The 144,179-nt window shown below is 43.6% G+C and overlaps 3 protein-coding genes, 1 non-coding gene and 1 pseudogene across 5 annotated transcripts; 3 read left to right on the plus strand and 2 right to left on the minus strand.

Moving 5' to 3' along the window:
- Window positions 1-5,475: 5,475 nt before the first annotated feature.
- On the plus strand, window positions 5,476-21,100 carry KLHDC2 (kelch domain containing 2). Its single transcript, XM_030810137.1, has 13 exons — window positions 5,476-6,466; window positions 9,612-9,691; window positions 12,591-12,708; window positions 15,834-15,949; window positions 16,173-16,254; window positions 16,399-16,482; window positions 17,587-17,667; window positions 17,740-17,798; window positions 18,195-18,304; window positions 18,663-18,735; window positions 20,330-20,417; window positions 20,502-20,554; window positions 20,789-21,100. The coding sequence occupies exons 1-13, from the start codon at window positions 6,314-6,316 to the stop codon at window positions 20,910-20,912; spliced, it is 1,221 nt and encodes a 406-aa protein (XP_030665997.1). The 5' UTR covers window positions 5,476-6,313; the 3' UTR covers window positions 20,913-21,100.
- Window positions 21,101-21,252: 152 nt separating this feature from the next.
- Window positions 21,253-100,527, minus strand: NEMF (nuclear export mediator factor). 2 transcript variants are annotated; one of them, XM_030810132.1, is made up of 33 exons: window positions 100,386-100,527; window positions 99,508-99,576; window positions 99,262-99,364; window positions 94,651-94,776; window positions 89,280-89,428; window positions 83,705-83,772; window positions 79,667-79,717; window positions 78,688-78,761; window positions 77,453-77,523; window positions 77,297-77,372; window positions 76,543-76,605; window positions 74,581-74,658; window positions 74,286-74,494; window positions 73,851-74,042; window positions 73,530-73,593; window positions 66,143-66,231; window positions 52,602-52,705; window positions 51,836-51,898; window positions 43,859-43,971; window positions 41,055-41,112; window positions 40,487-40,545; window positions 40,271-40,391; window positions 38,241-38,520; window positions 37,460-37,502; window positions 37,283-37,332; window positions 33,620-33,773; window positions 27,153-27,230; window positions 26,803-27,000; window positions 24,388-24,420; window positions 22,921-23,021; window positions 22,793-22,836; window positions 22,623-22,702; window positions 21,253-22,411 (listed from the first exon to the last, which is right to left on the minus strand). In XM_030810132.1, exons 1-33 carry the CDS (start codon window positions 100,442-100,444, stop codon window positions 22,334-22,336), a joined length of 3,198 nt encoding a protein of 1,065 aa, XP_030665992.1. In that variant the 5' UTR covers window positions 100,445-100,527; the 3' UTR covers window positions 21,253-22,333. The 2 variants fall into 2 exon arrangements, with proteins under 2 accessions (XP_030665992.1, XP_030665990.1); XM_030810130.1 differs by having other exon boundaries at window positions 79,631-79,717.
- Window positions 88,311-88,409, plus strand: LOC115836018 (annotated as a pseudogene).
- Window positions 100,528-131,977: 31,450 nt separating the features above from the next.
- Window positions 131,978-135,997, plus strand: ARF6 (ADP ribosylation factor 6). The gene is made up of 2 exons (XM_003267654.3): window positions 131,978-132,113; window positions 132,214-135,997. Exon 2 carries the CDS (start codon window positions 132,701-132,703, stop codon window positions 133,226-133,228), a length of 528 nt encoding a protein of 175 aa, XP_003267702.1. The 5' UTR covers window positions 131,978-132,113; window positions 132,214-132,700; the 3' UTR covers window positions 133,229-135,997.
- A 4,481-nt stretch (window positions 135,998-140,478) lies between these two features.
- LOC115836028 lies at window positions 140,479-140,584 on the minus strand. Its single transcript, XR_004031032.1, has one exon. It is a non-coding gene; the product is annotated as a U6 spliceosomal RNA (small nuclear RNA).
- Between the last annotated feature and the right edge of the window lie 3,595 nt (window positions 140,585-144,179).

The raw sequence follows: 144,179 nt of genomic DNA on the forward strand, positions 1-144,179 counted from the left end.
AGAATTTCCATATCTTCTCTATTTACCTTACCCATCTGACTTAAGCAATCCTCCCACCTCAGCCTCATGAGTAGCTGGCTGGTTCCACAGGCGCATGCCACCACGGCTGGCTAATTTTTGTATTTTTTGTAGATAACAGTGTTTTGCCCTGTTGCCCAGGCTAGTCTTGAACTCTTGGGCTCAAGCGATCTGCCTGCCTAGGCCTCCTAAATTGCTGGGATTATAGGCATGAGCCACTGTGCCTGGCCATTACCCATCTGTTCTTGCATTTGACTACTTTTTCCATTAGAGGCTTTAGCATATTAATCATAGTTGTTTTAAATTCCTAGTCTGATAACTTCAACATTCCTGTCTTATCCGAGTCTGCTTCAGATGCTTGCTCAGTTCTTCATACTGTGTTTTTTGTTGTCATTGTTTTTTTTGAGACAGAGTCTCACTCTGTTGCCCAGGCTGGAGTGCAGTGGTGCGATCTTGGCTCACTGCAACCTCTGCCTCCCAGGTTCAAGTGATTTTCCTGCCTCAGCCTCCGGAATAGCTGGGATTACAGGCATGTGCCACCACGCCCGGCTAATTTTTGTATTTTTAGTAGAGACACGGTTTTGCCATGTTGGCCAGACTGGTCTCAAACTCCTGACCTTAGGTGATCCACCCACCTCGGCCTCCCAAAGTGCTGGGATTTCAGGCATGAGCCTCCACACCCAGCCCACAATATTTTGACTTATTATGCCTTGCAATTTTTTGTTGAAACCTAAACATGATGAGCTGGGTGAAAGAAACTCTAGTAAATAGGCCTTCCGTGGTGTGATGGTAAGAAGTGTGAGGAGGGAAAGCATTCTGTAGTCCTGTAATCATCTGTCTTTTTAGGAGCCTGTGCCCCTGGACTGTCAACTTCACCCCAGTTCTCAGTTTTTCCCCCACTTAAGTGGAACAGAATGGCTAGAGGCGGCTGGAATTAGGTATTTTCCTTTTGCCAGGTAGAGTAGGCTTTGATAAAATAGTTTCTCCTGAGGCAGCCCTTGTTAAGAAGAACTAGCGTATTTCAAAATTTTCCTTACCCTTGCTGGAGGCATGAGATAATTTTTCTCTGGTATTTACTGTAAGGACCTAAGAGACCTCCTGGAGGTAAAACTCAAAAAAGTGTGAGGAGCGTCCTATGACTGGGTCCCCCGGAGTTGTGGTTTTGTTTATTTGTTTTTTTGATACAGGGTCTTACTCTGTTGCCCAGGCTGGAGTGCAGTGGTATGATCTCAGCTCACTGCAGCTTCCTGGATATAAGCAATTCTTGTGCCTCATCCCCCCTAGTAGCTAGGACTACAGGCAAGTGTCACCAAACCCGGCTATTTTTTATATCTTTAATAGAGATGGGATTTCACTATGTTGCTCAGGCTGATCCCGAACGCCTAACCTCAAGTGATCTGCCCGCCTCGGCCTCCTAAATTGCTGGGATTACAGGCATAGCCACCACACCCAGCCCCCTGGAGTTTTTAAGTCTAAAACGTGTTCACACTGAGCCTCCAACAAGTCATCGATTACTGTAAAGTTTTTATGCCCCCAAACTGGTTGCTCAGAAGGTTTTTGCTCATGGGTTTCTGCTTTGGTAAGTTGTGATTCTCTGTATTCACCCATCTGTCTCTGCAGTTTGACAGGCAGTGGTTTGCACCATGACCTCACTTCTCTGACTGATCTAAGAACAGTTGTTGATTTTTCAGTTTGCTCAGCTTTCTGTTTGTTGTTAGGATGGAGTGGCAGCTTCTAAGCTGTTTACATGCCAGACTAAAAACTGGAAGTCTTGGGCAGGGCACAGTGGTTCATGCCTGTAATCCCAGCACTTTGGGAGGCCGAGGTGGGTGGATCACTTGAGCTCAAGAGTTCGAGACCAGCCTGGGCAACATGGTGAAACCCCGCATCTCTACCAAATATACAGAAAAGTTAGCTGGTGTGGTGGCACACGCCTGTAGTCCCAGCTACTTGGGAGGCTGAGGTGAGAGGATCGTTTGAGCCTGGGAGGTGGAGGTTGCAGTGAGGTGAGATCACGCCACTATACTCCAACCTGGGTAACACAGTGAGACTCCACATCAAAAGGAAGAAAAAAAAGAAATTGGAAGTCTTACAAGAGTATTTTTTTCAGCAAAAGATTTTTTTGCACACATTCTGGGTTGTGATTATAATGATAGCATTATCAGTCATTGAATTTCAAATGACCTATAGTGGATTTTTAAAAATTTTATTATCTTTACAAAGAGACTTTTATTCTTAAACTAACTTCAATTTTCTCTTCTATTTTTATTTGATAAGATGTACAATTTATAGGCAGTGATTAAAAGGTTGGAGGTCTTTTGTTTTTGTTAAGATAATTGAGGGATATTAAAAATGAAGGAAGTGAAAATGTCTGGGTATCAATATAGATATACAAAGTAGGATAAATAATGTACTCTAAAGTTGTGAAAGGCCTTGAGATTTTTTTGATTCTATGCCATTTAGGTCAAAATTAGAAAATTTTCCTCAAAAGAAAGTGATTCTGAAAACAATGTGCTTTTGCTTTTTTTTTTTTTTTTTTTTGAGATGGCGTCTCGCTGTATCACTGGCTAGAGTGCAGTGGCATGATCTCAGCTCACTGCAACCTCAGCCTCCCGGGTTCAAGCGATTCTCCTGCCTCAGCCTCCCGAGTAGCTGGGACTACAGGTACAGGCCACCAAGCCCAGCTAATTTTTTGTATTTTAAGTAGAGATAGGGTTTCACCATGTTGGCCAGGATGGTATCGATCTTCTGACCTCTTGATCTACCCACCTCACCTCTTAAAGTGCTGGGATTACAGGCGTGAGCCACCACGCCTGGCCACAATGTGCTTTCACTTTTACAATTAAGTTGCTGATTGTATGCCAGCCATGATCAGAGATGGCTGTTAGTTTAGTTTAGGGCCCCTTTATACTCTTAAGAATGATTGAGTTCCTCCAAGAGCTTTTGTTTGAGGATTTTATCTATTGATATCTGCCATATTAGAAATTAACACTAATTTTAATTTAGTTTAATGTTTAAATTTAATTTATTACAAAATAACAAAATTGTTAACATAAATAACATTTTAAATTAAAAATAACTTTATTTTCCTAATCAAAAGAATTTCAAAAAGAATGACATTGTTTTGCATTTTTATTTTATTTTTATTTTTGAGACAGAGTCTTGCTTTCTCACCCAGGCTGGAGTGCAGTGGCATGATCTCAACTCACTGCAACCTCCAACTCCCGGGTTCAAGCAATTCTTCTGCCTCAGCCTCCCAAGTAGCTGGAATTACAGGCGCCCACCACCACGCCTGGCTAATTTTTGTATTTTTTTAGTAGAGACGGGGTTTCACCATGTCGATCAGGCGGGTCTCCAACTCCTGACCTCAAGTGATCTGCCCACCTCAGCCTCCCAAAATACTGGGATTATAGGCATGAGACACTGCGCCAGGCCGATTTAAGTGAAGAAAATCTGGCCTCACACAGATACATAGTTAGAAAAGAGAGTTCCTTAAGGAGCCCCTGAAAAGGTCTCCAGGTACCCACGGGGCTTGGAAATATACTTTGATACACTGAGAAACTCTGCTTATAGTACAACTAATTAATGTGTTTCAGAGACTATTATTTATTTATTTATTTATTTATTTTTTGAGACGGAGTCTCGCTCTGTCGCCCAGGCTGGAATGCAGTGGCGCAATCTCGGCTCACTGCAAGCTCCGCCTCCCGGGTTCACGCCATTCTCCTGCCTCAGCCTCCGGAGTAGCTGGGACTACAGGCGCACGCCACTACGCCTGGCTAATTTTTTGTATTTTTAGTAGAGACGGGGTTTCACCGTGGTCTCGATCTCCTGACCTCGTGATCCGCCCGCCTCGGCCTCCCAAAGTGCTGGGATTACAGGCGTGAGCCACCGCGCCCGGCCTCAGCGACTCTTTTTGTTGTTACTAAGTAGGATAAAAGTATGGTTTGAAACATAAGTAAATCAAAGTGGATATTATTTTATTAAATGGCATATATATACGAAATATAGGCTGGGTGCGGTGGCTCACGCCAGTGATCCCAGTACTTTGGGAGGCCGAGGCGGGTGGATCACTTGAGGTCAGGAGTTCGAGACCAACCTGGCCAACATGGTGAAATCCCGTCTCTACTAAAATATACGAAAATTAGCCGGGCGTGGTGGCAGGTGCCTTAGTCCCAGCTACTTGGGAGGCAGAGGCAAGAGAATCATTTGGATTCGGGAGGCGGAGGTTGCAGTGAGCCGAGATCGAGCCGTTGCACTCAAGCCTCGGGGACAAGAGAGAGACTTCTCTCAAACAAACAAAAAACAAACACGATGATAGAAGGGTAATGTAGCTGGAAGGAGGACACAGCCAGGAATTGAAGCTGGAAAGGCAAGCTGGGTCTGGACCATGCTGTGTCTTCTTGCACAGCACTGTGATATGAATTTTTTTTTTTTTTTTTTTTTTGAGACGGAGTTGCGTTCTTGTTGCCCATGCTGGAGTGCAATGGTGCCCTCTTGGCTCACTGTAACCTCTGCCTCCCGGCTTCAAGAGTTTCTCCTGCCCGAGCCTCCCAAGTAGCTGGGATTCCAGGCGCCGGCCACCACGCCTGTGTAATTTTTTTTGTATTTTTAGTAGAGACAGGGTTTCGCCATTTTGGCCATGCTGGTCTCGAACTCCTGACCTCAGGTGGTCTGCCTGCCTCGGCCTCCCAAAGTGTTGGGATTACAGGCGTGAGCCACCGCGCCCAGCCAAGATATGAATTTTGGATTCTACTAAGGACGACAAGGAGCCACCCCAAGGTTTTTAAGTGACTCGATCAGATTCACAAGGTTGGTTCACAAGGAACTTCGATAACCCCAAAGTCTAGTGAGCATAATTCGACTGGGAGAAGACACTGCTGCAAGAAATTCTGTGAGCCAGACAGGTTTGAGGGCACCAACCAGGGTGGATGGCAGAGAAGCTCTTAACAGCCTCAAGGTGATTTGCTTCCTTGTTGAAGGCTTTAATTAATCCTCTTCAGTAACTTTCAAGTTCTTAAGTTCAAGTAAACACACTGGCACACTAGGGGAGGAGTGTCAGGCTATAAACATTTTAATAATTTTTTTAAAAAAGCCTTTTATTGTTCAAAGTATTCCTTTTCTATGGAGTGCTCCCAATCAGAAGGTGAGGGAAATGGAGATAATGAAGCACGCCCCTCCTACCAAACACGATAAATTCTAGAGGCACTGTAAGATCAGGAATTTAAGGTTATTTTTGTCCCACCCTATTTTACAGGTGAGGTATCAAGTACAGTAACTCGTAATTTTCTTTTGGCCCAATTAAAAGGTATCACAATAAAATAAGAGAAAGCTGTGTGTGCGTGAAAAGGATCCGCCTTCCTTTTTGAAGAAAAGGGTGGTTACAGCTTCGGAAACGCTTTTCAAGCCAACTCTGCAGCCCGGCTGGCGGCGGCGGCGGCGGCAACGTCAGATTCCTGCAGAGGCGGCGCCCGGCAGGGGCGGCAGGAGCTCGGGAGAGGCCGCCGGGGATCGGGCTGGGCCCCGCGTGAGAGCTGAGCGCCTGCCCTCGCGCCCGCAGAACAGTAGGGCCTGCATCCACTCTAAGGCGAGACCAGAAACTTGCTAGTGGAGCAATTCTGGTGCCCCTGCCCGGGCTGTGAACCCTCTGAGATCATCCCTCAATCAAACGAATAGAAATTCTCAGGAAGAAAAAAAAATTTGCAGCAATCTGGCTAAAATTCAGCAGCTTTCAGGGACCGATTCAGGGCATTATCCCTGTGGTTCCCTCGGTGAAAGGAGACTCGAAGCGCGACTGGAAGTCGCCGGGCCCCACAGAGCTGCGGTGCCCAGGCCGTAGGCGGAGGCGGCGGCGACTGGAGGACCCGGCGCTGGGGGCGCTGAGCGGCAGCCTCGCTTCCGGAGCTCGGCGGGCGGCGTCAGCGGAACTGGCGGCTTCCGGCCGCGGCGTAAACAAGGCCGTGGACTGCAGGAGGCGGGGTGGACGGGCTGCAAGAGGGAGCCGGCCCGACGCGGACCGCTTCTCTGCAGTGCTCCGAGTCCTGGGCCCGCGCCGCCGCCGCCTGGCTCCGCTCGCGGCCCCGCTGTCTGCAGGCGTGCCCCGGCGGCGGCGGAGAGCCGTCCTCGGCTGAGGACGCTGGGAAACGCGAGCGCAGGCGACAGAGAGGCCTCAACGCCGTCCCTTTTCGCCGCCGCCTTCTCCTTGCCTCGCGCCGCTGTGCGTTTCTCTCCTTTTCCTTTGTTTCTTTGGCCCCTCGCGGGTGTGGGCATTGTTGGTTAGCAAAAGTGCAGCCTCAAGATGGCTGATGGCAACGAGGATCTGCGGGCGGACGACTTGCCTGGGCCAGCCTTCGAGAGCTATGAGTCCATGGAGCTCGCCTGCCCCGCCGAGCGCAGCGGCCACGTAGCCGTCAGCGACGGGCGCCACATGTTCGTCTGGGGCGGCTACAAGGTCAGTGAGTGGCCGGGCCGCGGCGGACGTCTCTCGGCTGTGACTCGGTTCTGGGTTCGCGGCCAGGCGGGGACGCCAGAGCGGGCCGCCGAGGGCGCTCCCCGCCTGCGTCGCGCGCCCCACCTCAGACTCTGCCCGTTGGTGGGTTTTTTTTGCGCGCGGGAATCTTCCTTTTCTCGAGTCCCCCAACCCGTCTCGAACCTCCAGGGCTGCTGTCTCGTCAACCTGGTGCTCACAAAGCCAACTCACTCCCACCCCCGTTGTTGCCATTGGAGCGTTATTCCGGGGAAGGCCCTGTTAATGTTGCTTGGGCGGTGCATTCGGAAGGGTTGGGGTGTGAAAGGTGACGGTGCGTGATATCACTCAGACGCGTTATCAGGACAGCCTACGAGGACTTTACCCTCTGGAGCTGGGAACCGCTGCCCACTTACGGGGAGGCCGAGGTGTGGGAAAACTGGAATTCCAAAAGGTTACAGGAACCACCTTATTCAGCCTTCCCGCCTGTGCAAATGGCCATCAGGACTATTTTCCTTCTGGCTTCAGCTGGGTTGAAGTTTTTCAGCAGACACCCCTATTAAGACAATGGAAAAGCGGCCGGGCGCGGTGGCTCACGCCTGTAATCCCAGCTCTCAGGGAGGCAAGAGGCGGGAGGATAGCTTGAGCTCAGGAGTTCGAGACCTGCCTGGGCAATATAGTGAGATCCCGTTCTCCAGAAAAAGGAAAAAAAAAAAAAAAAAAAAAAAAAGACAAGATAATGGAAAAGCTCCACCAGTAACCAAAAAATCCCCAGCATCAAATGAACTACAGAGTGCAGCTCTTTGAGTCTCCGATCCTCTGGTTATAAACAACGTGATTAGTTAGCAGTTTAAAGCCAGTTGCCTTTCTTTACCCTGCTACCTCGGAAATCTAGAATTTTATTTGCTGGGATGGCTCTGATCCAGTCCTACCACAAAATTCCTCTTTGGTCTTGAAAATATTCTCCGCCCTCCCCACGCCCGTGCCTTGGATGACTTGCTTTGTGATTGTTTTTAGCTTACGGTACAGCTGACTTGATCATAGTTGACCATTTTTGAGATAGCTTTCAAAGATAGCAGTCCTGATACTTTAATTTGGTTTAACTGCAAAAGTAATTTTTTGCCAATCCTAATTAATCTGCAGTGTTTTCCCCAGTCTCCAATGAATATGGTTAGAAAATAGGGGGCCGGGCGTGGTGGCTCATGCCTGTAATCCTAGCACTTTGGGAGGCCAAGGTAGGTGGATCACCTGAAGTCAGGAGCTCGAGACCAGCCTGGCCAACATAGTGAAACTCCGTCTCTACTAAAAATACAAAAAAAATTAGCGTGGCGTGGTGACGGGCGCCCTAATCCCGGCTACTTGAGAGGCTAAGGCAGGAGAATCATTTGAACCCGGGAGGCGGAGTTTGCAGTGAGCTGAGACGGCGCCATTGCACTCCAGCCTGGGCAACAAGAAGGAAACTGTCTCAAAAATACTTTAGAAAGGGGTAGAGAATTGCAAGAAGGGGCGGGGGGGCAAGCATGTAGTCACCCTTATAAAAATGTAAATTCCCCTGGAGAAACCTGTCAATCACACTTACGTCTAAGCTACCTAATTCATAATTGTATTTTTAAAATGACAGCATGAGAGAATGAGACTTCGGGAGTGGGGCAGGGGAGGATTCTTAGTGTGGAATATTTCTTGTGGTGGATTTAAAAGGGGCTGGATGATTGGGGCTGATTCAGGGAGGAGCAGCACAATCACTGAATTGGATGGTTCTGAAACAGACTGCCCTCCCCATTTATGGCTGGTGGCTGGAACCCTGAGGGTAGGCACGGAAGTCCTTGGAGATCGTTTCAAAGGCAATAAACCTTGGCTTCCTACATAGTAGGCAGTTTTCCTCCCCAGGACAGGCTGGTCCCCTGTGGGTCAGCCCGCTTCCAGCCTTTCCCTTCATCACTGGTGGGGTGGAAAAAGAAGTGTTTTACGTGGTCAACTGTTCTGTTTCTGTATGTTTAATATTCAAGCTTGCTGGACTTTTGACACCCATTTTTGGCTAACCGCAGTTGTTTACTGTGTCAACATTGTTCAGAAAGTGGCTAGGACTCAGTATCCAAGGCTGGGAATGTCAGGCAGTTGTTAAAGTTCAGGGAAAGGATAGAATCCTGGCTCCACCATTACTTCATAAATAACCTTGGGCAAATTACTTAAACTCTAAACTTGTTTTCTCATAACATCAGCTACTTCTTAGGGTTGTTGTGAAGATTAAATAAAGCAATCCATGGATAGCTTTCAGCTCTGGCATATGGTAGGCTCAGTCTGTGTTAGGAATTAATACCTGAAGGGAAATGGAGCAGAACAAAGAACTTAAAATTCTGCAGAAGGATTTACTATTTTGCATATTTGCAGTTCTGCCTTCTCTATTGCTGCTTAGAGAATGAATAGGTGAAAGGAAGGCGTGGCTAGAAACCCACATATCGTGTTAGCATGGATCAGGCACTTTTCAGTAACAGCCTGCTGACCATGGTACAGGCAGTCTCCTGAAGTCATGCAGCTGAAATTTGGTGCATGGTTCTGTTCAGGATAAAGCTGCCTTAGAGAGTTCCCAGAGATCTCTTGGCTGGGCACAATGGCTCACAGCCTGTAATTCCAGCACTTTGGGAGGCTGAGGTGGGTGGATTGCTTGAGGTTGGGAGTTTGAGACCAGCCTGGCCAACATGGTGAAACCCTGTCTCTACTAAAAATACAAAAATTAGCCAGGCGTGATGGCGAGTGCGTGTAGTCCCAGCTACTTAGGAGGCTGAGGCAGGAGAATCGCTTGAACCCAGGAGGTGGACGTTGCAGTGAGCCAGCTGAGATCACGTCACTGCACTCCATCCTGAGCAACAGAGACTTGGACTCAAAAAAAAAAAAAAAAGTTCCCAGAGATCTCTTCTTGCACTATTACAACTGCTGCATCAAAATTCTGAATTAAGAGCTATCTATATGGAGCTTTACCTTGAGTGTGTGGCATGGGTGGGGGAGGATTGTGCACTGTAATACCTATTTTTCATACTAATTATGAAATTAGTATCTCAAGATCGATTTAAAAAATACAGTAGTGCCTCTTTAAAATATCAGTTTTTATATTTACAATTTTTTTTATTCTTAGAGTAATCAAGTCAGAGGATTATATGACTTTTATCTGCCTAGAGAAGAACTATGGATCTACAACATGGAGACTGGAAGATGGTAAATGTGGATATTTAAGGGGGACTAAAAAATTCAGATAAGGGCTGGGCATGATGGCTGGCTCATGCCTATAATCCCAGCACTTTGGGAGGCCGACGCGGGCAAATCACTTGAGGTCAGGAGTTCAACACCAGCCTGGGCAACATGGTGAAACCCCATCTCTACTAAAAATACAAAAATTAGCCGGGTGTGGTGGCGTACACATGTAATTCCAGCTACTTGGGAGGCTGAGGTGGGAGAATCGCTTGAATCTGGGAGGCGGAGGTTGCAGTGAGCAGAGATCGAGCCACTGCACTCCAGTCTGGGTGACAGAGCAAAACTGTCTCCAAAAACAAACGAACAAAAAAATCAGATATGGCTGCAAAGAAAAAAATGTAAAACCCTTTCTAAGCTACTTATATATTCTAAAAACACTGTTCTGCTACTTTAGCTTAGCTGCTAAGCATAATTTAGCACCTGTTCTGTAGTTACTAGATACTTTTATGAATTTAGAATAAATTTCTATCTCAAGTATCATAGTAATATTTAAAATAGATGTAGAGGCTTCAGATCTAGAATGGAAAGATAATAAATGTTCCATTTTTTTCAAGATGTTAAGTCTTGTTATATGATATCTTGAATAAGGAAAGGAATTTAAATAGTTAAATTGTTAGATTTTAGATTGTATAGAATTTTATCTGCTAAAAATAAAGGTGGTATTCTATTTTAATGAGCTCTCAAAATTTGCATGCAAATCTTTTTAAAAATAGTGTTGTTCTGTTTAAAAACCAAAATGACCTCCAGTTTGCCCTTTTTGTAAACTGGAGATAATCTGAAATGATCTTTTGCAGTTTCATAATAGTAGTAGTCAAGAGCATGCCCCTGGTGGAATCAAGGTGTTTCTCAAAATGCTCAGTTAGCCATGTTTGGGGATTTACAAAGTAGTTTTCCCCATGGTATGCTTTGTGAGAACTTTGTGCTTTAAATATTTTACTTTCTGTAGATCTCAGAATTAGCATAGTAGTCCCACTTAAGAGTTAGGCCGGATGCTGTGGCTCACGCCTATAATCCCAGCACTTTGGGAGGCTGAGGCAGGCGGATCTCACCTTAGGTGAGGAGTTCAAGACCAGCCTGGCCAACATGGTGAAACCCCATCTCTACAAAAATACAAAAATTAGCCAGGCATGATGGCAGGTGCCTGTAATCCCAGCTACTAGGGAGGCTGAGGCAAGAGAATCACTTGAACCTGGGAGGCAGAGGTTGCAGTGAACCGAGATCATGCCATTGCACTCCAGCCTGGGTGATACAGTGAGACGCCATCTCAAAAAACAAAAACATTTAAGAGTTACAGACTAAAAGTAAGTCACGATTATTTCTGTATATAACAAATTGGTGTTAATATGAAGCTCCTTCTTAATCTTCTTCTAGAGAATTGGAAATTTATAATTGTATTCTCTTAAAAGCGGAATGCTACATATTTTTAAAGATAATTTTTAAGGGGCCGGGCGCGGTGTCTCACGCCTGTAATCCCAGCACTTTGGGAGGCCGAGGCGGGTGGATCACGAGGTCAGGAGATCCACACCATCCTGACTAACATGGTGAAACCCTGTCTCTACTAAAAAATACAAAAAATTAGCCGGGTGCGATGGCACGCGCCTGTAGTCCCAGCTACTCAGGAGGCTGAGGCAGGAATGGCGTGAACCCGGGAGGCAGAGCTTGCAGTTAGTAGAGATCACGCCACTGCACTCCAGCCTGGGCGACAGAGCGAGACTCCGTCTCAGAAAAAAAAAAAAAAAAAAAAAAATTTAAGGCCAGATATGGTGGCTCACACCTGTAATCCCATCACTTTGGGAGGCCGAGGTGGGAGGATCACTTGAGCCCAGGAGTTCAAGACCAGCCTGAGCAACAGAGTGAGACCCTGTTTCTATTTAAAAATAATAACTTTTTTTTTTTTATGAGAGGGAGTCTTGCTCTGTCACCCAGGCTGGAGTGCAGTGGCACAATCTCTGCTCACTGCAAGCTCCGCCTCCTGGGTTCACACCATTCTGTTGCCTCAGCCCCCTGAGTAGCTGGGACTACAGGCACCTGCCATCACGCCCAGCTGATTTTTTGTATTTTTAGTGGAGACAGGGTTTCACCATGTTAAACAGTAATGGTCTCGATTTCTTGACCTTGTGATCCGCCTGCCTTGGCCTCCCAAAGTGCTGGGATTACAGGCATGAGCCACCGCGCCCAGCCAAAAATAGTAACTTTTTAAAAAATGAGCCTTCTAAAACTTTTAAGTTTAGCAAAGATAATAATATTTATATCTGACAGTTTTAGCAGAAGACCTTGAGTATACTATTAGAATTTTAAATCTTAGATTCCTTAGGTTGATTCAGATCAATTTTTAGATTCAGAATGAGTTAATACATACAAAGCACTCAGGAATGCCTGGCACATGGCACTACCTGTTTGTAGTGTTACATAAAGGACTGAATCTGATGCATATGAACAGCTAAAAGGTGACTGAAGAAAAAACACTGAATTAATCTATCAGGACTGGGAATGTTGAGGTTATCCTTCTGGGCTCCTGGCCCACTCAAAAACAAAACAACTTATGGCCATGTAAATAAACAGCAAACAATTTAGTCTGAGTAACATGAAATGGTGTGCTCCTAGAATAATAAAATATGACTTAAGCTTTCAGAATCTCTCATGCCTGTACACATGGGGCCAGCTGGCACTGTTTGTGGAATGGGTAAAGAGGGAAAAGCACATTCCTTGAATTAAGTTTAGACCTAGAAGAGATCCTAGAGGCACTGTCTACTCTGCCTTCTCGTTTTATTCCTTTATTGGGAGGATATAAATAGAAGAAAAATTAATAGACTTTTGCATTTCTTCCCTTTAACTTACATACATTTAATTTATTCACCCTCAGGAAAAAAATCAACACTGAAGGTGATGTTCCTCCTTCTATGTCAGGAAGCTGTGCTGTGTGTGTAGACAGGGTGCTGTACTTGTTTGGAGGACACCACTCAAGAGGCAATACCAATAAGGTTAGTGTTTCTAAGGATTATGGCTTGAGGCATTTTTATTCTTATTATCTTTCAAACAGCTGCAAATTTCTAAGGTTAGCCCCAGACTTATTTGTGTCCCAGTTAAAAATGATGGGTACTTGATTATGATATGAATGTGCATTTTAGTATTTTGTGTGCCAATCTATATTTACCTAGGCATTATGTAAAATCAACTTTTGTTGGTAACCTGTGTGCAGTAACTTCCTGGGTGGTTTTCCTTTGTGCTTTTTGCAGCTACTTGTTCTCTTAGAACCTTAAATGTTAGATGAACATTAGTAATAAAACTGCAGACAAAATGAAGACAAGATGTAATGGAGGGAAGGGTAAAAACGAGCAGGCAACCAGTCAGAAAGCCGTAAGGATAAATTAAAACTGACAAAACTTTACGTGTTAACATTCCTATAAAGTGGTGCCCAAAGACACTGCTGTTCAGACTTTGCCATTTTGTTCCAAGTAGGAAAAAAATATCACTTCTCTTTCAGACCAGTAAGAGACAGATTAAGTCAATCAGAAATGATACATATGATATATATTAGCACTTACTGAGTTGCCAAATAAATGAATCCATAGGAGTCTATTAAGTTGGCAACTTAGCACTTTATGTGCTGAGCACTTGGCTGGACACTGGAGACAGAAAGAATGATACAGGTCTCAACTCTTGGAACTCACATTCTAGAAGGGACACATATAGTAAGTAAACCACTGCAGTAGCATCTGCTAGAGAGATACACAGCACCTGGCATATAGAAAATAACTCAGTAAGTATTGTTGAATCTCAAAAAGTCTTTGACATTGTGTTTGGTGGGATGAGGGAACAGAACAAGGAAAATCTTGACCAAAGAGGTGATGCTTGAACTGAATAATACAATTGGAAGGAGTACCAAGATACAGAGATATAAATAAATGTCTTTTTTGGGGGGGGCCGGGGGGGAAATGAGGACAGAGTCTCGCTTTGTTGCCCAGGCTGGAGTGCAGTGGCACAATCTTGGCTCACTGCAACCTCTGCCTCCCAGGTTCAAGTGATTCTCGTACCTCAGCCTCCTGAGTAGCTGGGATTACAGGCATGCATCACCACGCCCAGCTAATTTTTTATATTTTTAGTAGAGACAGGGTTTCGCCATGTTGGCCAGGCTGGTCTTAAACTCCTGACCTCAGGTGATCCAACTGATTCGGCCTCCCAAAGCACTGTGCCTGGCAGCAAATGTCTTAATTATGGAAATTCCAAGTGGATGGAACATGTGGCTGAGATGGTTTCAAACTATGTTCCTAGAAACTTTAGGGATTTGAGATGCCTTGGGACACCTGTGGGAGGAGCATATGGTGTTAGGTAGGCTCCAAGCTGCCCCTTCCTCCTCCATTTTAACAAGTGTAGCTCCACTTTTGTTTGTATACATTGGGCTTTTGCTTAGTATTTTGCCTGAAGAAAGAGTTCTATGCCTGAAAGATTCTGTGAGGCACATCTATAGGCTATCATTGAGCCATATGTATTTCAGAGCCAAGGGGGAGAATAATAACTGACACAACTTAAAAGCTTGGGGGAGGAGACAAGCTGTGGTTTTATGGAGGTAGTTACAGAAACAGTAGTAGTTTGTCAAGTGGCTAGGGTTGTGTGTTTTAAGTTTGACTGAATGGAAGCTTGGGTGTCTCAGAGAAGTAAAAAAAATATATAATGGTCAGATATGTTCAGTTGCCTGGATGTGAACCCTTTAAAGGAAAGATGAATATTTAATCTTTTAAGTATTGATCCTTAATTAATCTCTTTAATCTTAAAGATTAACTCAACTCTTTAATCTTAGAGTTAAATAGACACCGAACACATATTTGTTAAATTGAATTTAAAGGTAAAATTACTAAACCTAATTTTTTTGGGTAATACCATTCTGATACCCATAAAATAAATAACTACAATTCAGAGTCCCTATATCAGGGCCGGGTGTGGTGGCTTATGCTTATAATCCCAGCACTTTGGGAGGCCCAAGTGGGCACATCACTTGAGGCCAGGAGTTTGAGACCAGCCTGGCCAACATGACAAAAATTCGTCTCTACTAAAAATACAAAAATTAGCTGGGCATGTTGGTGCATGCCTGTAATCCTAGCTAGTCGGGTGGCTGAGGCACAAGAATTGCTTGAACCCAGGAGTCAGAAATTGCAGTGAGCCGAGATCATGCCACTGCACTCCAGCCTGGGTGACAGCAAGATTCTGTCCCCACCAAAAAAAAAAAAAAAAAATATATATATATATATATGGCTATCAGCACAGTTTTGCAATTGCAAAAATATGGAACCAGACCAAATGCCCAGCAATCAACAAGTGGATAAAGAAAATGTGGTGCATATATATACCAGGGAATACTACTCTGCCATAAGAAGGAACAAAATAATGGCATTTGCAGCAACCTGGATGGAACTGGAGACCATTATTCTAAGTGAAGTAACTCAGGAATGGAAAACCAAACGCTTTTATGTTCTTACTCGTAAGTGGGAGCTAAGCTATGAAGATGCAAAGGCATAAGTATGATACAGTGGACTTTGGGGACTCGGGGAAAGGGTGATAGATGGGTGAGGGATAAAAGACTACACATTGGGTACAGTGTATACTGCTTGGGTGATGAGTGCACCAAAATCTCAGAAATCACCACAAAAGAACTTATCCATGTAACCAAACACCACCTGTTCCCCCAAAACCTATTGAGATAAAAAATAAAAATGGGAAAAGTATGGCTGTCTTAGCCAGGTATGGTGGTACATGCCTGTAGTCCATCTACGTGGGAAGATGACTTAAGCCCAGGAGTTCAGGTTACAGTAATCGATGATTGTGCCACTGCACTCCAGCCTGGGCAAGAGAGACCCTGTCTCTTAAAAAAAATAAAGTGTGGCTATGAAAAAAAATTAGTTGCGCTAACAGTGTGCTTAGTGACTTAGGAAATTGGTATTCAGTGACAGAATCCTCATCTGGACTCTGAGCAGTCTGGCAGCCAGTCTGCAGTCACAATTTCAGTAGCACTGAATTAGATGGCACTCATCATAAATCATAGTAAAATTAAATGCTAAACTTGAATTTCTTTCATATAACCAAATCTAACTGAAATCATTGCTTCTCACAGTTCTACATGCTGGATTCAAGGTCTACAGACAGAGTGTTACAGTGGGAAAGAATTGATTGCCAAGGAATTCCTCCATCATCAAAGGACAAACTTGGTGTCTGGGTATATAAAAACAAGTGAGTTGGCAGCACTACAGGTTTGAGTTTTTATGTGTAAAGTGGTTTACCATTCAGATATCCTTAGCCAGTAAACATTTGCACAGAACATACCTCATAGGGCCCATATGAAGATTAACTGAATAAATACATGAAAGCATTTAACACAGCACCTAAGATAAATTGCTTGTATCCTATCCTGTGGGTATTTGAATTTTTAGTGTCTTGGTTTTTCACCCAACAGGTTAATATTTTTTGGAGGGTATGGATATTTGCCTGAAGATAAAGTATTGGGAACTTTTGAATTTGATGAAACATCTTTTTGGGTAAGTGAAGTTTCATATGGCCTCCTTAGTATGTTGAAATAATACATTTTATAAGTTTTGTGCATTTTTCTTTGGTAATCAGGCAGGCTATCTAATTTTTATAAGTATCATTTGTAAAATAACGCAGATTCTTATTTTCTGTAGAATTCAAGTCATCCAAGAGGATGGAATGATCATGTACATATTTTAGATACTGAAACATTTACCTGGAGCCAGCCTATAACTACTGTGAGTTACTGAAGAATAATGAATTGTTAAGGATACTTAGAGGCAGCGGGGAGGGGTGGGGTGGGGGAGAGGGGTGCACCAGAGTTGGAAGATACTGTAAAAGTGACAGTTCATTCTTGTTTTCTGGGGAGAAGATCCGTAACTTTAATGATTTCCAAGGAATCTAGAACTCAGACATTTAATGAATGTATGAAATGACTAACCCAGCATCTATTATGTAATTTTTTTTTTTTTTTTTTTGAGACAGAGTCTCGCACTGTTGCCTGGGCTGAAGTGCAGTGGCAGGATCTCTGCTCACTGCAACCTCCACCTCCCAGGTTCAAGCGATTCTCCTGCCTCAGCCTCCTGAGTACCTGGGATTACAGGTGCCCGCCACCACGCCCAGCTAATTTTTTTGTATTTTTAGTAGAGACGGGTTTCGCCACGTTGGCCAGGCTGGTCTTGAACTCCTGACCTTGTGATTCGCCCACCTCGGCCTCCCAAAGTGTTGGGATTACAGGCATGAGCCACCATGCCCAACCTATCTAGCACATTTTACGTAGTAGAAGTGTTTCAGATTTTTTTTCAGATTTTGGAATATTTGCATTATATACTTAACAGTCAACTATCTCTAATCCAAAGATCCGAAATGCTCCAATGAGCATTTCCTTTCAGCATCATGTTGGCACCCAAATTTTCAGATTTGGAGCATTTCAGATTTTGGATTTTCCGATTACAGATACTCAACCTGTAATTAAATAACTCTGCACTAGATTGCAACTTGTATTACTTAAATATTAGATTTCTTTTCCCTCTGACACAGATAATTATATTTCTTTTCCCTCTGACACAGATACTATATAATATGCCAGCCTTTATTTTAAAAGAGAAAAACTAAAGCAGCCTATTATGTTAGGCAGCCCATTCAGTAACACATTTCAAAAATAGAAAATTAAAATGCCCAGTTTTGGTAGTCAGCTTGTAGTACAACTGTTGTCTAGAAGTCTACACTCCGACTTTTAAAAGCTCAAGTGCCTTACATATTCTTATCCCATATCCAGAGTAGACTCTGGTATTTTCCCTGTTTATAAAAAGTTCACTAACTTGCTTATGTGACTCTAATAGGGTAAAGCACCTTCACCTCGTGCTGCCCACGCCTGTGCAACTGTCGGAAATAGAGGCTTTGTGTTTGGAGGCAGATATCGAGTAAGTATTCAAACAACTTCAATGACTTGCTTTTGAATTCTTCAAAATGATAACTTAATTATCCTTTTTTAGGATGCTAGAATGAATGATCTTCACTATCTTAATCTGGATACATGGGAGTGGAATGAATTGTAGGTATCACTTTAGATAAGTTTTTCCAAAATTCAGATTGTTTTTACCCTATATTCCCTACTATTGGTATATTATGTCCTTGCTTAACTTTTCTGTAACTATGAAATTAAATAAACATAATTACTAGGTCCTTAAGGAATTTATTTTTGTGTTTCCAGTTCTTGTAACTGTGTGCCTAGTACATAGCATGTGCTCAGTGTTTGCTGAAAAGGTCTGAAGTTGATTCTAACTTCAAAGAAAATATTTCAGCATAAAGCACGTAGTTTATACCAAGAAGCCTTTTTAAAAGTAAGGTCTCTTTTTTCATAACATGTACGTATAAATTTTAAAAGAAAACTTAAAAATGCAGTAGCTGCTTCTAAATGCAGATATTGTAACTTAGCTATTATTTTCAGAATTCCACAAGGCATATGCCCAGTTGGTCGATCTTGGCACTCACTAACACCAGTTTCTTCAGATCATCTTTTTCTCTTTGGAGGATTTACCACTGATAAACAGCCACTAAGTAAGTCCTTGAAAAATATGATAATGAAATCATCATGTATCATCCATATATAATAGCTGAAAATCAGGCTTATAGGGTTGGTTGGAAGGTTTGAAATTAATTTTGATCCTGTAACATAGCTATAATTGTACTATATGGCATACTTCTGTTCAATAAAGAACCTGGAGCACTTAAGAGCCCTGCTGAAGGGCTATAACATGCAAAGGGCTTACTTGGCTAATTGCAGGGAAAAAAAAAAAAAGAAAATATACTCTCTGTATCTACTCATGATCTATTACCTTTCTTGCCAAAGCTGTGCCCTTTAAATGTCAATGTCATATTGACAGACTAACATACTTCATTTCTTTGCTTGAATCAGGTGATGCCTGGACTTACTGCATCAGTAAAAATGAATGGATACAATTTAATCATCCATATACTGAAAAACCAAGGTATTTAAAGGCAGTTCTTATACTGAATATCCATAAGATGTTGAGAATTGAGGTTTTGGCTGCATTATATCCAGCATTCTTATTTATAAAAATCTTAGCATTCACTAAGGTTTGAAATACTATTCAAAGAAAAGAAAACCAATGTTATCCTAGTATCGAATGCTCTCCTTTCCATCATCTGTGTATGAAGAATAGGGCTGGATTTTTATTTTTGCTTCTTCCTTTCATTATAAAATTGACACATAGTTAAAATATACAATCAAGCTTTTCACTTCAGTGAGTTGAATTGCATCTAAGTTTATTAAAAATGAGGGTCGGCCAGGCATGGTGGCTCATGCCGGTAATGCCAGCACTTTGGGAGGCTGAGGAAGGTGGATCACCTGAGGTCAGGAGTTCCAGCCTGGCCAACAAGGTGAAACCCCGTCTCTACTAAAAATACAAAATTTGCTGGGCGTGGTGGTGTATGCCTGTAATCCCAGCTACTTGAGAGGCTGAGGCAGGAGAATTGCCTGAACCAGGAAGGCAGAGGTTGCAGTGAGCTGAGATCATGCCATTGCACTCCAGCTTGGGCAACAAGAGTGAAACTCTGTCTCCAAAAAAAAAAAAAAAAAAAAAAAAAAAAAAAAAGTAGAGGTGCTGGAATGGGTAAAATTTTTAAACCTTAATCACATGGGAGGTGAGGTGCAGTGGGATTACAGGATTACAGCTGTAATCCCAGCACTTTTGGAGGCTGGGGCAGGCAGAGCGCTTGAACCCAGGAGTTCAAGACCAGCTTGAGCAACTTGGCAAAACCCCATCTCTACAAAAAATAGAAAAATTAGCTAGGTGTGGTAGCATATGCCTGTAGTCCCAGCTATTCAGGAGGCAGAGGATGCAGTGAGCTGACATTGCACCACTGCACTCCAGCCTGGGTGACAGAGCAAAACTCTTTTTTTTTTTTTTAAAGGGAAAAAACAAGAACTGTCAATTAGATTTGCAGTAGCACTGTATAACAAACATGAAGAAATCAAATCATCCAAAAAGAAGAGCTTATTAAACACCGATAATTTTCTCTTGTTAATCTCAAAACAAAATGCTAAAGGAAATGATACAGTCAAAATTCATGTTCAAAGCCTGCATTTTTTCCCCAAGCCTCTAAACCAAGTATAGTCATGCCAGTAAGACTTCATTTGCACAAATGATCTCTCCATAAACCTACCAGGCTTTCTGAGACTTTATAGTTTACTCGAGCAGAGCTTTCACCATCCCTCAGATGTTGTGTAAGGCCAGTTGGCCCTACCTATGGAAGAAGGCATATACCACTCAGCTCCTATACGATTTTTATTGCTAACAAAGACCTAGAGAACAGATCGTTCAGTTCAAACTCTTCATTGCATAAATGAGAACTGACCAGAGAGAAAATAATATCCAGATAAAATAGATATTGATTGATCTGCTTTTGCTACTTTCCCTTAAGATTTTACTTCTGGCCATGATGTTTTGGTCTGAACTACCTTAAGATCTCTAGTCTTTATTTCATAGCTCCATTCGGTAGTATAAATGACCAACTGGTGTTCTGGGTGACTTCAAACTCAAGTTTTTGTTTTAAATGCAGGTTATGGCACACAGCTTGTGCCAGCGATGAAGGAGAAGTAATTGTTTTTGGTGGATGTGCCAACAACTTGCTTGTCCATCACAGAGCTGTAAGTATACTACTTTCATATTATTACTGAAACTTACTTGCAAAGCATTTGCTTTTAAATATGTTCTTCCTATTTATTTTTCAGGCACACAGTAATGAAATACTAATATTTTCAGTTCAACCAAAATCTCTTGTACGGTAAGTAACTTTGTACTTGGCACTTAGACTATTTAAAATTGTGTTTCCTAAGACTTAGCACTCTCGAAAAACTAGGTTTATGGATTATTTAAGGGCAATAATAAAACTTCATTGCTATAACTGGTTCCTATGAAAATCTTTGAGGAAAGAGGGATGTTTTATGTAGTTTTTCAAGTGAATGTACTTCTAAACAGTAAAGTGAAATTACTTTTCTCTTTCGTTGTCCACTTTCAGGCTAAGCTTAGAAGCAGTCATTTGCTTTAAAGAAATGTTAGCCAACTCATGGAACTGCCTTCCAAAACACTTACTTCACAGTGTTAATCAGAGGTTTGGTAGTAACAACACTTCTGGATCTTAAGGCTTCATAAATAATGCCTATGATCACCTTGCATGGACAGCAATCCTGTAAACATCACGGAGTGGCATCATTTGTATAATTATATGCATTGTTGTAGTAGTTTGCAGCTGTTGGTTTTAATGTGCATGTGAATGGCCTAGAGAACCTATTTTTGTGTCTAAAGTTTACAATAAATGTATTTAACACCAGTAGCTGTCCTCTATTAAAGTAAAAGAAAAGTAATGGTTGGGCTTTTTACCCGAAGAATGGTTGCTACATTTCCTTTTCGGCAACTTTAGGATATGTATCTATCTGTAGAAACATAGTCTTACCATCATCAAAATGCTGAAGTCATTTTTTAAAAACATAGATTTTTAATGGCAAGAGTAGTCTATAGCTATGTAACCTAGTGTTGTAAATACAGTATAATAAAGGTGTTTTTTTTTTAAAACATTAAAACATTAACATTCACATTATGATGAAGCTGGGAAAACAAAGTGTGGAGGGACCAACAACTGTTTAGTACTTTGACCTTAATGCTTCAGTGTAGGGGCTGGAGCAAGTGGTCATGCTGAATACAGGCACGTGTTGTCCAGTCAATTAAAAAGTTTTTTTTAATTAACAAGTTTTATAGCTCATGAAGGAATGGAAATAATGATGACTTCATTTTCCATTCTGTTAAGAGACAGAGGAAAAGTGGGTCAGTCTTTAGTGGTAAGCCTAAAATGCACTTCTGGTATTATAGGTTAAGATACTCTGTAACGTGCTATATTGGTAATTAATTAGTAAAGGTGGAAATTAAAATGGTACAGAACTGAATCAGACTACAAGGAAAAAATTAAGATCAAACCTGAAGGTCTACAAATGAATAGAAATGATTAACACCAATTTCTTCTAGAGTTATTAAGCTGAGTCATGAGAATTATTACTTATATTTTACATTTTGGTCTAATATATTTTTTGACAAGTATCGATGAAAGCAGAAGAAAATCCACTCCAATACTTAGTTTTCAAGACACAATCCTAAATATTTAATCCCCTTGTGGCTGGCCTGTAATATATATATTAGATGTTATATACAGTAGACTTAACAAGTCAATAGTTTAAGCAATCCAGCCACTTCACTGTTCAGTTTCTTTACATCATGAAATGAATACTTGGTGTTAACCTCCCAGATTTCAAGAAAATGTAGAATAACTACAGATGTATATAATTAGCATTTAACTGTCCACAAATACTTTAGGAAATCCTATCATAGACAGTGTTTCCTCTATATAAAACTGGGAAAAAAAACAAGAATTAAGTCCTTTTGGTGAATGTAGCAAGGCAATGTTTAGTTCATTTTTATAATGCGGAAGTCCTGATACATGGTGTTTTCATCTTTGAACTTCCAAAAGGCTATAAAATTGGCTCTTCTCAAATATTTTAGAATTTCATTTCAGCTATTTCCTTTTTACATTCAGAAGATTGGGTGCAGACACTTTCACTTTGCCAGGAATGTTTCTTGATAAATCTGTGTCCTAAAAAAAGAAAATTGCTGAATATCTTCACATCCTGTATGGTCAATCATGTTTCTTTTATGACAAAAAAGAAAAACATTTCCAAACTTTTAGCTGAAATGGTTTTACTGCTTCTAATAAGACAGCATTTTCTACTAAAATAACAAAAAACTGCTAACATTTTAAATTGTACTGTCAGTCTCCACATTCCTTTTCTGAAGGAGAACTTTACCTTTACGCTGCGGAATAAGTCTTTTTCTCTTGCTGTTGCTTCTTTGGAATGCATGAAACTATTTAAGGCTGTTTTTGCAGCTGTAAATACAAAAAAGAGTAAGAATAATCTAATCCTGTTAAGTCACTGAACTGTTTAAAATCATAATTCAAAAAAACAAATTTAAATACCTTTTCCCTTTTTCTGCACTCCAGGAGTAAGTTTCACTTTATATCTTTAAAAAGGAATTACATGTGTTACTAAATAGACATTACAAAATAATTCACAAAAGCCATTCTATCAACTAATGGTAACTTACTTGTAGTTTGTCATGGTGGTGTAAGGGGCACATATTGGAATGGCAAACAGTAGTACATCTTCAGGATGTGGCTGGCCTGTCAAAGAATCAAATAGGTTTTCCTAAAAAGGGAAAATAACAGTTACAAAGGCAACTTATACCACTCTTTAAAAAAAATGCTAAAACACTTGAATTAATATCTCAACATATTTTTTACCTTTTCCTGATACACATACCATCTAAGCTGGAACAGCGGTACTTAAACTCTGCTTCACAGTTCCAAAGAGTTGAAGACCAATGTTTAAATATATTCTTTACTACTTAATTTTTGCCTAGCATAATAAGTAATGAGAACAATTTTCAAAATCCTACCTACAGTTACAGTTAAGAGAAAGAAGGCCCAGGAGCAGTGGTACACGCCTGTAATCCTAGGACTCTGGAAGGCTCAGGCTGAGGCGGGTGGATCGCTTGAGCCCAGGAGTTCAAGACCAGCCTGGGCAACATGGAGAAACCCCATCTCTACAAAAAATACAAAAGTTAGCTGGGCATAGTGGGTGCCTGTAGTCCCAGCTACTCGGGAGGCTGAAGTGGGGAGGATCACCTGAGCCCAGGAGGTAGACGTTGTGGAGAGCCATGATCCTGTCACTGCACTGGGTGACACCAGCCTGGGTGACAGAGACCCTGTCTCAAAAAAAAAAAAAGGAAAAAAACTATTGGATATTACCTGAGTTGCAGAAACCTGTGTTGTGGATTAAAATGATGCAGTAATAGCCACAAATAGATGGGACTAATACCTTGGCTATATCACTATTTCTCGTCCTGGGGAGATTCTGCCCTCAGAAGACAATGGGCAATGTCTAGAGATAGTTTTGGTTGACACGATGAGGGGTGAGAAGGAAGAGGTAGGGGCTGCTACTGGGATCTAGTGGGTAAAGGCCAAGGATGTCGCTAACCATTTTATAATGAATGGGACAGACCCCATAACAAAGAATTAACAACCCCTAATGTTAATAGTGCCAAAGTTGAGAAACCTGGGCTAGAACAGCCTTCTCTCTTACCCGTTATTCAGGAGAAATCCCGGAGTTCTTATTTGCTGTGCTGCCTGTGAGACTGCCCCCATTTATTGAACAATATGAATAAACTTAGATTTAGGACAGAATGCTTGGTGCTGAAGTATAATTGGAAGAGTGTTTGCTATGTGCCATAAACTTTTCTAAATACCCTTTACATATATTAATTATCAAAACAACCCTCTCCTGGGTAGGGACATTATTCCCATTCTTCAGATGAGGAAACTGAGGCACAAAGAATGTTTCCAAGTTTGTACAGTTACATGTAGCAGAGTTGGGATTAAGACCCCGAAAGTTTGACTTCATAGCCTGCGGTCTTGTCTTAGATTTTTAAGTTTTAATAAGTTGTGTTTCAAACATTCTGGAAACTGAATTGTAATCACAGGGTTGCAGTAGGAACCCCAACATAAAATCATACCTCATTTCCCTGTTGATCCAGATCTTGCTCTTCCTGTTCCAAACATATAAAAATAAAAATGTCAGCTATAATGTAAAATGAAATTCCACACCATTAAACCATAAGGAGAAAGAAACAGTGATATAACCAGACTGTCATTTCTGACCCACAGGATAGGGGGCCTCAAGGTTATATTCTTCCTAAGACTCTGAAGTGGATTCGTATGTGTGTTTTTGTGTGTCTGTGTTTATTAAGAAAGTAATGTCATTCAAGAGAAGAAGGGTAGTTCTCTGAAGTAGGGGAGGTGGGAACTGAAACTTTCATATAAAGTATATGTTAAAGCAGCAAAAGTTACAAGGACAATTTAAAATGACAACTAAGGTTGGTAAGTTCGCCAGGAGAAAAGCAAATGGAGAATTCTGGTCAACAGAACGTTTATTTTTAAATATCTGTTCAACAGTTTTGGATAAATTTTTCCCATATCTCACAAAATATGCTTAATTTTGTTTGCATACTTAAGAAAAAATCTATCTGGAGATAACCGACTGTTTCAGTCTGTTCAGGCTGCTGTAACAAAATACCTTAGACTGTATAAACAACAGAAATTTTACTTCTTACAGTTCTGGAGGCTGGGAAGTCCAGCATCAAGGCACCAGCAGATTCAATGTCTGATAAGGGCTTGCCTCAAAGATGGCACCTTAGGCTGGGTGTGGTGGTTCATACCTGTAATCCCAGCACTTTGGGAGGCCAAGGTCGGGGGATCCCTTGAGCCCAGGAGTTCAATACCAGCCTGGGCAACATAGGGAGACCTCATCTTAAAAAACGATGGCACCTTACTGCAGTGTCCTCACATGGCAAAAGGGCACTCATCTCATTCATGACAGAAGAGTCCTCGTGACTTCACTTCCTAAAGGCCCAACCTCTTAATACCATCACACTGGGTATTTAGGTTCCGATAAATAAATTGTGGGGGGATATTAACTTTAGACCATAGCACCTACTCATGAAAGAACATTAATAATTAACACCTCTAGTGAGTATTTGTGAGTCTAGGGTTTACCGAACATAAGAATAATGTACAAATTTTAAGAGCCAAAATGAGTTTTAGTATTACTAAACAACTGTGCAGCAGGAAAGAAAAGAAAATAGTAATACAGAATCCCTGTAAGCATTACCTGCACTAAACTGAGCACACAATTATAACTCAAGCTTTACATAAAAAAAATGTTGGTGACAAAAGTAAAAATTTTTTCTCTGGCCTCTATTTTAAACCAAGTTATTAAAAAATAAACAGGCTGGGCATGTGGCTCACGCCTGTAATCCCAACACTTTGGGAGGCCAAGGCAGGCGGATCACCTGAGATCAGGAGTTCAAGACCAGCCTGGCCAACATGGTGAAACCCCATCTCCACTAAAAATACAAAAATTAGCCAGGCGTGATGGTGCACGCCTGTAATCCCAGCTACTCGGAAGGCTGAGGCAGGATAATCACTTGAATCCGGGAGGCAGAGGTTGCAGTGAGCCGAGATTGTGCCACTGCACTTCAGCCTGGGCAACAGAGCGAGACTGCCTAAAAAAAAAAAAAAAAAAATTCAAGAAGATGTACATATTCATGTAAGAAGATATACAGAAGGCTGGGCTTGCTGTACTGTTAATAAAACAATTCGGCAATCATCTTAGCTGGAAAAATACAAACTTCTCACTGGTTTTGTAACCAGAGTACTTGGCTCTTAAATGGTGTACCCATTTTCAACATTATGTAAGACCATATGGCATAGATTCCTATAGAAAAGCTTAGAGAAAGTGAAAATTTATTTTCTACTCATCTTCAAGACAATCCCAATTCTCTCTCTCTTTTTTTTTTTGAGATGGAGTCTCGCTCTGTTGCCCAGGCTGGAGTGCAGTGGCATGATCTCAGCTCACTGCTAGCTCTGCCTCCTGGGTTCACGCTATTCTGCCTCAGCCTCCCAAGTAGCTGAGACTACAGGCGCTCACCACCACACCCGGCTAATTTTTTTGTATTTTTTTAGTAGAGACAGGGTTTCACCACGTTAGCCAGCATAGTCTCAATCTCCTGACCTTGGGATCCGCCTGCCTTGGCCTCCCAAAGTGCTGGGATTACAGGCGTGAGCCACCGTGCCAGGCCTCTCTGTCTTAATTTAACTCAGTTTCCATCAGAAGCAAAGCCTCTCCACAAAACTGATTACTTCCTAAAGGCTTGTAGCAAAATTTTTATCAGCTATTAAGTACTACCATTATCATGCTTAGATAAGATATTGCAATTTTAGTCTTTCAGGTTATATTGGATGACATTCCATTAAGAATAGGGTTACTCACTTGTCTTGGTTTTAGCACTGAAAGTCCCATGTCCTGGGAACCCCAGGATGGTTAATCACCCTAATTAAGAAGCAGAAGCCCACATGTATAGTAGCCTTACCTTGTCATCATGTGGATCATCTACAGCAAAGTCTTGTAATTCATGAGTTATAACCTCAAGGAACAGAGTTTCTTTCTTAATGTTGTCTGAGACCCTCTGTCCGCCTCTGGGTTTCTGGGGCTGTTTCTTCACAAGTTCGTCTTTTGTTTTTCCTTTCTTCCCCTTCTTCCCTTTTTCTTCTTTGTTTGAACCTGCAGACTTTAATTCATAGAGGAAACATCAGTCAGTGTTATATTTTCAATATTGTGAATATTTTAACAAGAATGTATTGAACGCCTGTCATACACTAAGCAGTGGGCTAGATGCCCATTTGAAAAGCAAAAGAAAAAATGTTTTTAGATGTTATTTACCCCCAGCAATTTCATGATAAGTTCACGGTCTTCTTCATCCTGGTCTTTGTATTTTTCTTTCATTTTTTTCATTTTACTCTACAAAATCAGAAGATTTTGGTTGGAAATATTCAGCAGCAAAAAAATGTCAACAAATACTTGCAAAGAAATGGTGTTACTTTATATTCTGTCAAAAATGCTTACTAAGGCACCATTATAATAAACAATATGAAGGGCTACAAAGTTGGATAACCAAAGTCCTCATCCTCAAGGAATTTACCATAGGGTGGAGAGAAGATACACAGAGAAGTAAAAATACATTAACAAAACATAAAGAACTGTGAGGAGGAAGTAAAGTAAAACAGTATTGGAAAAGCAAGTCTAAAAAGGAAGAGAACAGTAATAGCAAGTCATCACATTTGGTTTGAGTCAGGGTACACATGGAGGAAGAACAGGAAATAAAGCAAAAAATTAGTCTAGGCACTTATTCTAGAGGCTTTCAAGACTCTGTATTTTATTAAATAAACCAATGATTCTTTACCCTGATTACATCCCCAAATCACTCTAGGGGTTTTAAACTATAAACATCTATGCCCCACCCTAGAGATTTTTGTCTTGATTAACTGTATTAACTGGGACTGAAATAACACATTTTGAAAATTGTAAAGACTTCCCTAAACAGGACACAAACACCATAAAAGACTGATAAATCAGACTCAATTAGAATTTTAAAATGCTACTCATCAAAAAAGACTATTAAAAAGTGAAAAACAGCAAGCCCCAAAATGTGAAAAGCACTTGCAATACATATATCCGAGAAAGGACTTGTATTCAGGATTGCAGAGAACCCTTATACATCAGCTAGAAAGATAGGACAAACCAATTTTTAAAACAGGCGCTTCGAAAAGAGGATATACAAAGGTCCAAAAAACATGAGAAAGTGCTCAATATTATTAGTCATCAGGGACATGAAGTAAAAGTCAAATGAGCTATCAGCATATACACACTTAAATGACTGAAAAAAGAAAACCTAACAATACCAAGTGTTACTATGGATGGGGGACAACTGGAACTCTCATACACATGCTTGGTGGGAAATTGATACAGGTACTCTGGAAAACTGATTGGCAAGATCTAATAAAGGCAAACAACATGTATGCCACAACCCAGAAAATTCCACTCATATGTATATGAACAGAAATGCATACTTATGGATCCAAAAGTCATGTGAGGGTCTGGCACGGTGGATCACCTAAGGTCAGGAGTTCAAGACCAGCCTGACCAACATGGTGAAACACCGTCCCTACCAAAAATACAAAAAAAATTAGCCAGGCGTGGTGGTGCATGCCTGTAATCCCAGCTACTTGGGAGGCTGAGGCAGGAGAATTGCTTGAACCTGGGAGACAGAGGTTGTGGTGTGCCGAGATCATGCTATTGCACTCCAACCTGGGCAACAAGAGTAAAACTCTGTCTCAAAAAACAAAAGTCATGTGGGGATATTCTTAGAAAGTGGCAAGCATGAGCCTTCTGGCTGGGCGCAGTGGCTCACGCCTGTAATCCCAGCACTTTGGGTGGCCGAGGCGGCTGGATCACAAGGTCAGGAGATCGAGACCATCCTGGCCAACCTAAGTGAAACCCCGTCTCTACTAAAAATACAAAAATTAGCTGGGTGTGGTGGCGTGTGCCTGTAGTGCCAGCTACTCAGGAGGCTGAAGCAGGAGAATCGCTTGAACCCAGGAGGCGGAGGTTGCAGTGAGCTGAAATCACACCACTGTACTCCCGCCTGGCAACACAGTGAGAACCCGTCTCAAAAAAAGAAAAAAAGAAACTGGCAAGCAAGCATGAGCCTTCTGGGATGCTGGAAACATTCCAAGTAAAGTATCTGGATCTGAGTGGTGGTTTCACAGATGTGTGTGCTTAAAAAAATTCACTGAGGCCAGGCACGGTGGCTCACACCCATAATCCCAGCCCTTTGGGAGGCCGAGGCAGGCGGATCACGAGGTCAAGAAATTGAGACCATCCTGGCCAACACGGTGAAACTCTGTTGCTACTAAAAATACAAAAAGTAGCTGGGTGTAGTGGCGCACGCCTGTAGTCCCAGCTACTCAGGAGGCTGAGGCAGGAGAACTGCTTGAACCCAGGAGGCGGAGGTTGCAGTGAGCTGAGATCACGCCACCACACTCCAGCCTGGGCAACAGAGCGAGACTCTGTCTCAAAAAAAAAAAAAAAAATTCACTGAGCCAAAGATTTGTGCATTTTTACTACTATGTACACTGTACCTCAAAAAAATTGAGAAAAAATATTGTTACCAATAAACAGGACTGAGGAATGGAAAACCTGATGACAACAGAGTTTCTTAGAAAATACAACTTCTAAGCCGGGCACGGTGGCTCACGCTTGTAATCCCAGCACTTTGGGAGGCCAAGGCGGGCGGACCATGAGGTCAGGAGATCAAGACCACGGTGAAACCCCGTCTCTACTAAAAATACAAAAAATTGGCCGGGCGTGGTGGCGGGCACCTGTAGTCCCAGCTACTCGGAGAGGCTGAGGCAGGAGAATGGCGTGAACCCGGGAGGCGGAGCTTGCAGTGAGCCAAGATGGCACCACTGCACTCCAGCCTGGGCAACAGAGCAAGACTCCGTCTCAAAAAAAAAGAAAAAGAAAATACAACTTCAGAAAACCAACTTCAAAAAAAAATCCCAGAAAACCTGAATAAACCTAAAATAATTAAAGAAATTGAAATTAGTTCTTAAAAACCTCCTCAAAATAGCCAGGCATGGTGGCACACACCTGTGGTCTCAGCTACTAGGGAAGCTGAGGTGGGAGGATTGCTTGAGCCCAGGAGGTCGAGGCTACAGTGAGCCAAGATTGCAACACTACATCCCAGCCTGGGCAACAAAGTAAGACCCAGTCTAAAAAAAAAAAATCTCCTCACAAAACCCAAAACATTAGGTCTAGTTTTATAAGCAAATGCCATCCAATTTCAAGGAACAATCTCCATTTTTTGACAGAGTCTTGCTCTGTCACCCAGGCTGGAGTGCAGTGCATGACCTTGGCTCACTGCAATCTCTGCCTCCCAGGCTCAAGCAATTCTCCTGCCTCAGCCTCCAAGAAGCTGGGACCTACAGGTCCCAACACACCCGGCTAATTTTTGTATTTTTAATACAGATGGGGTTTCACCATGTTAGCCAGGCGGGTCTTGAACTCCTGACCTCAAGTGACCCAACTGCCTCAGCCTCCCAAAGTGCTGAGATTACAGGCATGAGCCACCGTGCCCAGCCACAGTCTGCATTTTATACAAAGTTCTAGAGAGCAGAAAAAGAGGGAAAGGTCCTAAACTTATTTTATGAAACTGGTATAATGTAAACACAAAAACCAGGCAGAGACAGTATGAGAAATTAGAAGCCAATTAATAGATTTTTCTCAACTAATATACCATACTGACTGATTAACAGAGAAAACAATGCAATAGGCTGGGCATGGTGGCTCATGCCTGTAATTTTAGCACTTTCGGAGACCAAGCAGGAGGATAACTTGAGCCTAGGAGTTAGACCAGCCTGGGCAAACAGGAAGGGCCTGTCTCTAAAAATAATAAAAATAAAAATTAGCCAGACATGGTGGCACATGCCTGTGGTCCCAGCTGTTTGGGAAGCTGATGTAGAAAGATGGTTTGGGCCCAGGAGATTGAGGCTGCAGTGAGCCATAACCATACCACTGCATTCCAGCCTGGGCAACAGAGTGAGACCCTGTCTCAAAAACAAAAAAAACAAACAAAAAGAATGCAATAGATACAGAAAAACCATTCAGTAGCATTTAACTCATCGTTATTAAAAATAACTTTCAAAAAGGTGTCCTCCAACAACCCAAAGGAAACATCCCGCAATGATAAAATCTTAGAAACAGTTCCTTTAATGGAATTAACAAAGATATACACGATTACTACTTCTATGAAACACTGTATTTTTGCTTTTCAGTCACTGCAAAAAACATGGGGTAAATAAAAAGATATTAAGACTATAAGAAAAGCCATAATTTGCAGACGATATGACTGCCTACAGATGAATTATTAAAATTAGTAAGTGCTCTATAAGATTGCCCATTACTTGATCAACATGAGAGTTGTCTTCCCATGTACCAGCAAGTAACAGCTAGGAAATGAAAGTTTTAAAAATAGGTAGGGCACAGTGGCTCACGTCTGTAATCCCAACACTTTGGGAGGCTGAGGCGGGCAGATTGCTCAATTATAGTTTTATAATTGCACAATTATAGTTTTCCACAGGAAGACTCAAAGTGATAAAAATGACAATTCCCCAGAAAATAATCTAAAAATTTAATGCATTTTAATAAACATTCTATCAGGACTTGCCTTGAAACTTATCTGCAGAATATTTCATTGTAAAAATGCATCATTTATTGTTATTTCATATTGTTGTATACTTAAGATTAATTGCAGGTTTTTTTTTGCTACTACAAATATAAACTTCAACGTCCTCAGTGCATACCCATAATTTTTTTTTAGGATAAATTCCTATAAGACGAATTGCTGAGTGAAAGGGCAGAAGCACTGTTAAGACTTTTAACTGGAATTCTCATGTTGTATACTCAAACATTTACTGAACGACTGACAATGTAGTATCTATTAATTTGATGGGTAAAAAAAATTCCCCAGGTTTACACAGCATTTCTTTCATCACTTTTTTTTTCCAGATTTGCCATTTGTTTTTTAATTTTATTGGTGGTTCTTTACTTTCTCCACCTGCAATGCACTGTGGTACCATTTTCACATGGTTAGCTATCATTTTGAATATTTCATATCTTTTCAAATGATCTGCAATATTATTTTATCACATACTAAAATGCCAAATATCAGGTAGTGGTCCTGTGTCTAGATTTTATTCTGTCTCATTTTTTCTGTCTAGCTATTCCTCTGTTAATAACATGTTGTAAAAATTCTAGCATTAAATATTTTACTACCTCATAGGGAAATCCCTCCGTATTTCCTTAGCTATTCTCAAGCATTTACTCCTGTCAAAATAAATTTAGAATTATTTTATCAAGCATTAAAATCTCAATTCTGATTAAAGTCATGTTGAATTTATGTATGAGGGGAATTTATATTTTTATTATGTTGAGTCTTCCCTTCCTTATGCACATATCATTTGCAGCTCACTGGAAAAAAGCATAGGAAAATCCGACCTCTATGGAAGAAGGAAAGATCATAAAACATCTTTATAAAGATTATAGCCTAGTGTGGTGGCATGCACTTGTGGTCCCAGCTACTTAGGTGGCTGAGGTAGAAGGAATGCGTGAGCCCAGGAGTTCAAAGCTGTAGTATGCTACAAACATGCCTATAAACATCCACTACACTCCATCCTGGGCAACAGAGCAAGACCCTGTCTCTAAAAAAAAAAAAAAAAAATTTGAAAAGAAATTTAAATTTTAAAAGGGGTACATTGATAAATTAGCCCATAATCCCCTCATTTGTATACTGCTACAGCATTTTTTTTTTTGAGATAGGCGAGTCTCGCCATGTCACCCAGGCTGCAGTGCAGTGGCGTGATCCTGGCTCACTGCAACCTCCGCCTCCTGGGTTCAAGCAATTCTTCTGCCTCAGCCTCTCGAGTAGCTAGGACTACAGGTATGTATCAGCATGCCTGGCTAATTTTTCTATATTTAGTAGAGATGGGGTTCACCATGTTGGACAGGCTCGTCTTGAACTCCTGGCCTCAAGTGATCCACCTGCCTCAGCCTCCCAAAGTGCTGAGATTGCACAGGCATGAGCCACTGCGCCTGGCTGCTACAGCATTTTGAAGAGTATATTACATTGTAATCAGACATGGTGGCTAACACACCTCTAGTTACAAGCACTTTGGAAGGGTGAGGCAGGAAGAACACTTGAGCCTGGGAGTTTGAGACCAGCCCAGACAATATAGTTAGACCCCATCACTACAAAAAATAAAAGAAATTTAGCTGAGCACGGTGGCATGCACCTGTGTGGTCCCAGCTACTTGGAAGACTGAGATGGGAGGATCACTTGAGCCTAGGAATTAAGGCTACTGCAGTGAGCCCTGACTGCACCACTGCATTCCAGCGTGGGTGACAGAGCAGAGCAAGACTATCTTGTGGGAGCTGGCAGCGGGGGGGGTGGGGGCAGGGGCGGTGTGGAAAGAGTATGTTCTATCACAAGTACTTCTTTCTTCATCATCCATCTTTAGCAATCTAAGAACTCCAACCAAAATCGAAAAATTACTGAGCTCAATTCTCAATAAAAATGACAGCTTCTCTGCAGATGATCTTGAAAGTCTGAAGAACTTCTAATAGTGATCTCTATGTTCCCTAAATGCTGTATCTACTCAACTAATTTTTAGTCAAAGGAAATCACACAGGATTATTTTTTGGCCTAAATTTTCTATTTCACTTCAACTTCAAAAATTAAAAAGGAACCTCACAACTTAACTGTGAACCATATAGATCATTCTGAAGTTTACCTTTTGTCCTCGTTTCATTGGCTGCACAGCCGCAATGTTTTTGCTTGTGTTCTGATGAGTTTCAATGTGTACAGTACTTTCTTTTTCTTTATCCTTTCCCTCTAACACTTCTAAATCTCCTGAGTCACTTGGAAGTTTTTTCTTTTTCATTTCCCTGAATAAAAAAGATATGGAAACATTTCATTCTTAGAATTTGAAATTCTTAGTGCCCTAGAAAAGTTCCATGGGAAAGAGCACATATACAGTATATAAATGGTCATGGCTTCTGCTTCACTTGATAATCACCAAGTTAGAAAATACAAAGATGCTCAAAATCATCATGTGGGAAAAAGATGAAAGTTTTTCATCTCTCATGGATTTATCTTTCTTTCCATCATCCAAGCTCAACATATTGTCACCCCTGAGTCATCCTTACTCACTAGGCACATTTTGCCCCTGAACACCTTGATGGCCAGGCACTGGGATTTGTAGTTTTTGTACCAACATAGCGTTGGCAGGTCTGAGGCATTCAATAAAACATTTGTTGACTGGTTGGTTGACTAAATGGATTAAAAAATACACAGGATAAGAAGGATGGGTAAATTTTATTACTGTGGTATTCTTCTTTCTGTTCCCAATGCCAACGTCTTAGTTCAGGTCCTCATTACGTCCCACCCAGACTTCCTCCAGAGTCTACATACTCTGAATTTTTTTTTTTAAGATGGAGTTAGTGCCACCACACCCAGTTAACTTTGTATTTTTAGTAGATATGGGGTTTCACCATGTTGGTCAGGCTGGTCTCGAACTTCTGACCTCAGGTGATGTATTCACCTCGGCCTCCCAAAGTGCTGGGATTACAGGCGTGAGCCACCACATCTGGCCATTAACTTCTATATTAATCTTCCTTAATCATTTGCCTATGTCACATTCTCTTCATATCACTTTAAAGGGTACAGTCCAAAATCCTTAGCTTTTAAGTACTCCACTTTTAGTCCAAATTTACTTCTCCAACCATATCATCTACCATTTAATACACAAACTTTCTCCTCCTTCCAACTCAGTCTATTTATCATTTCCCCAAAGCACTATGCATATTACCCCAAAAAAGCACCCCCCTTTGTTAATGCTAATTCTCCTTGGAGTCTCCCTCATTTACTTAACTGCTAACATATCTTTCAAGGTGTACTTCTGATGTTATTTCCCCAAACATCTGAACTCACAGCAATCTCATACTCTTGAACTACTCTATCACTTTCAGATACTATTTACATATTTATGACTACTTCCTGAATCCAGGACTCAAAAGCCTCTTGAAGGCATGAGCTTTATACTCTTTGTATACTCAGTAAGTATCTAGCACAGGGCTATGTGCTCAGAATTCTCTGTAATTGTTTAATGATTATCTTTCTCAAATGAAAAGGCTTTATCGTCCATTCTGTTCTAGGGCCTCTTCCGGGAGTGCTTTAGTTTTCTTAGTCTTTCCCACCCTACAGTAGTTGTTCCCTTCCCTTCCACCCTTCCGTTGCTTCTACTTGCTTCCTGAGACCTGTTATTTAAAAAAAAAAAAAATCAGCCAGACGCGGTGACTCGCACCTGTAATCCAGCACTTTGGGAGGCCAAGGTGGGCAGATCACGAGGTCAGAAGATTGAGACAATCCTGGCTAACACGGTGAAACCCCGTCTCTACTAAAAATACAAAAACAAAATTAGCCGGGCGTGGTGGCGGGTGCCTGTAGTCCCAGCTACTTGGGAGGCTAAGGCAGGAGAATAGTGTGAACCTGGGAGGCAGAGCTTGCAGTGAGCCGAGATCACGGCCACTGCACTCCAGCCTGGGCCACAGAGCGAGACTCCGTCTCAAAAAGAACAAAAAACAAAAAACAAAAAATCAAGTCTTCTACCTTACATAAAACTTTCCTAATTTCAGGTATTCATATTTATTCCTGAAAATATCACCCTAGAACTAGTCTATGTAATACACTGAAATCATTATTGTACATGTTTATGTAATAAAAGGTCTTATTAGAGCAAGTCCTCAAATAACATCATTTCATTCAACATCGTTGTGTTATAACTTTGATGAGAACAAAATTGATTCCTGGCCACAGCCACCATCTGTGCAGAGTTTACATGTTCTCCCCATGTCTGTGTGGGTTTTCACCAGGTATTCAGGTTTTCTCTCACATCCCAAAATGCGCATGTCAGGTTAACTGGCGTGTCTAAATTATCCCAGCATGAGTGAGTGCAGGTATGCATGCCCTGCAATGGAATGACATCCTGTTCTGGGTTGGTTCTGGCCTTTTGCCCTGATCTGCCAGGATAGGCTCTAGCCACCAATGACCCTTAACTGGAATAAACGGTTGAAAAACGAATGAATGAATGAATGAATGACTTAATAAAAATGATTGTCAAAAATTCATAAACTATAGTCATACAAATGTACAACAATCAACAATGTAGTATGAAAGTGTTTAGTGAATGTGCCGTATTGTTTTTGAACCTCATGGTAGTAGGAGGTACTCTGCAATTTTCACTTTGTAAATAGTCCTTGATTTAACCCACTACCACTACAACTGCCATCACTCATTGATTTACCAAAAATTGGGTAATTATCTTGCTCGCTTTCATTAATCTTTCTTAAATATACGTACAGTTTACATTTATTTTAATGTTTAATAGTAGAAGAGTTTTCGGTCTTATTTAGAAGTTTGGTGATGGTTTTGTGACCAAAAATATGCCAGAGGAACTTAACTCGTTTGTATCAATTAGCCCATGGCAAAATTGGTTTCATTACACATTGCTTCCCTTAAGTCCAAGTTTCCAAGAACCTATTGAAAATGTTAAGTGGGCCGGGCGCGGTGGCTCATGCCTATAATCCCAGCACTTCAGGAGGCCAAAGTGGGTGATCATGGGGTCAGAAGATTGAGACCATCCTGGCTAACACGGTGAAACCCCGTCTCTACTAAAAATACAAAAAACTAGCCGGGCATAGTGATGGGCGCCTCTAGTCCCAGCTATTTGGTAGGCTGAGGCAGGAGAATGGTGTGAACCCGGGAGGTGGGGCTTGCAGTGAGCCAAGATCATGCCACTGCACTCCAGCCTGGGCGACAGAGCGAGACTCCATCTCAGAAAAAAAGAAAATGTTAAGTGAAGGCTGGGCACAATGGCTCATGTCTGTAATCCCAGCACTTTGGGCAGCCAAGGTGGGAGGATCACTTGAGCCCAGGAGTTCAAGACCAGCCTGAGCAACATGATGAAACCTCGTCTCTACAAAAAATATAAAAATTTTTGTAGTGGCACACGCCTGTAGTGCCAGTTACTCGGGAGGCTGAAGCAGGAGACTGCCTGAGCCTGGGAGTTTGAGGCTGCAGTGAGCCATGACTGCGCCATAGCACTCCAGCCTGGGCAACAAAGCGAGACCGTTTCAAAAAAAAAATAAAAAGAAAAGAAAATGTTAAGTGAGGACTTACTCTACTAGGTCTATTTCACTGGTTATAGTTACAGATTAGGGCCCTTAAACAGAAAAATGTATTAGAGCTTAATATTAAAAACTAAAAATTTGTGCTAAATCTTGGTAAATTTAATGAAGGAAGTCTTTAAACAGCTAAGTAATCTGTGGTAGCTGAGCTATCAATTAAAAAAAAAAGAAAAACATGCTTTTTAGTTAATTAACACAGGTGTGTTTACCTTCTTTCCTTGGCTGACAGATGTCTCCGGCTCTGTGATTTACTGTCACTCTATTAAAAAAAAAAAGCAGGCAAATGCAAATATCACTACTATTAACTTTTTTGAAAAGTAGTATTAAAAAGTAGAAAATTATTCATTGAGAATAGGATGTTCTTCATAAAACTGAAAATAGCTTACAGAATTAGAAGATTCCTCTTTTGAAGCCAATTTCTGGATGGACCTATGAAAATAAACAGAAGGGAGTCTCTACTAGCCTGTAAAAGACATTCATTTACAAAGTCCCAAAACATTCCCATATCATACTCTTAAGTACTGGCAATCCAACAAATTTTCAAATTTGGTAAAGTGAGAAAAACATACAACCAAATTGCTCCTCTCTCCACACTTCCATATACATTTTTAAATAGGTGACGTGTATTGAAAACTTACTGTGTGTCAGGCACTGCCAGATGGTATACACGCATAAAACCTTCACCAAATCCCTATGAAAGGGATACCATTCTGTTTTCACCCAGAAGGAAACTGAAGCTTAAGCACAAAGTAATTTTCCCAAGGACACACCCTAAGACCCAATACTGGTCTGTCTGACTCCTAGACCATTCTGAATTACCCCGTTAATTATGCATTTATAACTGTGGACTATTCACCTGATGATCTGTAAAACATTATATAGACTAAAACACATTTCTTTGATGGAATTGCCTTTGTTATGTTTTTAGCATTTATAACCATGTACTTGTTTCTATTTGGATCTAGTTTGGCCACTCTGTATGCACTGTATTTTTCTACCTTGGTCCTGGGAATTTCTTTGCAGAGAGACCCAATCAAATGGTGAAAAAGTAGTAAGACAATGGAGGGTAAAAGTACTGATGTCAATCTTGGTATTATCTTTGTAAGGATTACCTCATCATCATTCTCAGCTTACACAATAATATGTAAAATTTTATTTTTTAATTACCTTTGGGGTTGAAGGTGAGACAAGTCAATGGTAGTATCAGGATAATTTAATGTCTCTTCCCCTTCATCCTTCATTTCACCAACAGAATCCTGATCTTTTCTAACCTCTTCATATTCTCCTTCATCTTCAGAGCTTTCTTCCTGAATGAGCTCCTCATTTAGTTCTTCTCTACCACTCTGAAGAGTGATAACCTCTTGGTCAACCTGAGTCATGAGTTCTACTTCCACAGGAGGAGTTTCATGTTCTTCTTTATCCTCATCACTGCTAGTGTCACCTCCATCTGTAGAATTACCATAAGGAAAGTCAGTGTGGGACTACCAACCAAGCCAGGTGATTTCCTAAAAATGTCATAAAAATATTCTACTGACTGTTTCTCCCATATTTCTCCAAAAAATCACCAGAAAAATGCCTGATCATTCCCAAAGGGTACTCTTAGACAAAAGAATAACCTGTATTATGAATAGGTTGAACTAAATGATCTCCAAGATCCTTTACCACAATAAATTTCTTGGACATTGCTACCCTTTCAACAATGAAAACCACAACTCTGCCTTAGTTGGGTATTTCCAAAAAGCAAGACAGCAAAATTAGTTGCATAATTTTTGCTGCTTTTATTATAATTTGCACATAAAAACTTAAATATGTATTATATAACGCCCACATAGCAGGTGCTCATTCTTCTGCAAAAGGACCACTGTCTAATAGTAGTAACAGGGTCTACTGCCTCACCTGCAAAATGAGACGCCACCACTCATCTGACAAGGATGGTTGTGAGAATAGAAAATAATGTAAATAGGCCAGGTGCAGTGGCTCATGCCTGTAATCCCACCACTTTGGGAGGCCAAGGCGGGTGGATCACGAGGTCAGGAGTTCAAGACCAGTCTGGCCAAGATGGTGAAACCCCGTCTCTACTAAAAATACAAAAATTAGCCAGGCGTGGTGGCAGGCACCTGTAATCCCAGCTACTCGGGTGGCTGAGGCAGAAGAATTGCTTGAACCTGGGAGGCAGAGGTTACAGTGAGCCGAGATCGCGCCACTGCACTCCAGCCTGGCAAAAGCCTGAGACTCCGTCTCAGGGGGAAAGAAAAAAAAAAGAAAAGAATGTAAATAAGGCACTTTATACAGCCCCAGGGAAACGGTGAGCCTCAATCAACAGAAACTTGCAGCACAACAGTAATAGTAAATGAAATAATGCAATATTACCTGTAAAAAGGAATGACCTTAGCAGAGAGAATAACTACAAAAGTAGTTTAGTGGGAATATTTTCCCTAGTTTCCTCAGGTAGGAAGGTAAATTTATTCCAGCAACTATAATTGCTCTCTACTTAAAACAAATATTTTATTAAATCAAGCCAAATTTTCATATGAGAAACTGCACTTCATAAATTCCTAAACCCAAAACTAAATGCTAATCCACATTTACCCAAGTCTATCTTTGTTAAACACATTTATGCATTACCTATTAAATACTGAAGTTTCACTATATAAACATATATTAAAGTATGTTAGTATGGATCCAATTAAATACTTTTTTTTTTTTTTTTTGAGACAAGGTCTTTCTGTGGCCCAGGCTGGAGTGCAGTGGCAGTGGCGTGATCTAGGCTCACTGTAACCTCTGCCTCCCAGGTTCAAGCAATCCTCCTACCTCAGCCTCTTCAGTAGCTGGGACTACAGGCGCTCACAATGCCTGGCTGATTTTTTTGGTAGAGATGGGGTTTTGCCATGTTGCCCAGGCTGGTCTCAAACTCCTGAGCTCAAGCAATCCACCAGCCTTGGACTCCCAAAAGTGCTGGGATTACAGGCATGAGCCACAATGCCCGGCCTGATAAATACTTTTAAATTCACCAGAATAAGTATATTTAGCATTTCCAAAAAAAAAATTCAGTAAAACTTACAGCAAGTACTTTGGGTTTTCGGGGTTTTTTTTGAAATTTAGATTATCCCAAAAGAGACATGATCTTCTAAGGATTTAGAAGCAAAACTAGGTAACAAAAAACAACACAAGCTAATTTCTTAAAATCTATAAACTACCTAATTGTTCCATTTCTTCTGATATGAGTTCACTTGTGCAACTTGCCAGTGTCTCCATGTCTTCATCCTGTACTCTGACTTTTCGTTCACCCCGATGTCTCCAAACACAAGACTCATCTACCTAAAGAAACAGTTATTTTTCAGTGATGGAGCTTCAGACAAGACTAATGAAAATCAGGAAAAAAATAAATAAATAACCAAGAAGCTGAAGAGTACCTTAAAAAGGAAGCTAAACCCCATCATTAGATATGAGGGAGGAAGAAAATTCTTTTTTCCTACAAAAGATAATGTACATTAATGCTTTAAAAATAAGTTTTCTCCACTTTTTGCTTATAAAACAAAAAAAAAAATTAGTGTCAGATGACAGTAATGGTCATATCCATTTTGTCTTTTACTATGTGAAGAATAACATTTCCCATTTATAGAACTGGGCAGTATGTACAGGAACAGTTATTAAGAAGAAAAAAAATACATACTTGCTCTGATATTCTGGGTCAGTCAGACCCTGAATTATTCTATTTTCAGAAATAAGTTCATGCTATACTTTCTTACCCTTATAACTAAACTATGTGAAAGTGCACTGCCCTCAATAAAAATATACATGAAGATACGACAAACACTAAACTTGTCACACCAAGGCAAAAATTTCTTTACTTCATAGCAGACGTCATATAGGAAATCCGAGTAATTCGTTTCTGTTCTAAGAGTATTTGTAAACTGTCCTCAAACCTGTCTCCATAATCCATTGACAAGTCTAGTGATATTTTTCCTGTCAAGACATTACCTCTTATCATGAAGCTTCCTGTTGTCAAATATTCTCCAGTTGGTGCTGTTTTAGATACCTGAAGAACACAATAATACATTATATTCTTATTTAAAAAAATACTCTGGTTTTCTTTTTCCACTTGAGGAGAAAGTAAAGTCAGAGTCAAGTAAGCCACACTGTCTTCTGAAAAGTTTATAATTTCGTATAAATTCTCAATACTAAAGGGAAAGATACCCCTTTAATGACAGATAAGCCTTTGGAAGTAACAAAGAAAAAAACAAAGAATGCACTACATCAATAATTTTCTTTTTTCTTTTTTTTTTTTTTTGAGATGAAGCCTCACTCTGTTGTCCAAGCTGAAGTGCAGTGGCACAATCTCAGCTCACTGCAACCTCCACCTCCTGGGTTCAAGCAATTCTCCTGCCTCAGCCTCCTGAGTAGCTGGGACTACAGGCACGCACCACCATGCCCGGCTGATTTTTGTATTTTTAGTAGAGACGGGGTTTCACTATGTTGGCCAGGCTGGTCTTGAACTCCTAACCTCGTGATCCGCCTGCCTCGGCCTCCCAAAGTGCTGGGATTACAGGCGTAAGCCACCATGCCCGGCAATAATTTTCAAATGCCATGGACAACAGCCAGAACTGGTCCACTCATCTCTTCCAGCATGAGATGTAATGGGAAAACTAAGGATAGGTTAATGAGCTTATCATAAAGCTATGTTTACTAAAATAAAAGCTCTATTTATTAAATAAAATCCTTGTCTAAGATATTGTTTTTGATAATAAAGTTTTGCTTTTTTTTTTTTTTTCTGAGACAGAGTCTCGCACTGTCACCCAGGCTAGAGTGCAATGGCCCGATCTTGGCTCACTGCAATCTCTGCCTCCCAGGTTCCAGAGATTGTCCTGCCTCAGCCTCCCAAGTAGCTGGGATTACAGGTGCACACCACCATGCCCGGCTAATTTTTGTATTTTTTAGTAGAGATGGGGTTTCACCATATTGGCCAGGCTGGCCTTGAACTCCTGACTTCATGATCTGCCCACCTTGGCCTCCCAAAGTGCTGGGATTACAGGCATGAGGCAAAAGTAACTTTTCTCTATACGAAATAGCAGATTTTTAAAAATATATCCTATTTTGGCAAAACAGAAGGTGAGTAAACTTATCCCATAATTTAAAAAAATTTTGGGGCCAGGTACGGTGGCTCACGCCTGTAATCCCAGCACTCTGGGAGGCTGAGGCAGGTGGATCGTGAGGTCAGGAGTTCAAGACCAGCCTGGCTAAGATGGTGAAACCCTGTCTCTACTAAAATTAGCCAGGTGTGGTGGCGGGTGCCTATAATCCCAGCTACTCCAGAGGTTGAGGCAGAGAATTGCTTGAACCCAGGAGGCGGAGGTTGCAGTGAGCCGAGATCGCGCCACTGCATTCTAGCCTGGGTGACAGAGCAGCACTCCATCTCATTAAAAAAAAAAAAAAAAAAAAAAAAAATTTATACATCTGTGAAACCCCCAAATCTTGAGAGTATCTTTATTAGTCATAGTCATTACAATAGCAACGGGCCGAGTGTGCTAGCTCACACCTGTAATCCCAGCACTTTGGGAGGCGGAAGCAGGAGGATCACTTGAGGCCAGGAGTTTGAGACCAGCCTGGCCAACATGGCAAAACCCCATCTCTACAAAAATAGAAAAAGTAGCCAGGTATGGTGGGACACTCCTGTAGACCAGCTACTCAGGAGGCAGAGGCAGGAGAATTGCTTGAACCCAGGAGGCAGAGGCTGCAGTGAGCTAAGATTGCACTACTACACTCCAGCCTGGGCAAGACTCCATCTCAAAACAAACAAACAAACAAACACAAAAAACCAGCAAGTGATTAAAAACACACTAAATTTCATTCTAAAAAATTTCTTAATAAAAGAATTAAAACCACTTTTATAACAGCGCTGAGGTAGCAATTTATAATCCCCCTATATGACAGTATCACAGCACAACATATAATAAATATAAAAAGATATAAAAATGAAACTAAATCTAAGGGAGTATAATGAAACTGAACTCTTTTTATCCTACTGTACAGCTTTAGGAACTTATAAAAGTACATCATCATCATTTACAATTCTCAAAAGTATGATAAGAAATCAATAGCAATGTGAGGTCAAATACAGAATGAAGTATCACCAAACTAAACAGCACACTGGCCAGGCACCATGGCTCACGCCTGTAATCTCAGCACTTTGGGAAGCTGAGGCAAGAGGATCACTTGAGGTCAGGAATTTGAGACCAGCCTGGCCAACATGGTGAAATCCCATCTCTACAAAGAAAAAAAAAATGCAAAAAAAACCCAACAACATCATTAACCACAAAGAAGGGCAATTAATAAAATCAAGTGAATTTTAAAAAAAACAAACAGGATATGCCTACTTTTCTGGAAGGGCCCAAGAGAATTCAGAATATTCCAACAAAGATGAACAGGAGAAAGGCCTTTTAGGTCAGTATGCCAATAATAATCAATAATAACTGGAACACTCTTTATCCTGTATAACTGTGTGGATCACTCTCTCTTCATTTACCTCTCTGCTCAAATCCTACCTTCCTAGAAAGGTTCCCCCAATACTTCACCCAAAATGGTATCCCCTATCACTCTCTAACCCCTTCCATGCTTTAAAAAATACTATTTTATGGCACTTATTACCTGACATTATGTACATATTTTCCTCTACCAAAAAAGTTAGCTCTATTGAGCCTTGTCTGCTTTATTTACTTCTGTACTCTCAAAATTTGGCACACAGTAGCTCTTAGTAAATTAAGAAAAAGGAGAAGAGCCCTTATTACCTGATGATGGTACACCCACCAAGCACTAGTGATAACTCGTGCATCCCAAGCAGCACTGTAGCAAAGTGCCATTGTGCCAGCTTCAGTCAAGGTCCGTGGGGGGATGGGTTCTCCTGGAATAACAATGCATAATGTTTCAATACCAAAGTATGGACTTTCTCCAGAGCAAGATATGAAAATCACATGCCGCATGACAGAGTCAATGATATATCTTTTTTTTTTTTTTTTGAGATGGAGTCTCGCTCTGTTGTTCTGGCTGGAGTGCAGTGGCGCAATCTCAGCTCACTGCAACCTCTGCCTCCCGGGTTCAAGCAATTCTCTGCCTCAGCCTCCCGAGTAGCTGCAATTACCAGCGCCTGCCACCACGCCCGGCTAAATTTTTGTATCTTTAGTAGAGATGGGGTTTCACCATCTTCGCCAGGCTGGTCTTGAACTCCTGACCTCGTGATCCACCTGCCTCGGCCTCCCAGAGTGCTGGAATTACAGGCATGAGCCACCGAGCCCGGCTGGTCAATCATATATCTTAAATACGAATACATTTTTACTTCACCATTATAAAAAGTTACTATTTTAATTAAAAATGTATTTTTAATATTGCTATTTACAGAGCAAGATTTAAATGACCTACATAAATAAAACATGTCAGAGAAGAAATATCCTTTCACATCAATAATTCTAACTTCACTCCAGAAAAGATAATTTAGAAAAATCCATTTAAAGTTTGAAGACTTCCAAAATTAAAACAGATTGGCTGAATCATGAACATGAAGAGCATATATGAATAACATGTCCCTTATGGTTAGATTTCAAATATTTTTAAATTGGGGTATAATTTACATGCCATAAAATTCACCCCTTTAAAGTATACAATTCAATGGCTTTTTGTATATTCACAATGCTGTGTGACCATGACCATCAATACTATTTAATTCCAGAATATTTTCATCATTCCAGAAAAGAAACCCTATATTCATTAGCAGCCACTCTCCACTTTCTCCTCTGTACCCAGCCCCTGGCAATTACTAATCTATTTTCTGTCTCTATGGTTTTGCCTATTTTGGACGTTTCATACAAATGTAATCATATACAGCATTTTAGGTTTGGCTTCTTTCACTTAGCTTAATGTTTTTCAAGGTTCATCCATGTTAAAAGCACATATAAGTACTTCTGTTCTTTGCAAGTCTGAATAATATTCCATTATATGGATATACCACATTCTGTGTCTTTATTAATTGAATGGCATATGGATTGTTTCCATTTCTTGGCTATTATAAATAATGCTGCTATCAATATCTGCAAGCAAGTTTTGTGTGGACACATACCTTTGCTTATCTTGGGTATATACCTAAGAGAGGAATTGCTGGGTCAATTATGTTTAACATTTTTTGGAACTGCCAAACCACTTCCCACAGCAGCTGTATCATTGTCCATTCCTACCAGCAGTATTCTATTTTCTCCACCATCATCACCAACACGTGTTACTGTTTTCTCCAGCATCATCATCAACACGTGTTAGTGGGTATAAAGTGGTATCTTGTAATTTTTTTTTTTTTTTTTTTTTGAGATGGAGTCTTGCTCTTTTCGCCCCGGCTGGAGTGCAGTGGTGCGATCTCGGCTCACTGCAACCACCGCCACCTGGGTTCAAGTGATTCTCCTGCCTCAGCCTCCTGAGTAGCTGGGATTACAAGCATGCACCACTACGCCCGGCTAATTTTTATACATATATATATTTTTTACTAGAGATGGGGTTTCACTATATTGGCCAGGCTGGTCTCAAACTCCTGACCTCAAGTGATCCACCTGCCTCTGCCTCCCAAAGTGCTGGTATTACATGCATGAGCCACAGCACCTGACTGGTATCTTGTGATTTTGATTTAAATTTTCCTAAAGACTGATGATACTGAGAATCCTTTCATGTGATTGTTGGCCATTCATGTATCTTTGCAGAAATATCCATTCAAATCTCTTGCTCATTTTTCAGCTGGGTTACTTCCCTTTCTATTGTTTAAACTTAAGAATCCTTTGGACACTAGTCTCATCAGATAAATGATTTGCAAATATTTTCTCTTATTCTGTGGGTTGTCTTTTTACTTTCTTGATAATGTTCTTTGGATTAAGGTTTTATTTATTTATTTTATGAGACGGAATTTCACTCATTGCCCAGGCTGGAGTGCAATGATGCCATCTCAGCTCACTGCAACCTTCGCCTCCAGGGTTCAAGTGATTCTCCTGACTCAGCCTTCCAAGTAGCTTGGCTTACAGGCGCCCACCACCATACCAGGCTAATTTTTCATATTTTTTAGTTGAGACAGGGTTTCACCATGTTGGCCAGGCTGGTCTCGAACTCTTGACCTCAGGTGATCCACCTGCCTCGGCCTCCCAAAGTGTTGGGATTATAGGCGTGAGCCACCATGCCCGGGCTGAATTAAGGTTTTTAACTTTATGTCTAACTTACCTGTTTTTTGTTTGATTACTTATGATTTTGGTATCATATCTAAGAAATTATTGCATGATAGAAGATCATGAAAATTTATGCCTTGTTTTCTTCTAGCAGCTTTATACTTCTGGCTTTTAAGTTTAGGTCTTGGATGCATTTTAAGTTAATTTTTATAAATGGTGTGATTAAGAGGTCTAACCTCAATCTTTTGCATGTTGATATCTAGTAGTGCCATACTACTGTTAAAAAGTTAAGCCACTGACTGGCAGAAAATACTTGCAAAAGACATAGCAGATAAAAGATTGTTATCTAAAATATAAAAAAACTCTTAGAACTCAACAGTAAAAACACAAACAGCCCAATTAAAAAATGGGCCAAAGACTTTTAACAGATACTGCATCAAAGATATACATATGAATATCTAATAAGCATATGAAAAGATGCTTTGCATCATATGTCATCAAGGAAATGCAAATTACAATAACATTGAAATACACTATGCATCAATGATAATGGCCAAAATCCAAAACACTGACAACACTAAATTCTGGTGGCAGTGGAACAACAGGAACTCCCATTGCTGGTAGTGATGTAAAAGGGTACAGCACTTTAGAAGACAGTCTGGTGGTTTCTTACAAGACTAAAAATACTCTTATCATGTGATTCAACAATCTTGATGTTTGGTATTTACCAAAATGAACTGAAAACTTGTATCCGTACAAAAACCTGCACAGATGTTTATAGTAGCTTTATTCATATTGTTAAAACTTGGAAGCAACCAAATTCAGTAGATTAATGGATAAACTGTGGTTCATCTAGACTACTGAATGTTATTCAGGGATAAAAAGAAATGAGCTATCAAGCCATGAAGAGACATGGAGAAAAGGTAAAAGCATACTACTAAGTGAAGAAGCCAGCCTTTAAAGATCAGTGGTTGTCAGGAGGGATGAACAGGCAGGGCACAGAGGATTTTTTTTAGCACAGCCAAACTAAATCTGTATGATAATATAATGGCAGATACATGTTTTATACATTTGTCCAGACTCAAAGACTATATACATCATCAAGAGTGAACCCTGGCTGGGCTCGGTGACTCATGCCTGTAATCCCAGCACTTTGGGAGGCCGAGGTGGGCAGAACACTTGAGGTCAGGAGTTCGAGACCAGCCTGGCCAACATAGTAAAACCCTGTTTCTTCTAAAAAATACAAAAACTAGCCGGGTGTGGTGGCACGTGCCTGTAATTCCAGCTACTCTGGAGGCTGAGGCAAGAGAATCGCTTGAACCCGGGAGGCAGAGGTTGCAGTGAGCTGAGATTACGCAACTGCACTCCAGGCTGGGCAACAGAGTGAGACTGTCTCAAAAAAAAAAAAAAGAGTGAACCCTAATGCAAACTATGGACTCTGGGCCATAATGATGTGTCAATGTAGATTCATTAGTTGTAACAAATGTACCGTTCCGGTGGGGGATATTGATAATGGGGAGGCTATGCATGTATGCAGCAGGGGGTATGTTGGGAAATCACTACACATTCTGCTCAATTTTGTTGTGAACCTAAAACTGGTCGAAAAAAATGTCTATTTAAAAAAAGAGGCCAGGTGCGGTGGCTCATGCCTGTAATCCCAGCACTTTGGGAGGCCGAGGCGGGCAGATCGCAAGGTCAAGAGATCAAGACCATCCTGGCTAACACGGTGAAACCCCATCTCTACTAAAAATACAAAAAATTAGCTGGGCGTGGTGGTGGGCGCCTGTAGTCCCAGCTACTCGGGAGGCTGAGGCAGAAGAATGGTGTGAACCCAGGAGGCGGAGCTTGCAGTGAGCCGAGATCGCACCACTGCACTCCAGCCTGAGAGACAGTGCGAGACTCTGTCTCGAAAAACCAAAAACAAAAAATTAAAAAAAAAAAAAAAAAAAAAAAAGAAAGAGGAAATTCTATCCCCATTGGTCTTGGCACCCCTGCTGAAAATTAACTGACCATAAACTACAGGTTTATTTCTGGAATCTCAATTCTATCCCTTGATCTATTTGTCCATCCTCATGCCAGTACCACAGTGTCCTGATTACTGTTACTCTGTAGAAAGCTTTAAAATCAGGAAACATGAGTCCTTCAAAATTTGCTCTTCATTTTCAATACTGCTTTGGCTAATCTGAGTCTCCTTGCATTACCACAGGAATTTTAGAATCAGCTTCTCCATCTCTGAAAAAATAAGATAAAATGCAGGGCCAGGGGCAGTGGCTCATGCCTGTAATCCCAGTACTTTAGGAGGTCAAAGTGGATGGACTGCTTGAGCTCAGGAGCTCGAGACCAGTCTGGGCAACATGGCAAAACCTTGTCTCTACAAAAAACACAAAAATTAGTTGGGCACAGTGGCACATGTCTATGGTCCCAACTACTCAGGAGGTTGAGATGGGAGGATCACTTAAGCATGAAAGGTCAAGGCTGCAGTGAGCCAATCGCACCACTTTATTACAGCCTGGATGACAGGAGACCCTGTCTCAAAACAAAACAAAAAAAGCAGCTGCAATTTTGAGAGGGATTACATTGAATTCCTAGATTACTGGGGAGTACGGCTATCAGAACAATATTAAGACTTCCAATACATGCACATGGGATGTCCAATTTAGGTCTTTAATTCCTTAAAATAATTTTATAGTTTGTTATCTATAAGTGTTGTAAGTCTTTTGGTAAATTGATTCCTAAGTATTTTATTCTTTTTAATGCTAATTACAAATTGAATTGTTTTATTAATTTCCTTTACAGATCATTCATTGGTAGTGTATAGAAATACAACTGTTTTTGTTTATTGATCTCATATCCTGGACATTGCTGAACTTGTTTATTAGCTCTGATAATTACTGGTGGATTCTTTAGGTTTTTTAAATGTGTGAGATCATATCAACTGTAAACATATTTAGTTTTACTTTTGCCTAGTTTGGATTTTTTTTATTTCTTTTTATTGCCTAATGACCTATATAGAACCACCAGTATAATGTTAAATAGAAATAGCAAGAATAGACATATTTGTCTTATTACTGATGGGAGGAGGAAGGTACCCAATCTTTCAGCATTAAGTATGATTGTTAGCTGTGGGTTTTTCATAAATGCTTGTTTACCAAGTTGAGGAATATCCCTTCTATTCCTAGTTTGCTGAGTGTTTTTATCACAAACAAATGTTGAATTTTGCCAAATGGTTTTTCTTCATAAGTTGAGATAATCCATGTGTGTTTTTTGTCCTGTATTAGTAGATTGTATTACATTAATTTCCATATACTGAACCAACCTTTCATTCCTGAGATAAATTACACTTTGTCATGGTATATAGTCATTTTAATATGCTGCTAGATTCGGTCTGCTAATATTTTGTCAAAGATTTTTGTCTATATTTATAACTGGTATTGGTCTGTAGTTTTCTTGTGTTATCTTTGGTTTTGTAATACTGGCCTTGTAGAATGAGTTAGGAAGTGTTCCCATTGATCCTATTTTTTGGAAGAGTTTGTGAAGAACTGGCATTCGACCTTCTTTATAATTCACCAGTGAAGCCATCTGGCCTAGGGTTTTCTTTGATGAGTTTTTTTTTTTATATTTTTCTTTATTATTAATCCAATCTCTGTACTTACAGGTTTATTTCAATTCTCTATTTCTTCTTGAGTCAGTTTTAGTATTTATATCTTTCTAGGAATTTGTCCATTTCATCTAGGTTACATAATCTGTTGGTATTCCCTTATAATCCTTTCAATATCTGTAAAGTCCGTAGTAATGTTCCCTATTTCATTCCTGATTTTAGGGATTTGAGTCCTCTATTTTCTTGGTCAGTCTAGCCAAGGGTTTATCAATTTTGTTTATCTTTTCAAAGAACCAACTTGGGTTTTGTTCATTTTCTCTATTTTTTTTTCCTATTCTCTGTTTTATTCATTTCTACTCTAATATTTACTATTTTCTTCCTTCTCCTTGCTTTGGGTTGTTTTTCTAGTTCTTAAGGTGCAAAGTTAGGTTACTGATTTGAGATCTTTCCTCTTTTTAAATATAGGCATTTACAGCTATAAATTACCCCCTAAGGGCTGCTCTTCTTGCATCTCACAAGTTTTGATACATTGTATTTTCATTTCATTCATCTCAAAGTGTTTTGTGGCATCTTTTGTGATTTCCTCTTTGTTCCATTCCTTATTTATAACTGTGATATTTGATTTCCACATACTTATGAATTTAAAACATTTTCTTCTACTCTGGGTTTCTAATTTCACCCCATTATAGTCAGAAAACTTACTTTGTCTAATTTCAATAGTTTTAAATGTATTGAGGCTTTTTTTTTTTTTTTTGAGATGGGAGTCTCGCCCTGTCGCCCAGGCTGCAGTGCAATGGCGCCGTCTCAGCTCACTGCAACCTCTGCCTCCTGGGTTCAAGTGATTCTCCTGCCTCAGCCTCCCGAGTAGCTGGGACTACAGGCGTGTGCCACCACACCCAGCTAATTTTTTGTATTTTTAGTAGAGACAGGGTTTCACCATGTTAGCCAGGTTGGTCTCGACCTCCTGACCTCATAATCTGCTTGCCTCAGCCTCCCAAAGTGCTGGGATTACAGGCGTGAGCCACCACATCCGGCCGAGGCTTGTTTTATAGACTATCCCATGGTCTACTCCAGAGAATATTTCATGTGCACTTAAGAATACGGGGTGAGCACCCCAAATCTGAAAATCCAAAATGCTCCAAAATCTAAAACTTTCTGAGTGCAGCATGATGACTCAAAGAAAATGCCCACTGGAGTTTGCTAGAAATGTTTTGGAGTATTTTGAATCTCTGATTTTTGGATTTGGGATGTTCAACTGGTAAGTATAATGCAAATACTTCAAAATATAAAAACACTTCTGGTCCCAAGCATTTCAGATAGGATAACTCAACCTGTATGGTGCTGCTAAGTAGAGTATTCTAGAGATGTCTGTTAGATTTAGTTTATAGTGTTGTTCAAGTCTTCCATTTCTTTGCTGATTCTGTGTCCAGTTATTCTATCTATGACTGTAAGTTGGGTATTAAAGTCCTCAATTATTATTGTAGAACTATCTCTTTCTCCCTTCAATTCTGTCAGGTTTGCTTTATGCATTCTAGGGCTCTGTTATTAGCGGCACATATGTTTATAATTGTTACATCTTCTTGATAGATTGATCCTTTTATCATTACATCTTTTTCTATTATGTGTGTGTGTGTGTGTGTGTGTGTGTGTGTGTGTGTGTGTGTGTTTTAGAGACAAAGTCTCACTCTGTCACCCAAGCTGATCCTCCCACCTCAGCTTTCTGTAGCTGGGACTACAGGTGCATGCCACTGCACCCAGCTTGTTAAAAAAATTTTTCTAGAGATGAGGTTTCACTTTCTTGCCCAGTCTGGTCTCAAACTCCTGGCCTCAAATAATCCTCACACTCCAGCCTCCCAAAGTGCTGGGATTACAGGCGTGAGCCACCACATCTGGCCCTCTATTAAATTTTTGTCTTACAGTCACACTAAAAATATTTTAAAGAAAGGAACAGGAATTCTGAATAGAAAGAAATATATTACCTGTTGGATTCTTAATTACACAGCTAGTAGCTCCATGAAGATCAGCATGTACATAAATGTCTCCTTAAATACAGACAAAAAATGACACTTTAAGTGCTAATTCTTTTTTACCTTTTTTTTTTTTTTTCAGATGGAGTCTCGCTCTGTCACCCAGGCTGGAGTGCAGTGGTGTGATTTCGGCTCACTGCAACTTCTGCCCTGGAGGTTCAGGCAATTCTCCCACCTCAGCCTCCCAAGTAGCTGGGATTACAGGTGTGCACCACCATGTCCAGCTAATTTTTTTGGTATTTTTAGTGGAGACAGGGTTTCACCATGTTGGCCAGGCTGTTCTTGAACTCCTGACCTCAGGTGATCCACCTGCCTCAGCCTCCCAAAGTGGCTGAGATTACAGGCGTGAGCCACCACACCCGGCCAAGTCCTACTTCTAAGTGTGAAAAATGATTGCAAACTTTAACACCGCAACAGTAAGCTTTTAAAAATTTGACCTACAATAACTTCGAAGACTGAAAGTTACTCTGTTAATGTAATACAGTACTGAAAGTCCAACACTGCAGATTAGCTCAGCAATACCATTTTAGGAATATTCACTTAAGAACTAAAAGCATCAAAACACATATTGAACAAACCATGAAGCATCATGCACCAAATCTTTCTACTAGTTAAATCTATCAAACAAAAGAGTATAACAAGAAAATCAATGCCTAATATTGAGATAACTGATCCAATCATTTAAGAGAAAATTTTTCTGAATTTTAATCTTACCTACCTGGTGTCAAGTATCTTTTCACAATTATTTCATTCTGTTGCTGATCTCGTCCACCTATAATTAGATAGTTCTCTGAGCTAATGAACCATAGAAATTTCTCAAACCTATCAAAATGAAAGAAAAAAGTTAACTTTTCTTTATAGCTGCCTGAATTCATACCCTTTTTGCAAACAAAACAAAAAAGGAAGGTATCCTGCCTGTGTAGTTTAAGACAAGTTGATGGTTTAATTTGTTTTAAGGCATCAAGCTGAATTTTACTAAAACCCTATAATACAAATTGCCCTAGGAGATTCTTAAGACAGTCTTAGAAAAAAGAAATTAAATTCTATGTTTAAAAAAGTCATCTCCTTACTCCATATAGCCTTCTTAAACTGAACTTCTAACAACAAATTTCATAAAGCAAAAGTATAAAATGTCATATGGTCCTTAGGTTTAGCTTTCTTTTAGTGAGGCACTGAATAGGCTTTAGATCACTAATAAGAAAGAAATGTTTTCCCACTCTGCTCTCAATAAATGAATGTAATTAATCTTTATATATGATATTCTTTACATTTTTTTAAACACAAAAGACCAAAAATTGTCTTTAGGAGGGTAAAATTATCACTTTTCTCAAAAGACAAAATAACTTGGGTTTTCATGTTAATACCTGCAAGATATAGAGTATATTATCTGTATGACATTTAGAAAATGACATGCAAGACAGATGAACATAAATACTTGCTACATTATATATGACTACAGAGATTATCTTTTGTATGATTTAATCCACAATTTTTAAAACTTTTGGTTAAAAATGGTAGACTAAGCACAAATACTTAACTTAAACTCCCTAATATAATAGTGAAAGGACTTTACTATTTTCTACTCTGATTTTTTGATTGGGTAACACATACTCATGGTTGAATAAAATTTTTTACTTATATAAAAAAGGTCAGCTGGACACAGTGGCTCACGCCTGTAATCCCAGCACTTCGGGAGGCCGAGGTAGGTGGATCACGAGCTCAGGAGATCGAGACCATCTCGGTTAACATGGTGAAACCCTGTCTCTACTGAAAATATGAAAAATTAGCTGGGTGTGGTGGCGGGCGCCTGTAGTCTCAGCTACTCGGGAGGTTGAGGCAGAAGAATGGCATGAACCCAGGAGGCAGAGCTTGCAGTGAGCTGAGATCGCGCCCCTGCACTCCAGCCTAGGCAACAGAGCGAGACTCCATCTAAAAAATAAATAAATAAAAAATATAAAAATATAAAAAAGATAGTGAGAGATCCTGCATCCCTTCAGTTCCTGTCACTACACCAAAGAGGGAGCCATTGTGACTGGCTTCCTGAGTATCCGTCTCAAGATTCTTTATATATAGAAAAGCTAAAATATTTATCCTAATCTTCTCTCTTTTGTTGCAGGAAGTCAGGGACCCTGAACGGAGGGACCAGCTGGAGCTATGGCAGAGGAACATAAATTGTGAAGATTTCATGGACATTTACCAGTTCCCAAACAATACTTTCATAATTTCTTACGCCTGTCTTATTTTAATCTCTTAATCCTGTTATTTTCGTAAACTGAGGACGTATGTCACCTCAGGACCACTGTGATAATTGTGTTAACTGTACAAATTGATTGTAAAATGTGTGTTTGAACAATATGAAATCAGTGCACCTTGAAAAAGAACAGAATAACAAGAGATTTTCAGGGAACATGGGAAGACAACCATAAGGTCTGACTGCCTGCAGGGTTGGACAAAATAGAGCCATATATTTCTTCTTGCAGAAAGCCTATAAACGGACATGCAAGTAGGGAAGATATCACTAAATTCTTTCCCTGGCAAGGAATATTAATAATTAATACCCTGGGGAAGGAATGCATTCCGGGGGGAAGTCTATACAAACGGCCGCTCTGGGAGTGTCTGTCTTACATGGTTGAGATAAGGACTGAAATACACCCTGGTCTCCTGCAGTACCCTCAGGCTTATTAGGGTGGGGAAAAAACTCCACCCTGGTAAATTTGCTGTCAGGGTTCTCTGCTCTCTAACCCTGTTTTCTGTTGTTTAAGATGTTTATCTCCTTCCTTCCTTCCTTTCTTCTTTTCCCTCTGTGGCCCAGGCCGCAATCTACTCAGCTCGCTGCTGCCCGCGCCACGGACTGCCTGGGACTACCACCGCACACCACCGCTGCCTGATTTTCCTCCTTTGGCTGCAGGCGCGCGGCCGCCATGTTGGCCACGCTGCTCGCCAGCTCCTGACGCCGAGTGCTCTGCCCGCCTCAGCCTCCCGAGCCCCTGCCCGGCCACCGCCCCGTCTGGGACGCGGGGAGCGCCTCTGCCCGGCCGCCCCGTCCGGGAAGAAGTGAGGAGCGCCTCTGCCCGGCCGCCCCGTCCGGGAAGAAGTGAGGAGCGCCTCTGCCCGGCCGCCCCGTCCGGGAAGAAGTGAGGAGCGCCTCTGCCCGGCCGCCCCGTCCGGGAAGAAGTGAGGAGCGCCTCTGCCCGGCCGCCCCGTCCGGGAAGAAGTGAGGAGCGCCTCCTGCCCGGGCCCCGCCCCCCCCGTCTGGGAAGTGAGGAGCGCCTCTGCCCGGCCGCCCCGTCCGGGAAGAAGTGAGGAGCGCCTCTGCCCGGCCGCGGGGGGGGCCCGCCGGCCCCTCGGGAGTGAGGAGCGCCTCTGCCCGGCCGCCCCGTCTGGGAAGTGAGGAGCGCCTCGCCCGCCCCCCGTCTGGGAGAGTGAGGAGCGCCTCTGCCCGGCCGCCCCGTCGGGAAGTGAGGAGCGCCCTGCCCGGCCGCCCGTCTGGGAAGTGAGGAGCGCCTCGCCCGGCCGCCCCGTCTGGGAAGTGAGGAGCGCCTCTGCCGGCCCCCCGGGGAAGTGAGGACGCCTCTGCCCGGCCACCCCGTCTGGGAAGTCCCCCCCCCCCCCCCCCCCCCCCCGGAGGAGCGCCTCTGCCCGGCCACCCCCGTCTGGGAAGTGAGGAGCGCCTCTGCCCCCCCCCCCCCCCCCCCCCCCCCCCCCCCCCCCCCCCCCCCCCCCCCCCTCTGGGAAGTGAGGAGCGCCTCTGCCCGGCCACCCACCGTCTGGGAAGTGAGGAGCGCCTCTGCCCGGCCACCCACCGTCTGGGAAGTGAGGAGCGCCTCTGCCCGGCCACCCACCGTCTGGGAAGTGAGGAGCGCCTCTGCCCGGCCACCCACCGTCTGGGAAGTGAGGAGCGCCTCTGCCCGGCCACCCCCGTCTGGGAAGTGAGGAGCGCCTCTGCCCGGCCACCCGTCTGGGTGAGGAGCGCCTCTGCCCGGCCACCCCGTCTGGGAAGTGAGGAGCGCCTCTGCCCGGCCACCCCCGTCTGGGAAGTGAGGAGCGCCTCTGCCCGGCCACCCACCGTCTGGGAAGTGAGGAGCGCCTCTGCCCGGCCACCCACCGTCTGGGAAGTGAGGAGCGCCTCTGCCCGGCCCCCCCGTCTGGGAAGTGAGGAGCGCCTCTGCCCGGCCACCCACCGTCTGGGAAGTGAGGAGCGCCTCTGCCCGGCCACCCACCGTCTGGGAAGTGAGGAGCGCCTCTGCCCGGCCACCCCCGTCTGGGAAGTGAGGAGCGCCTCTGCCCGGCCACCCACCGTCTGGGAAGTGAGGAGCGCCTCTGCCCGGCCACCCACCGTCTGGGAAGTGAGGAGCGCCTCTGCCCGCCCCCCGTCTGGGAAGTGAGGAGCGCCTCTGCCCGGCCACCCACCGTCTGGGAAGTGAGGAGCGCCTCTGCCCGGCCACCCACCGTCTGGGAAAGTGAGGAGCGCCTCTGCCCGGCCACCCCGTCTGGGAAGTGAGGAGCGCCTCTGCCCGGCCCCCCGTCTGGGAAGTGAGGAGCGCCTCTGCCCGGCCCCCCGTCGGGAAGTGAGGAGCGCCTCTGCCCGGCCCCCCGTCTGGGAAGTGAGGAGCGCCTCTGCCCGGCCCCCCGTCTGGGAAGTGAGGAGCGCCTCTGCCCGCCCCCCTCGGGAAGTGAGGAGCGCCTCTGCCCGGCCCCCCCGTCGGGAAGTGAGGAGCGCCTCTGCCCGGCCCCCCGTGGGAAGTGAGGAGCGCCTCTGCCCAGGGAGCGCCTCTGCCCGGCCACCCCGTCTGGGAAGTGAGGAGCGCCTCTGCCCGGCCACCCACCGTCTGGGAAGTGAGGAGCGCCTCTGCCCGGCCCCCCGTCTGGGAAGTGAGGAGCGCCTCTGCCCGGCCACCCACCGTCTGGGAAGTGAGGAGCGCCTCTGCCCCCCCCCCCAGGAGCGCCTCTGCCCGGCCGCCCCGTCGGGAAGTGAGGAGCGCCTCTGCCCGGCCACCCACCGTCTGGGAAGTGAGGAGCGCCTCTGCCCGGCCCCCCGTCGGGAAGTGAGGAGCGCCTCTGCCCGGCCACCCACCGTCTGGGAAGTGAGGAGCGCCTCTGCCCGGCCACCCACCGTCTGGGAAGTGAGGAGCGCCTCTGCCCGGCCCCCCCGTCGGGAGTGGGAGCCCCGCCCCCCCCGTCGGGAAGTGAGGAGCGCCTCGCCCCCCCCCCGCCCGCCCCCCCCGGGAAGTGAGGAGCGCCTCTGCCCGGCCACCCCGTCTGGGAAGTGAGGAGCGCCTCTGCCCGGCCACCCCGTCTGGGAAGTGAGGAGCGCCTCTGCCCGGCCCCCCGTCTGGGAAGTGAGGAGCGCCTCTGCCCGGCCGCCCCGTCCGGGAAGAAGTGAGGAGCGCCTCTGCCCGGCCGCCCCGTCCGGGAGAAGTGAGGAGCGCCTCTGCCCGGCCGCCCCGTCCGGGAAGTGAGGAGCGCCTCTGCCCGGCCCCCGTCGGGAAGTGAGGAGCGCCTCTGCCCGGCCCCCCGTCGGGAAGGGGAGGGCGGGGGGGGGGGGGCCTGCCGGGCCGGGAAGAAGTGAGGAGCGCCTCGGCCCGGCCGCCCGTCCGGGAAGAAGTGAGGAGTGCCTCTGCCCGGCCGCCCCGTCTGGGAAGTGAGGAGCGCCTCTGCCCGGCCGCCCTGTCCAGGAAGAAGTGAGGAGCGCCTCTGCCCGGCCGCCCCATCCGGGAAGAAGTGAGGAGCGCCTCTGCCCGGCTGCCCGTCTGGGAAGTGAGGAGCGCCTCTGCCCGGCCACCCACCGTCTGGGAAGTGAGGAGCGCCTCTGCCCGGCCACCCCGTCCGGGAAGAAGTGAGGAGCGCCTCTGCCCGGCCGCCCCGTCCGGGAAGAAGTGAGGAGCGCCTCTGCCCGGCCGCCCCGTCTGGGAAGTGAGGAGCGCCTCGGCCCGGCCGCCCCGTCTGGGAAGTGAGGAGCGCCTCTGCCCGGCCGCCCCGTCTGGGAAGTGAGGAGCACCTCTGCCCGGCCACCCATCGTCTGGGAAGTGAGGAGCGCCTCTGCCCGGCCACCCATTGTCTGGGAAGTGAGGGGCGCCTCTGCCCGGCCACCTATCGTCTGGGAAGAAGTGAGGAGCGTCTCTGCCTGGCCGCCCCGTCTGGGAAGTGAGGAGCGCCTCTGCCGGCCGCCCCGTGTCTGGGAAGAAGTGAGGAGCGCCTCTGCCCGGCCGCTCCGTCTGGGAGGTCTACAATGGAGGCCAGAAGCAATGTGGGGGCTGGACGTGGTGGCTCACGCCTGTGGTCCCGGCACTCTGGGGGGCGAGGCGGGTTGATCACTTCGGGCTAGGAGTTCGAGACCAGTCTGGCCAACTTGGCAAAACATGAAAAATACAACAGACAAACCAACCAACCAACTCAGTGACAACAAAACAGGTCTACCCTGGAGTCATACTCTAATTTTTTCTATTTTCCTCCCTTTCTGATCCTTTATCCCACTTTCTTTTTCTTCCTCTTCCTTCTCCCTCTTCTTTGTCAAATAGAGGATTGAGTTATTATCACTGATCCACATAAAGTCCCTCTCTACCTTATTTTAACTCCCACCCCCCCATTTCTATTCCCCGACGTCCCATGTGTAACCTTCCTAATATGTTTGATACGCATCTTTTTGTTTGTATGTATTTTTAGAAAATGTTTATTGTTTTTGTGTGCAAAAAAAAATTTAAAAAAAAGAATACAAAAAAAAAAAAAAAAGATGTTTATCAAGACAACATGTGCACCTGTGCACCACTGAACATAGACCCTTATCAGTAATTCTGCTTTTGCCCTTTGCCTTGTGATCTTTGCCTTTGCCCTTTGCCTTGTGATCTTTGTTGGACCCTTATCAAGAGTTTCTGATTTTGCCCTTGTCCCGTTTCCTCAGAAGCATGTGATCTTTGTTCTCCTTTTTGGCCTTTGAAGCATGTGACCTTTGTGACCTACTCCCCGTTCTTGCACCCCCTCCCCTTTTGAAATCCTTAATAAAACTTGCTGGCTTTAAGGCTCAGGTGGGCATCATGATCTTACCAATATGTGATGTCACCCCCCGCAGCCCAGCTGTAAAATTCCTCTCTTTGTACTCTTTCTCTTTATTTCTCAGCCGGCTGACACTTATGGAAAATAGAAAGAACCTATGTTGAAATATTGGGGGTGGGTTTCCCCGATACATTTTTAGACATAGCACAAACTGTTCTGCATATTGCTTTTTTCACCTAAAAGTACATTTTCTTCATTGCTGAATGGATGCACTACACTTACTTAACCATTCCCCTATTGATAGTAAAGAGGTTTGTAAAAAGACAAAGACATAGGGACAAAAAGAGAGAAAAGTCAAAGATGTATTTTGTAATCATCCTAGTAAAGGAATGTATAGCCAACAAGTCAATAAAAAGTAGTCAATCAAAAGAAGGCAATAATGAAGACAAAAGAGGACACAGAACAAATGGGACAAGCAAAAAGCAAATAGTAAGATGGGTAGATTGAAACCCAAATATATCAGAGATTACGTTAAATATAAATGCATTAAATGCCCAGGTAAAAGGCAAAGACTGTCAGACTGGAAAACAATGACAATGATACATATGATGCTCCTTTAAAATATAAGGATGGAAAGGTTGAAATATAATGATGAAAAAAGATAGGCCAGGTGCGGTGGCTTATGCCTGTAATCCCAGCACTTTGGGAAGCCAAGGCAGGCAGATCACTTGAGGTCAGGAGTTTGAGACCAGCCTGGCCAACATGGTGAAGCCTCATCTCTACTAAAAATAGAAAAATTAGCCAGGCATGGTGGCGGGCGCCTGTAATCCCAGCTACTCAGACGGCTGAGGCAGAATTGCTTGAACCCAGGAGGCAGAAGTTGCAGTGAGCCAAGATTGCACCACTGCACTTCAGCCTGGGTGACAGAGCAAGACTGTGTCTCAAAAAACAAAAAACAAACAAACAAACAAGATAGACCATGTAAACACTAACCAAAAGAAAGCTGATCTAGTTACACCTGACAAGGAAAAAATAGTTACAAGTTAGAAGGACATTTCATTAAAGTTGACAAAAGACTCAATTCATTAGGAAGACATAACAGTTATATAGTTTTATCACCTAATTACATTGTCTCATATATAAAAAGCAAAAACTGGCAGAAGTAAAAGGAGAAATTCGCAGAAGAATATTATAAACTTTCTGCCAATATATTTTAAACTTTAGACAAAGTCTTTAAAAAAACACTGCTTACCAAAACTAGGAAATTTGAACAGTCCTTACATTTACTAAATAATTTGAATCTGCAATGAAAAGCTTTCCCAAAGAAAACTCCAGGACTACTCAGCTTCACAGGTGAATTTCATCAGCTATTTAAGAACAACTGAAAAAGGAACACTTTCCAACTTATTTTATGAGGCAATATGACCTTGATACCAATACCCAACAAGAACATTACAAGAAATGAAAATTACAGGATAATCCTATTCATCAACAGAGATGTCAAACAAAACAGAGGGAGAAGAGACAAATACAACCAAATTTTGAAAGCTGGAAAACAAATGGACAAGTGATCAGACTTAAGAAGCTGAATCCTAAGCTGATGGTGAAAAAAGCAACAACTAAATAGCAATGTAAAACTCATAAAAGGCTAAACAAATGGCAGCACAAACACTTAAGGAAATGAGTTTAAGATGGGAATGAAAACAGGAGGACTTGCTGAGAGTCTGTTCAAGAAGCAGTTAGTTCCATATATGTTCTTTCCAGCTAATTCCTGTTCCATTTCCTAACAGAAGGCCAGAGGTTAATTTCTCTAGAAAGGGTATAAAGAAGATCTCTGGACAAGGGTAAATGTGGCACAGCTATATAATCAGGAGTAATATATGTAAAACACAGCAAATAAGTAAATGAATTACTGGATCCTAAGACTCTCAGCCTATTATTTCCACTGGGCTCTCCAAATGCTACAGCAGCCAGGTCTTCACCTTAAAAGCAGGAGAAAAAAAGAATCTTTTCCAGGAAATGAGACTATCTCAAGGGGAAAAGGGCTAAAGACAATGAAGATTCTACACAAAATGGCCAACACAGATCATTTCACAAGCCCAACCACCCAGGGAACTTCCAATCGGCATTTTAATACCCTACCACAAAATATAAAACATTGAATAGACAATCAAGGAGCACCAGACACTAATATGAAAGATGGAGACAAAAGCAACATTTTTAAAAAAGTGCCTGTAGTCCCAGCTACTTAGCAGCCTGTGCAACAGAGCGAAACTCTGTCTCCAAAAGAAAAAAAGAAAAGGAGGGTGCGGTAGGGCAGATGTGGGTATGTCAAAAACTAACAAGTTACGGTAACATGAGTAACTCTAGACATCCAATATATGGCATGAGGAATACAGTTAACAATACTGTATTATATATTGGAAATTTGCTGAGAGTAGATTAAGTGCTCTTACCAGACACACAAAAAACAGAGTAACTACATGAGATGATGGATATGTTAATGTGCTTGACTGTTTCATTTTATTATGCATATGCATATAATAAAAACATATTATAGACCTTAAATATATATATGTTTATTTTTTTGAGATGGAGTCTCGCTCTGTTGCCCAGGCTGGAGTGCAGTGGCACGGTCTTGGCTCACTGCAACGTCTGCCTCCCAGGCTCAAGTGATCCTCCCACCTCAGCCTCTCAAGTAGCTGGGACTACAGGTGTGCACAACCACACCTAGCTAATTTTTGTATTTTTGTAGAGACGGGGTTTCACCATGTTGCCCAGGCTGGTCTCGACCTCCTCACCTCAGGTTATCTGCCCGCCTATGGCCTCCCAAAGTGCTGGGATTACGGGCGTGAGCCACTGCACCCAGGCTATCCCTGTCTTTATAGAAACATCTTGAAAAGGAGAGAGTTCTGAAGGTTGATGTCCCTGAGGTAGAGCAATTGCATGTACCCAAAATCTGTGTGTTTTCGTTTGTGAGCATCTGGTCCAATGCCCTCCCTTTACTTGCTCCGAGGGTGTAGGATGTTGTGATACTCATTAGCTAATTACCTTTGGGAAATGATTTCAGAGGATTAGAGTGCCACTTCAGCCACCCATTTGTTTTTTTTGTTGTTTTTTTTTCTGAGACAGAGTCCCGCTCTGTTGCCCAGACTGGAGTGCAGTGGCGCCATCTCGGTTCACTGTAACCTCCGCCTCCCAGGTTCAAGCGATTCTTCTGCCTCAGCCACCCGAGTAGCTTGGTCTACAGGCATAGGCCACCACACCTGGCTGATTTTTGTATTTTTAGTAAGAACAGGGGTTCACCTTATTGGCCAGGCTAGTCTCGAACTCCTGATCTCATCATCTGCCTGCCTCGGCCTCCCAAAGTGCTGGGATTACAGGCATGAGCTACTGGCTGGCCCCCATTTCCTTTTGTTTGACAGCAGGCAAGTGTCTGTGTGTTTGTTGAAATGACACATTTGATCCTTTTTATGGCTCAAAGAAAAGTTAATGAATACCTTTTGAGTTTGGTGCCATGACAGAGTCATTCCTCAAACCTGTCAGCACTTATGCGTTGTCCTCTGGTCACTGCATGACTTTGCTTAAGTTCCTTACCCTCTCTGTTTCAGATTCTGAAAGTATTGTATCAAGAGCTAATAATGGGCTGGGTGCAGTGGCTCATGCCTATAATCTCTGCACTTTAGAAGGCCGAGGAGGGTGGATCACTTGAGGTCAGGAGTTCGAGACTAGCCTGGCCAATATGGTGAAATCCATCTCTACTGAAAGTACAAAAGTTAGCCGGGCATGGTGGTGCACACCTGTAGTCCCAGCTACTTGGGAGGCTGAGGCAGGAGAATCCCTTGAGCCTGGGAGGTGAAGGTTGCAGTGAGCCAAGATCGCGCCACTGCACTCCAGCGTGGGCAACAGAGCTAGGACTCTGTCTCAAAGAAAAAAAAAGTAATAATGGTAGGGCCAGGCACAGTGGCTTTTATCTGTAATCCCAGCACTTTGGGAGGCTGAAGTGGGAGGATCGCTTGAGCCCAGGAGTTCGAGATCAGCCTGGGCAACACTGAAAGATCCCGTCTCTACTTAAAAAAAAAAAAAAAAAGGTAATGGTGGCCCCTTTCCTCTCATTTACACACTGCAGGGATGAAAAGGATGACAATGTCTATGTGTGTGATAGATTGTGGAAAGACTACCACCATGTTAACTGAAGAAAGGGAGTATGTCTGCTGAACAGATTAACTTCTGGTCTCCAATCAGTATGTGTGGTGGGGTAGGGGGACTGCATGACTATAACTTTTTGTTTTTGAGAGGTCTAGCATTATCAGAGTCCCCTTAGAGATTTTTATATTTTTTATTTTTTTTTTGAGACAGAGTCTTGCTCTGTCACCCAGGCTGGAGTGCAGTGGCACGATCTCAGCTTACTGAAACCTCTGCTTCCTAAGTTCAAGTGATTCTCGTGTCTCAGCCTCCCTAGTAGCTGGGATTACAGGCACCTGCCACCACACTCGGCTAATTTTTTTTGTATTTTTAGTAGAGATGGGTTTTCACCATGTTGGCCAGGTTGGTCTCAAACTCCTAACCCCCAGTGATCCACCTGTCTTGGTCTCCCAAAGTGCTAAGATTACATGGGTGAGCACCACCGTGCCCAGCCTAAATATATATAATTAAATAAAATTTAAAAAGAAACAACTTGGAGAAGACAGCGACTTGCAAAAAAAGAATACTAAAAAAATTTAATACATCAAAACTATTCTCAGAGAGCTAAAAGAAACTAAAGCAGAAACTTATTTATTTTTTTAAAAAGGTATATCCTGAGAACCAAAAAAAAGTCCTCTCTTTTTTTGCCAGGAACACTATGTTAAGAAGACAGTTCTTAAAATTAAAAACATGATAGGAAGTAATAAAAAATTCAGCGGAAGGATTTGGTGGAAGATAAAGCTGAGTAAACTCCCAAGATGTAGAGCAAAACGATAGACTTGAAAATAGAAAATACAACAAATGGAGGACTGGTCTTAAAAACAAGATTTCCAGAAGGAAAAGAAAAAAGAAAGCAGAGGTCAGGCAGTTTTTCAAGAACTATTTCCAGAAAATGTCTCAGAACTGAAAGTTTCTGAATTAAAACAGCCCACAAACTATCCAACATAATGGATTAAAACATCATCACCAACCCCAATTGTAAAATTGGAAAAATTTGGAGAAAAAATTGGGAGGGGAGAAAAATCTACAAGCTTGTAGAAAGGCAAAAACAAGTTTCATATAAAATATCAACTATCAGCCAGGTGTGGTGGCTCAAGCCTGTAATCCCAGCATTTTGGGAGGCTGAGGCGGGCAATCACTTGAGGCCAGGAGTTAGAGACCAGCCTGGGCAACCTGGCAGAAACCCTTCTCTACTCAACATACAAAAATTAGTTGGGCGTGGTGGCGGGCACCTGTAATCCCAGCTACTCGGGAGGCTGAGACAGGAGAATCACTTGAACCCGGGAAGCGGAGGTTGCAGTGAGCCAAGATCACGCCACTGCACTCCAGCCTGGGCAACAAAGTGAGACTCTGTCTCAAAAAAACAACATAAAAAATAAAATATCAACTATCAAAATAATACCAGATTTCTCAAGTTACTATAATGAAGCAATACCTTTAAAAGTCTGAGGAGGCCGAGTGTGGTGGCTCACACCTGTAATCCCAACACTCTGGGAGGCCGAGGCAGGTGGATCACGAGGTTAGGAGTTTGAGACCAGGGTGGCCAGTAAGGTGAAACCCCATCTCTACTAAAAAAATACAAAAATTAGCCAGGCATGGTGGTGGGTGCCTGTAATCCCAGCTACTCGGGAGGCTGAGGCATGAGAATCACTTGAAACCGGAAGGCAGAGGTTGCAGTGAGCCAAGACTGCGCCACTGTACTCCAGCCTGGGCAATAAAAGTGAAACTCCATCCCAAAAAAAAAAAAAAAAAAAAAAAAAGTCTGAGGAAAACATATTTGCATAGTAGAATTCTATACTCAATTTTTTTTTTTTTTAAGAGACGGGGTTTGGCATGTTGCACAGGCTAGTCTCGAACTCCAGAGGTCAAGAGGTCCACCCACCTCACCCTCCCAGAGTGCTGAGATTACAGGAATGGGCCACCATGCCCAGCCCTCTCAAACTGTAAGAATAAAATGTTTTATAAATTGGAGACCTCAAAAACTTTGCTAGATTCTATACACCCTTTCTTGTGAAGCTTCTGGAAAACACACTCTTTCAACCAAGAAAGAAGTATGAGATCCAGAAAAGAATTTCCAAAACAGAGAAGGGTAAAGATAACTTCCAAGATAACAATAAAAGGAAATTGTATGATGCTTAGAGAGAACCAGTATAAAATTAAGTAAGTCAAAAAGCTCCAGGAGAGACTTCTGACCTCTGCAAGATAATACTGATTGAATTCCAATGTGTCTGAACACACTTGGAAGATAATATTTAGATAAATTAGTGATAAGAACAAAAATAAAAAGCAAATGAAATGACAATTAATAACTCCAGGGAAGATTTTTAAAACTGCGCAAGGAAGGAAAAAGAAAACAGAATTCTATGTGGGTCAGCTATGACATATAAATTATATGACTATAATTTAAATATTTATAATGATGCCAATGCTATTAATCTAGACAAAATCATGCTGTAACTGTGTGTGTATGTAATGGAACACAAGTGGAAAGAGGGAAATCCTCATCTTTCCCAGTGGGAAGTTAGTAAGAATGTAAAACAGAAAAACTAAGAAGTAGCAATACAAGCATATTACTAAGATAAATAAAGGCAAATATCAGAAGAATCAACCAAAAGAGCTAAAAGTAGTTTCCTTCGGAGAGCAGGCAATAGGAGTAAAGGCAAGGAACTGGAGAACTAGCTGAGTGCAGAAGCGTATGCCTGTAATCCAGCACTGAGGCTGAGGCAGGAGGATCTCTTGAGCCTAGAAGTTTGAGATCAGCCTGGGCAACAAAGTGAGACCCTGCCTCTACAAAAAATTAAAAAATTAGCTGGGCACAGTGGCATGTGCCTGTAGTCTCAGCTACTTGGGAGGCTGAGGTGGGAGAACTGCTAGAGCCCAGGAGGTCAACGCTACAGTGAGCCATGTTCACGCCACTGTATTCCACCCTGGCTGACAGAGACCCTGTCTCAAACAAACCAACAAAAAATTGCAGAGCTACTGGTTTTGTAACAAGCTTTGTAGAACTGTTTGACTTTTCTAAACAATGTGCATGGATAATTTTAATAAAAACAAAAACTTATTTGAAAGAGACAGAACACTTACCAATATACTTTTCTTGCTTTTTGAATAGAGGTAACAGTCTGAACTTCTTTTAATGTTTGCTTTGTTTTCTTTTCTGCTGATTTGAATGCCTGTTTATAGAAAAGAGTTTTAAAAACAATTTGTTAAGAATTTATTTTTTTATTTTACTTTTTTTTTCCTGAAGACATGCCAGTTTTATTATTAATTTTTTTTGCACACAAAACAATAAACATTTTCTAAAAATACATACAAACAAAAAGATGCATATCAAACGTATTAGGAAGGTTGCACATGGAAAGATGGGGAATAGAAATGGGGGGTAGGAATTAAAGAAAATAAATGAGAGAGGGACTTTGTACGGATCAATGATAATAACTCAATCCTCTATTTGACAAAGAAGAAGGAGAAGGAAGAGGAAGAAAAAGAAAGTGGGATAAAGGATCAGAAAGGGAGGAAAATAGAAAAAATTAGAGTATGCCTCCAGAGTAGACCTGTTTTGTTGTTGCTGGGTTGGTTGGTTGGTTTGTCTGTTATATTTTTCATATGTTTCGCCATGTTGACCAGGCTGGTCTCGAACTCCTAGCCTCAAGTGATCAACCCTCCTCGGCCTCCTACAGTACTGGGACTACAGGCATGAGCCACAACGTCCAGCCCCCACATTGCGTCTGGCCTCCGTGGTAGACCTCCCAGATGGGGCGGCCGGGCAGAGGCGCTCCCCACTTCCCAGACGGGGCGGCCGGGCAGAGGCGCTCCTCACTTCCCAGACGGGGCAGCTGGGCAGAGGCGCTCCTCACTTCCCAGACGATGGGCGGCCGGGCAGAGGTGATCCTCACTTCCCAGACGGGGCGGCCGGGCAGAGGCGCTCCTCACATCCCAGACGATGGGTGGCCAGGCAGAGGTGCTCCTCACTTCCCAGATGGGATGGCTGGGCAGAGACGCTCCTCACTTCTTCCCAGACGAGGTGGCCGGGCAGAGGCGCTCCTCACTTCTTCCCAGAAGGGGCGGCCGGGCAGAGGCGCTCCTCACCTCCCAGACAGGACGGCCGGGCAGAGGCGCTCCTCACCTCCCAGACGGGGCGGCAGGGCAGACGCGCTCCCCACTTCCCAGACGGGACGGCCGGGTAGAGGCGCTCCTCACTTCTCAGACAATGGACGGCCAGGCAGAGGCGCTCCTCACTTCCCAGATGATGGGCAGCCGGGCAGATGCGCTCCTCACTTCCCAGATGATGGGCGGCCGGGCAGAGGCGCTCCTCACATCCCAGATGATGGGTGGCCGGGCAGAGGTGCTCCTCACTTCCCAGACGGGGTGGCCGGGCAGAGGTGCTCCTCACTTCCCAGACGGGGCGGCCGGGCAGAGGCGCTCCTCACTTCTTCCCAGACAGGGCGGCCGGGTAGAGGCGCTCCTCACTTCCCAGACGGGGCGGCCGGGCAGAGACACTCCTCACTTCTTCCCAGACGGGGCGGCCAGGCAGAGGCGCTCCTCACATCCCAGATGATGGGTGGCCGGGCAGAGGTGCTCCTCACTTCCCAGACGGGGCGGCCGGGCAGAGACGCTCCTCACTTCTTCCCAGACAGGGCGGCTGGGCAGAGATGCTCCTCACTTCTTCCCAGACGGGGCGGCCGGGCAGAGGCGCTCCTCACTTCCCAGACGGGGCGGCCAGGCAGAGGCGCTCCTCACTTCCCAGACGGGGCGGCCGGGCAGAGGCGCTCCTCACATCCCAGACGGGGCGGCCGGGCAGAGGCGCTCCTCACCTCCCAGACGGGGCGGCCGGGCAGAGGCGCTCCTCACCTCCCAGACGGGCGGCCGGGCAGAGGCGCTCCTCACCTCCCAGACGGGGCGGCCGGGCAGAGGCGCTCCTCACCTCCCAGACGGGGCGGCCGGGCAGAGGCGCTCCTCACCTCCCAGACGGGGCGGCCAGGCAGAGACGCTCCTCACTTCTTCCCAGACAGGGCGGCCAGGCAGAGGCGCTCCTCACATCCCAGACGGGGCGGCCGGCAGAGGCGCTCACCTCCCAGACAGGGTGGCCGGGCAGAGGCGCTCCTCACCTCCCAGACGGGGCAGCCAGGCAGAGACGCTCCTCACTTCTTCCCAGACAGGGCGGCCGGGCAGAGATGCTCCTCACTTCTTCCCAGACGGGGCGGCCGGGCAGAGGCGCTCCTCACATCCCAGACGGGGCGGCCGGGCAGAGGCGCTCCTCACTTCCCAGACGGGGCGGCCGGGCAGAGGCGCTCCTCACTTCCCAGATGGGGCAGCCGGGCAGAGGCGCTCCTCACATCCCAGACGATGGGTGGCCGGGCAGAGGTGCTCCTCACTTCCCAGATGGGACGGCTGGGCAGAGACGCTCCTCACTTCTTCCCAGACGGGGCGGCCGGGCAGAGGTGCTCCTCACCTACCAGACGGGGCGGCCAGGCAGAGGCGCTCACCTCCCAGACGGGGCAGCCGGGCAGAGGCGCTCCTCACCTCCCAGACGGGGCGGCCGGGCAGAGGCGCTCCTCACCTCCCAGACGGGGCGGCCGGGCAGAGGCGCTCCCCACTTCCCAGACGGGGCGGCTGGGCAGAGGCGCTCCTCACTTCCCAGACGATCGGCGGCCAGGCAGAGGCGCTCCTCACTTCCCAGACGATGGGCGGCCGGGCAGAGGTGCTCCACACTTCCCAGACGGCGGCCAGGCAGAGGCGCTCCACACTTCCCAGACGGGGCGGCCGGGCAGAGGCATTCCTCACTTCCCAGACGGGATGGCCAGGCAGAGACGCTCCTCACTTCTTCCCAGACAGGGCGGCCAGGCAGAGGTGCTCCTCACATCCCAGATGATGGGTGGCCGGGCAGAGATGCTCCTCACTTCCCAGACGGGGCGGCCAGGCAGAGACGCTCCTCACTTCTTCCCAGACGGGGCGGCGGGGCGGAGGCGCTCCCCACTTCCCAGACCGGGCAGCCGGGCAGAGGCGCTCCTCACTTCCCAGACGATGGGGGCCGGGCAGAGGTGCTCCTCACTTCCCAGACGATTGGCGGCCGGGCAGAGGCGCTCCTCACTTCCCAGAGGATGGGCGGCCGGGCAGAGGCGCTCCTCACTTCTTCCCAGATGGGGCGGCCGGGCAGAGACGCTCCTCACTTCCTTCCAGATGGGCGGCCGGGCAGAGGCGCTCCTCACATCCCAGACGGGGCGGCCGGGCAGAGGCGCTCCTCACCTCCCAGACGGGGCGGCCGGGCAGAGGCGCTCCTCACCTCCCAGACGGGGCGGCCGGGCAGAGGCGCTCACCTCCCAGACGGGGCGGCCGGGCAGAGGCGCTCCTCACCTCCCAGACGGGGCGGCCAGGCAGAGACGCTCCTCACTTCTTCCCAGACAGGGCGGCCAGGCAGAGGCGCTCCTCACATCCCAGACGGGGCGGCCGGGCAGAGGCGCTCACCTCCCAGACGGGGTGGCCGGGCAGAGGCGCTCCTCACCTCCCAGACGGGGCAGCCAGGCAGAGACGCTCCTCACTTCTTCCCAGACAGGGCGGCCGGGCAGAGATGCTCCTCACTTCTTCCCAGACGGGGCGGCCGGGCAGAGGCGCTCCTCACATCCCAGACGGGGCGGCCGGGCAGAGGCGCTCCTCACTTCCCAGACGGGGCGGCCGGGCAGAGGCGCTCCTCACTTCCCAGATGGGGCGGCCGGGCAGAGGCGCTCCTCACATCCCAGACGATGGGTGGCCGGGCAGAGGTGCTCCTCACTTCCCAGATGGGACGGCTGGGCAGAGACGCTCCTCACTTCTTCCCAGACGGGGCGGCCGGGCAGAGGTGCTCCTCACCTACCAGACGGGGCGGCCAGGCAGAGGCGCTCACCTCCCAGACGGGGCAGCCGGGCAGAGGCGCTCCTCACCTCCCAGACGGGGCGGCCGGGCAGAGGCGCTCCTCACCTCCCAGACGGGGCGGCCGGGCAGAGGCGCTCCCCACTTCCCAGACGGGGCGGCTGGGCAGAGGCGCTCCTCACTTCCCAGACGATCGGCGGCCAGGCAGAGGCGCTCCTCACTTCCCAGACGATGGGCGGCCGGGCAGAGGTGCTCCACACTTCCCAGACGGCGGCCAGGCAGAGGCGCTCCACACTTCCCAGACGGGGCGGCCGGGCAGAGGCATTCCTCACTTCCCAGACGGGATGGCCAGGCAGAGACGCTCCTCACTTCTTCCCAGACAGGGCGGCCAGGCAGAGGTGCTCCTCACATCCCAGATGATGGGTGGCCGGGCAGAGATGCTCCTCACTTCCCAGACGGGGCGGCCAGGCAGAGACGCTCCTCACTTCTTCCCAGACGGGGCGGCGGGGCGGAGGCGCTCCCCACTTCCCAGACCGGGCAGCCGGGCAGAGGCGCTCCTCACTTCCCAGACGATGGGGGGCCGGGCAGAGGTGCTCCTCACTTCCCAGACGATTGGCGGCCGGGCAGAGGCGCTCCTCACTTCCCAGAGGATGGGCGGCCGGGCAGAGGCGCTCCTCACTTCTTCCCAGATGGGGCGGCCGGGCAGAGACGCTCCTCACTTCCTTCCAGATGGGGCGGCCGGGCAGAGGCCCTCCTCACCTCCTGGACGGGACGGCCGGGCAGAGGCACTCACTTCCCAGACGGGGCAGCCAGGCAGAGACGCCCCCCACCTCCCAGACGGAGCGGTGGCCGGTCAGAGGCTGCAATCCCAGCACCCTGGGAGGCCAAGGCAGGCGGCTGGGAGGCGGAGGCTGCAGAGAGCCAAGACCAGGCCACCGCACTCCAGCCCGGGGAACACGGAGCACCGAGTGAGCGAGACTCCGTCTGCAGTCCCAGCACCTCGGGAGGCCGAGGCGGGCAGACCACTCGAGGTCAGGAGCTGGAGAGCAGCGTAGCCAACATGGCAAAAGCGCGCCTCCAAGCAAAGGACAAAAAGCAGGCAGGGGTGGTGGCGCGTGCCCGCAATCCCAGGCAGCCCGCAGGCCGAGGCAGGGCAATCACGGGAGCCGGACCCAGGGAGTGTGCAGCAAGTGGAGTATACTCCAGCCTGGGCCACGGAGGGAAGAAAAAAGAAAAAAAGAAAGAAGGAAAGGAAGGAAGGAAGGAAAGGAAGGAAGGAAAGGAAGGAAGGAAGGAAGGAAGGCAGGAAGGCAGGAAGGCAGGCAGGCAGGCAGGCAGGCAGGCAGGCAGGCAAAGAATGTATTTAAATAACACCAAAGTAAATGATGGGGCAAGAAATTTTTTAAATGTCACAAAATGGCACAATCTACACACATACACACACACAAATAGGCATACTTGAAAGTAATGAAGAAATGAAAATATTTTTGCCTTAAGTATTAAAATAATCTAAACCAAAGAATTACTACATGAAAATATTTGCCCAAGACCTACAAATTAATAAACACCTTGCCATTTTCTAGATACTGCGTACCTATCATGTGCTAGGTTCTAGGCTAGATGCCATTAGAGACACAAGAGTGAACAAGATGGACAAAGCCCCCACTCCCACCCCACTACGTCTAGAAGAGACAACTATTAATCATATAATCCTTTAAATAAATATATAATGGTGAGTGCTTCTAAAGATGCTATAGGAATATAACAAGGAAACTCGATTTACACTGGATTATGGTCAAAGAAGGTATCTCTGAGAAAATGATATTTAAGCTGAATCCTCGACGACTAACGGGGTTATCAGGCAAAGAATAGGAAAAAGGGTATTATAAGCAAAAAAAAAAGGACACGCAAGTAGTAATCAAGGGCAAAATGTCAAGAAAAGAGGTTGAAGCAGTAGACAGAGAGCCAAGTCACGAAGGCCACTCATTTAACAGCTATTAAAGTGCCTACTCTGTTCCAGGCAATATTCCAGGGATTGCGATGCAGCAATGAACAACACAAAGATTCTACTTCCATGCAATCTATACTCTAGAGGAAATCCAGAAAAAATATTCAAATAAACATATGTTGGGCTGGGGGGAGTGTTTTTCAAGAAGAAAATAAGGCAAAATAAAGAGAGAGATTCAGGGTGGTACTATCGTTAGTAATGAGTGGTCAAGGAAGGATTCTCTGATTAAATCTCATTTAAGTAGATACGTAAATGAAGAGAGGGGTCAAACTGAAAATTCCAGGTAGAGAGAACAGCAAGGGCAAAGACCCTGAGAGGAGAGCACGTGTCATTATTTTATGAACAGCTAAGATCCCAGTGTAGCCAGAAAGAATGTATGAGAGGAGGAATGCAGGTGATGAGGTCAGAGGGGAGCAGATCTCCTGTCCTTCTTGCAGGATAGGAGAAGGGCTCTGAATTATATTAAGATGGGAAGCAACTGGAAGATTTTGTCCAGAGAGAAAGGACTTCACTTTTGCTTTATTTATTTTATTTTTTGAGACAGTCTCGTTCTGTCTCCCAGGCTAGAGTGCAACGGCATGATCTCAGCTCACTGCAACCCCCAACCTCCCGGGTTCATTAGATTCTCCCACCTCAGCCACCCAAGTAGCTGGGATTACAGGTACCAGCCATCACGTCAGGCTAATTTTTGTATTTTCAGTAGATATGGGGTTTCACTGTGTTGGCCAGGCTGGTCTCAAACTCCCGGCTTCAAGCCATCCACCGGCCTCTGCCTTCCAAAGTGCTGGGATTACAGGCGTCAACCACTACACTCAGTCTTCACTTTTGATTCAAAAGGATCACAATGGGGCTAGTCGTGGTGGCTCACACCTGTAATCCCAGCACTTTGGGAGGCCGAGGGTCAAGGCCCGAAGCAGGCGGATCACCTGAGGTCAGCAGTTTGAGACCAACCTGACCAACATGGTGAAACCCCGTCTCTACTAAAACTACAAAAATTAGCTGGGCATGGTGGCGGGTGCCTGTAATCCCAGCTACTCAGGAGGCTGAGGTGGGAGAATCACTTGAACCTGGGAGGCAGAAGTTGCAGTGAGCTGAGATCAAGCCATTGCACTCCAGCCTGAGCAATAAGAGCAAAACTCCATCTCAAAAAAAAAGGGGGGTCACAATGGCTGCTATGTGGAGAACAGACTGTAGTGGGTAAGTGGAGGAGGAGAGAGATCCAATAAGAGGCTACTGTCATAGTCCATGTGAAGAGGTGATAGGGGACTAACCAGTGGAAATAATGAGTAGTAGCTAGATTCTGGCTGTACTTTAAAGAAAGAATCAAAGGGATTTACTGATGGATTGCATGATTTATGGGAAAAGAGTCCAGGATATCACAAACGTTTTTAACCTGAGTGAACAGAAAAATGAAGGTGCTATTTACTGAGATGAGGAAGAATAAGGGATGAGCAGTCCTGGGGGGAAAAAATACTGGAAATACATACATTTAAAGCAAAGTTAAGTTTGAAAGATACTTCTGAATTAGAAAACCTCATTTAAACAGAAGAAATAATTATGTCCATTAAATTAAGCAGGCAAAAACAACTAACATTCACTCTAAGAAATACTCAGTACCTTCTCAGCAGCTTCAACAGTCTTTTGTGTTTTCTTAGCAGCATATCTCTTGTGATCATAATACCTAGAAAAACATATTTCTCTCAAATTTTAAGTATAATATTTATTCTTTAGTTTTCTACTTAGTTCTAACTTTACAAATTCTCAAATTATGCAGAACAAATCAGAATTATATAATTAACCAAACTAAATTTTAAAAAGTATTTTCACCCAAAAAAGGTATGCATATACAGGTGAAATTTTAAATTTTTTTAAATGTCCTTAATTCCTTAATTTATTGCAGATAATACTTGGCCTAAAATGTAAACTTAAATGACTTACTTTTTGGCATTGGCATATGCTGACAAGCTGAGATCAACATCTACAAGTAAGGGCTTATTTTTCTGAGGCTTCTGCAGCTGTTTATTCTTTTGTTTTTTCTTTTTTCCTTTTGGTGGTTCGGTTTCATTTTTCTCAACATTGACATCACCATCAACATCATCATCTTCCTCCTCTGATAACAAGTATGGATTTCTATTAAAAATATTCAATAGCATTTCACTAACGTCAATGACATCACTTTTATTTTCAATTTTCTTCAATAAAATTATAAATGGTTTACAGTACTGAAAGTTTCATTATTTTAATCTAAATTAGTTTTTTCCCTTTCTTTGAGAATAAATTTCAAAATATGAAGAAAAAATGTTTAACACAGTGAACAATTAAAATAACAAAATAAAGACAAGCATTAACTGCTTGACTAAGAGTTAAACTTACCTTAGAAGCATTGTAACATGGTTTGTTTGTAGTTTTAATTCTTTGATTGCACTTGCAACAGGGTCTCCTTGAGCCTGGGCTTCTTTCACAATTAACCCAATTTCTGTCCAATCTATCTGGTTAGCTAAAGCACTTCGAACTACCTGAATGGCTCTGTCAACTATTTGTAGGTTCATTTCTATGAGCTCTCCTTTCAGTTTGTCTATTTCCTTAAGAAACAAACCACACACATTTACTACATTGTCAGTTCAAGTTAACATTTTTGAAAAAGCACTGAGAAAGCCAAACATAATACCTGAGCCTGCTGAAGAGCTTCCAATCTGTTTTCGTGATCCTTTCGAACATTATCTAATTTCTTCAATGCCTGCTTTTCCTTTTATTGGCAAAACAGATTTTTTAAAAATTAGATTTCTCCTACCTCATGACATCCCTCTCTTACTTCCCAACACTCACTATCCTGACCCCATCTATGCTGTTATCTAGCTGGCTGAAGTTCCCATAGTCTACCACCCTAGGCCTATCCCACTACAATGCGTTCCATGCCCCAAAATTACTTCTCCTGTTTCCCTAACTCCGACTCCTTATATAGAAAGGTATTTTGATTACAGGTTACTATGTATATAAGATATACCCCTAATACCCTTGGCATTATTCAAACAGGCAGAAATCAGGACATTTTTTTCCTATGGCACAAAAGTAAAGTTTGGGAGAACAAATTCTTTATTTCTTTTTTTTAAATAATAGAGACCGGGTCCCACTATGTTGCCCAGGCTGCTCTCGAACGTCTGGGCTCAATCCTCCCACCTTAGCCTCCCAGAGTGCTGGGATTACAGGCCTGAGCCACTGCACCTGGCAGGGAATGAATTCCTAAAGAGCATAAATTACCAAATGACTTTGTATTTTTTGCTGCTTTTGATTTTCTCAGAACTATTTCCAGTATTTTACAGAAACTTTTTCCCCTAAATTAATAAGACAAAGGCTCATGGTAGTTATTTGACCTTCTATATGGCATTTTATCATATATAATTTACATTTCAAGGTTATCAATTGGGGGCAAAATTTCTAACGCTAGTAATATCACCAATTAATGAGTATTTAAATGCTAGATGAAATTTTTTTTAAAATTTAGATAAGAATGATGACTATTAAAACCCATAAAATGATTACCAAAATAAATCACTAGTATTTTGACACCCATGAAAACATGGGGTTCAGTTTACTAGCCAAAGTGCTGCCACCATTTGGTAATTACATGAGGTATATAATTCATCTGACTGGCCTACCTGCTTTGAAATTGTGCTATGATTAACTAATTTTTAAAAACTGAAGGGGAAGTGGTACAGGGATTCAAACAATTTGATTTTTTTTTTCTTTAAGATAGAGTCTCACTCTGTCGCCCAGGTGGGAGTACAGTGGCACAGTCTCAGCTCATTGCAACCTCCACCTCCCAGGGTCAAACAATTCTTGTGCCTCACGCTCCTGAGTAGCTGGACACCCATACTACACCCCATTAATTTTTGTATTTCCAGCAGAGACAGGGTTTCAGCATGTTGGCCAGGCTGTTCTCAAACTCCTGACCTCAAGTGATCTGCCCGCCTCGGCCTCCCAAAGTGCTGGGATTTACAGGAGTGCATCACCGTGCCTAGCCTCAAATAATTTGAAATTTTTGCAAACATATTTTAAGACTATTTTTGAAAAAATCAAATCCCCTTCAAATCAAGAGTGACTATTAACAATTTATGAAACTGTTCTGCAGCAAATGCTCTAAAAACATGGTCAAATGTGCTGGGAAAATACCGTGTATCACTTCTTTTGGAGTCATGATACACAGAAAACATATTAAGACCTAGCTTTAAAGTCCATTTAAAAAAGAAACGGTTTAATGATAAATAGCCCCTCCTCTGGCCTATTTAAAATCTCCCCTAAAACAGTATCTCCTTAACAGCAATGTTTGAGAAGCTTTGGGTTGTTCTGAGCAAACCACATTAAGGTGTAAATAACAGGCCTCACCCTCCCACTGTATTTTCCTTTTTTTACAGAATATCTGAAATACTCATGAAACAAATGAGGACATACTTTTCAACAATAAAATCCCCCATGGACCTTCCTCATAAACCTTTATCATAAATAAAGAGGCAGGTCAGAGAGTTCCCGTACTACGTCTTACACTCTTTCTGAAAGCCTACCCTTTCCTATATCATCTACCCATCAAACCACTAGACTAGCTGGTTTAATATGTGTTTTTAATAATACATACCTGTTGTAAAGCTTTTAAGTCAATTTTCTGGCCTTCTATCTTGGAATAAAATTCATCCACAGCCTTAGTAAAAAAACAGACAAACAACTAGTTGAAAAAAAAAAGCACAGTCTTTACTTCAACTTGCATACACAGAATTTTACTTTTTTTTTTTTTTTGAAACGGAGTCTCGCTCTGTTGCCCAGGCTGGATTGCAGTGGCACAATCTTAGCTCACTGACCTTCCACCTCCCAGGTTCAAGTGATTCTCCTGCCTCAGCCTCTCAAATAGCTGGGACTACAGGTGCACCCCACCACACACCGCTAATTTTTGTAGTTTTTCGTAGAGACAGGGTTTCACTGTGTTGGCCAGGCTGGTCTTGAACTCCTGACCTCAAGTGATCCGCCTGCCTTGGCCTCCCAAAGTGCTGAAATTATAGGCATGAGCCAGCATGTCCAGCTGCATACACAGAATTTTAGATTCCACTGTGTGTCATAACACCACTCAAAGAACTTGAACAGATTTCCAGTAAATATATTATATGGCTAAACAGTATCAAGAATCAAATGAAGTTGAAATCTCTTGTCCTTCATCCTGAAATAAAGTGGCAACAATTATTTCCAACAACTGTATCTGTGATTACACTGATCTTTAATGCCCAGATTCACAGTGAATGTAAAGCAAGTATAGTTTCAATTTCTCAATAAAAGCAAGTTGATATTAACAGCTCATATCATGCTAACTAACTGGTAAAGGAACAGAATGGAAAACCCACCTTGTCAAATGATTCAAATTCTATATATGGACATTGTGAATGTTGAGAAAACAAGAAAGGATGAAATTCCTCATACCTGTAAAACATATTTATTATATCATATTCGAGAACATTAACAAACATCCAAAGCAAATTGACCCATGCCTATATGCTTACGTGAGTATGTCTTCAACTGGTTTATCTGCTTCCAAGCTTGGTTTTATTTCTCTTTTCTGAATGATATATCCCTACAAAAATGCAATATTAAAATCATTCCTATTCATAATTAACAAAAATTTACTTTCTCTTTTTTTTTTTTTTTTTTTTGATACAGTCGTGCTCGCTCCATCACCCAGGCTGGAGTGCAGTGGTGTATTCTCGGCTCACTGCAACCTCTGCCTCCTGGGTTCAAGCGATTCTCATGCCTCAGCCTCCCAAGTAGCTGGGATTTCAGGTGTGCGCCACCATACCTGGCTAATTTTTGTATTTTTAGTAGAGACAGGTTTTGCCATCATGGCCAGGGTGGTCTCAAACTCTTGGTCTCAAGTGATCCGCCCACCTTGGCCTCCAAAAGTGCTGGGATCACAGGTGTGAGCCACCACACCTGGCCCAAAGATTTAGTTTCTGTGACTGATAATAATTTGCACCTAGCCCAAAGGTTTACTTTCTATGACTGATATTAATTTTAATTTTCTATAAATAGAGTTATACTTTGAAAAGCGAAGAAAAACACTCATAAGCTACTGGGTAATTCAAAAAATATTTAATAGTTGGGAGCTGCAAATCACAACATTTTTGAAAAGGGCTGACAAATGAAAATGTGCTTCTCTATCTAAAACAACTAAAGAAATAATTGTAAATTCCTCAACTTTTCTGAAGAGCCAATACTAACCTGACGTTAAACTTTCTATAAAAGATAGGGAACAGAAAAAAACTTACAAACCAACAGAAATTTTTAAAACACTATCCTGGGCCGGGTGCAGTGGCCCATGTCTATAATCCCAGCACTTTGGGAGGCCAAGGTGGGCGGATCACTTGAGGTCAGGAGTTCGAGACCAGCCTGGCCAACATGGTGAAACCCCGTCTCTACTGAAAATATAAAAACTGTCTAGGCATGGTGGCACGTGCCTGTAGTGCCAGCTACTCGGGAGGCTGAGACAGGAGAATCACTTCAACCAGGGAAGTAGAGGTTGCAATGAGCCAAGATCATGCCACTGCACTCCAGCCTGGGTAACAGAGCAAGACTGTCTCAAAAAAAAAAACAAATCAAAAAGAGTATACTGGTATAAGCATATTACAGATAACAATTTTCCAAATTAAAATACAATTTATATAATGATCCTTTAATGAACATTTAATTTCTGAAAACCCAAATAAATCACAACAATATATGTAAGTATACATGGTGCTACCTTCCCACTGAAGTTGGATGTTGTTTTCATATAGTCTTCTGCTTTCTGCAGAGAAACAAGTACTTTTTCAATATCTAATGGTGGGGGAAAAAAAGGAAAAAAGGAGTGCCAGTCAAGTGTCAATTAACCATGGCTAAACAACTATGCAGAAAAACAGGAAAGTGCTTATGAAATAATGTAGTGTTCAAGAAAATTAGAGATAGCGATTTCATGTTTGTAATCAGTATATATGGATATATGGTTACGTTTTGAACAGCCTATTGTCCAAGCAGCTTTTACTGAATCATCCACCTTTCCCTCCATGACCTGAAAGGAACTTTGTTCATAAACTAAATTCCCATATTATTTCAAACTATTTTTGGAATCTTTATGCTATTCCTTCTCCAAAAACTTAGTTTTAATTACTATAGCTTCATATTTTAATCTGTGAAGGGTTACACAGACAGTAATAATAGTAAACCATTACTAGTATTTTCCAGAGTTATCCTGAACATTTTTACATGCTTTTGCTCCATATAAACATCAGAGTCATTTTATAAAAACAAACAAAAACAAAACACCACCACCAGCATCTGTTGTCATTTTATGACTGCACTGATTTAGTATATTGCAGAAACTAAAACATTCACTAAAATCTCATTCAATTTTTTTTTTGAGGGTGGTGATACTTGTTTTTGTGGGATTTTTTGAGATGCGGGTCTCACTCTGTTGCTTCGGCTGGAGTGCAGCGGTACAGTCACCACCCACTGCAGCCTCAAACACCCAGGCTTAAGTGATCCTCCCACCTCAGCCTCCCAAAGTGCGGAGATTGCAGACATGAGCCACTGTGCCCGGTCAAATGTTTTTCATTCTAGAACCACCTGCTCCCTTATTACTTTCCCAGAAAAAATTTTCATAGTTTAAAAAAAACGAAATAAATGAAAAATGTACCATGCAGACATACCTTTAGTTTCAAGTTTTTCATCCACTTTGACATTACCCGAGAATCCATTTTCTATAAGACAGTGTTCAATGAGAGCTGGTCCATAGGCTATAAATGCAGAGGATATTACTTTTAGTATTTTCCTATAAATTCTTTTTTGTTTTTGTTTTTTGATATGGAGTTTTACCCGTCGCCCAGGCTGGAGTGCAACAGTGCAATCTTGGCTTACTGCAACCTCCACCTCCCACCTCCTGCCTCAGCCTCCCGAGTAGCTGGGATCACAGGCACCCACCACCATGCCCAGCTAATTTTTGTATTTTTAGTAGGGACAGGGTTTCACCATGTTGTCCAGGCTGGTCTCAAACTCCTAACCTCAGGTGATCCACTCACCTCGACCTCCAAAAGTGCTGAGATTACAGGTGTGAGCCACCATGACCCAGACTAAAATTTAACATTCAAAATATAGCACAAATTTATATCCCAATATCAATGTTCTACTCAATAACAGTGGCTGGTGAAAACAACAATAAGTTTACTTATTTTGAAGTGTTACTTAGAAATGACAATTCTAGTTCTTAGACTGGGTGCAGTGGCTCACACCTATAATCCCAGCACTTTAGGAGGCCAAGGCAGGCAGATCACCTGAGGTTGGGAGCTGGAGACCAGCCTGACCAACAATGGAGAAACCCCATCTCTACTAAGAATACAATAAATTAGCCGGGCGTGGTGGCACATGCCTGTAATCCCAGCTACTCGGGAGGCTGAGGCATGAGAATCACTTGAACCCGGGAGGCGGAGGCTGTGGTGAGCCAAGATCATGCCATTGCACTGCAGCCTGGGTAACAAGAGTAAAACTCCATCCCCCGCCCCACCCCCCCACCCAAAAAAAAAAAAAAAAGAAATGACAATTCTAGTCCTTAAAGAAATTTGAGACTACAATTAACTTACAAAAGTCAGTACAAGTTATAGGAATTTAATGGGCTTCAACCACAATGAGGACTTTTCCCTGGAATGCAAGGTTGGTTTGGCAACCAAAAATTGGTTAATACTCCATATTGATAAAATAAAGGAAAAAAGCCATATATCATTTCAATAGATGCAGAAAAAGCATTTGACAAAATTCAACACTAATTCCTAATAAAAACTCTCAATAAACTAGGAATAGAGGGAGCATTCTCAACCTTATAAGGACACCTATGAAAAACCTACAGCTAACATGATAATTGCTGGTGAAGGACAGAATGTTATCCCCCTAAGATCAGGAACAAGGAAAGAATATTCAGTCTCACACTGCTATTCAACATTGTACTGGAGGCTATAGCTAGCACAATAAGGCAAATTAATTAATAGCGTTCAGATTCTAAAGGAAGAAGTAAAGCATCCTTATTCACAGATGACATAATCCTGTATGTTAAAAAATCCTGGACAGGCGTGGTGGCTCAAGCCTGTAATCTCAGCACGTTGGGAGGCTGAGGCAGGTGGATCACCTGAGGTTAGGAGTTTGAGACCAGCCTGACCAACATGGTGAAACCCAGTCTCTACTAAAAATACAAAAATTAGCCAGGCATGGTGGCAGATGCCTGTAATCCCAGCTACTTGGGAGGCTGAGGCAGGAGAATCGCTTGCACATGGGAGACAGAGGTTGCAGTGAACTGAAATAGCGCTACTGCACTCTAGCCTGGGCGACAGAGTGAGACTCCGTCTAACAAAAAAAAAAAAAAAAAAAAATCCTAAGGAACCCACAAAAAAAACCTACTAGAATGAATAAACAAGTTTATCAGGTTTGCAGGATACAAAAACCAATATATAGAAATCAATTGTATTTCTATGCAAAAATGAAATTAAGAAAACAATTCCACCGACAATAGCATCAAATAGAATAGAATGTTTAGGAATAAATCTAACTGACAGAAATTAAAGATCTAAATAAATAGTCAGACATTCTCTCTTCATTGAAGACTCAATGTAGTTAAAACGGCAATTCTCCCCAGACTGATCCACAGACTTAATGTAACCCTTACCAGGCCAGGCAGTGGCTCACAGCTGTAATCGAGACCAGCCTGGCCAAGACGGTGAAACCCCATCTCTACTACAAATACAAAACTTAGTGGGTGTGGTGGCACACACTTGTAATCCCAGCTATGTGGGAGGCTGAGGCAAGACAATCACTTGAACCCAGGAAGTGGAGGTTGCAATGAGCTGAGATCATGCCACTGCACTCCAGCCTGGGCAACAGAATGAGATTGTCTCAAATAATAGTAATAATGTAATCCTCATCAAAATCCTACAAGGCTTTTTTCGTAGAAAGTAACAAGTCAACTCTAAATTTTATAAGGAAATGCTGGCCAAGCGCAGTTGCTCACGCCTGTAATCCCAGCACTTTGGGAGGCTGAGGCGGGCAGACTGCTTGAGTTCAGGAGTTCGAGACCAACCTGGACAACATGGTAAAACCCTGTCTCTACCAAAAAATAGAAAAATTAGCCAGGAGTTCATCCCTGTGGTCCCAGCTACTTGTGGGGCTGAGGCAGGAGGATGGCCTGAACCTGGGAGGTTGAAGCTGCAGTGAGCAGTGTTCGTGGCACCACACTTCAGCCTGAGCAACAGAGCGAGACCCTTGAGAAATGCAAAAGATCTTTTGAAATGCCAAATGCCAAAACTCTTTTGAAAAAAAAAGTGAACAGTTAGAGGACATATAAGTTAAGTATCCCTTATGTGATGTGTTGGGATAGAAGTGTTTCAGATTTCGGATTTTTTCACATTTTGGAATATCTGCATATACATAATGAGATATCTTGGGGATGCAACCCAAGTCTAAACACAAAATTCATTTATAACTTTACACAATATAGCCTGGAGGTGATTTTATACAATATTTTAAATAATTCTGTATAGCTGTCACATAAGGTTGGTGTGGAATTTTCCACCTGTGGCATCATGTCTGTGCTCAAAAAGTTTCAGACTTCAGGCCAAGCATGGTGGCTCACACCTGTAATCCCAGCACTTTGGGAGGCCAAGGCAGGTGGATCATGAGGTCAAGAGATCAAGACCATCCTGGCCAACATGGTGAAACCCCATCTCTACTAAAAATACAAAAAAATTTAGCTGAGTGTAGTGGCGGGCGCCTGTAGTCCCAGCTACTCGGGAGGCTGAGGCAGGAGAATCGCTTGAACCCGGGAGGCAGAGGTTGCAGTGAGCCGAGATTGCACCACTGCACTCCAGCCTGGTGACAGAGAGAGACTCTGTCTCAAAAATAGTAATAATTTTAGGCTTAAGATTTTCACATTAGGAATGTTCAACCTGTACTACCTGATTTCAAACATTACAGAAATTTGCCAGGGGAAGGCCAAGTGTGGTGGCTCACGTCTATAATCCCAGCAGTTTGGGTGGCCAAGGTGGGTGGACTGCTTGAGCTCAGGAGTTTGAGACCAGCCTGGGCAACATAATGAGACCCTACCTCTAAAACAAACAAAAAAATAAATTAGAAAAGAAATTTGCATTTGCCAGGGAGACACTGGCTTAAACATACAAATTTTACAAATGCTATACTAACAGTTGGAAAGTTCTAAACATAACTTTTGAATGCATTCCAATTTCATAAGAGAGGAAGAGTAACTCTCTAGTGCTCAGTAATCAATGGTACCTGCCTCCCCCTATGTCTTCTCTAGATTCATTAATATAGAGCTAAGTGATGATCTTCTCAAGTATAAAAGTGTATTGGGATCAAAAATGCTTATTGAGATCAAAGGACCTGTCAGATGCTGGGATGCCCTGAGACCCACGAAATTAAAAAAAAAAAAAAAAACTAAGCTAAGTGGTTATTAAATCAAAGACTCATAACGAAAAAATCTGATTTCTTAGAATACTACCATTAGCACTGAAGTACTAGATAACACAATCTGCATTGCTTTTAAATAAAATCTAACAGATAAAGCTCAAACTTCATGTGGTTTAACTTCTCTTCCTTTGACAGTAAACTCCTACTTACTCCAAGGATCACTTGTTCAAATTTTCTAATAAAACCTAAAAGATTTCAATATATTCCTGAAAACCACACTGTCTTGCAAACATTTCACTGCTATTCGCAGGAATACTCACGAAGTAATGGGTTAAGCACCCTCTTCAGTAGTTCACCCTTAGCTGTGCTGGCTACTATTTCAGTCAACCTGTGAAACAAAATTGACATGCCTCTTACTATCATATATTAAGTAAACCTTACAGCAATCTTCATATTCATACTACTTTCATCTGTATCAGTTCACTGATCTTTATAATAATCCGAAACATAACAGGAATTCATTCTTCTGTTGTGAGAAAATGGATCATAAAAGTAATTTATCCAAGATTAACAGGTTCTTGAAAGCAGTTGTCTAAGAGAAACCAGTATTTTTTTTGACCAAGGCATATTGTCAGCAATGTGCCCACATATAAATGACATAAAAATGACATTTTTCTATAAAAGTTAAATGTTTGTAAATTTTCATGCCATATCTTAATATCCAAAATGGCTTTACCTAATTAAGCATCTAACAACTATTTTTTTTTTTTGAGATGGTGTCTTGTTCTGTTGCCCAGGCTGGAGTACAATGGTGCGATCTCGGCTCACTGCAAGCTCCGCTTCCCCGGTTCACGCCATTCTCCTGCCTCAACCTCCTGAGTAGCTAGGACTACAGGCCCACGCCATCACACCTGGCTAATTTTTTGTATTTTTAGTAGAGACGGGGTTTCACCATGTTAGCCAGGATGGTCTCGATCTCCTGACCTTGTGATCCGCCCGCCTTGGCCTCCCAAAGTGGTGGGATTACAGGCGTGAGCCACTGTGCCCAGCCAGCATCTAACGACTTTTAAGAACACTGTACATCCATCCCTCCCTTCCTCCCTCCCTCCCTCCCTTCCTCTCTCTCTCTCTCTCTCTTTCTTTCCTTCTTTCTTTTCCCTCTGTGGCCCAAGCTACATGTAATCTACTCGGCTCGCTGCTGCCCCGCACCGCGGACTGCCTGGGACTGCCAGCGCTCGCCAGCCTGCTTTTCCTCCTTTGGCTGCAGGCGCGGTTTCGCCATGTTGGCCACGCTGCTCTCCGGCTCCTGACCCCGAGTGCTCTGCCCGCCTCGGCCTCCCAAAGGGCTGGGACTGCGGGCAGAGTCTTGCTCACTCAGTGCTCCGCGTGGCCCGGACTGGAGTGCGGAGGCGTGGTCTTGGCTCGCGGCAGCCTCCGCCTCCCAGCCGCCTGCCTTGGCCTACCAGGGTGCTGGGATTGTAGCCCCTGCCCGGCCGCCGCCCCGTCTGGGAGGTGAGGAGCGACTCTGCCCGGCCACCCATCGTCTGGGAGGTGAGGAGCGCCTCTGCCCGGCCACCCATCGTCTGGGAGGTGAGGAGCGCCTCTGGCCGGCCACCCATCGTCTGGGAGGTGAGGAGCGCCTCTGCCCGGCCACCCATCGTCTGGGAGGTGAGGAGCGCCTCTGCCCGGCCACCCATCGTCTGAGAGGTGAGGAGCGCCTCTGCCTGGCCACCCATCGTCTGGGGAGTGACGAGCGCCTCTGCCTGGCCGCCCTGTCCGGGAAGAAGTGAGGAGCGCCTCTGCCCGCCACCCCGTCTGGGAGGTGAGGAGCGCCTCTGCCCGGCCGCCCCGTCTGGGAAGTGAGGAGCGCCTCTGCCCGGCCGCCCCGTCTGGGAAGTAGGAGCGCCTCTGCCCGGCCACCCATCGTCTGGGAAGTGAGGAGCGCCTCTGCCCAGCCGCCCCATCTGGGAGGTGAGGAGCACCTCTGCCCGGCCACCCATCGTCTGGGAGTGAGGAGCGCCTCTGCCGGCCACCCATCGTCTGGGAAGTGAGGAGCGCCTCTGCCCAGCCACCCATCGTCTGGGAAGTGAGGAGCGCCTCTGCCCGGCCACCCCGTCTGGGAAGTGAGGAGCGCCTCTGCCCGGCCACCCATCGTCTGGGAAGTGAGGAGCGCCTCTGCCCAGCCACCCATCGTCTGGGAAGTGAGGAGCGCCTCTGCCCGGCCACCCATCGTCTGAGAGGTGAGGAGCGCCTCTGCCCGGCCACCCATCGTCTGGGAAGTGAGGAGCGCCTCTGCCCAGCCGCCCCATCTGGGAGGTGAGGAGCAACTCTGCCCGGCCACCCATCGTCTGGGAGGTGAGGAGCGCCTCTGCCCGGCCACCCATCGTCTGGGAAGTGAGGAGCGCCTCTGCCCAGCCACCCATCGTCTGGGAAGTGAGGAGCGCCTCTGCCCGGCCGCCCGTCTGGGAAGTGAGGAGCGCCTCTGCCCGGCCACCCATCGTCTGGGAAGTGAGGAGCGCCTCTGCCCGGCCACCCATCGTCTGGGAAGTGAGGAGCGCCTCTGCCCGGCCACCCATCGTCTGAGAGGTGAGGAGCGCCTCTGCCTGGCCACCCATCGTCTGGGAAGTGAGGAGCGCCTCTGCCTGGCCGCCCTGTCTGGGAAGAAGTGAGGAGCGCCTCTGCCCGGCCACCCCGTCTGGGAGGTGAGGAGCGCCTCTGCCTGGCCGCCCTGTCTCGGAAGAAGTGAGGAGCGCCTCTGCCCGGCCTCCCCGTCTGGGAGGTGAGGAGCGACTCTGCCCGGCCGCCCGTCGGGAAGAAGTGGGAGCGCCTCTGCCCCCCCCGCCGCCCTGCCCCCCCCGCCGGGAAGAAGTGAGGAGCGCCTCTGCCCGGCCACCCATCGTCTGGGAATTGAGGAGCGCCTCTGCCCGGCCACCCATCGTCTGGGAAGTGAGGAGCGCCTCTGCCCGGCCGCCCCGTCTGGGAAGTGAGAAGTGCCTCTGCCCGGCCACCAATCGTCTGGGAAGTGAGGAGCGCCTCTGCCCGGCCACCCATCGTCTGGGAAGTGAGGAGCGCCTCTGCCCAGCCACCCATCGTCTGGGAAGTGAGGAGCACTTCTGCCCGGCCACCCGTCGTCTGGGAAGTGAGGCGCGCCTCTGCCCGGCCCCCATCGTCTGGGAAGTGAGGAGCGCCTCTGCCCGGCTGCCCCGTCTGGGAAGAAGTGAGCAGCGTCTCTGCCCGGCCGCCCCGTCCGGGAAGAAATGAGCAACGCGTCTACCCGGTCGCCCCGTCTGGGAAGTGAGGAGCGCCTCTGCCCGGCCGCCCTGTCCGGGAAGAAGTGAGGAGCGCCTCTGCCCGGCCGCCCTGTCCGGGAAGAAGTGAGGAGCACCTCTGCCCGGCCGCCCGTCTGGGAAGAAGTGAGGAGCCCTCTGCCCGGCCGCCCCGTCTGGGAAGAAGTGAGGAGCACCTCTGCCCGGCCGCCCCATCTGGGAAGAAGTGAGGAGCGTCTCTGCCTGGCCGCCCGGTCTGGGAGGTGAGGAGCGCCTCTGCCTGGCCGCCCCGTCTGGGATGTGGGGAGCGCCTCTGCCCGACCGCCCCGTCTGGGAGGTATACCACGGAGGCCTGAAGCAATCTGGGGGCTGGACGTGGTGGCTCACGCCTGTGGTCCCGGCACTCTGGGGGGCCGAGGCGGGTTGATCACTTCGGGCTAGGAGTTCGAGACCAGTCTGGCCAACATGGCGAAACATATGAAAAATACAACAGACAAACCAACCAACCAACTCAGTGACAACAAAACAGGTCTATCCTGGAGTCATACTCTAATTTTTTATATTTTCCTCCCTTTCTGATCCTTTATCCCACTTTCTTTTTCTTCCTCTTCCTTCTCCTTCTTCGTCAAATAGAGGATTGAGTTATTATCACTGATCCATATAAAGTCCCTCTCTCGTTTATTTTGATTCCCACTCCCCATTTCTATTCCCCATCTTCCCATGTGCAACCTTCCTAATATGTTTGATATGCATCTTTTTGTTTGTATGCATTTTTAGAAAATGTTTATTGTTTTTGTGTGCAAAAAAAATTAAAAAAAAAAAAAAAAAAAAAAGAACACTGTACATCAATGTGGTCCCCACACCAGCATCAGCATTACCTGAGAACTAGTTAGAAATGAAAATTCCTGGGCCCTAGACTAGATCTACTGAATTAGCAGAGGGTGGGGGTGGCAATCTATGTTTTAACAAGCCCTCCAGGTAATGCTGATGCATGTTAATTTTTTTTATTTTTGAGATAGAGTTTTGCTCTGTTGCCAAGGCTGGAGTACAATGGCACAATCTCGGCTCACTGCAACCTCCGCCTCCTGGGTTCAAGCGATTCTCCTGCCTCAGCCTCCCAAATAGCTGAAATTACAGGCGTGCACCACCACGCCTGGCTAATTTTTTTTTTTTTTTTTTTAATTTAGTAGAGTCGGGGTTTCACCATGTTGGTCAGGCTGGTCTGAACTCCTGACTTCAGGTGATCCATCCTCCTCGGCCTCCCAAAGTGCTGGAATTACAGGCGTGAGCCACCGTGCCTGATCAACTTCATTTCTTTATTTAATGTAGGCTAGTTAAGTGAAGCAGTGGGAGTGGAGAAGGAACAAAGAAATGATGTATGTTAAACTTTAGGAACCACTGCTGTAGAATATGAGTCAGCAGGGCCTTCCAGCTAGCTGGAATACAGTTGAAATACAAAATAAGTGATTAATACAGCTACAATCATCTTTACCTCACCTTACTTCCCGTTTTCTTATGTAAACCAGAATTTCTCTCCCTTTGCCCTCTGCACAAGATATCCATCTGTCTTCTCACAGAGTAGCTAATAAGTCTCCTCAATTCACCAAGAAATCATAACCATTTGAAGTAACCCAAAACTTAGCTAAAAAACACATTGGGCTCGCTTCAGCAGCATATATACTAAAATTACAATGATACAGAGATTAGCACAACCCCTGCACAAGGATGACATGAAATTTGTTAAGTGTTCCATATTTTTTAATTTTAAATTTAAAATTTAAAAAAATTAAAATGAAAAAGAAAAACATGGGCTGGGCCCGGTCGCTCATACCTGTAACTCCAACACTTTAGAAGGCTGAAGTGGGAGGATTGCTAAAGCCATAAGTTCGAGACCAGCCTGGGCAACAAAGCAAGACTTAGCTTAAAAATGAGCCAGGCATTGTGGTGTGCTCCTGTAGTTCCATCTACTTGGGAGGCTCAGGCAGGAGGACTGCTTGAACCCAGGAGTTCAAGACTGCAGTGAGCTATGATCACACCAACTGCACTCCAGCCTCAGGGAAGGGGGAGTGACATACCACCTCTAAAAAAACTAAAGACAACCGAGCGCAGTGGCTCATGCCTGAAATCCCAGCACCTTGGGAGGCCGAGGCAGGCAGATTACCTGAGGTCAGAAGATCAAGACCAGCATGGCTAACATGGTGAAATCCCATCTCTACTAAAAATACAAAAATTAGCTGGGCGTGGTGGCGCACGCCTGTAGTCCCAGCTACTTGGGAGGCTGAGGCAGGAGAATCGCTTGAACCTGGCATGAAGAGGTTGCAGTGAGCTGAGATTGTGCCACTGCACTCCAGCCTGCGCAACAGAGCGAGACTCCGTCTCAAAAAAAAAAACCACCTAAAGACATACATTTGCCTCTCCCAAATAAGGCTTAATTGCTTACATGCACATTTATGTAGTTCAAACAGTCTAAATTGAGTTATGTTATCTAAGTAAAACAAAATATTTTTTCTCACAGTTCTTTCATGTTCTGACACATGACCCATTTTACCTTTTAAGAGACAGGGTCTCATTATGTTGCCCAGTACATTTTAATACAATATGAAATGGGTTTAAAAACAAAACACCTTACCTTTCCAAAGTAAGCAAAGGTTCAGCAGCTCTAGCATGATCAAGTGGATAGCGTTCACGAACGGCAAATTTAACATCATCTGCCTCATCAGTTCGAAACCTTAGAATATTTAAAATTACGTACTCATAATCTGTAAGAACAATGTTCCCCTGCAATAGAATAAAATACTATTTAGGGCTCTTTCAAATCATTTTTGAGGCCGGGCACAGTGGCTCACACCTGTACCCCCAGCACTGTGGAAGGCTGCGGCAGGCAGATCACTTGAGGTCAGGCCTTTGAGACCAGCCTGGCCAACATGGTGAAATTCCATCTCTACTAAAAATACAAAAGTTAGTCAGGTATGGTGGCGGGTGCCTATAATCCCAGCTACTTGGGAGGCTGAGGCAGGAGAATCACTTGAATCTGGGAGGTGGAGGTTGCAGTGAGTCGAGACTGCACCACTGCATTCCAGCCTGGGCAACAAGAGCAAACTCCGTTTCAAAGAAAAAAAAAAAAGGAAATAACAAAACAAAACAGAAAAAAACAAAGCAAATCATTTTTGAAACTACTTAAAAATTGAGAAAGAAGCCAGGCGCAGTGGCTCACGCCTGTAATCCCAGCACTTTGGGAGGCCGAGGCAGAAGGATCACCTGAAGTCGGGAGTTCGAAACCAGCTTGACCAACATGGAGAAACCCTGTCTCTACTAAAAATACAAAATTAGCCAGGCATGGTGGCACATGCCTGTAATCCCAGCTACTTGGGAGACTGAGGCAGGAGAATCGCTTGAACCTGGGAGGCAGAGCTTACAGTGAGCTGAGACTGTGCCATTGCACTCCAGCCTGGGCAACAAGAGCAAAACTCCATCTTAAAAAAAAAAAAAAAAAAAATTGAGATAGAAAATGTGGTCAATTTCAGAAGCCAGCCAGGCAAGTAACATATTACACTTTCACCTGCAATTTGTCTTTTAATATTAATAGTTACATGGCAAGAGCAGTACAGTTAGTTATACCATTTGCCCACGTATTTCCACATTTGGTAATGTAACCCAATGAAGTCACTCCAACACTCCAGTAAAACCAAAGGCAACATGCTTAAAGATGTTCACTAAATGGCTGGGCGCAGTGGCTCACACCTGTAATCCCAGCACTTTGGAAGGCTGAGGCGGGCGGATCACCTGAGGTCTGGAGTTCAAGACCAGCCTGACCAACATGTAGAAACCCCGTCTCTACTAAAAATAGCTGGGCATGGTGGCGCATGCCTGTAATCCCAGCTACTCAGGAGGCTGAGGCAGGAGAATGGCTTGAACGCGGGAGGCGGAGGTTGCTGTGAGCCGAGATCATGCCACTGCATCCCAGCCTGGACAATAAGAGTGAAACTCCGTCTCAGGAAAAAAAAAAAAAAAAAGATGTTCAAGATGTTCACTGAAATTTATTTACAATAGAAAAAAAAACCCAAACAGCCTAAATGTAAAAGTTAGAGAAATTAAATTATGATAGATCAACACAACAAAATAGTAGAAAGAGGTTACCTAATGGAAACAATGTTAAAAAAAAAAGGAAAATATAAATAATGTTAGGTAAAACATACCAAAGACACACAAAAAAGTTGTATCCTAGAAAATGGAAGGCATATGTAGGCTAAAATGAAATTACTTCTTATAGATTTAGAATTAAAGACTTTTTAAAATTTAATATTGCTAGATAACCTTTTCAATAAAAAAGAAGGGGGAACATGATGAAAATAAAGCTAACGAAAGAATACCACCTTCCAAATTTATTACTGACAAGAATTTTTTACTTGATTTATTACTGATAAGAGTTACTCTACAGGTGTAATTAAAATACAAAGAAGCATCCACGAAAATAGTCAAAAATGCCTTACAACTGCTTACAAGATAGTCACAGAATATGGTGGGAGTAATCCCAAATTCATCTGAAATGACAGGTTGCAACATAAGTGGCTTCAGTAAATGTAGCCACCATTTACCTTGGTTAGAGAGATAGATAACCAGAAATTACTAAGTGTTGAAAAACTAGTACCAGGCCGGGTGCAGTGGCTCACGCCTGTAATCCCAGCACTTTGGGAGGCCAAGGCGGGCAGATTATCTGAGATCAGGAGCTCAAGACCAGACTAGCCATCATGGTGAATCCCTGTCTTACTAAGAGTACAAAAACTAGCTGGGCATGGTGGCAGGCGCCTGTAATCCCAGCTACTCGGGAGGCTAAGGCAGGAGAATCGCTTGAACCCAGGAGGTGGAGGTTGCAGTGAGCCGACATCACACCACTGCACTCCAGCCTGGCGACAGAGCGAGACTTATTCTCAAAACAAAATTAAAAAAATAAAAAAAAAAGAGTAAAAACTCAAGTTAGAGTAGAAAAGGACATTTACAACACATAATCAGCAAAGGGCTCATAATCAGATTAAAGAGCTCTAAGAGATCGTATCAAATGTTGCTAAGTATGTGGAGCTAAGGGAATTCTCAACATCAATGAATCTCACAGACATTATATATTGAATAAAAGAGCCAGGCGTGGTGGCTCACCCTTGTAATCCCAACACTTTAGGAGGTTGAGATGGGAAGATCGCTTGAGCCAGGGGTCCAAGATCAGCCTGGGCAACAAAGTGAGAGTCCGTCTCTACAAAAAATCAAAAAATTGGCCAGGCGTGGTGGTGCACATCTGTGGTACCAACTACAGGAAAGGCTAAGGCAAGAGGGTCACTTGAGCCCAGGAGGCTGAGTTTGCAGTAAGCCCTGATCATACCACTGCATTCCGGCCTGACCAACAAAGCAAGACTCTATCTCAAAAAAATAAAAAATATTGCATTAAAGAAGGCAGACCCAATGTCATGCATTGCTTAACAATGAGATACATTCTGAGAAATGCATTTAGGCAACTTCGATGTCGTGTGAACATAATATACTTACACAAACCTAGATGGTGTAGCCTACTACATCCACCAAAGATATGATATAACCTATTGCTCCTAGGCTAGGAATCTGTATAGCATGTTACTGAATACTGTAGTCAACTGTAACACAATGGAAAGTATTTGTGTATCTAAGCATATCTAAATATAGAAAAAGTACAGTAAAAATATGGTATTACAACAGCAGTTCCAGGCCGGGCGCAGTGGCTCATGCCTGTGATCCCAGCACTTTGGGAGGCCGAGGCGAGCAGATCACCCGAGGTCAGGAGTTTGAGAACAGTCTGGCCAACATCGTGAAACCCCATCTCTACTAAAAATACAAAAATTAGCTGGGCATGGTAGTACATGCCAGTAATCCCAGCTACTCAGGAGGCTGAGGCACTAGAATCGCTTGAACCCGGGAGGCGGAGGTTGCAGTGAGCTGAGATCACGCCCTTGCACTGCAGCCTGGGCAACAGAGTGAGACTGTGTCTCAAAAAAAAAAAAAACCAAAACCAAAAAAAAAAAAAAAACTGCAGTCCCCAACCTTTGGCACCAGGGACCAGTTTCATGGAAGACAATTTTTCCATGGATGCGGCGTGCAGGGGTATGGTTTCCAGATGAAACTGTTCCACCTCAGATCAGCAGGCATTAGATTCTCACAAGAAGCACTCAACCTAGATCCCTTGCATGCACAGTTCACAATAAGGTTCACGCTCCTATAAGAATCTAATGCCACCACTGATCTGACAGGAGGCAGAGCTCAGGCGAGTAATGCTCACTCGCCTACTGCTCACCTCCTGCCATGTGGCCTGGTTCCACAGACCAGTTCCAGTCTGCAGCACAGGGGTTGAAGATCCCTGGTATAAAAGATTAAAAATGGAACACCTATATAGGGCGCTTACCATGAATGGAGCATGCAGGACTGAAAACTGCTCTGGGTGAGTGATGATGAGTAAATGTGAAGGCCTGGGACATTACTGTATACTACTGTAGACTTGATAAATACTGCACACTTGGGCTACACTAAATTTGTTTATTTTTTAATTTTTTAAAAAATTACGCTTACTTCAGATTAAATTTATGTATATATATATATATGTATATATATATATATATATATATATATATTTTTTTTTTTTTTTTTTTTTTTTTTTTTTGAGACTGAATCTCACTCTGTCACCTGGGCTGGAGTACAATGGCATGATCTCGGCTCACTGCAACCACTGCCTCCCAGGTTCAAGTGATTCTCCTGCCTCAGCCTCCTGAGTAGTTGGGACCACAGGCACGCACCACCACACCAGGCTAATTTTTGTATTTTTAGTAGAGATGGGGTTTTGCCACATTGGGCAGGCTGGTCTCGCACTCCTGACCTCAGGTGATCCACTTGCCTCGGCCTCCCAAAGTGCTGAGATTACAGGTGTGAGCCACCACACCCGGCCCAGATTAAGTTAGTTAGTTAGTTAATTTATTTATTTATTTTTGAGACAAAGTCTTGCTCTGTTGCCCAGGCTGGAGCACAGTGGCACAATCTTAGTTCACTGGAACCTCCGCCTCCCAGGTTCAAGTGATTCTCCTGCCTCAGCCTCCTGAGTAGCTGGGATTATAGGTGCCCGCCACCATGCCCAGCTAATTTTTGTATTTTTTAGTAGAAACAGGGTTTTGCCATGTTGGCCAGGCTAGTCTTGAACTCCTGACCTCAGGTGATCCACCCTCCTCAGCCTCCCAAAATGCTAGGATTACAGGTGTGAGCCACCGCACCTGGCCTGAGTCACTGCGCTCAGCCAAGTTTATTTTTAAGATGTTTTTCTTTCTTCAATAATAAATTAACCTTAGCTTACTGGAACTTTTTTACTTTATAAACTTTAAACTTTTTAACTTTTTGACTCTTGTAATAACACTTAGCTTAAAACACATATCGTACAGCTGTACAATATTTTCTTTCTTTAGATCCTTATTCTCTAAGCTTTTTTCCATTCCAAATTGTTTTGTTTTTACTTTTAACGTTTTTGCTAAAAACTAACACACAAACACACACACCAGCCTAGGCCTACACAGGGTCAGGATCAAGATGTCACTAAGCAGTAAGAATTTATTAGATCCATTACAATCTTACAGGACCAACGTTTATATGCAGTCTGTTGTTGACTGAAACATCACTATACATACAGTGCATCAGTGCATGACTGTATTTGACTATTTTCTGGTTGCATGATATTAGTCCTGAAAAATGTCAAGTACCAAATAATTTACTTCTCAGATCTTCATCTCCTACATTCTATTCTAAATGGCTAAAGTCTGCCTAAACTCAGACCTATACATAAAATGAAGGTTATTACTGGAAAATTTTATTTTATTTGTGTGGCGCCCATTTCCTAGCCTTTGACACAGAAAATAAATGTTCCCCCACTCATGTTATATAGCACTATTACAAAATGATTAATAATGAATTTTCCTTCACCATATCCCACAAATTTAACTTACCCTATCATAGAGCTCAATGATTAAATGATAAGCAGCTTCATCACTTCCAAATTGAAAATCTACAATTCTATCCACACCAAGCTGTTTTGCACTGACTAATCTCCGACTCTTCAAATGTTTTCGGCACTAGCAAGAGAAAGAAAAAGGCATTCATTTAGTAAAAGTGAATTTCTAACCATTTGGTATTGGTTTATAAATAAGCTTCTTTTCGTTATCATCAGGAATATTTAAAACGTTGTAAATAACAGTATAGTCATAAAGTAAAAGATTGAAAATGATAATCACAGGGAAAACATTTTATTATAACACTGCTAATTCGGAAACAGTGTTTTATTTGCATTTTTTTAAGACAGGGTCTCGCTCTGTCACCCAAACTGGAGCCCAGTGGTGTGATCATGGCTCGCTGCAGCCTCAACTTCCCTGGCTCAGGTGATCCTCCTGCATCAACCTCCTGAGGAGATTGGGACCACAGGCACATGCCACTATCCCCAGCTAATTTTTTCATTATTTGTAGAGACAAGGTCTCACTATGTTGCCCAGGCTAATCTCAAACTCCTGGGCACAAGCAATCCTCCTGCCTTGGCCTCCCAAAGTGCTGGGATTACAAGCATAAGCCACTGAGCCAGGCCTTTATTTTCAATGTTTAAGTAGAGAATGATGGACCTATAGCAAAATTTGCTTTGTTGCTTTATACCACTGCTAAATCCCTTGTTGTTGTCCTAATGACCTCACTCAAAGCCACAACCTTTATTTACTTATTTTATTTTATTTTGAGACAGAGTCTCGCTCTATCGCCCAGGCTGGAATGCAGTGGCACAATCTCAGCTCACTGCAACCTCCGCCTCCCAGGTTCAAGTGATTCTCCTGCCTCAGCCTCCCGAGTAGCTGAAATTACAGGCGTGTGCCACCACGCCCGGCTAATTTTTCTATTTTTAGTAGAGGCAGGGTTTCACCACGTTGGTCAGGCTGTTCTCGAAGTTCTGACCTCGTGATCTGCCCACCTCAGCCTCCCAAAGTGCTGGGATTACAGGCGTGAGCCACTGCGCCCAGCCAACCTTTATTTATTTATGATTTTTTTTTCTTTGGAGACAGAGTCTCACTTTGTCACCCAGGCTGAAGTACAGTAGCACAATCTTGGCTCACTGCAACTTCTGCCTCCCAGGTTCAAGCAACCCTCCTGCCTCAGCCTCCCGAGTAGCTGGGACTACAGCTGCCCACTACCACTCCTGGCTAATTTTTTGTATTTTAGTAGAGATGGGGTTTCACCATGTTTCCCAGGCTGGTCTTGAACTCCTGAGCTCAGGCAATCTGCCCACCTCAGCCTCCCAAAGTGTTAGGATTACAAGCGTGAGCCACCGCGCCCGGTCCCTTTATTTTTTTTAAGTCTCTTTGATGACACTCTAAGTATACCAAATTTCCCTTTTGTATGCTTCATTTATGTTCAAAATTAATTAATTGTTTCCATTAATCTTCTACTTCTAATATATATCAACTATGGACCATAAGCTTATGGCTTATGGTATCCCGTAAATAGTCCACCACCTTATATCCAGTTACCCCTACTAATTCTTTTTTTTTTTTTTTTTTTTTAAGAGACAGAGTCTTTGCCAGGAGCAGTGGCTCAGGCCTGTAATCCCAACACTTTGGGAGGCCGAGGTGAGTGGATCATGACATCAGGAGTTCAAGACCAGCCTGGCCAACATGGTGAAACCCCATCTCTACTAAAAATACAAAAATTAGCCAGGCATGGTGGCGTGTGCCTGTAATCCCAGCTACTTGGAAGGCTGAGGCAGGAGAATCACTTGTACCCAGGAGACTGAGGTTGCAGTGAGCCAAGACTGCACTGCTGCACTCCGGCCTGGCGACAGAGGAAGACTCCGTCTCAAAAAAAAAAAAAAAAAAAAAAAAAAAAAAAAAAAAAAAAAAAGACTTAAATACAAAACAAATTTTACAGAAGTTAATCTAAAACCACCTTTAAAAAAGACAAAAAATCCACTCCTTGACAAAGGTTGAAAAAAAACAAGAAACACATAAATTCATTATTAAAATTAATGCTAACATATTCATAACTAAGAAGAGTTCTTCTCCAGACCTTATGGTCCAAATTGACTGAAATTCGCTTTTTATATACTTATATACTTAGGCAGAATAACTTCCTAGAATAAACAATCTGCTCCTCCTTAACTCAGTAGTTTTAAGAATGACCTATACTGATTTAACAGTAACTTACATGTAGGGCTATCTTTAAATCCCTAAAGGAAAATCACAATCAGTTCTTCCAGAGTCCCTGAGTAATAATTTTATTCAAGAAAAATAAAGATAAAAGGCATCACTGAAAGGACAGAAGTTCACACAAAGGAATAGTATAAAGGGGATTATTTATCATGGAGAGTACAGATGGACACATAATACATATTTAAAGCTTGTTTCATTTCCCTATCAACAGCCTGGTGAAATCAACCTTCTGCTGTGTGCCACAAAGCTATAGCTGTCATCCCCAAATGTGAATACTGGAACAACCAATGTGATTGATCACATAATAGACATAACTCTGCCTGTACCATAAAACAGTAACAGCTCTTTGATTCATAAAGTGCTTAACATTGTCTGCTCCATTGAGGAAATCTTTCTATACATTTAGATTGACATGTACACCTAACCCATAGAATTGTAAGTATTTTTTAAAGTGACTGACCTCCTATTAGTGTAGTCTGATTTGGAGATGTTTATACAATCCCAGTGTCCTATCTCATTGGCCTGTTACCTCATCCATAAAACTGAAATTGTATTTGTTCTTCGCAGTCCACTGAGTTGCTAAACAACTTAAATAAAATACATATTATTCATCTGCCTTAAAAAGTGCTACGTAACAGGTAGCATTATTATTGTCATTATTATTAAGGACAGGCCCCAAAAGAACTATTTTGGGTTACTATTAAATTAAACTTTAATAATCTGAGAATTTTGTGAAAGCCCTTGTGATATTGAAACACCTAATTTGTAATCCAAAACAGACTCTAAATTGCTGGGGAGTAAGGCTCGTCTCTGTAAAGCCTCTAATGAAATAACTCAATGCCATAACAGATACATTTCCAAAGTAAGGAGCGGAGCAAGAAGGAAATGAACACGTATGGAGTTCTAATATGTGTCAGGTATTGTTTCAGGTGCCTTTTTTTTTTGGAGATGGAGTCTCACTCTGTCGCCCAGGCCGGAGTGAAACAGTGCGACCTCGGCTCACTGCGATCTCTACCTCCCAGGTTCAAGTGGTTCTCCTGCCCCATCCTCCCAATTAGCTGGAATTACAGGCGTGTGCCACCACACCTGGCTAGTAGAGACAGGGTTTCACCATTTCGGCTGGGCTCGCCTTGAACTTCTGACCTCAAGTGATCCACCTGCCTTGGCCTCCCAAAGTGTTGGGATTACAGGCATGAGCCACCGTGCCCAGTCTGTTTTAGGTGTTTTATATGTCATTTCAATTAATCCAATAATTTCATGAGGGAGGTACTATCCACATTTTACGTTTAAATAAACTAAGTTCCAAGAGGTTAAGTAACCTTTCCAGGTTATAAAATTACTTTCTGACAAAGCCATTAATTCAAAGTTAAGTACATCTGACTCAAAAGTCTTGGGTACCACATGCATTTTCAATCTATATGTTACATCAATAAAAGAATGGGTAGCATGCCCACACATGTAAAAATCTGTTTTAATAGTAAAAACAAAACAGAAAAGTAAAAAGACTTAGTAACATATTAATGTCAGTGAGTATTCCAAAAAAAAAAAACTGACTGGATATAGAGGAATACAATTCACAAAAGTGAGCTCTGGAAGATAAGACTAGGAAAAAAAGGTGGGGCAGGGAGAAGGAAGAACACAGAAAGCCAAGAATGTTAGGCTATAGAATATGGATTTAGAAATTAGGAAACCATAAAAGGTGAGATAACTAATGAAAATTATACTTTAAAAAAATTAATGTTGGGCCAGGCAGGGTGGCTCATGCCTGTAATCCCGGCACTTCGGGAGGCTGAGGTTGGTGGATCACCTGAGGTCACGAGTTTGAGATCCGACTGGCCAACATGGTGAAACCCCATCTCTACTAAAAATACAGAAATTAGCTGGGCCTGGTGGCATGCGCCTGTAATCCCAGCTACTCAGGAGGCTGAGGCAGGAGACACTTGAACCTGGGAGGCAGAGGTTGCAGTGAGCCAAGACTGTGTCACCGCACTCCAGCCTGGGTGACAGAGCAAGACTCCTTCTCAAAAACAAACAAACAAACAAAAACAAACAAAAAATTAACGTTGGTCTAATTTAGAATTGTTTTGATGCGGAGAAGTGAACTACAGTTAAGGAACTGTAAGGCTGAGTGTGATAAAAGCTTGAACCCTAATAGTGACTGTGGAAACAAGATCTGGAGCAGAATAGGATGTGAAAGGTAATGGGGGTGAAGTCAATTAATAAATATTCACTTTATTCAACCCATTATCTGTCAACCACTCCCTTTACCTTCATTTTATCTGCACTTTATTCATAAGAGTGAAGGAAACCCCAATTAAAAACTTAACTGTTAGTGAGCAATCTCTTAAAATTTAGCTTCAAGTGTAACAAGTTTACCTTCATGGCAAAACTAGACGGCATCACATTCTTAGGCCACTCAAATTCTGTTGTATGAATTCGTATGCCAGATTCAAGTAAAAGTGTAGCTTTGAAGTCTGGTCTGTAGAAGAAAAAAGTCAAATTTTTCTTTAGGGTATATGCCAAAGCTAATTGTTAAACAGACTTAAAATGCAGGTTAAAAAAAAAATCAGTAATCTCATACTTAATTGCCAAAGAGAAAATAAGCCTATAAAATGTTCTTACTTTTGAAGACGAATAAGATATGTCTTATTATCCACATCATAAACATTGTTTACTCTCATTCCTAGCAAGCTGCAAAGATAAAGGAAACATGTAACATATCACACTATTGCCTGAAACATAAAACTACACATAATTTAATAAAAGCTTCGAAAGAGCGGATCTCAGTCTCTAAGTATATGGGGTCAGCCGGGGAGCAGAGTCTGAAAGTCATTTGGGCATTCAGTTCAAAACTTAAGAGAAACGATTTAAAAACAAAAGTGGTCTATCAGCTCTAGGAACAACACACTATAGCTTGCGTCTTCCAAATGACCCAATTTTGGGGGAGAAATACAGTAAAATATAATCCAATTAATTTATTACAAGGGAGAAAAAAAAAATAAAAGAGGGCCCCGAAAACATGACAAAGCTTACACGGCTGAATAACAGAATCCAGACTAGAATCCAGATCTCAGTCCAAATCTGCTCAATCCAGCTAAAACGGCGATGCTCTCTCTCTCTCTGGGGTGCGGGGCGGGAGGTGTTCAAGAAACCAAGCCTCCAGTCGGGAAACCTCTGGAGCAAACCGGCGTCTCGTGTTTTACCAAACGTTTCCTGCCCGACCCGGACAACCCAGGCCAACAACGCAAGAGCGTCGCGCTAGCAGGGCAAGCCAGAGAGCTGGGAGGACGCGGGGAATGGGGCACGAGGTGCCTAGGACCCCCAGGGGTATCCTAAGGGCCACGGGAAAGACACCACACGCCTGCCCACTCAGGCCTAGGCAGGTCCACAGACGCAGTAGGAAATAAGGTAACACATCAAGCTGGTCTGTTTGCGCCATGGGACCCCGGCCTCTGCTTCCTGCACTCCCCGCACGAGCCTGGTCACTTAGGGGACTGTACCTAGCATTCAGCTCCGCGAGTACGGCGCGGAGGTCAATGGTGCTAAAGCGGGTCTTCATGGCGAGGTCCCAGGGTCACTACCGCAATTTCCTCTACTGCCCAGCCGGACTCGACGCCGCTTCTCTTCCGCGCAGGCGCTCTTGGCGGAGCTCTACGGCCGCGCAGAAGACCCAATATTCCTTGAGGCGAACGTATTTGTGTCACTTTTCTGAAGATTTCGATTGTCAAGTTGCAGTTGACTCTCTTCATTGTACCAAAACTCAAATTCGAATAAAGATCCAAACTGTTCTCTTGAAACTTCATTCCTTCCTGGAACCCTTACGGACCAGTCTGGTTACCTTGCCCCTTTGCGTTTCGGGCTCAAGCCAGCCTTCATAGTGACCCCTGCTGGTCGAAACAATTTTCGAGATGATTATTAGGAGTATTTCCCCACAGGGGGGCCGTAGGGCTCAGTGTAAACGAGCAAGGACCCCTTTCTGCGCGCTTACTTTGACATAAGATTTTGAAATGTAACGAAACGGAACTGCTTCGGTCCTTCTAAGATTATCCTCAACGATCAAGGCGAACTCTCAAAACGGAGTTCCTATTTCGATGGGTCCTGCTCTCTGAAGGAGCATTCTGCAGTTGATTACAGGATTCTCATCGAACCTCGGTCTTGGTACACCTGAGACTCACCGCAGTACCTTGTGTACCATCGGTGCTCCATGAACACTTGGCAACATGAATGTGCAAGTGTTTAGCTAGATAATGGTGAAATAAGATAAAAATAAAAATAAGAAGATTCCCAATGGGGGTGGGGTGGGAGGGGGGAGTCACAGTGTAGTGAGGAAAATAGTCCTGTAAGAATGTAAATTCTGCATTTCTTTTGTCTTAGGATAGATGCGTGGGAAGAAAGGATACTTTATAAGGTGAGAACTCAAAAGAGGCAGGGTCTCACTATGTTGCCCAGGCTGGAGTGCAGTGGCTATTCACAGGCGCAATCCCACTACTGATCAGCACGGGGGTTTTGACCTGCTCCGTTTCCGACCTGGGCCGGTTCACCCCTCCTTAGGCAACCTGGTGGTCCCCCGCTCCCGGGAGGTCACCATATTGATGCCAAACTTAGTGCGGACACCCGATCGGCATAGCGCACTACAGCCCAGAACTCCTGAACTCAAGGGATCCGCCAGCCTCAGCCTCCCGAGTAGCTGGGACTACAGGCACGCGCCACCGCGCCCGGCGCTCGGCGTCGCTGCAAAGAGCTGCTAGGGGCTTGCAGGCTACACATGGTAGCAACCAGAATTCCTACCACCAGAAGGCGACTCTAAACAGAAAGGGCGCCGCTGCTATTTCAGAAGAACTGGTATCAGTAGATGCAAAAATAGCTACAGCACATACTGCACAGCATTACTGTCATACGGTACAGTAAACCATACAGAATGGCCCAAAATATGAAAGCACTGGCGAGAATGTGGAGAAAAGGGAACTTTTGTATGCTGTTGATGGGAATGTAAATTAGAGCTATTGTGCAAAACAGTATAAAGGCTCCTCACAAAATTAAGAATAGAATTACCATGTGATCCAGCAACAAAATCGCTATCCTGAAGATATATGTTCATGTTCATTGCAGCATTATTCACAATAGCCAAGATATAGGGATAATCTACTTTTCATCAATGGATGAACGGATGAGTGCAAATATATATGTACACACACACACACACACACACACATACATACATACAGTGGAATATTATTGAGCTTTTAAAAAAGAAATAAACCTTGCTGTATGCAACTGGCATGGATTTAACAACATGGATGAACCTGGAGGACATTATGCTAAGTGAAATAAGCCAGACACAAAAAGACAAATACTGCATGATCTCACTTATACGTGGAATCTAGAAGTTTCTCATAGAAACAGAGAGTAGAAATGTGGTTTCCAGGACTTGGGAAGTGGGGGAAATGGGAAGACACTGGTCAAAATGCACAAACTTTCGGTTATAAGTGGAATAAGTTCTGGAGACTTAATGTACAGCATGCTGATTATAGTTCATAGTAATGTATTGTATGCTTGAAATTTGCACGGGAACAGAAAAACAAATACCGTATGTTCTCACTTATAAATGGGGGCTGAATGATGAGAACACATGGACCCATGGAGGGGAACAGCACACAATGGGGCTTATCAGAGGGTGGAGAATGGGAGGAGGGAGAGGGTCAGCAAAAATAACTAATGGGTACTAGGTTTAATACCTGGGTGATGAAATAATCTGTAAAACAAACCCCATGACACAAATTTACCTATATAACAAACCTGCACATATACCCCATGAACTTAAAATAAAAGTTAAATTAAAATAAAAAACAGAAATTTGCTAAGAAAGTGGATCTCAAATACACACATACAAAGTGTGAGGTTATGGATGTGTTAATTGGCTTCATTGCAGTAATCATCTCACAGTGTATACATACATCAAAACATCACATGGCTGGGCCGGATGGCTCACACCTATAATTCCAACACCTTGGGAGGCCAAGGCTGGCAGATGGCTTGAGCCCAGAAGACCAGCCCGGACATCATAGTGAGGCCCCCTCAGCAATCTGCACAAAAAAATAAAAAAATTAGCCAGGTGTGATGGCATGTACCTATGGTCCCAGCTACATGGGAGGCTGAGGCAGGAGGATCCCTTCAGCCCAGGAGGTCAAGGCATGATGGCCATAATTGTGCCACCACACTCCAGCAGGAGCTTCAGAGTAACACCCTGTCTAATAATTAAAAAAAAAAAATTGGCCGGGTGCAGTGGCTCACGCCTGTAATCCCAGCACTTTGGGAGGCCGAGGTGGGTGTATAACCTGAGGTCAGGAGTTCAAGATCAGCCTGGTCAACATGCTGAAACCCTGTCTCTACTAAAAATACAAAAATTAGCCAGGCGTGGTGGCATGTCTATAATCCCAGCTACTTGGGAGGCTGAGGCAGGAGAATCACTTGAACCCAGGAGGTGGAGGTTGCAAAGAGTTGAGACTGCACCATTGTACTCTAGCCTGGGCAACAAGAGGGAAACCCTGTCTCAAAAAAAAAAAAAAAATATATATATATATATATATATACACCTCAAATATATGCAAATTTTATTTGTTGCCATAATTCATTTTACACTGCTATAACAGAACACCACAAACTAAGTAATTTATAAAAAACATAAATTTAATGCCTCAGTTCTGGAGACTAGGAAGTCCAAGATCAAAGGACTGGCATCTTGAAAGGGCTTTCTTGGTGTTACATCCCATGGTGGAAGGGCAATGAGAGAATGAGAGAGACAAGAGGACCAAACTCATCCTTTTATAAGGAAACCATTCCCATTTATTTTTTCAGTAGCCCTAAACTAAGCCCCAGGCACTGTCTTATATAAAATATTTTAGTCTCTTATAAGCTTGGCATTAACCATCACTATGTTTGGCCTCATCAATAGATGTCTGGGATCTAGAATGAGAGATGGGATTTTTCAGTCCTATGCTTAGAGAGTAAATCAGAGATAGAATACTTTGTTGTGTACTGGGGAGTCATATTTTCCCAGAAAGATATACAAATGGAACAAACAGAATAGTGAAATTCAATTGAAACCATGTAATGCAAGAAATACTTGTGGTTCTTCTGGGTAAAAATAATGCTAAATTTGTTATTTATAACCCCAAGGGTTAAAGAAAGTACTAATGAGAAAATTTTAGGGCAATGGATTAAATCTTAACATAAGGAAGAACTTTCTAGTAGTCAAGACCATTCAAATATTATTTAGAGATATATTCAGGCATTAAAAACCATTAAGAATAACGAGAATGCCATGAAGTCAGAATAGTGGTTATTTCTTAGAGGAAAGGTACTTGGGTGTGGGTTTCTGGGATGCAGGCAAAGTTCTATTTCTAGATGCCAATTATATAGTTTCTCACTTTATAAATTCCTTAAACTTACATTATGTGTATGTCTTATGCACAGTTTCATATGTACGACACAGCTCACAAAGTTTAAAAAACAAAACAGCCAGGCACAGTGGCTCATGCCTGTAATCCTAGCCCTTTAGGAGACTGAGGCGGGTGGATCACTTGAGCCCAGGAGTTCAAAACCAGCCTGTGCAACATGTTGAAATCCAGTCTCTACAAAAAATATAAGAAACTAGCCAGACGTGGTGGCAGGCACCTGTAGTCCCAGCTACTAGGGAGGCTGAGGTGAGAGGATCACCTGAGCCCAGGAGGTTGAGGCTGCAGTGAGCTGTGAGTGTGCCACTGCACTCCAGCCTGGGTGACTGAGTGAGACCCTGTCTTAAACAGAACAAAACAAAATAAATTTTAAAATGAAATTAAAGAGGCTGGGCACGGTGGCTCACACCTGTAATCCCAGCAATTTGAGAGGCTGAGGCAGGCCCAGATCACCTGAGATCAGGAGTTTGAGACCACCCTGGGCAACATGGTGAAACCCCATCTCTACTAAAAATACAAAAATTAGCCAGATGTGGTGGCACATGCCTGTAATCCCAGCTACTGGGGAAGCTTAGGCAGGAGAATCACTTGAACCTGGGAGGTGGAGGTTGCAGTGAGTCAAGATTGCAACACTACTCCAGCCCGGGTGACACAGCGAGCGAGACTCTGTCTCAACAACAACAACAACAACAAACCAAGAAGTTAAAGAGTAAGTATGATAGAAATCAAAAACGGCCACACATTCTTTAACACTCATGAAGTAGGTTCTGTTCTCTTCCCATCTTTGAATCCAGGCTAGCCTGTGATTCCTTTGACCAACAAAGCATGGTAAACAGAAGTGATACTATGCTATTTTTGGCTCTAGCCTTCAATAAGACTTGTAGCTTCCAGTTTGGCCTCTTGAAGCTTGAGTTACAATGTTAGAAGTCTAATACCCTACTGTAGAGAGGCCTTGAGTCTACAGGGAGAGGAAGAGGAGCATGTCTTTACAGCCAAGCCTGTCAAAGCAGAGGCATGTGAATGAAGTTATCTTGGGCCCTACAAATTAGACCAGCCACCAGCTGAATACCACAATCAACTTCACCTGGAGCAGAGGAATTGTTCAGCAGAGCTTTGCTCCAAATTCCTGGCCCTCAAAGTCATGAAACCTAATAAAACTTAGTTGTATTTTCAAACTACTAAATGTTGGAGTAGTTTGTTATACGTAATGAATTACACAAAAATAGGCAGAGTTAAGCAAATACATTAAAAAAGAAAGTAAGGGCCGGGCGAGGTGGCTCATGCCTGTAATCCCAGCACTTTGGGAGGCCGAGGCAGGTGGATCACGAGGTCAGGAGTTCGAGACCAGTCTGGCCAAGATGGTGAAACCCCTTCTCTACTTAAAAAAATATAAAAATTATCCAGGCATGGTGGCAGGCGCCTATAATCCCAGTTACTCGGGAGGCTGAGGCAGGAGAATTGCTTGAACCCGGGAGGCAGAGGTTGCAGTGAGCCGAGATTGCTGCACTCTAGCCTGGGTGACAGAGAAAGACCCCGTCTCAAAAAAAAAAAAAGAAAAGAAAAGAAAGTAAGAGTTCTGCTACATTAAATTTGGCCTAAGCCTGCTGCTGTACTTTGAGTCCCTCAATACTGAACAACAATCCAATTTGGTATGTAAACAAATCGAAACCTTACGAGTGTATTCTTGTAACAAATAGCTGAGGCTCAGCCATCACAGCTGCCAAGCTTCAGCTAATCATAGGCTGCTAATTGAGCAAACCATGTCCAAATAAGGCAAATACTGAGCTGTAACCAATCAAGCTGTTTCAGTATCTCACTTCCCTTCTCTATCTGTGAATATTCTCTGCCCACAATGTGGAACTCTCTGAATCTCTTCTGGTTTTGAGTGCTGTCCTGTTCATGAATATTCTTTGCTCAAAAAAACTCTGAAAAATTTAATTTGTCTGAAGGTTTTTTTTTTTTTTTTTTAACAGTTCTCATATTACTAGTAAACAAATTTAACCTGGGCATGGTGGCGTGTGCCTATAGTTCCAATTGCTTGGAAGGCTGTGGCAAAAGGCTTGAGCCCAGGAGTGGGGCTGCAGTGAGCTATGATCTATGATCATGCCACTGCAATCCAGCCTGGTGATGGAGCGAGACCTCATCTCTTAAAAAAAAAAAAAAAAAAAAAAAAATTAGAGTTTTAGAATAAGAAAACATTGTTTTGGACAAAGAATATTATTTTATTTATGTATTTTTTTTTGAGACAGAGTCTCACTCTGTCACCCAGACTGCCAGACTGGAGTGCAGTGGCACAATCTCGGCTCACTGCAACCTCCACCTCCCAGGTCCAAGTAATTCTCCTGTCTAAGCCTCCTGAGTAGCTGGGATTACAGGCACACACCACCACACCCAGCTAATTTTTGTATTTTTAGTAGAGACGGGGTTTCGCCATGTTGGTCAGGCTGGTCTCAAACTCCTGATCTCGTGATCCGCCTGCCTCACCTTCCCAAAGTGCTGGGATTACAGGCGTGAGCCACTGTGCCCGGCCTAGGAATGTTATTTTTAAATCAGTGAAGTACGTACTCTAAAAGATAAAAGTCATAAACATTTATGTGAATATTTATATCCTCTTGGCATGGGTGAGACCCTTCAAAGCAAAACACCAAAAGCAGAAAACATAGATGATTAGATTAACAGATCTGAATACATTAAAGGGGTATTTTTTTTGTTTTTGTTTTTGTTTTTTTCAGACCGAGTTTCACTCTTGTTGCCCAGGCTGAGAGTGCAATGGCTCACTCTTGGCTCACCTCAGCCTCTGCCTCCCGGGTTCAAGCGATTCTCCTGCCTCAGTCTCCCCAGTAGCTTGGATTATACGCATGTACCACGACACCTGGCTAATTTTGTATTTTTAGTACAGATGGGGGTTTCTCCATGTTGGTCAGGCTGGTCTTGAACTCCCGACCTCAGGTGATCTGCCCGCCTCGGCCTCCCAAAGTTTTAGGATTACAGGCGTGAGCCACTGTGCCCAGCCCATAAAAGTTTAAAGTCACTATATGTCAAAAATATTCCACCATAACCCTAATCTTAACCCTAAACATAATTAAAAACTTAAAAGTGTAGTCCACACACACACACACGGAAAAAAATATCAATGTGAAAATGTGTTCAACTTAACAGTTGTTTTTTGTTTTTTTTTTTAAAGTACAAGTACGTTAAAGAAGACAGTTACTGGCTGGGCACGGTTGAGGTAGGTGCATCACTTGAGGTCAGGAGTTCAAGAAGACAGTTACCGAAAGGATACCTTTCTGACCTCTCAGAGTTTTGTCAGTTACAGACTGAGCTTGATTCCCCCCATGTATTACTTTCCTATTCTGTGGTAATTTGCTGTATCAAATTACCACAAATTTAGAGGCTTAAACAACAAAAATGTATTATTATTATTATTATTACTGAGATGGGGTCTCACTCTGTCCCCTTGGCTGGAATGCAGTGGGACACTAACAACTCACTGCAGCCTCAACCTCCTAGGCTCAGGTGATCCTCCCACCTCAGCCTCCCTGGTAGCTGAGACTACAGGCACATACTACCACACATGGTTAATTTTCATATTTTTTGTAGAGACAGGGTTTCACCATTTTGTGCAGGCTGGTCTCCAAATCCTGAGCTCAAGCAATCCACCTGCCTTGGCCTCTCAAAGTGCTGGGAATTACAGGTGTGAGCCACTACACCTGGCCAAATTTATTATTTAAGAGTTCTGGAGATCAGAAGTACCAAATGGGTGAGCAGGGCTGCATTCCTTCTAGAAACTCTTGAAGAGACTCCCTTTCCTTGCCTTTTCCAGCTTCAGGGGGGCTGTCCACATTCCTTGGTTAGTTAGCACATAGATATCTTTGGGGAGGTGGTCATTATGCTGCCTATCACACCTCAGTTCCACAAAGCTGAGTTATCCCAGAGGTCATGGAACTCAGGAAGCAGGAACCCCAGGGCTAATAGAGGCAGCTACTCAAAAGCAGTTCTTACATCCATAGCTAAGTCATTCTGGGTCCAATTCAGGGATCCATTTAGTGAAAAACAAAAGAGATACAAAAATTAGCCAGGCATGGTGGTGTATGCCTGTAATCCCAGCTACTCGGGAGGCTTGAGGCAGGAGAAGCGCTTGAACCCAGGAGGCAGAGGTTGCAGTGAGCAGAGATCGCTCCCCAGAACTCCAGTCTGGGCGACAGAGCAAGACTCTGTTTCAAAAAAAAAAAAAAAAGATATACCAAAATTATTTTGCTTCTTATCTTAAGGTTGGTGAGAAGGTAAAGTTTTTTTTTTTTTTTAATAGCATCTCTACCTATTTTCATTTTGTAAAAATGCATTCATTTGGAGGTGATTTTTTTAATTCTTGAAAAGTTGTCCTGAAGAACTGGAATCAGACTTATTCCATGTGGTTGCAGAGGGCAGACCCAGAAGCAGCCATGGGGGAGATACCTGTTCGATTCAAAGAGAATCTTTTCTGACAGTTATCCTTGTTCAAAATGCAATGAACTACCTCAAAAAAAAAAAGGGGGAGGGAATACAATTAGCTTTATAAAAAATTTAGTACAATGCTTCTTTCCTCTTTCATTTTATAGTGAGGAAAACCTGTGTTTAGTGTTTTGAGTCTTTAAACTCCCAGTAGATTATCAGATTAATGTTAAGACTGATGTGAATGCTTAACCAATTTCCACTGGCCCTAAAATGCCTGAATTTAACAGTAAGCCCTCCAAAACAGTTATTTCATATAGATGAAATTTCTAATCACAGACCACCAAGAACTTTTGAAAAATTTAAAGGTTGTCTTCTTTCATAGCTTATTCACTTATCTCTTTTTTTTAAAAAATGAAGCATGATTATGAGATATGCCAAGGACAGCTCAGTGGAGGATGCAGAGGTTTTTGCTCTCATTAACACTGGGTTCAAGACCCAGGCCGCTGGGCGCGTTCTTTAAACTCCCTTTGCTTCAATTACTTTTCGGAGTCTAGGTGCCGTTACCTTTTTGGCAATCCGACGGAGAGAGAAGCAAGTGGGGAGACAGGGTGACGCATTCTGCCACGCTGGCCCCTCACCTCTGTCATCACAGGGCGTTCTGGGTTCCTCTGAGAGGAGTTTTTCCCTTATAAGGAGGCAGTAGTGGGGTTCCTCTTCGGAAGATTAGCCCTGCTTATAGCCAAGTAGAACGAAAGGATTTGTGTGTAAGACTGTTGATTAGCCCGTCTTTGGTCTATAGCATTCTAAAGCAAAAACCTTGACAGGACAGGGGTGAAAGAAGGTGACATCCGTGACAGGAGGTAGGCAGGGAAGCTCAGGTCAGCTCAGTGCAGGCGAATAGGGTTGGTAACTGCAAGCAGCATCCTGAACGGCCGCGGGAAGAACTTGGAAATTCTTAAAGAGAACGTACTTTTTGCTCTCTGTGGTCCGGCGGCCATTTTTTCCGACTGTCTGTGGGTAAACGAGCAGCCCCTGTTGGCTCCGAAGGTAATAACAGCTTTTCGCAGAGACGTTTTGAATATACGCCGGTAGGGGGCAGCGATGAGGCGGTTGCAAATCCCCAAGCATCCCGTCAACTGGTGAGCTTTAACGCTAAAGGAAACGTAAAATAGTGGATAAATATAAGAGTGGAGAGAGAAAGCCAACTATAAATCTCAGTAACATCTCTCCATATATTATTTTTTCCTTTATAGGAAGAGAGGACTTGTCTTTAAATGCTCACATTAGTATGCTTTTTAATACGTATGAACCTGAAAGGAGGCAAACTTCTTAACTTCAAAGACACTATCCACTTACAAAGGTACCCTTAATGAGGGAGTGGGGCAAAAGAGACAGGGTCTCGCTATGTTGCTCAGGCTGGAGTGCAGTGGCTATTCACAGGCGCGATCCCACTACTGATCAGCACGGGAGTTTTGACCTGCTCCGTTTCCGACCTGGGCCGGTTCACCCCTCCTTAGGCAACCTGGTGGTCCCCCGCTCCCGGGAGGTCACCATATTGATGCCGAACTTAGTGCGGACACCCGATCGGCATAGCGCACTACAGCCCAGAACTCCTGGGCTCAAGCGATCCTCCCACCTCAGCCTCCCGAGTAGCTGGGACTACAGGCACGCGCCACCGCGCCCGGCGGTCGGAGACGCTGCGAAAAGCTACTAGAAGCTGCAGTGCAGTGACGTCATCGGGGAGCGGGGGAGGTGCCAGGCCGGGCGACGTGAGCTTGGACACACCCACACTGGGCGGTCTGGAGGCCACGTTTGTGGGGCGTCATCCGAGCTGGGCAGCCTTTCTGCCTCACAGGGTTGGGACCCCGGAAGCTTACCGGCGTGGTTGCGGCCGCGGCTCCCGGTGTTTTGATCCGAACACCACGTTCCTGCTTAACAGAAATTGGTCAGTATGCGCTTAACGCTCATAGTGTGGCGTCCGGACACGCAGGGAGAGAAAAACGCAATAACCTGGTCCCTCAGCGTTGCTTGCGTCAGCAGGCCTTAAATATGTGCTGCATCTTTTGGGGGTCGTTACTTAAGAGGCAACCATCTGGCTCGAAGTCTTCCATTATTTTCAGCAAGCATTTAGGAGGTGGCTACACTATAAGGAGAATAACCCACAGTAGCACAGATTGGGAGTCTGCACAGTGCCGAGGCCAGCTCAGTCTTCACTATTCGAACGAAGGAAGCCTGGGGCAACTGTTTGTTTTCTCTGCCCTGCATGTTAGTTGCCCGTTGTTTTTGGAGAAAAAGCTAGTATCGGGGTATATTGGTGGAAAAACTTGGATTTGGCAGCCTGAAGCCTTTTTTGCGACAAGCTTAGGTTAGGAAGGGATAGAGGGGAGGAAAGAAAAAATAATATTCGACCACAGTAGATCTGCCAAAGCAGACCTTGTATTTGTCCTCTTATCTATAGGCTTTCCCTCACCCCCCACCCCTTGTCTCCTAAAAACCAGTCCAGACTTTCCCCTCCACCTCCGTCCGTGTAGCAGATAACGTTGCTCCTTCCTTCATGGATAAATTGAAGGCCATCAGACAAAAACTTTTCAACTCCTTGCTGCTCTCCCCGCTCTAAATTTATCTTTACACCTTCAGAGAAGGGCACCCTTCTGTTTTCCCCTCCTACCTCAAACCCAGTAGGTCAAAATTCTTCCATCAATCATTTTCACCCATCCTGTCTCTCTTTCATTTATACAGATTCCAAGCTGCCTTTCTTCTTAAAAAAAAAAAAAAAAAAAGCAAGAAAACTCCTTTGACCTTGCCTGTCTTTCTAAATGAAATTTGTCTGTTGTTTTCATGGCTGCACTTCTTCAAACCATGTTCTACAATTGCTACATTTGCTTCTTAACCTTCTGTCTTCAGTCCATAGCCCACCAATCCACTGAAACTATTCTAGCTAAGGCTGCGACACGCAAGCCTCCTAATTGGCAGGTCTAAGGAACCCTTTCTGACATAGGTGACATAATTTACCACCAATCTCTGTCACTTGTGACTGCTATTTCCTCCCTGAACGTTTCTTCTCCCTGGTTCTTGTTCACAGCCCCGATATTTCCTCCCAGGCTCTCTCTTCTGCCCACCCAGCAAATGTTTTTGTTCCTTACAGTTCCCTCCTAAATGTTCTCTGTTCTCTCACCGTGTTCTTCATGAGTGATGTAATCAATTCTCAAGGCTCTCAAATCTGTACTTCCAATCTGATGCTGTTTCCAGAGCTTCAGATTCACAGTTTTAGTTGCCTTCTGGATGTCACCTTGAAATCATTCAAAACTTCAAATTCAGTATTTGCAAACAAAACTGATCTTCTCCTCTTCCTCCAAGCTTGCCCAATTTTTCATTTTATCAATATGTTTATTTATTTTTTGAAACAGAGTCGTGCTCTGTTGCCCAGGCTGGAGTGCAGTGGCACGATCTCGGCTCACTGCAACTTCCGCCTCCTGGGTTCAAGTGATTCTCCTGCTGCAGCCTCCTCAGTAGCTGGGATTACAGGTGCCCACCACCGCACCCAGCTAATTTTTGTATTGTCAGTAAAGATGGGTTTTCACCATGTTGGCCAGGCTGGTCTTGAACTCCTGACCTCGTGATCCACCTGCCTCGGCCTCCCAAAGTGCTGGGATTATAGGCGTGAGCCACCATGCCTGGCTCATCAGTATGTTTAGTTGCTCACTTCAGAACTCTCAGTCATCCTTGACTACTATTTCATCCATTCAATACCAAATATTTACTTTTTACTTATCCAATGACAGGCACTGTACTAGGTGATAGAGATGTGGTGGTGAAGAGAAGAGACACAGTGGAAGAGACAGACAAAAACTTAGCAAAAAAAATTATAATTTCAAACTGATAAGTGCTGGTGAAGGAAGCACAGTACTGAGATATAAACAATGGTGGTAGGAAGCAGGTGGGGCACATGCTTTCGAGAATGTAGTCAGGTAAGCCTCTTTTAGGAGGTATCATTTAAATTAGGGCCTGAAGAATGAGGCATCGGTTAAGGTACATTGATTGTAAACAAGGGATGTCTGTAAACTGAAGTAAACGAACCTATCCTTAGGAAATTCAGAAGAAAGAAAATTATCTCAAGGAAGTTGGTCAGTAGAAAATGGGCAGATTATGAAATGTTAGTTGTCCCCCAAAGTCGGTTCTCCCCTTTTACATTGCTAATACATCGCTACTTGGATACATGAAATCCCAGCTAGAGACCACATTGCCCGGATTTCCTTACAACCAAGTGTGGTCAAGTTCTCACTAATGGAGTATGAATGAAAGTTGTATGTGCACTCTGCGTCACTTGCTTAAAAAGAAATCCGTTGCCCTCTACTTTCGCTCTTTTGGCCTTCTCCAGCGCTAGGTGGCGCCCGTGCAGATCCACTGCAGTGCCCCACCTTTAACCATGCAAATTAGGAAAAATACCAAGGGTAAAGAGGAAAGAAACCAGTGAATGCAGAAGGGGCAGGATTGGAAAACAAAACAAAACAAAACAAAACAAAAAACCAAACCAAACCAAAATAAAACCAAAACAGCGGAATCCATGGATGAATTAATGAAGCTGATCCACCCTGTAGCCTCCACCACTCCTACCTCTGGACTGTTAGATGAGAAATAAGCTTCCGTCTCAATTAAATCACTATATTTTGGGGTCTCTTTATTATTACAGCATACTCTGTATAACTAATAGAGGGAGATTCGCAGAAGAAAATCCTGGATAAGCAAAACTCAGAGCAGGAACCAAAAGAGCTCCAGGTATCTACAGGGCACCCCAATGGGATGAACCATCCTCAGTATCCTCTAAGAAGGGTCTGATTTTCTAGTTTGAGTTCTGTATTCTTCTACAATCTGTATTTATATGCATACCTATTTTAATTTTTATTATTTATTTATTTTTTGTGACGGAGTTTCGCTCCAGTTGCCCAAGCTGGAGTGCAATGGTGTGATCTCGGCTCACTGCAACCTCCGCCTCCTGGGTTCAAGTGATTCTCCTGCCTCAGCCTCCCGAGTAGCTGGGATTACAGGCACGTGCCACCACGCCCGGCTAATTTTTTGTATTTTTAGTAGAAATGGGGTTTCACCATGTTAGCCAGGCTGGTCTTGAACTCCTGATCTTAGGTGATCCACCCGCCACAGCCTCCCAAAGTGCTGGCCTTACAGGCGTGAGCCACCACGCCCGGCCATGCATACCTATTTTTATTATAATTATGTTGTAAATAAAACATCTGTGTCTCGCTTTTCTTTCCCACGTCACTATGCTTTTGGTGGCCGTATAATCTTTTATTATTATTATTATTTGAGACAGAGTGTCGCTCTGTCTCCCAGGCTGGAGTGCAGTACACGACCTCAGCTCACTGCAACCACCACCTTCCCAGTTCAAACGATTCTCCTGCCTCAGCCTCCTGAGTAGCTGGGACTACAGGCAGGCTTCACCACACCCAGCTAATTTTTGTATTTTTAGTAGAGATGGGGTTTCACCATGTTAGCCAGGCTGGTCTCGAACTCCTGGCCTCAGGTGATCTGCCCACCTCGGCCTCCCAAAGTGCCGGGATTACAAGTGTGAGCCACTGCTCCTGGCCAGATGGCCCTATAATCTTTTGACTTGATTGATCACAATGTATGACTATTTAAATTGAACCACTATCAGTCACACTAATCACCACTTTATTATTCTATATATTTCACCTGTATTGTTTTATGAATTAGTGATCGGCATAGTATCCAGTGCTAAGTCAGCTATGCACAACCTGGAATCAGCCGTTTTTTGTTTTTTTTTTTTTTTTTTTTGAGACGGAGTCTCGCTCTGTCGCCCAAGCTGGAGTGCAGTGATCTCAGCTCATTGCAAGCTTTGGCTCCCGGGTTCACGCCATTCTCCTGCCTCAGTCTCCCGAGTAGCTGGGACTACAGGCGCCCGCCGCCACGCCCAGCTAATATTTTTTCTTGTATTTTTAGTAGAGACGGGGTTTCATCGTGTTAGCCAGGATGTTCTCGATCTCCTGACCTCGTGATCCGCCCGCCTCCGCCTCCCAAAGTGCCGGGATTACAGGCGTGAGCCACCGCGCCCGGCCAGCCGTTTGCTTTTTAACAGTGCAGAAAACAAGGCCATGTCTGGCTGTATGGGGCTTTGCATGTTCAAAATGTAACCTCTATACGGCCGCGCGCAGTGGCTCACGCCTGTAATCCTAGCACTTTGTGAGGCCCCGGCAGGCGGATCACTTGAGGGCAGGAGTTCGAGGCCAGCCTGGCCAAAGGGTGAAACCCCATCTCTACTAAAAGTACAAAAATTAGCCTGGCCTGGTGGCGCGTGCCTGTAGTCCCAGTTATTCAGGAGGCTAAGGCAGGAGAATCGCTTGAACCCGGGAAAAGGAGGTTGCAGTAAGCCGAGACGTGCAACTGCATTCCAGTCTGGGCAACAGAGCAAGACTCCGTCTCAAAAAAAAAAAAAAAAGTAACCTGTATGAAAGTTAATTTTGTGGCACTAAACATTAGAGTAGATAATAACCTCATCTCAAATGGGATGTTTCAATCTGTTTACAAAAAACTCCATGCCATGGAGCTCAAAAGTTTGTAAATTAGTCCTTTGGAGACGTTAAACAAAGAGCATGGAGTCATACGAAAAGGCTTTCTGCCCTGGTAAGGGAAGAAGGCTTGTGGGCAGGTTGAGTCTGGTCCTTGAGTTCTCAGCTTTCACCAGGGAAGGAGTACCAGACAAGGCTGAGGCGGAACCTGAGCCGCACAGGCCCCCATTGCTGGGCCGTGAGAGAACACCCGAGGAGGGGGCCCAACGCAGCTGAAGAAAAGACGACGTGGAGGTCATAGACGACCAAGAGAAAGGGGCGCACCGCGGACACTATCGCCAGCCGGACCCCAGATCAACAGAAATAGAAAAGGAGCCGGGGTCTCCAAACTACAGGATGGGGCCCCAGGGCAAAGGAATGAGCCGCCGGCGGAAGCGTGGGGGAGAGGCGGGGCTGCCGGCGGGGTATGGGAGAGGCGGGGCTGCCGGCGGGGTGTGGGAGAGGCGGGGCTGCCGGCGGGGTGTGGGAGAGGCGGGGCTGCCGGCGGGGTGTGGGAGAGGCGGGGCCACCAGCAAGTGGGCGGGCGGGAGGCGGGGCCGCAGACGGGGTGTGGAAGAAGTGGGGCCGCCAGCAACAGGGAGGGGAGGCAGGCGGGGCCGCCGGCGGGGCGCGGTGAAGAGGCAGGGCCGCCAGAGGGCCCCGCAGACAAATTACCCAGCGTGAGCTCCGTCACCTGGGTGTGCACGGCGCCCGCAGTTCCCCCACCCTTGACACAGTGCCTGTTCTTCGCAGCTCGCTGCAGCGGAGTCATCTACTGCTGCTGGCAGGATTTTCATTGCGACGGGTTGTTATGTGCATTTTAGGACATACCCCGTGGGTTGTCCCTGATTCCATTACATTTAATAAACAAGCAGTGGATTAACCGGAATTACAGTTTGACAGAAAACACGTTTTCTTCTGGACAACACCCTGCGTGTAGGAAGAGCCTTTAATATGGTTGATACACAATCTTTAATCGATCCAGAAACACATTTCTTGTGACAGGCTTTTAAATATCAGAATAAATCCTAAGAGTGAACAGTTGAAGTTACTTATCCAATGTTACACTGCTAGGCCTATAAATAAACTTGCGGGGTCTATTTTCTCCCATTTGAGTATGCTTTGATTTCCATATGACAGTTCTGCCGAAATGTTTTGACATTTTAGATCTTAGTAGAACTCCATTACTGCACGACTATTTATTACATTGATTCTGATCTGACGTGTAATAAATCATGTCCCCAAACCAAAACTCCATACATTAATATCCTGATATTTAACACACTTTATCCAACTATTGATTCTATCTGTTCACACCAATGTGGTAAAAGCTTTATGTTGTATTTAATTTATTCATTTTGAAAATATTTAAAATGCTTCATTTTCGTTAGCTAACTTTGAAGAGGGCTTCTTTTGTTTGGGGACTCTGTAGATTTAGGCTAATGTCACACATTCAGAATAATTGGCAAATTGATTTGCCTTTCTTTGACTTTCTATTCTCCAAGCTGATTATATGCTGAGGTTAATAAATTCGAACTGGCTGGCAGGGCACGGTGGCTCACGCCTGTAATGCCAGCACTTTGGGAGGTGGAGGTGGGTGGATCACCTGAGGTGAGGAGTTCGAGACCAGCCTGGCCAACATGGTGAAACCCTGTCTCTATTAAAAATACAAAAAAATTAACTGGGCATGGTGGCGGGCGCCTGTAATCCCAGCTACCTGGGAGACAGAGGTTGCAGTGAGCCGAGGTCGCGCCATTGCACTCCAGCCTGGGCAATAAGAGCGAAACTCTGTCTCAAAAAAAAATATATATATATGTGTATATATATGTGTGTGTGTGTGTATATATATATATATATATATATATATTTGAACGTTCCTAGATTGTGGTAGGAAAACAAATACTTTAAATTGCATACAGCTTTCACTGACTAAGGTAAGAGAGGATCAGGATAACATTATTTGCCTAAACCACTCATTTACTCTTTCAACAAGTAAGTATTGAGATCTGCTATGTGCTAGGTGTCCCAGTGTGTTGACTATTAGTTAATATGCGGGAAAAATAATAGTTTTGAGAATAAAAGTGTAAAAAATGAAACAATTTGCTTGACATGATGCAGTTTAATCATATCTAGGTTTATGTCTATTCATCTTGGACCTGGAAGAGAGGACATAATTTCTGAGTAGAAGAATGACTGGGTTAATGTCTAATTTTGCATGTCCTCTGGCCCCAGCCATGATTAGTATAAAAATCCTAGGGTTTCCCTAGGTCTAGGGGAAGATATTACTCTCCTCACCACCTCCACATAGAGTAATATCTTCCCCTAGACCTCCTCCCCTTATGAACAAATGGAAGAACATTGAGGCTGTAAATGGCCTTTTGAGGTTCATATGACAGTCTACTTTCACTTCTTTTATTTTGGAGGGGGAAATTTTAAGCTTTCATGTGTGTGGTTTAGACAGTTTTTAAATATTACTTTGTTGAGAGTTTATGATGTGGTGGTTGAACAAATAGCACCATAGGTACTTGCTAGGGGATGCATTACACATATAGTATGTCATCACAATTCACGTTGTTAATAATTAAAAATATATTCTGTTACACTATGGTTTATGTGTAGGATTCTTTTTTCCTGAGATGGAGTCTCACTCTGTTGCCCAGGCTGGAGTGCGGTGGCGCGATCTCGGCTCACTGCAAACTCTGCCTCCTGTGTTCAAGCAATTCTCCTGCCTCAGCCTCCCGAGTAGCTGGGATTACAGACGTGCACTACTACACCTGGCTAATTTTTTTTTTTTCAGTACAGACGGGGTTTCGCTATGTTGGCCAGGCTGGTCTCAAACTCCTATCTTCAAGTGAACTGCCTCCCTCGGCCTCCCAAAGTGCTGGGATTACAGGCGTGAGGCACCGTGCCCTGGCAGTTTATGTGTATGATACATTTCTTTTTTGAGACGGAGTTTCGCTCTTGTTGCCCAGGCTGGAGTGCAGTGGTGCGATCTTGGCTCAACGCAACCTCCGCCTCCTGGGTTCAAGCGATTCTCCTGCCTCAGCCTCCCAAGTAGCTGGGATTACAGGCATGTGCCACCACTCCTGGCTAATTTTTTTTTTTTTTTTTTTTTTTTTTTGTATTTTTAGTAGAGATGGGGTTTCTCCATGTTGCTCAGGCTAGTCTCAAACTCCCGACCTCAGGTGATCCATCCGCCTAGGCCTTTCAAAGTGCTGGGATTACAGGCATGAGCCACTGCGCCCTGCCTATATGTATGATATTTTATGACCAAAGGAATTCACACTTTTCTCAGGGTTTACTTTTAGGGCTAATGAACTGGAAAAGCAGTCTAATTTATACAGAGAATACTGAAGGCACAAGCTGCCTGTGTCTGTTCAACTGAAACCCCTTGCTGACAAGGTTCTAATTCATTTTGTGACACAGCTCATTTTCCAAGGGAAGTATAACCTGGGGTGTAGGAAGAAACAAATAAAGGCAAAACCACTACACATCAGTTAGAATATTGTTAAAAGAGACAGTCTATAGTCACTGCAGTGTATGGATAAACAATATTGCATATTACAAGAGTATTTGTATAATCAAAACCATTACATACAAATGCTATTATGATTTATTATCATTATAAAAACAAATATTAATGTTCTTGTACATAATAATAATAATATAAACTAGAAGAGTGATTTATCCCCTTTTGAGCATAAGATTTATTAAAATAGTAGGTCCCTTTCTGCATTCATTCATTCATTCATTCACTCTACATCATTAGTCATTAGGGAAATGCAATCAAAACCACAAGAGATACAATTTCATACCTACTAGGATCACTAAAATAACAACAGCAAAACAGAAAATAACAAGTGTTGAACTGGGCAGGTGGTGCATGTCTGTAGGCCTAGCTACTCAGGAGGCTGAGATGGGAGGATCTGTTGAGCCGAGGAGTTCCAGGCCGGCCTGGGCAACACAGCAAGCCCTCATCTGAAAACAAACAATCGAACAAACAAAAACAACAAAGAAAAGAATAACAAGCGTTGGCAAGGATGTGGAGAAATTGGAACTCTCATACATTGCCGGTGGGAATGTAAAATAGTGCAGCTCCTGTGAAAAACAGTTTGACAGTTCCTCAAAAAGTTAAACATACAATCACCATATGATTGAGTGATTCCACTCCTAGGTATAGACCCTGCAAAGAACCAAAAGCAGGTACTCAAACAGATACTCGCATTAATGTTTGTCACAGCATTATTCACAATAGCCAAAAGGTGGAAACAACTCAACTGTCCATCAACAGATGAATAAGTAAACAAAATGTGATTCATATTCATATTCAGCCATAAAAAGGAATAAGGTTCTGACTCATGCTACAACATAAATGAGCCTTGAAAACATGTAAAGTGAAATAAGCCAGACACTAAAGGACAAATAAATCCATTTATGTGAAATCTGTAGAATAGGCAAATATGTAGAGATAGAAAGTAGACAGAGGTTGGGAATTAAGGTAGGGAATTAGGAATTTTTATCTTATCTTACTTTTCATTTTTTTGAGACAGGGTCCTACTCTGTCACCCAGGCTGGAGGGAAGTGGCTCATTGCAGCATTGAACTCCCCTGGCTCAGGTGATCCTCCCACCTCCAGCCTCCCAGATAGCCGGGGCTACAGGTGTGTGCCACCACACCTGGCTACTTTCTGCATTTTTTTTTTATAGAGATGGTGTTTCACCATGTTTCCCAGGCTGGAGTTATTACTTAATGGGTATAGAATTTCTGTTTGAGGTGTTGAAAAAGTTTTGGAAATAGTAGTGATGGATGTACAATATTGTGATGGTAATTGATGCTCCTGAATTATACACTTGAAATGGTTGGCCGGGTGCAGTGGCTCACACCTGTAATCCCAGCACTTTGGGAGGCCAAAGCAGGCAGATCATGAGGTCAGGAGATCGAGACCATCCTGGCTAACACGGTGAAACCCCGTCTCTACTAAAAATACAAAAAATTAGCCAGGCCTGGTGGTGGGCCCTGTAGTCCCAGTTACTCGGGAGGCTGAGGCAGGAGAATGGCATGAACCCGGGAGGTGGAGCTTGCAGTGAGCTGAGATCGCACCACTGCACTCCAGCCTGGGCAACAGAGTGAGACTCCATCTCAAAAAAAAAAAAAAAAAAGAAAAAAAAGAAAAGAAAGAAAAACAAAAAAGAAAAAAGAAATTGGTTAAAACGGCAAATTTTATGTTACACACATTTTAACAGTTGGGCATGTTTGTATGGGTTCATTTCTGAGTTCTCCGTTGTGTGTCACTGATCTGCTTATTCCTCCATCAAGATGACACAGTCCTGATTACTAGCTATGTAATAAATCTTAAAATTGGGTAGACTGATTCCTCCCACTTTTCTTTTTGAAAATTGCTTAGCCATTTTAGTTCCCTTGCATTTCCATATAAATTTTAGAATAATCTTGTCTATATCTACAAAATAAATCTTGCTAGGATTCTGATAGGAATTGCACTAAACCTGGAGGAAATTGACATTTTTACCATGCTGAATCTTCCAGTCCATGAACATAATGTATCTTCCCATATGTTTAGATATTATTTTATTTCTTTTGTGTTTTGTAGTTTTTGATATATACATTCTGTATATTTCAATTTTTTTAGTGAATACAAATATTGTATTTAAAATGTTAGCGTCCATGTGTTTATTGCCAGTATATAAAATACAGTTGATTATTATTATTATTGTTTGTTTTTTTGAGACGTAGTCTCACTCTGTCCCCCAGGCTGGAGTGCAGTGGCACAATCTCGGCTCACTGCAACCTCCGCCTCCCAGGTTCAAGTGATTTTCCTGCCTCAGCCTCCTGAGTAGCTGGGATTACAGGTGTCTGCCACCAGGCCCAGCTAATTTTTTGTATTTTTAGTACAGACAGGGTTTCACTATGTTGGCCAGGTTGGTCTCGAATGCCTGACCCCATGATCCACCCACTGCAGCCTCTCAAAGTGCTGGGATTATAGGTGTGAGCCACCATGCTTGGCTGAAATACAGTTGATTATTGTGGGAGGTTTGTGTTTTCAGATTTCTTGGGATTTTCTATGTAGGAAATAACGTCTTCCGTAAGTAGCAACAGTTTTATTTTTTCCTTCCCAATCTATATGCCTTTTATTAATATTTCACTTTCCAGCCCTAATGCATGGCTAGAACTTTCAGCACCATGTTGAACGAGACCAGTGAAGTTGAACATCTTCCCTTGTTTTGATCTTAGTGGGAAAGCATTCAGTTTTTTACCATTAAGTATGTTAGCTGTAGGGATATTCTTTTCTTTCTTTCCTCTTTGCTTTTTCTTTCTTTCTTTGGAGATTAAAAAAAAATCAAATTGGGGAAGTTCTTCTCTATTGCTGTTTTTCATAAAATTTTATACCATGAGTAGGTGCTAAATTTTGTCAAATACTTTTTCTGCCTTAATATAAATGATCAAATGATCTTTCTTTCCTTCCTTCCTTCCCTTCCTTCCTTCCTTTTTCTTTCTTTCCTTTCTTTTCTTTATTTCTCTCTCTCTCTCTCTCTCTCTGTCTCTCTCTCTTTTTTTTTTTTTTTTGACAGAGTCTCACTCTGTCGCCCAGGCTGGAGCATGGTAGTGGTGTGATCTTGGCTCGCTGCAACCTCTGCCTCCCAGTTTCAAGCAATTCTACTGCCTCAGCCTCTGGAGTAGCTGGGACTACAGGCACGTGTCACCAAGCCCAGCTAATTTTTGTATTTTTAGTAGAGACAGGGTTTCACAATGTTGGCCAGGCTGGTCTCGAACTCCTGACCTCAAGTGATCTGCCCACCTCAGCCTCCCAAAGTGCTGGGATTATAGGCAAATTTTCTTCTTTATTCCATTGATTGACTGGATTACGTGATTTCCAAATATTCAAACATTCTTGCATCCCTGAAATAAACTCCATTTCATGGTGGTATATGATTATATTTATATATTGCTAAATTTTATTTGCTAATATTTTGTTAAGATTTTTGTATCTGTATGAATTATTAATATAGATGGCTCACACTTGTAATCCCAGCCCTTTGGGAGGTCATTTGAGGTCAGGAATTCGAAACCAGCCTGGCCAACATAGTGAAACCCCATCTCTACTAAAAATACAAAAATTAGCTGGGAGTGGTGGCGGGTGCCTATAATCCCAGCTACTAGGGAGGCTGAGGCAAGAGAACTGCTTGAGCCCAGGAGGCCGAGGTTGCAGGGAGCAGAGATCGTGCCACTGCATTTCAGCCTGGGTGACAGAGCAAGACTCCATCTCAATAAATAAATAAATAATAATAATAATAGAATACAAATACAAAAATTAATCAGGCATGATGGAACACGCCTGTAGTCCCAGCTCCTTGGGAGGCTAAGGTATGAGAATTGCTTGAACCTGGGAGGTGGAGGTTGCAGTGAGCAGGATCGCAACAGAGGGAGGCTCTGTCTCAAAAAACAAGAAAAAGGAAATATAGGTCCAGCTGGGTGGGGTGGCTCAAGCCTGTAATCCCAGCACTTTGGGAAGCCGAGGCAGGCAGATCATGAGGGTCAGGAGTTTGAGACCAGCCTGGCCAACATAGCGAAACCCGATCTCAACTAAAAATACAAAAAAAGTAGCCGGGTGTGGTGGCGCATGCCTGTAGTCTCAGCTACTCGGCAGGCTGAGGCAGGAGGCAGAGGTTGCAGTGGGCCGAGATTGAGCCACTGCACTCCAGCCTGAGCGACAGAGTGAGACTTAGGAAAAAAAAAAAAAAAAAAGAAAAGAAAGAAAGAAAAAGAAACACATTTGTAATGACTGCTAATTAGAGTATATTCAGAGCAACTTGGATCTATACTCCTGGTTTGCAGTCCTCAGACTTGGCCCAAGTAAACTCTCTACTTATATTAAGATTGCCTGAGTTTTTTTTCCCTTTAGGTTGATAGCTCTCCACCTGGCCTTTATTACCATTGGTGGAAGTGGGGCTACAGATTTTTCTTTGGTGTTTGGCTGACATGGTTATTTTCTAAAAGTTTTCTCCCTTTTTAGGCTTTCTTCTGGTCCTTTGGCTATCTGTCTTCCTGCCCTTTCCTCATCATTTGGCTAAAGAGAGAAGGCTTTTCTTGGAGCTTCTTTCATGTTTCAAGGTTTCAATTTCTTTTTTTTTTTTTTTTTTGAGACGGAGTCTCGCTCTGTCACCCAGGCTGGAGTGCAGTGGCGCGATTTTGGCTCACTGCAAGCTCCGCCTCCCGGGTTCACGCCATTCTCCTGCCTCAGCATCTCCGAGTAGCTGGGACTACAGGCGCCCGCCACCATGCCCGGCTAATTTTTTTGTATTTTTAGTAGAGACGGGGTTTCAATGTGGTCTCGATCTCCTGACCTTGTGATCCGCCCGCCTCGGCCTCCCAAAGTGCTGGGATTACAAGCGTGAGCCACCGCGCCCAGCCTCAAGGTTTCAATTTCTTAAGTTCCAGGTTTGGAAGATATGAGGACAAAAGAGCAGCAAGAAACTTACCACTAAGTCATTCCTTGGGTCTCCAGGTCGCTAGCCAGCCTGCCTCCTTCTCTCCAGCTGTCAAAGTCTTCTTATGCTTCTTTTATTTATAATGCCTCGGGTTTTTAGTTGTACTTAGAAAAAGAATTGGAAAAAGTATGCCTACTCTATCTCCCTGGAAGTGAATTCTATTGTATTAATTTTTATGCTTACCTTTTGTTTAGGGCAAATGATACTGGCTGAAAAACTCCAGTGACTCTGTGATTTTTTTTTTTCTATTCCCACATTAAGACAACTATTGTTATGGTATGAGGAATACATTAAATTATTCTAAGAGCTCCATAAAGCAATTCAAGCACAGGTCAAAAGGCCAGGTCAGGGCTGGGCGCGGTGGCTCAAGCCTGTAATCCCAGCACTTTGGGAGGCCGAGGCGCGGATCACGAGGTCAGGAGATCGAGACCATCCTGGCTAACACGGTGAAACCCCGTCTCTACTAAAAATACAAAAAATTAGCCGGGTGTGTTGGCGGGCACCTGTAGTCCCAGCTACTTGGGAGGCTGAGGCAGGAGAATGGCGTGAACCCAGGAAGTGGAGGTTGCGTCGAGCCGAGATCACGCCACTGCACTCCAGCCTGGGGGACAGAGAAAGACTCCTTCTCAAAAAAAAAAAAAAAAAAAAAAAAAAAGGCCAGGTCAGGCTGGGAGTGGTGGCTTACGCCTGTAATCCCCCTGTAATCCTAGCAATTTGGGAGGCCAAGGTGGGTGGATTGCTTGAGCTCAGGAGTTCCAGACCAGCCTGGGCAACATGTTGAAATCCCGTCTCTGCAAAAAACACAAAGATTAGCCAGATGTGGCAGCTCACTTCTGTAGTCCAAGCTACTTGGGAGGCTGAGGTGGGAGGATCTCTTGAGCTTTTGAGCCTGGGAAGCAGAGGCTGCAGTGAGCCGACTGTGCCACTGCACTCCAGCCGGGATGACAGAGCCAGACACTGTCTCCAAAAAAAAAAAAAAAAAATTCCAGGACTTCAGTGCTCTTTATAAACTGAATTACATTTACCAATAGCCCACCCTACCCCTTTAATTCTAATGGTGGTCATATACATATAATTCTCTTGAAGCATTAACATCTATGACTTTGATAGCATTTACTTTAAAATTTTGTTTTGCTTGCACATTGCTTTTTCTTGACGTGTTTTGTAAAACTATTCCCTTTGTTTATATGTAACAGAAGCCAATTAGAGCTTACTTTAGCAAAAAGAAAAGTAATGTGGCCAGGCACGGTGGCCCATGCCTGTAATCCTAGCACTTTGGGAGGCAGAGGTGGGTAGATCGCTTGAGGGCAGGAATTCAAGACCAACCTGGCCAACATGACAAAAACCCATCTCTACTAAAAATACAAAAATTAGCCGGGCATGGTGGCATGTGTCCGTAGTCCCAGCTACTAGGGAGGCTGAGGCACAAGAATCTCTTGAACCACGAGAATCGCTTAAACCACGGGAGGCAGAGGTTGCAGTGAAGCCAAGATCGCTCCACTGCACTCCAATCGAGCCACAAAGTGAGACTGTTTCAAAAAACAAACTAAAACAAAACAAAAAAACCCCCCAAAACTAGGGTGTTTCATGAAACTCGGTGATTGGTATGCAGACAGACCCTAGTAAGGGCCTGGAGCGTCAGGAATAGTCTCTGCTTCATCTCTGCTTTCTCCACACATCTGCTTCTTTCTTTCTCCCTGAAAACTAACCTCTGTCTGCCTCCCAGTACTCAAAACAGGAATATGGCTGTGACATGGTCTCTAGTTAGTAAGATGCATCCACTGGGAAAAGACGGACTGGCACAGTATTTCTTCAGATCTGATTCTAAATTCTCAGGAATAAAAATCCAGGCTGGGTGTGGTGGCTCACACCTGTAATCCCAGCACTTTGGGATCCCAACGCAGGTGGATCATTGGAGGCCGGGAGTTTGAGACCATCCTGGCCAGCACGGTGAAACCCCATCTCTACTAAAATTACAAAAATTAGCCAGATGTGGTGGCACGTGCCTGTAATCCCACCTACTTGGGAGGTTGAGGCATGAAAATCGCCCAAATCCAGGAGGTGGAGGCTGCAGTGAGCCAAGATTGTGCCATTGCACTCCAGCCTGGGCAACAGAGTAAGACCCTGTCTCGAAAAAAAAAAAAATCCAATTAGCCAATTAGGATAATGAGTCTACCTGTGGTCCAGTTGGTATGGCCAGAGATGTACATGCTGAGGAATCCCACAGAAAATCCAGGACTGCTAGGAGTCTACTCCTGTATTCCTGTAGATGGGGGTGGCAGTTTCTAAAGACATCCTAAGAGTGTTAAACATATCCTAAGAGTGTTAAACACATTGAGTAACTTGCTCTACTCCTACAATCTTTGATATACTGTTAAACATTTATCCACATCAAAATTGTTATGATGTTCCAGGTTAGCCTTCTAATGTAACTATGTAAGTACATTGAATTCATGATTTCTTTTTCCTGTAATGTTAAAAAGATATAATAAGCAGCAGAAAGACCCATTTTTACATTTGTAAATGAAACTGCTTCAAAGGCTCTAGAACTTTCCTTTTCTGGCATTAATTCAGTTAATTTGGAAAGTCGGCACACAGGGTAGCTGACCTTCATCCCACAGTGAGACAGCAGAGGAACTCTTGCCCTAATTCACCAGAGAGGGGCATAACCCCCAATGACCCAGGTTTAAGAAACTGTAATGTTACCTCTGAAGCCAGTCTTTTTTTTTTTTGAGATGGAGTCTCACTCTGTCGCCCAGGCTGGACTAGAGTGCAATGGCGTGATTTCAGCTCACTGCAACCTCCACCTCCTTGGTTCAAGCGATTCTCCTGCCTCAGCCTCCTGTGTAGCTGGGATTACAGGCCCGCACCACCACAGCCAGCTAATTTTTGTATTTTTAGTAGAGACGGGGTTTCACCAAGTTGGCCAGGCTGGTCTGGAACTCCTGACCTCAGGTGATCCACCTGCCGTGGCCTCCCAAAGTGCTGGGATTACAGGTGTGAGCCACCACACCCAGCCTGAAGCCAGTCTTTAACTCAGCAGGTTATGATATTTGACTATTATTTGTGGACATATAATCGATTTTATTTTTATTTTTGAGACAGAGTCTCTTTCTAACTCTACTGGCAGATAAATCTTTCTTACTTGAAATGGAAACAAACTCATGAATTGTGTCCCGCTTAGTCCTTGTAAAATTGTTGTAACATTTACCTAGGATTTTATAACCATTTCCACACTCATAAATCTTGGTCATTGTGCTCAAAATTGTATCTTAAAGTAGGAGCTACTACAGACAATTATACGCTGATAGTTCAAAGGTTCTGAAGAGCATAGAAGCTGCTCCATTGTTTCTTCTTGGTATATATACTATGTGTGTTTATAAAGTAAAATTTAAAAAGAGGACATGGAGCAGGAAATTTCACATGAACCTACCTGGTTATAATTTTCTAACGAATTTTACCTTTCCATCCTAAATCTGGGTTTTGGATTAAGATATCGTTTACAACACTGCCAAGCTCTACTTTTCAATACAACTCTCTTCTTTTCCTTCCTTCTCCTCCTTTCTTCTTGTTTCTTTTCTTTCTCTTGCCCATTCATTTTTTATTAATTCATTTATTCTCTCTTTGAAACAGCACTATGAAGCATCTAAAGTTATTATTATTACTATTATTTTTGAGACGGAGCTTCGCTCTTGCTGCCCAGGGTGGAGTGCAGTGGTGTGATCTCGGCTCACTGCAACCTCTGCCTCCTGGGTTCCACTGATTCTCGTGCCTCAGCCTCCCGAGTAGCTGGGATTACAGGCATGTGCCACCACGCCCAGCTAATTTTGTATTTTTAGTAGAGATGGGGTTCCTCTATGTTGGTCAGGATGGTCTTGAACTCCCGACCTCAGGTGATCCGCCCACCTCGGCCTCCCAAAGTGCTGGGATTAGAGGAGTGAGCCACCACGCCCAGCCTGTTATTATTTTTTGAGATGGAGTCTCAGTCTGTCGCCCAGGCTGGAGTGCAATGGCAGGATCTCGGCTCACTGCAAGCTCCGCCTCCCAGGTTCACACCATTCTCCTGCCTCAGCCTCCAGAGTAGCTGTGACTACAGGAGCCTGCAACTACGCTCGGCTAATTTTTTTTTTTTTTTGTAATTTTAGTAGAGATGGGGTTTCACCGTGTTAGCTAGGATGGTTTCGATCTCCTGACCTCATGATCCGCCTGCCTTGGTCTCCCAAAGTGCTGGGATTACAGGCATGAGCCACCGCACCCGGCTCTGTTTTTATTAATTTATATTTATTTACTTTTGAGACCTAATTAAAAAATTTTTTTTTGGTAGAGATTGGGTCTCGCTATGTTGCCCAGGCTGACCTTGAACTATTGGCCTCAAGGGATCCTCCTGCCTCAGCCTCCTGCATAGCTGAGATTACAGACATGAATCACTATGCCTGGCAGGATTAGCAATTTTTCTAAAGGTACACTTTGTTATAACTTTTTATTTACACTTTATTTCTACTGCTAATAGATTTTCCAGGATTTATCCCTTCTTTAAAATAGTGTTCAATTCTGGGTAAGCCCGACCTAAGGGTTTGAAATGATAAATGGGATAAAATCATCATCAAACAAATGCATGGTCAGACCACCTTTGTCATGTGGTCAGAGTCATCTTTGGTACTTGATGGGATAAAACGAAATACCTGACAGGGTCTTACGGAATGAGTGATTTTTAAGAACTATAAGAATTCAGAAATTAGGGTAAACAGTGTGTGGTACTATTGTTAGAGAATACATTAATTTCAATTTAAAAACAGAGGGCCGGGTGAGGTGGCTTACGCCTGTGATCCCAGCACTTTGGGAGGCCAAGGCGGGTGGATCACGAGGTCAGGAGTTCGAGACCAGCGTGGCCAACATGGTGAAACCGTCTCTACTAAAAATACAAAAATTAGCTGGGCATGGTGGCACATGCCTGTAGTCCTAGCTGCTCAGGAGGCTGAAGCAGGAGAATCACGTGAGCCTGGGAGATGAAGGTTGCAGTGGGTCGAGATTGCGCCACTGAACTCCAGCCTGGGTGACCAAGCAAGACGCCGTCTCAAAGACAAAAAACAACAACAAAAAAACATTAGGTCTAAGCCATTTTTTAGAAGTAAGCATATTTCTTATGAGATATAGTATTGGCTGGGTGCAGTGGCTTAGGCCTGTAATTCCGGCACTTTCGGAGGCTGAAGCAGGAGGACTGCTTGAGTCCAGGAGTTTGAGACCAGCCTGGGTTATAGTGAGGTCCTGTGTCTACAAAAAATAATGATAAATAAATGAATAAAAATTATAGTATTTTATTTATACTATTTTAGTCAGGAATATCATAAACATGTGGTTGTTGAAGAGGTTAAAAATTATGAAATGGCATTCTCTAGGGAAGCCTGGTTTGCATGTAAATTCCAGAAATCTCTTCATTTACAGGCTTTGAGTCAAAAAGTAGAGACGATTTTTTTTTTTTTTTTTTTTTTTTTTTTTTTTTTTTGAGACGGAGTCTCGCTCTTTCACCCAGGCTGGAGTGCAGTGGCGCGATCTCGGCTCACTGCAGGCTCCACCCCCCGGGGTTCACGCCATTCTCCTGCCTCAGCCTCCCGCGTAGCTGGGACTACAGGCGCCTGCCACCGCGCCCGGCTAATTTTTTGTATCTTTAGTAGAGATGGGGTTTCACCGTGTTAGCCAGGATGGTCTCGATCTCCTGACCTTGTGATCCGCCCACCTCGGCCTCCCAAAGTGCTGGGATTACAGGCGTGAGCCACCGCGCCCGGCAAGACGATTTTTCTATACTTAGCTGTTGGAGCATTCATCTGTTTAAAATTTAAAACATAACCCAGGCCAGGCCTGGTGGCTCATGCTTCTAATCCCAGCGCTTTGGGAGGCCGAGACCTGCGGATCACTTGAGGCTTGAGGTTGAGTTTGAGACCAGCCTGGCCAATACGGTGAAACCCCGTCTCTACTAAAAATACAAAAATTGGCCAGGCATGGTGGTGCATGTCTGTAGTTCCAGCTACTTGGGAGGCTGAGGCAGGAGAATTGCCTGAACTGGGAGGCAGAGGTTACAGTGAGTCGAGACCAAGACCGAGCCACTGCACTTCAACCTGGGCAACACAGCAAGGCTCTGTCTCAAAAACAAAACAAAAACAAAAACACAAAACACAAAAACATAACCCAGGTGGCCAGATAAAAATAAATATTATAAAAGGGCTGGGCGCGGTGGCTCATGCCTGGAATCCCAGCACTTTGGGAGGCCGAGGCGGGCAAATCACTTGGGGCCAGGAGTTCCAGACCAGTCTGGCCAACATGGCAAAACCTGTCTCTACAAAAAATAGAGAAATTAGTCAGGCGTGGTGGTGTACGCCTTTAGTCCCAGATACTCGTGAGGCTGAGGTGGGAGGATCTCGTGAGCCTAGGAGGCTGAAGCTGCAATGAGCTGACATCCCACCACTGCACTGCAGCCTTGGTGACAGAGCAAGACCCTGTCCCAAAAATAAAGAGGTGGGGTTGGGGATAACAGTTGAACCCCAATCTTCAGACTCCTAAGCTTTTCAGTTTTATGACAGTGCTTCATCTTAAGGTAAATGGAAAGTAAATGAAATAATTGTTAGAATATTAATGTTTAATAAGTTTATTTCCCGCTGAAATGACGTTTATAAGGTTATCATATAAGCTATCTACCATTATCTAATTTTCTTAATTTGTGAAATAAAAACAGTATGTTACCATATACTGTTTATAGCATCTTGCTTTTTAAACAGATACTCATTTCCTGTTTTTCTCCCCTTGATATTTGAAGGTTTCACGTTATTTTACTTTAAGTCTAATTTTATCATTAACCATTTGACACAAAAATGTGTCCTTGGCAGGGCGCAGTGGCTCACACCTGTAATCCCAGCACTTTGGGAGGCCGAGGCGGGTGGATCACCTGAGGTCAGGACTTCGAGACCAGCCTGGCCAACATGGTGAAACCCCGTCTCTACTAATAATACAAAAATTAGCCGGGCGTGGTGGTGGGCGCCCTTATTTCCAGCTGCTCCGGAGGCTAAGGCAGAACTGCTTGAACCCGGGATGAGGTGGCAGCAGTGAGCCGAGATTGTGCAACTGGACTCCAGCCTGGGCGATAGAGTGAGACTCCGTCTCAAGAAACAAACAAAAAACCAAAAAACCAAAAATGTGCCCTGAAGTCTTCCACATTGTATTATTTAAGCCTCACGTGGGGGAGTTAGCAAGGTCAGTTTACACATGAGATAAACTTAGTAAGGTTAAGTGCCCAGATCCAGGCCATACAAGCGGTCGTTCTATATTCTAAATCCTATGCTTTACCGTCTAGGCTTCTTAAAGTTAAGAATGGGTAGTGGGTGAGAAGCTACTATTAACCATGTAAGATAAAATGATATTTTAAAGATGAACAGATGTCGCATTCTAAAAAGGCGAAAACGCGGCAAGGCACAGGAACTCTTGATAATACTGCAGTTTTTAAGAAACGTGGGCTGGCCTTGACGAGACCTATAGGCAGACAGGGCTCAAACATTCAAAAGAGCTGTAGAGTAAACTCAACTCCGGGAAAGCGCTGCACTGACTGGCAGATTCCACACGAGACAGCGGCCTCCCACGTGTCTTTCAGGAAACATACAAAATTCAAGGGATAAAGGAAGTCAAGAAGGAGTCGCGAAAAAGGAAAAAAAAAAAAGCGAACAGAACTTCCCCGGGACGTTGAGGGTGCGCGGAGAGTGCGGGAAGGCTGGGGCGGGCGGAGGGAACTCGCAGAGCATCTGGCGGGCACCGAGGTCTGGGAACACGCCTGGAGGCAGCTCTGTTCGTGGAGAGAGCGGGCTGCCCGTGGGCCCCACCCTGTGGAGCCCCCCAGTAGATCTGCTCCCCCTGGTTCGGGTGGGCAGGGGAGGGCAGAGGGCAGAAGAGAAAAGTAGGGAAGGAGACGCTACAAGAGCCACAGGTGGGCGCGGATCAGAGTCCGAGGTTCGAGGGCTCTGGGCTGGCCGCACCTGCGAGCCCTCCGAGACGCCGTAGCCCCGCCCCTCCGGCGCGAGGCGCCCATGACGCTAGGCGCGCGGGCCGCTCTTCTTACAGAGGTCGCTCTTGTCCGAACGGTCGGTCTCTGCTGCGCCTGCGTGGTCGGGAGGGGAAGTGAGGCGGTTTCTTCGGCGCCTTTTCCGGCAGCGGCGGCGGCAGAACTGGGAGGAGGAGTTGGAGGCCGGAGGCAGCCCGCGCTCGGGGCGGCGGCTGGAGGTAAACCCCTGGGCCAAGCTGGAAAGGCGGGCCACCTCGGTCTTCGCTCCTCTGTGGAGCTCTGGCGGTAACTCCCTTCTCCCTCTCTGTGTCTCTGCAGGCAGCGCACCGAGTTCCCGCGAGGATCCATGACCTGACGGGGCCCCGGAGCCGCGCTGCCTCTCGGGTGTCCTGAGTCGGTGGTGAGCCCAGTGCTCTCAGGCCGGCGGGCGGGCCGGAGGGCTGCAGTCTCCCTCGCGGTGAGAGGAAGGCGGAGGAGCGGGAACCGCGGCGGCGCTCGCGCGGCGCCTGCGGGGGGAAGGGCAGTTCCGGGCCGGGCCGCGCCTCAGCAGGGCGGCGGCTCCCAGCGCAGACTCAGGGCCCGGGTGGCAGCGGCGACTGGAGGAATCAAGTTGTGCGGCCGGTGATGCCCGAGTGAGCAGTGGGCCTGGGCCTCTGCCCTTAGGAGGCAACTCCCACGCAGGCCGCAAAGGCGCCCTCGCGGCCGGGAGGCTTCGTTTCGGTTTCGCGGCGGCGGCGGCGGCGGCGTTGTTGGCTGAGGGGACCCGGGACACCTGAATGCCCCCGGCCCCGGCTCCTCCGACGCGATGGGGAAGGTGCTATCCAAAATCTTCGGGAACAAGGAAATGCGGATCCTCATGTTGGGCCTGGACGCGGCCGGCAAGACAACAATCCTGTACAAGTTGAAGCTGGGCCAGTCGGTGACCACCATTCCCACTGTGGGTTTCAACGTGGAGACGGTGACTTACAAAAATGTCAAGTTCAACGTATGGGATGTGGGCGGCCAGGACAAGATCCGGCCGCTCTGGCGGCATTACTACACTGGGACCCAGGGTCTCATCTTCGTAGTGGACTGCGCCGACCGCGACCGCATCGATGAGGCTCGCCAGGAGCTGCACCGCATTATCAATGACCGGGAGATGAGGGACGCCATAATCCTCATCTTCGCCAACAAGCAGGACCTGCCTGATGCCATGAAACCCCATGAGATCCAGGAGAAACTGGGCCTGACCCGGATTCGGGACAGGAACTGGTATGTGCAGCCCTCCTGTGCCACCTCAGGGGACGGACTCTATGAGGGGCTCACATGGTTAACCTCTAACTACAAATCTTAATGAGCATTCTCCACCCATCCCCTGGAAGGAGAGAAATCAAAAACCCATTCATAGGATTATCGCCACCATCACCTCTTTCAATTGCCACTTTCTCTTCTTTTGAATTTGAACTCTGGAGTTACTGTTCTACAGTTTGGGGGGGGGAGGGGGCTTGGGGGTTTTCTCTTTTGTTTCCCTTTCTTTTTCCTTTTTTTTTTTTTTTTTGGCTTTGCGTTAGGATGCTCCGATCTGACATTTGACATGAACACAAAGTTACTAGATGCTCTTGTTGACTTCCAGCAGATGGGATGGGGGAAACACAGCAGTTCTTGATAAAGTCCTTTGTAATAATAGTTTGATTTTTTTATTTCGAGAAAATCTTTCATTTTCCTATGTATGCTTTTTTCCTTTTTTGCCCAGTTTCCTTATCACTTGCTGTAGATGGCTTATTTTGCATTCATGCAGACTATGTTGCAAGTCTGTTTCATTTAGTAAACTGAAAATTATTGCTTAATCAAACTGCCGTTTGTCTTTTATATTTAAGGCCTTTCCCCCCCTTCCTTATGAGTTCTAACTTAGTAATTTCAAATGTGACCTTTTATATCTAAGACCAGTATAGTAAACTTAGCCCACAGTGGCAAATAATGAGTAATATTGTAATGTGTTCCAGTTGCACCTCAGTATGTTAAACAGGTAATGTAAGAAGTTCTCTGAAATGTCAGCAAATAAGTTCTGAAACATACATCATGCATGAGTAGGAATAAAACCCAAGTTCCCCATAACGTAGCTAACTTAACGCTGCATAAAAATATGAAAGTGTAACCCATGAAGGACACTTTTTCTTTCCACTGCAAAGTTAGCCACTTTGCTGTTTTTCCTCTTTTTTAAACTTTAAAAATAGACTCTTTCCAGAAATTGGAGCAATAATGGTGTTACCACACACAGATTAAATATTTGTAGATATTTTAAGTGACTTTTGGGCAAAACTGGAATGTATACTTTTACCTTGTTTCAAACGCCTAAGACCAGTAATTTAAAAATTACTAAAAGGTTTACTTTGTTCATTAATAAAGCATTTAACAATTCAAATTATATGCACCTTTTACCTAGTTGAAGAAAATACGCATTCCTGTTTTCACATTATAGCAACTGATTAAGCTGGAGCTATAAGTCATTTTTTATAGATGAGTGATCCACATCTCCATCAATTAGAACACTGGAAAAGATGTTTTATAAAAGTATTTTGTTTGTAGGATTAACTCATGCAAATAAAAAAGATATCCTGTTGGTTCAATAGTACACTGTCTCCTTTAAGGAAGGAAGCGTGATGAATGAATGATGTGTAGACTTGAGGGATGACTATTAAAGGGGACATAGGATGAAGAGAACCTACAGATGACAATGAATGTAAACTTACTTTTCTTCATGTGTAAGCAGTGTGCTCGCTGGTGATACCCAGATCCTAACAAGATTACTTGGTTAGCTGGTTAGGACCAGTAACTGGATTGTGACCACTATGATAATATTTTGAACCAAATGTTAATGCTTGATGCAGAATTGTAAAGCAGCATCTGGTTCCTATATAGCCTTAAGGATTAATTTTAGTGATCCTCAAGGAATTAAATAGGGAATTTCAGAAATGTAGACTGCAAAGGCAGTATACAGGAAAAGGTGGAGTGGGTTTTGTTTATGAGGGTGTCTGAAAACTAAAATTGAGCGGGATGTCATGGTATAGTTGGACAGTATTGGTCCTTCACGCTTTGGCCATATTGTATAATGGAGCTTTTACCAAAGATGTATGAGAAGTGTAAGACTATAAAAAAAAATGAACTATTCAAAGTAAAACTCTTGACAAACATTTTACTTAAAGCAGATGCAAAAGGGTATTCTCATGTAGGCTCCTGTTGGTGCAGAGGGATTTTTTGATTTCAAGATACAACTAAAGTACGAAGTTCTCAGTTTCACTTTAGTAGAAATAGCTCTAGAAATGAGGCTGATAAACACATCTAAGAACACTGGTTGCTTTCTAAAATTTCCAAAGCTCCACCATAAATGTAATTCTTAGTGTTTTAAATGATTGCATTTTAAAGTATATAAATATGGGTTATCCAATATCAATGCTACAGTAACATCCTGAAACAAAACAAGCACAAAGGTATAAATGCCTAAACTGGAGGAAACTTGAAACCCTCATGTTAAATCTTAAATGTAGTATTTCTAACTTGTGAAGACAGATTGGTAGGCAGCCATTTTTTTGTGTCTTAAAATAACTGGGGGCATAGTTAAAATTTTATACATCAAGTGATTGCTATTATTGAATGTTGCAGGTGAGATGTGGTTATTTTTAGTTTATTTGAAATGTTCGACTGGAAAGGGGGGAGGGGGAAGCAAATATTTGAAATTTGGAAAACCCTAAACCTTTTGGTAAGAAATTGTAATTTTCACTTAAAATTTTCTTTAAGGATATAAGAGGTTTATAATTGATGTAGTTAAATTGAACAGTAACCATTGGTGACTGGAGCAGGTAATTATAGCCTGCAGAAAAAATTATAATCTAAGAATTTTAAAAATAAGATCCTGAAGTTGTTTAATTGCATCAGTTTCTGTATTTATGTGAATTTATAAACTGCAGTAAGTTTTGAATGGGTTTATCTTGTTTAATATAAGTAAATGAGTCTGTAGACTGTGATCTCCCCAAACTAAAAAGTACAGTACTTGGAATTGTGTTCTTTATGGTTGTAGTGTTGGTAAAGCACTAATATGCAGAAAATAAAGGAATTACACAGTGCAGTTTCTCACGTTATGTTACTCGCTTGAACTAGATAAGTGGGACGTGTGGTGTGTCGGGCCATGTTATTCTCCAGGGTATGTGGTAAAAAGTGACTTAATTTGGAAGTTACCTGACTTTTGTAAGAACAAAAAAAATCAATTTGGTTCTTGTAAATGCTGGCTGTTTGAGGTAGTTCGCCCTGTTTTAGTTCCACCAACTTAATCTGATTGTATGATAATTTAGAATACAACAGTTAAACAGTTTTTAAAATTTGAGGTCCCATAGCAGTCTTTATTCTGTTTTTTCCAAATTACAACCTTAGCATTTTTAGAAGTACAGAATTGTGTCTCAAGAATCGGCCTTAAGTCTTAAGTTCAGGTCTTAATTCTTTATAGACTTTTGGATTTCAAAGTTTCTTTTAGAGGTCAAATTGTCCTATCAAAATGGCAAAATTGTATTCATTTAGAAAGTAAAATAGTATCATACAGGATAAGGTTGGAAGAAAGAAAAGTAAAAGATGAATAACTTGTTGGATAAAAGGGTTTGAAAGACATTCTTGTAAGCCTTTCCTCCTATATCAGCAATTTTTATAGTTTGATTTTAGAATGTCTTCATGTGATCTCTAGTATGATTCAACCCCATGTTAATATTAATATATTTAGTACTGTGGTTAAGATACTGTGACAAAGTATCAATTTGTCAGTGCTAGCAGTAGAAAATATTTTCCCCATGAATGGGTTTTTATGCTTTAATATAAGCTTAGAAATACAGTAGCCATAATCTGAATGGTGATGGAGCTTACAAAATTCCAAAAGTTATTTTCTCAATACCTTGCCCAATATGTATCAGGATTACAAGTAAGGTAAGTTGTATCTTTCCTTATAGGTAAAAACTGTATTTGTAAAACCACATACAGCAATTATGAGACATTTTTAAGTGATTAGTCACTGAACATAATATATTTGGAGTATAATATTCAATAGTATCTAGCCTTTTGCTTTAATTAAATGGTAAGGATTAGTAAAGGTTACAGTATTAGAGAGTTTACAAAAATGGAATGTTGGGAGATGGAGCCATAGAAGAGGCAAAGCAACTTCTTGCTTTGCCAAACCAAAGTTGCCAGACTAGATTAGTGAGCTGAACAGGCAAGGAACACACAGGTGAGATCAAAGAAGGCAGAACAAGTCTGGATAGGGATTTAGGAATTAAATTTGCAATTAAATATAATTCAAGTAATGGTAAATTTCAAGAGAATTAGACTATAAGAACTAACCTCACTTTGTGGGAAAATAAAAATTTTAACCTTTTCCCCCTTTATTTGAAATGTTTTATGACTACTTGAAAGAATTTAAAAATGAAAGTATTTGTCAGTTTTGTCCTTGAATATCTTTCGTTTGTTATAGAATACGTATTTTGTCCGTAATATTTGTTTTATAAGTGTGAGGGTAGATTTTTTTATTGAGAGCCTACTAATATGCCTGGCACTGTTTAGGTGCAGGAGATCGACAGTGAAAAAAAACAAAAAATCTGTATTCATGGAACTTACATGGAGGTTTGGGGGCAGAGAACAAAGATCAAATGATAAGTAAAAGTCTGTTAGGTTATATGTTATATATTATACAATATGTATGTACACATATTAGGGAACAGGTAGGTGTGTTCGGAGAAGACCTCACTGAGGTGATGTTTGAGCAAATACTTGAAGGAAATGTTAATACTGGTATAATTGACATAGTCACAGAAAGATAATAGTATAGTGTGAAGCAGAGGTGGGAAAACTATGGCCAAGGGCAAATCTGGCTGCAGCCTGTTTTTTATAGGGACTGTGCTAGAATGGTTTTTACATTTTTAAAGGATTTGTAAAGTTTGTAAGAAAAAACCATGAATGTGTGACAGACAATATATGGCCTGAAAAGCCTAAAATATTTACTATCTGGTTCTTAGGAAAAATATTTAACCTCAAGTGTAAAGCCAGTTTTTAAAACATTATCAAAATTTATATGAAATCGAACAATTGAAAGTGAAAGACCATTGTTAAATGAATCTAATCAAAATTTTAGGACACAGAGGCTGGGCGCGGTGGCTCATGCCTATAATCACAACACTTCTGGAGGCCGAGGCGGGCAGATCACAAGATCAGGAGATCGAGACCATCCTGGCTAACACTGAAACCCCGTCTCTACTATAAATACAAAAAATTAGCCAAATACAAAAAATTAGCCGGGCGAGGTGGTGTATGCCTGTAGTCCCAGCTACTCGGGAGGCTGAGGCAGGAGAATGGTGTGAACCTGGGAGGCGGAGCTTGCAGTGAGCTGAGGTCGGGCCACTGCCACTGGGTGACAGAGCAAGACTCCGTCTCAAAAAAAAAAAAAAAATTTAGCTCAGTGACACAGAATTTCCATATTTTATACATTTAGTGAGCTAAGACTTGTTATTGAGTAGTCTAACCTGAATTTTTTTTTCTAAATGAGTTTAAATGCGTGAAATCAGTAGTTTCGCAGTTTTGATTTTAACATAGTTGTTTAAAACTGTGTGAGTCACTTCATTTTAAATATTTCTTTTATTTTTGTGGTAGTTTTACTGGTCTTTGGATTTAAGTTAAATGTGATTCTTTGTTAAGTGTCCTTTCTTCCAGATAACCTAGATTAGTTTGGTGTAGGTTAAGATAACATCATTTAACTGTGGCTTTTTTATCCACTGTTGCCGTAGTTAAGTCATTAGTCTATTATTTTTATGGAGAAAGTTTGTAAGGGGAAGTGTTTTATTGACGTGGAAACTATTATGGTGCATGATATTTGGTTTCTTCCAGTATTATTCCTCTAACCAATATAAACTAGGAAAATTTGCTTCACACATGGATTATTTCTTGCCTAGAGAGTTATATATTAATACTAAATCATACTAAATAATTACTACTAGTAGGATAAGAAATCTATATTTTAAACTATTTAAACTATTACAAAGTTGTGAAACCTGTAACTATTTTAGATTACTACAAAGTAATCTAGCAGAAGTTACGGAAGTAAATTTTATTGAGGACATTTACAAATGAGCTTTAAAAAAATGAAAACATTTGTAGTTCATAGAAAGACCTATGTGAAACTAGTTATTTATGATTATAAAAGTTGCTTTCCGTTACAGCTGAATAGCCTGAGAAAGTTATAGCATATGAGAGGGGAAAAAAAAACATTGTTGTGGTAGAGCAGAAATTTGGATCTTTGAAGTTTGTTATAATAAGGCAAACCAAAGTGCTTTTTCTGCATGTCTTTATTTTTTATTTTATTTATTTATTTATTTTTGAGATGGAGTCTCGCTCTTGTCGCCCAGGCTGGAGTGCAGTGGCTCGATCTCAGCTCGCTGCAACATCTCCCTCTCCAGTTCAAGTGATTGTCGCGCTTCAGCCTCCAGAGTAGCTGGGATTACAGGCATGCGCCACCATGCCCAGCTAATTCTGTATTTTTAGTAGCGATGGGGTTTCACCGTGTTGGCTGTTTCTCGAACTCCTGAGCTCAGGCAATCCACCCACCTCGGCCTCCCGAAGTGCTGGGATTATAGGTGTGAGCCACCCTGCCCTGCCCATGTGTTTATTTATTTGAGAAGGAGTCCTGCTCAGTCACCCAGGCTGGAGTGCAGTGGCGCGATCTCGGCTCACTGCAACCTCTGCCTCCTAGGTTCAAAAGATTCTCCTGCTTCAGCCTCCCAAGCAGCTGGGACCACTGGCACACCACAACACCTGGTTAATTTTTTTTTTTTTTTTGTATTTTTAATAGAGATGGAATTTTACCATGTTGGCCAGGCTAGCCTCGAACTCCTGACCTCAGGTGATCCACCCACTTCGGCCTCCCAAAGTGCTGGGATTACAGGTGTGAGCCACCGTGCCCGGCCCATGTGTTTATTTTTAAAAGTTAGTTTTATGAATAAGTCCTAAGTTGCAGTTAGGCCTAAGGAAATCAAACTCAGAAATATTCTAAGAATAGTAAGAGTTAGCATTTACTGAATGTTTGCCATGTGTCAGGCATTGTTCTAAGCATTGAATGGGTACTAATTCTCTAAATCCTCACCGTCACCTTGGGAGATAGGGCTCTCATTTTATAGTTGAAAAAACTGAGGCATACAGAGGTGTATGTTAATAAGTAGCAGAGCCTGAATTTGGATTCAGGTAGTCTCTGCTGTACTATGAATGTGACTAAGGTGAACCAGTGCTTACTCATGTTGTTGGTATTTTTTTGGTGTGTGTTTTCTTATAAATACCTGGCTTTATGTAAATTTCCCATAATTTTCTTATTTTATCATCAATAAGTTTTGAGTCCCTGTATAATTTCACTCTTTTATACAGTGGAAAACACAGTATTAGGCACTTAAGGGACTTTTTTTTTTCTGTAAAAATCAAATTTGACTTATTGATAGTGAATTTGACAGATCATTGTGAAAAATAGGAAAAGTTAAAATTTTCACTGAGCTGATTATTTGTATACTTATTTATATATAGATTTCTTTTAAGAAAAGTTTTACATGGAATGTTTCATGAATTTGTGTCATCCTTGCACAGGGGCTATGTAATCTCTGTATTGTTCCAATTTTAGTATATGTGCTGCTGAAGTGAGCATCCCAGTTAAATTTCAGTTAGATAAACTATTTTTTTAGTACAAGTTCATCCCAAGCAATTTACTGAAATTATATATTAAATTATATATACTATATATATATAAATTATATACTAAAACTTAAATTGAAATTTAACTGGCCATCCTATATTTTACCTACAATCCTATATCTGACTTTGAGTGGTAGGAAAGGAGGTAACATTCAAAACGTAAGTTTAAAAAGATATTTAGGAACCCTCAAGAACTCTACCAAATAGTTTGGATATTGTTTTGTGTGTAATGGGAGCCATTGAATTTTTACATATGTGTGTATATATATACACACACACATATCTTTCTGTGCATATATATATAGCAGGAGAGAGTCACAGTGTTTAGGAGTATTTAGTAGCTTTGTATAGAATCATGTATCAAGATTATGGACAGAGGTTGGAAGAAAGAAGTCCTTTCAGGAGACTTTGTTGATAATTCAGTTGAGAAAACGAGGGCCCAGTACAGTGTAGAGAAAATGAGAAAGAAGTGAGATAATGAAATAAATTGGTGAAACATGTTACTTGTGGAGGAAGAAAGAGTTAACAATTTTTTGAGACAGAGTCTTGCTCTGTCACCCAGGCTGGAGTGCAATGGCATGATCTCAGCTCACTGCAACCTCTGCCTCCTGGGTTCAAGTGATTCTCCTGCCTCAACCTCCCATGTAGCTGGGACTACAGGCGCCCACCACTATGCCCGGCTAATTTTTGTATTTTTAGTAGAGACGGGGGTTTCACCATGTTGACCAGGCTGGTCTCGAACTCCTGACCTCAGATGACGCGGTCGCCTCAGCCTCCCAAAGTGCTGAGATTACAGGTGTGAGCCACTGTGCCCGGCCTTGATCTGTTTTTTTTTGAGACAGCGTTTCACTCTTGTCGCCCAGGCTGGTGTGCAATGGCACGATCTTGACTCACTGCAACCTCTGCCTCAAGCGGAGAACCTCCATTCAAGCGGTTCTCCTGCCTCAGACTCCCGAGTAGCTGTAATTACAGGCGCCTGCCACCACGCCCGGCTAATTTTTTTTTCTTTTATATTTTTACTAGAGACAGGGTTTCACTATGTTGGCCAGGCTGGTCTCGAACTCCTGACCTCGTGATCCACCCGCCTCAGCCTCCCAAAGTGCTGTGATTACAGGCGTCAGCCACTGTGTCCAGCCCGGGCTTGATCTTAATTCTTACATAAAAGATAATGATAACACCATTGGTAGAAATCAGGATATATAGCATGCATCAATGGAGAGACATTGATAATTGGGTACAGTACTTTGTTTGCAGTGCTGAAAAAGAGTTTGAATCTGTTAGGGATTCTCTCTTTTGTAACTGTTCTATCTTAGAGCAGTGCTGCCCGATAGAAACATAATGCAAGCTACATATGTAATTTAAAATTCTTAGTGCTCACTTTTAAAAAATAGAAGTGAATTTAATTTTAATAATGTTTTATTTAACCCAATATATCAAATATATTATTTCAATATGTCAGCAGTATGAAATTTTTTTTTTTTTTCTGAGACGGAGTCTTGCTTTGTCGCCCAGGCTGGAGTGCAGTGGCGTGATCTCGGCTCACTGCAAGCTCCGCCTCCCGGGTTCACGCCATTCTCCTGCCTCAGCCTCCCAAGTAGCTGGGACTACAGGCGCCCGCCACCATGCCCGGCTAATTTGTTTTTTGTATTTTTAGTAGAGACAGGGTTTCACCATGTTAGCCAGGATGGTCTTGATCTCCTGACCTCATGATCTGCCTGCCTCAGCCTCCCAAAGTTCTGGGATTACAGGTGTGAGCCACCGGGCCCCTGACCTTTTTTTTTTTTTTTTTTTTTTTGAGACAGAGTCTTGCAACCTCTCCCTCCCGGATTCAAGTGATTCTCCTGCCTCAGCCTGCCGAGCGGCTGGGACTACAGGCACCTGCCACCATGCCCAGCTAATTTTTTTTTCTTTTTTGTATTTTTTAGTAGAGACCGGGTTTTCACCATATTGGCCAGGCTGGTCTCAAACTCCTGACCTCGTGATCCACCTACCTCAGCCTCCCAAAATGTGAAATAATTATTAATGATATATTTTACATACTTTTTTTTTTTTGGAGACTGGGGTCTTGCTATGTTGCTGAGGCTGGCCTCAAGGGATCCTTTCTGCCCTTAGCCTCCCTAGTATCTGGGACTACAGGTGCGTGCCACCATGCTCAGCTCTACATTCTTTATTTCATACCAAATCTTCACAATTCAAATGTGTATTTTACATTTAAAGCACATCTCAATTCAGACTGGCCACATTTCAGTTCTCCAAAGCCACATGTGGCTAGTGGCAATCATATTGGACAGCTCATTCTTAGAGGGTGATTTTTTTTCACCCATACTGTACCTGCAACTTAAGTAACTATAGTAGGGGATACCAGTTGAGATTATTTAGATGTGATGATTTTTTCTAAGCCAGAGGTTGGCAAACCATGACCTATAAACAAAATTGGTCCCACTGTTCTGTTTTTGTAAATAAAGTTTTATCAGAACACAGCCACAAGCATTCATTTGTGTATTGTCTATGGCTGCTTTTGCACAACAGCAGAGTTTGTGACAGAGGCCCTATGGCCCACAAAGCCTAGAACATTTATTATTTGGCCCTTTACAGAAAGAATTTAGACCCTAAAGTAGAAGTCTCTGGGATAAAACATATGCCTTATACTTTTTCTTTTTTCTGAGATGGAGTCTCGCTCTATTGCTCAGGCTGGAGTGCAGTGGCGCGATCTCGGCTCACTGCAACCTCTGCCTCCTGGGTTCAAGCGATTCTGCCTCAGCCTCTGGAGTAGCTGGGATTACAGGTGCATGCCACCACGCCCGGCTGATTTTTGTATTTTTAGTAGAGACAGGATTTCACCATGTTGGCCAGGCCGGTCTCGAACTCCTGACCTCAAGTGATCCGCCAGCCTCGCCCTCCCAAAGTGTTGGGACTACAGGCGTGAGGCACTGCACCTGGCCTACACATTTTATACATTTAAATTACGTTTCCCAAAGAAATAATATTTGAAATGATTAAAATTTTGTATATATATTGATTCATTTATTCACCAAACATTTACTGAAACCCTACTAAGTTCTAGGTGCCATACTAGGCTCTATTAGCAAGATAAATCGGATTAATGACAGATCTGTTGCATCACAGCCACCATGTCCTACTGGATTCAATGCTTAAAACACACACACACACACACACACACACACAGCAATTTGTTAGGAGCCTCTTCCTCAAGGCTATTGCTTTGAAGTCAACAAGACTTAGGCTTGAGTATACTTACTAGCTGTGGTATCATGGACAAATAACACATGTTTGTGCATCAAGTTTCTTATGTGTGAAATGGAGGATGATACCACCTATTGTGCTGATCTGTTGTGAGAATTGCATCTAAAGCCCATAGCACGCTGACAGGCACACAATATTTATTCAATAATGTGTACTGTTATTTAACTCTATACTCCGTTTTCTCATCCTGTAGATATTTTTTCCTCTAATTCCTAAATTACTGTGGAAGAAAATATCCTACAATTCAGAACTGGTGCTGATAAAGTATTAAACCTAAGTTTGCA

The sequence above is a fragment of the Nomascus leucogenys genome, chromosome 1a (assembly GCF_006542625.1).
Source record: "Nomascus leucogenys isolate Asia chromosome 1a, Asia_NLE_v1, whole genome shotgun sequence".
NCBI lineage: Eukaryota > Metazoa > Chordata > Mammalia > Primates > Hylobatidae > Nomascus > Nomascus leucogenys.

Bases quoted from the DNA above. Each gene is read 5' to 3' on its own strand.
- KLHDC2 (XM_030810137.1), top strand. From the start codon at position 6,314: ATGGCTGATGGCAACGAGGATCTGCGGGCGGACGACTTGCCTGGGCCA. The intron at 16,483-17,586 runs GTGAGTTACTGA...TGACTCTAATAG, and splicing joins GGAGCCAGCCTATAACTACT to GGTAAAGCACCTTCACCTCG. The intron at 17,668-17,739 runs GTAAGTATTCAA...ATCCTTTTTTAG, and splicing joins TGTTTGGAGGCAGATATCGA to GATGCTAGAATGAATGATCT.
- NEMF (XM_030810130.1), bottom strand. From the start codon at position 100,444: ATGAAGACCCGCTTTAGCACCATTGACCTCCGCGCCGTACTCGCGGAG. The intron at 79,718-83,704 runs GTGAGTATTCCT...CTGCATTTATAG, and splicing joins GGTGCTTAACCCATTACTTC to CCTATGGACCAGCTCTCATT. The intron at 41,113-43,858 runs GTAATAAGGGCT...TGTGTTCTTCAG, and splicing joins GGTGGGTGTACCATCATCAG to GTATCTAAAACAGCACCAAC.
- ARF6 (XM_003267654.3), top strand. From the start codon at position 132,701: ATGGGGAAGGTGCTATCCAAAATCTTCGGGAACAAGGAAATGCGGATC.